This window comes from Beta vulgaris, chromosome 8 (assembly GCF_026745355.1).
Source record: "Beta vulgaris subsp. vulgaris cultivar EL10 chromosome 8, EL10.2, whole genome shotgun sequence".
Taxonomy (NCBI): Eukaryota; Viridiplantae; Streptophyta; class Magnoliopsida; order Caryophyllales; family Amaranthaceae; genus Beta; species Beta vulgaris.
The window spans coordinates 48,022,627-48,166,805 of NC_079209.1; the positions used below are offsets into that span (position 1 = coordinate 48,022,627).

Consider the following 144,179-nt stretch of genomic DNA (forward strand, 5'->3'; position numbering starts at 1 on the left):
TTAGCCATAAAAGTAATAAGTCGATTGGATGTAGTGAACCTAAAAAGATATTCTCTCCGTTCTGAAATGAATGACACACTTGTCTCTTTTATGTGAGAGTTTTTTGAGATAAGTGTTTCACTTATTTTAGATATACAAACTAGTTCTTAGGCCCGGGCTAAGCCCCGGGTAAGGAAAAATTTCAATTTGTTAATATTGTACTTTAAGATGATAACACTAAATGTTAGCTGGTCTAGTGGTTAAGACTTTAATTTGTGTTGTTGAGGTTGCGGGATCAAACCCTATACTATGCAATTTCTAACTTTTTTTATTGTTGTGAATGACATGGAGTATAACTCCCTTAGGGAGAGCGCCACATGGCACTGTTCCTGGTTTATGCACGCCTTTTAATATATTAGTATAGATATATTAAAAAACGTTCTTAAACAAGTTTACACGACACGTGACAATATCCCTTTAGTAGTTTCATTCCATGTCATCAACATACATTTAAAAACATTACACATAGATTTTCGATCACGTGACCTCTAGTTAATATAGTAAAGATCTAAGTAATGAACTATATATGCAACATTATATACTTCCTCCGTTTCTTTTTAAACGCAACAAATGGGTATTATTTGTGAGATATAGAATATTTATTTGTTGCATTTAAAACGAAGAGAACGTATTGTGTCGGACTCGTCCGACCATAATCTTGGTCGGACGACTTTCAGGTGGTTCCAATTTTTTTTCAGTTAGTCTTAATTTTCTTTCAGGTAGTCTTCATTTTTTTTCAGGTAGTCTTCATTTTGTTTTCAGTTAGTCTTCTTTGTTTTTCAGTTGGTTTTTGTGCTTCAGTTAGACTTACTTGGGTTTCAGTTGGTCTTTATTCTTTTTCAGATAGTCTTCATTTTTTTTCAGGTAGTCTTCATTTTGTTTCAGTTAGTCTTTTTTTTTTCAGTTAGTCTTCTTTGTTTTCAGTTGGTTTTTATGCTTCAGTTAGACTTACTTGGGTTTCAGTTGGTCTTTATTCTTTTTCAGGTAGTCTTCATTTTTTTTCAGGTAGTCTTCATTTTGTTTCAGTTAGTCCAACTGAAAGAAAACAAAGTCCAACTGAAAGAACACAAAGTCCAACTGAAAGAAAACAAAGTCCAACTGAAAGAAAACAAAGTCCAACTGAAAGAAAATAAAGTTCAACTGAAAAGAAACAAAACACTAACCTCTGCTTTCTCCACTATTTCACCTCTTCCCCACTTCCACTTTCCTCTCTCCTCCTCCTTCACGAGGTTAGCAATGTTGGTAGCGATGGCATCATCCACAATTTTTGGAAAGTGGAAGAAGAGAGATTGGTACTTTCTAGTCCAGATTCATCAGGAGTACTTTCGTTTGTTGATGATGCCGGATTCTTCGTAGTAGTATTTGTGATTTTTAGTCCACAATTCTGTTCTTTCTAGTCGAAATAAAGGATATTAATTAAAGAATCCCTGATGAATCTGAGGGATTGTGACCAAGTTGAAAAAAGGAAGGAAATTGCAGAACTAATTTCTACTTCTGCACGCAATTTAAAGATAAACCAGAATAAGTTTGAGATGATTTTCATTCTGAAAATTGAAATTGCTGCCATAACAATGGCAATTGGTGGTGTTATATCTAATCGAAGCTTTGCTTCTTTTCTCTCTCCTGGTAATTTTGCGAATTCTATGCTTTGAATTTGTTTCTTTTAATGAAATTTCAGTGTGAGAGAACCAAAGAGCGTGAAGGACGCATTGGGTTGGGCTCGTCTGACCATAACTTATGGTCAGACGGTCTGACCCAATACTTTCACTAAAACGAAATGGAGGAAGTATTACTCTTTTGCCATGAAAATATTAATAACTCGCAACATCATTTGAGTCTAATAACTAATTAATAAAAAAAAAATTGAAGTTAAACAATACCCAATCATCTAACAGAAACTATAGAATATTGTAGTATCAACCTTATTCAAAGTTTTTACCATTACAACACAAAACTTTTTTGTTTTTCGTTTTACATTTTGATGGAAAGGACACGAAGATGACTTTAAGTTTCAAAGAAGCTTCAATTGTCATTCAAAGTTTGACGATTTCTTGTTTCTACGACCATTGAAGTCAAATATAGCCAAACAAATGTTAGCCACTACTTTTTTTTTCCTCCCAGCCTCATTTGGTCTCAAATCCCATGACTCATGAGTTCAAGTTCTTACATTTATGATCACAAAAGACATTTTGTAAAATAGGAATAGGAAATTTAAATACGTAAATTATTATATTTGAAAATTCAATGATAAATTTCTTTCTTTTTAGTATACCCTACTCAAATTATGTCACACGCACTATTATATAGACCTTACCAATAATGGTAAAAGTTTATATCTCGCAATCATTAAGTTATGGATCAAACTCCATTAAAGACATATTAGTGGTCAAGACTCTTTATTCTTCTCCCTACTTCTTTAGGCCTTACTTATAAGGTCTCTTATAACTCCATTAGACTCCCTCTCCAACTTCAAATCACCTCCCTTGATCCGAAATTTTGTACCCTCTTCTACCATCTAAACTTTTCACCCTCTTCTACCATCCAAATTTTTAACTACCACTTGTACTCAAGTCGTTACTGATCTAGAATCACCATAATCTCCTCCGCGTAAACACAAAGCCAACACAACTTCCAGACTCGGAACAAGAAAGACACTTTTATAAATTTGGTAACTTTTATAGGTCAATTTGGACCATTTAGCCAAACTTCATTTCAAATAGCAGAGAGAAATGAAGACCAAGATAGAGCTTATGACCAACTTTTTTAACAAGGTATCGATGGTCTGACATATAATGTTGGAGATGCAGCAACAAACACAGATTTAAGCCAAGGTAAAGCAAAGAGGAGATGGGGATTCGTCTGACAGCAAAGATGCACAATGATTAACCACTGTTCAGGATCAGACAATAATTTATCAGACCACTTTACTACTTGGACTACTCAGACTGTCTTTTCGGATGATTGATTTGCCTTCACTATTGTTAACCTTTTCCATTAAAGAACTTGAAATCTCATAAACAAGAATAACTAGAATTGCCACTGGGAGACGGATACGTTAGAAAGCCACAGCAAAAATGAAGCATCGAGTCGAGTATTGACCACGACTAAATCATCATCCAACTATTTGCAGGGGGTTAAATTCTTACATGATGGGTCAATATTTGACTCGGATCGAAAATTTTCAATCCAAAATGATCAAAAGATATCAATATAAAGGTAACACTGACAATAGAGAAACAATGTGTACTATCTTCAGAGCAAAAACTATACAATGTATGTTTTGCCTCTCTTTCACTACTACCTACTGCATGGAGAACACTGGCTGATAACTGCTTACCATATATCCGAGACATTGTACACCAATTTGTGTTCTGTCCTTGCAGTATATGTTCACGACATCGAAAAAATGTTAGATTCTTCACTAGAAGCAACTCTTTGCAGATAGCTTTTACACGTTGCTACAACAGGTACAAGGAAATTTCAGCCATGTCTAGCAGATTATTGTTTCAACATCATTCCACAGCAACTTTTTTACTAGCATCAGTATCTGTAAGAAAAACCGACCAACATTAAGAGCCAATCAAAATTAAAAAATAAAAATTGACAAAAAATGAAAGACACCTACTAAAGGTAATGTTAGTGAATATGAAACCTCGAGTTCACATTTTTGGATAAACTGCAGCAAATTCAACAGCTAGAATTCAGAGAAAATAGGATTTTTTTTTTTCATTGAGAAAAAAAATGAGGGGAGAGCAAGAGGATAGGCTAAAACTGAACAACAAGAAAAGAACAGAAAAAGGTTTCCTTGTAAAAGGAGGGAATTAATAATTTAAATGGTTATGCCTCTGCAATTGACAGTGACTGCAACTGGATTGTGTTGAGGGAAACAGTTTGAACAAAATTTTCATTTTTATCTAATTACTCAACAATCAAAGAGAAAGGCAAAGCTTAAGAAGAGAAGAAAAATCCTATGATCATATAGCAATTCGACAAAAGCCAAAGTAGGGGACATAGCTCAGGCTAACCTGTCCTACAGAAATAACAGATCTGAGAAAGCTCCTCAAAATATAAAATAGAGTTCTCCTATTATAGACACAGATATGCCATTGGCTGATGCAGCGAATTCTTTAGTTTATTTCTCTTTCGGGATACACCTACTTGGTGACACACAATGTAAATAAAAACTTCTAAAGATACTACTAGTAGTATTAAAGTACCATTGAACTTGCTTGATTTTAAACATAAACAAGAAGTAATGGCACTTATATTTTTTTTTTTGATAATTTAATGGCACTTATATGTTCACATAACTATACCAAGTAAAATTATTCACATTCCACAAGAAAGAGACTTCACAAGGAGAAAAAAAGGAAGAGAGGAGGGGGGGGGGGGGTCAGTTCGCACTATGTGATCTCATCACTCATGGCCTGAGCACATCAAATAGTGTACAGGTCTTCTATTATGCACACTGCATACATGAAGCCGATATGCTGCTGGAGAAACAATTACCAATGAGAACTAAGCTTAAGATATATTACCATCGTTTCTAGAGTTAGACTCGTCACGTATTTTTCCAGATGCATGCTGTTCCATAAATTGTTGAACTCTTCTCCAATAATGGTCTCCACCAGTAAGCCATGTATCCATATGCATGCCAGTAGGAAATTCCACAAAAGAGCATTGTCTATTGTGTGCAGCTGCTTTTGCATACAGCATTTTCATGTGGATTGGAGGAACCATCTCATCTTGCAACCCAGAGATGAAAAGGATAGGCTGTTTGACCTGCAGGATTGAAGTAAAACTAAAGTTATTGTTTCACAACAGAATGCAGACAAATATGGGAAAAAAGAAGGAAAGGGAAAAAAACGAAGATAAAAATGAGACCTTACAAAAGTTAAGGTCCTCATTACATGTACAAATCAGTGTAAATAAGATAACAAAATTGGACCAAGAAAAGAAATAAAAGAAAACAGGACTAAAGCTTCGTTATCAAGTGAAGAAACACTTGTAAGAATCACACCCATGGAATGTCGAGAGGATATGAACAAATAAATATTGAAGAGAAGTTGAAGAAGATAAATTCTGGGGTTAAAATAAATTCTGTCCATCTTCTTAGAATAATCTACTTTGCGTGAGGTCAAAAATAATATCAACTGTAGGTGTTATTCTCAAAGAACTCGCAATTGACTGGGGTGCGATACTATTCTGAAATATAAGATATCACCTGGAACAATTATGAGAATATGACCTCCAGAGTTAGATTATTCCATAGTTTTTTCAAAGATGGGAATAATAAAAGAACTTGCCAGCAAAAAATAGGATTACTGAAAGATCTGACTTTCAGAGCAACAAAAATTCTCCTGCATTTAAACATAAGTCCTGTGTAAAGCACTTTATTGGATAAGAGCACAATTTAATGAAAACCATAATATACACAAGACCAATACTTGTACAGAGCCAGATAAATCCCTACAGCAGTTAAACCAAGCATATTATCTAATGATAACTCAGACAATATGCAAAGACTGGCAAAATAATCTTCATGAAAGTCAAGGGATATAAGTCAGACCAAGTCCTGAACAAAAAGCATTACCTGGCCAATAACATCAATGGTACTCCAAGGCGAACGAACTACAAAGTTCAATATCTTAGGACCATTCCCAGTTTTTCCGCCAATAAACCACTTCAAAAAGGGAAGTAAAACTCCAGCCATGTCCAAAATTGATGTGAATGTATTCTCCAAAATCAAGGCGGCAACCTGGAGTAAGCAAATTGGAGAAATTTGGAGTAAATAAATAATACAGCAGCGAGCCTTCTGGGTATAAGGCTGCATGATGAAGCAAAGTTTAGCATTGTTCTTTTCATCTTATTTCCTAATGTAAAAATAACTTATTTGAACTTATCAGCACCAATCTAAACTCGGTAGTGAATTGAACTTGGGTAGCCTTTATCTGATTTTGCACCCTCATGTGAACTTATTTTTCTGAAAACACACACACATAATCACACATCTATAGATTCTTGCAGTCACTCTCAAGTCTTACAAAACAAGAAGGTAGAAAAGAGGATACTTCAGATATAGAGCACAAAAGAAAGGCTAAACCTAGGACAGAAGGACCTAGGCAGAAAATGTAGCCAATACAGCAACATATGGTATGGGTTCCACCAACAGCTAGGTTTGAAGAGCTCCAGATGTATGTATGCAGCCTCACTCCTAAGTCCTAACCAGTCTATTTCAGTAGAAAGAACACTTTCAAGTTCCAAACATACTATGAAATCAATATCAATATCAATATATATTATTAAAACACGTGGACAAGAATGGTAGCCCGCCACTTCTCGCTCCTCTTTCTCTCAAATGCTTACATGGTGTCGTGTTGTAGGTGAAATGGCCTTTCTCACAATACTCTTTTGTCACTCATAAAATGAAGAAACATGCTTGTAATAAGTCTTGAACCCTTAATCTCTCACTTTGCAAGTCATCATCCAACCACCAAGCTATGACTTGTGTGCTTGTGACAAATGTCAACCCCAAACAATACAACCTCTTTGTCTATTAAAATTGTCCGGGCAGACCCAACAACCATTTATTACTCAAACATGTTGTAAACTGACACTTACAGGTCTGTAGACTGGCGTGTGATGTATAGCAAAGCTTAGAATGATATAAAGAACTAGAGAGAATAACAACTCGATTTCAATGTGCATAGCATTAATAGTTTGTTTGGATAGAGAAAATTTAAAGGACAGGGAGGGATATGATTTGCCTTGTCTAGATACATCATGGGGGAAGGGAAGGGTATTGCAAGGTATCATTTTCCCTCCCCTCCTTAAAAGCAAGATCTTCCCATGTTGGAATGAATTAGACGGAAAATGCAAGCTCCACTCTTCCTTCCCTTTTCTTCCCCCCCCTTCCCTTCCCCCTCCTTTCCATCAACCATTGCTATCCAAACAAAGTCTAAGTAAACTACTGTACAGCTGTAGGAACTTGTTGAAGTTAAGATAGGTTCCAAAGGCTCCGTTTATCTGAGTATCTGTATATTAATCATAATAATCTCTTAAGTATGATAAAAAAGTTAGGGAAGGCAGTTCAGAGACTGCAGCATAAAAGAGACCAAAAGGAGATATACCAGATAGATATAAAAAACAAACATAAACCGCAACAATTTAGTTGTTGATGACCAAATGCCCCAAACTATAAGTCTATAACAAACATCAACTCCAAAAGGTTTTCACTTGTTAATTTCTTTTGGAACCTCTACTTCATTGTCACTCTAACTGTTAAGGAGGTATTCAACAACAGCATAAGCCATCATAGAACAAAGAAAAGACCAGCCAAGAGTCTGGTAAACCAGAAAAGGGTTTTTGTCACCCTGAAACTAAAGCGCAACCCAAAAATAAAGTTAAAGCAACTCAAAGAGGCTCCTTGGAATCATAATAAAGATTGCTAATTTTATCTGAATAGTAGACCTCATTAAAAACTTTACTTCCAAAAAAACATGCAGATGAATGAAAATCTAGATTGCAGAGTAGGAAATTCAGTTTTCCATAAAAAAAATGTACAAGTGACCAGATTCTTGCCACTGGAACACCAAATTTTCTTATTTGATCACCGAAAAATACAACTTGCCAAGAAAGCGGAATAGCTTATTACCCTAAACTACCATATATTGAAGCAAAAAAGAGTAAGCATGACATACATGAACTACTTACTTGAACTATTCATTAAACCTCAAGTACATGTCAAATCCTTGACAATTTATTTGGGCCTATATCATGAAAATTTTCATGTAATAGACAAGTCTGACATTCAGACATGTACCCGTATCCGATATGGGTAAACGAGCCTGATTTACATAGTGAGACATAAACTTCCAACTTGCAAGGTAGCATAGGTATTAAATTAGGCATCCCACTTCGCTAACTCACTCTAATGCTATATCCATCTAGCTCTAACCAAAAAAGCCATCTACTTACATATCAGACTCTTATAGGATATCACTATAACCCTATCCAGGGGTCAGGCTAGCCAGTTATGCATATATTATCTACATAGCCATGTAAACTGTACCCTGGCCCATATAATATAAATCCCCTCACAACAGCTTTAGTCCTTCACATAACTATTAAAGTTCAAAACAATAGAGATGTGACAAATGCAACAGGGGATGCATTCCTGACCTCTCTCTGTTTGCCGCCACCCCTCCACTCCAAACTACCCCCTCCATCTCCCTCCCTCTTCACATGCTCATGTCTCTAACAGTCCAACTATATGGCTAGTGCCTACATGCGCACCCACAATCATCCAAAATAAGAAGAAAGTATTCCTCCAGAGAGACTAGTTTTTTTTGCAAATGAAAGTAAATCTGGAAGCTCTATTAGAAATTTAAATCGAAAAAGGGGATCTTTATAGCACCTTTTCCCTTTTTGCTAAAGGGTTTATGAGGTTAAAGTCAGATAGAATATTTATCAACTCTGTAAAAATCCTAATTAACAAGTCTATTACTGCTGCACTCTGTGGAAATACTTCAGTCATTTCTTTCCAAAGGAGTATGTTTATATTGAGGAGAGAAAGAGAGAAAAAAGGTTGGGGGAAAGAGAAAAAGTATATATGATTAGAGATATTGGGTATCTTTTATTAAGAAGAGAGGAAAGAAGTAGATGTGACGGGGAAAAGTGAGTAATTACAAATTAGGATAGAGAAAAAGTGAAAGTGAGTTGAAATGTGGTTCCAAACCCAATAAAGAAAATGTGTAAGAATTTTGAGACATTATGAAATGACAAAATGGGTAAAGTATAATGACACAAAAGAGAAAATAAGAAAACATCAATATGAGTGCTTCTCTGGAAGACTTGAACTAATGTGGCAGAAATAACTATCAAATCTTAAGATAATACGCATATTTATGTCCAAAAACGACCGGATAAAGTTCAATTTAATACACATTGAACTCCAAAGTCTCTTCTAAATTTTACTTGGAAAAAGTCAGAAGGGTCACCTCGAAACTCAAAGAAGAAGCAGAGTAGCAGACAGCACCCTCAATACATTGTCAACGCTCTCGCAACAGATTAATGATGAAAAGTTAACAAATACCTTCTCCGGATTATTCTTGGTGAGAACAGCTCCAACTGCACCACCCAATGACCTCCCAAAGACAACTATCTGGGATGTGTCGATATCAGTCCTCTCCATTAGATGATCCAACGCAGCCTAAGAGAGAGGGTAGAGAAAAAGGATGTTCATCAAGGAAGAAAATGTATATACATAGGACTCCAAGCAGGAAAACTATCAGGCACAAACGCAAACCTGAGCATCCTGGGTGATTCCATGTTGAGAAGGATAGCCATCACTCGCACCATATCTATGAATCGTGATACATTACATCACATTCTTCAATTAATGCATAAGTATATATAATAGCCTATTATTACATGTAAAAGGCCATTAGAGAAGCCATTAGCATTTATAGGAACATACCCTCTGTAAGAAAGCATGAAAACATTGCACTGCAACTTTTGTATCATAATCCGAACCATTTCAAGGCGATGAGCAATATCTATGGGAAAACAAGTTAAGGTCTTGACAACATAATCACAGAGATAAAAGCATAAAGTAAGGCCAATCTCTAAGTCTGTCCAATGACATTGATTGAATGTGGCAAAATAGAAGGATACTTCCAGCATTTTCTTGGAAAAAAAGAATAGTTGGACCTGAAAATCAGTAGCAGAAGTCAATTAATATTCTGTAATACGTAAAGATTCATACTAGCAAAATAACATCTATACAAATATATTAAAGGGTGTTCTTGACAATGTCTATGCGCCACGTGGCACCCTCATTCTGCCACTAAAATTTTGCCACTTGTCTATTAACCAACAATAAATCAGGTGATCATTATTTAAAAATATATGTATGCTGAAGCTTGGGCTCGAACCCGTGACATCAAGTAAGGATTTCCAAAGACTCACCATCTGATCTAACATCTTTTAGTGATTCACGTTTCCACAAAATTATAGATATGTGTTGTAGTTAGTAATGTGGCAATCAATTCCTACTTTCAACCATAAAGTTTATTTTTCTTATTTGATTTTTTTTACAATTATCCCCTTGATCCATCTCCCCTTTCGAAATTCACCATGAACGTCAGAGTCCTCTACTTCGTAATTAATGGGGTAGTGTTACAAATTATTCTTGATGCTTATCATATCTTATTGTTATTGTTCGAAAATACGAATCAGGAGATGAAGTTCAAAGGTCAGAGGGTAATGCCCATAAAGAAGAATCATAGCGCAAATTCCTTGATTGCAGATATAATTTGATTCAGGTGTGCTTTTATGTGCCAAGTGGAACCTTTTCTCTTGCACTAGAATTTTATCGCATGTGCAATTAACCAACAACAGACTAGTCATCATATTTTTTGGAAAAAATATAATGATGCCCATGGCCTATTAATATGAATTAAGATACATTTACCACTACATCAAGTGATATATGTTGTAATCATTTTAAAATTAGATTATTAATAGATGAAAAATATAAGCACCTGGGGTATAGTACGGGACTAAAAACTAGTTACTTCTTACAAAGTCGTTATAATAACTACCAACCAGATGAAAGATGAGCAAAGGCGAGAAGAAGAGTGTATTCCTACTCAAAGAACACGAGGATAAAGGAGGGATTAGTACATTAGAAATAGGGGGAAGGTACTGATAGGAATCGGTATAAATCTTGCACACTTTCTTCACAAGCATATACTTCTTTCTTATTCAAATGAAAAGTTGGTGTGGCCACACATTATAGCTAACAAGCGGATGTTAGAACTTAGAACACAGACTTGCATAATCTATTAATATATCATCAACCACTATACATCAGATAAAACCAATATCCTCCCTGTTCAGCTTGAAATAAATAAAAGGCCTTAGAGACAAGTTGCTTGGATCCCTATTCCAAGATCTTGCCTAAAAGTAGACTAATATAAATTCTGAAGATAAAAAGATGCCATGCAAGAAATTTCAGGTCATGCATACATGACAATCTAACAAGGAACATAGCACACCGTTTGGCCAACTGTTACACAGATTAGTAGGCAAAAATTATCCAGGTGCACAGCTTGTGGTACAGGCAAGTTGTGATGCAATAAAGAAAGGGAGTGCAAGGTTTCATAAGTTACCAAGAAAATGCTACTTCAGTAAAGAATGAAGATGAAAAACCATTTGGCATAGGGTGGACCCCGTATTAAGCTGAGTAGATATCTTGCCAACGAAGAGGATGGAATTAACTTTTACGAGCATCTAGCTTCCATAGAACTCAAGATTCAACAATCAAGGGATTATATCTATATCAATCCTGATAACTCAAGCTTAAAATCCTAATTTAAAGTACACTAACATCTTATTACATAACCAACTGAAAGTTATTAACGCATAAAGAGCTCTAGCTCCACACCAAATCTCACCCATCGCATTGTTTTTTCAGGTGATCTTCATCTAAACAATATCCCAAATATTCCCAATATCACTATTACCAAACACAGGCACAATAAACAGCAGATAAAATACCCAAAATCAAGCCCTCTATTTCATGTAATAGCACAAATGTATATAACAGCCTCAAAGAAATCAGCTTTACTAATCCAACAAACTTTATCAGCCTTTTAAGCACTTGTTAAACCTAGTCAATAAAGAAAATTCCCCACCAAATTGCAGAAACATTATCCAACAATTGCTCCATCATAAATCTCACAATCATCAAAACATCAAACCCATAAAATTCCACCAACAATTCATTTCACTCAAACAATTTCCAGATGGCATCAAACAGAAAGTGCCACCTAAACCAAATTAAACCCTAAAAACACCGAAAAATTGCGAATTCACTCAAATTACAGCAAGGAAGAGAGAGAGATAGAGAAAAAAAAAAAAAACCTCGGGAGTCGGGAAAGAGCTTGATGAACCAGGCATGGAGTTTAGTGCCATCGGAAGATCTGAGCCAAACATCTTCATAGAGGAGACGCAAACGAGCAGGAGTGATGGGGTAAGACTTGGTGAGACCAGGTAAAACAGGCACGTATACTAAGCGCTCTTGAAATGCAACTAACAATGCCATTCCTGCTACTACTATTCCTCCTACACCGTACAACAACGCGTTCACGTACGACACCATTGTTACTGCTTCTTCGCTTTCTCTCTCCTCTGCAATTTGCAAAAGACTGGGAAATGGGAAATTCTACAGACTGTTAAAGAATGGGGCTTTTTCTTTTGGTCTTACTCACGGTCTTCTTGCCGGAGCTGGTGGGAGCTGTAAAGACGTGGTTTGGCTTTCTGTGACCTTATTTTTTAAATGCCGAGTTTCAGGGACCCTTTTTCCCCTTCCTTTTGTTTTTTTTTTTTGTGCTAAATGAGAGCAAAGCTAAGGAAAAGAAACAAGACAAACCGAAAAACAAAGAAATTAAAAACTACAAACTAACACACCAAACTCAACCTAGGGAGGAATGAAGCGTGGGTAAGCCACACCAACAATATCCTCAAATAAAATGCGACCTAAATTAAGCAGGGGGACTTGAATCAACTCAATTTTATTGTTCTGAAGTACACCTTGATTGGCTAACCAATCTGCTACTCTATTTCCTTCGCGGTAGCAATGTCTAATTTCCACTTCCCAGGTTGGATCATCGATTAGCATCCGACATTTATGGATAATATGTGTGCATGCACCTCCATAGCTTTCCCGGTTTGTTAAAGCAGTTACAGCAGCTTGGTTGTCCATTTGAATCTGGAGCTTTGATATATTCATTCTTTTTGCAAGGTCAAGACCGAACTCAACAGCTTTTACCTCCGCCATAAAGGCTTTACATTCCCCAAAGTTGAGAGAGTATGCATATTGAAGGACCCCCAAGTTGTTGCGGATGACACCACCCCCACCTGCCGGTCCAGGAGCTCCATTCGCTGCCCCATCCGACTTTAAGGCCATCCAGCCCTCAGGTGGCGCCCTCCAACGGATAAGAGACTCAATCCTAGTATTAACTGTGTCAGAAGAAGCCAAAACACTATCGCCTAGAGTCCTCCATGCTTCCTCAAACCGAGACATGAGGAAAGCGTTAACGTCAACTGGAATGGATTGAGTGGCCCCAAAAGCAACACAGTTCCGCCATCTCCAAAGCCACCAAATAACAATCGCAAAAAATATAGGCCAAGTTTCCGGAGAAAGATCATTTCGAGCTTGAACCTTGATGTTTCGAATGAGCCATTGGCGAAGATTACCTGTGCCAAAAGAAGCAGCACGAGCTGGTCCACCAACTTGACGCCATACTTCTTTAGCTGCTTTACAATCACGAAGTACATGTAGCACCGTTTCGTCCTCATCCTCGCATAAAGCGCAACGTGGGTTATCAGTTAAATTGCGCTTGTGACGATTTGCATTAGTCATGAGTCTGTCGTGCATGGAGAGCCACAGAAAAACCCTAATGCGTTGCTGCACACGAAGTTTCCATATTAAATCCCAGCATCCATCACTTGGTTCTATCTCATCACGCCTGATTATACTTAAGGCAGATTTGATAGTAAACCGGCCCTTATTATTGCCACTCCAGTAGAGAAGGTCCCCTGTTGAGGGATCATTCTTCAATTCATAAGCATCAATTTCTTTTATTACATTTGACGGGAGAAGATTTGCAAAGGCATCCCATTTTCAACCAGCATTCGGATCCCAAAGCTCAGCCACGGTTGCGCCCTCTATGTCAGTTGGGATCTCTTGAAGGGCCAAGTCTCTCAAAGGGTGATGCGTGGCCCAACGGTGGTCCCAAAATAGAGTTGAGAGGCCATTATTAACTGCCACTCGTGCCCCAGAACTCAAGGTAGATACAATATCAGTGATTCCCCTTCATACATTTGACATGTTCGCCTTGCGTTCAAACATATCCAAGTCACAACGACCCTTACAATACTTGCTCCTTAATACGCGAGACCACAATGCATTAGGTTCGGTTAGAACCCTCCAACCCAGTTTTGTAAGAAAAGCTGCATTTGTTTGACGCGCCGATCTAATAGCTAGCCCACCTTGATCTCTTGGCTTTTGAAGACACTCCCAAGAAAGGAGATAAATTTTGCGTTTTTCCTCATCACCTCCCCAAACAAACCTACGCGCTTTCTTGTCAATTTCATCACAGATTGTCCTAGGTAGTTTAGCTGTTTGCATAGCATAAGAGGCTAGAGTGGTAAGAGTGGATTTCGCAAGGGTGATACGACCCGCAAGAGAAAGATACTTGGTCTTCCATCCGGCAAGTCGGCGATCCACTTAATTTCTCACACAAATAGCCAAAAGTATCTTTGATTATCCTGCTAGTTAAGGTGGGCATCCCAAGATAAAGTCCCAGATCTTCAGTAGCTTCAATACCAAGTGTCTCACTAATAGCCGTGGAAGATTCGATGTTAACATTTTTCGAAAAATAGACCCTTGATTTCCCGAAACTAATGTTAGAACCTGAGGCCACACAAAAACGCTGCAGGCACTCACTTATCACCGAGGCCTGATCCACCGTAGCCTCCCCAAATAGTATTATGTCATCCGCGAAGAATAAATTCGACAATTGGGGGCCATTACGACTTGCACAAATAGGTTTCCAACGTTGGGCAATAATAGCTTCCTCTATAACTTGATTTAATCGCTCCATACATAGCACAAATAGATAAGGTGAGAGCGGGTCAGCTTGCCTAACCCCTCTACTAGGTTGAAAAGATTCAGTTGGCTCACCATTCCACAACACTTTCATAGAAGAGGTAGTAAGGCATTCCATGATAACAGAAATTAAGAGTTGAGGAAATCTTATTTCAGCAAGTGTCTCTCGAATAAAATCCCATTTAAGCCTATTGTAAGCTTTTTCAAAGTCAATTTTTATGGCCATGAAACCTGTTTTTCCTGTCTTGTTACGCATGGTATGGATAACTTCTTGGACTATAACAATGTTATCAGTAATTTGTCGACCAGGGACAAAACTTGTTTGAGTGCAGGAAGTTAAGTGTGGCATCATAGGCTTGATGCGATTTACAATGCATTTAGTGATAATCTTGTAAATCACATTACATAAGCCTATAGGTCGGAATTGAGAGGCAAGTTCCGGGTTATCAACTTTCGGTATTAAGACCAAGAAGGTATCATTTAGATGGGGGGGCATACCTTTGCCTTCAGGGACATCAAAGACGAGTTGATAAACATTGTCTGCAACTAAGTTCCAGTGCTTTTGGAAAAAAAGAGCTTGGTATCCGTCTGGTCCGGGAGCTTTAAGGGTCGACATATTCTTGACTACCGTCTCAATTTCGCACTTGGTGAAAGAACGAGAGATGCTGCGCCAATCCTCCGAAGAGAATTCTGGAAAGATATCAACTGGCAGGTCTGCACTCGATGGAGCCAAGTCACCTGTGAAAAGTCCTTAAAATAGGCAACCACATTATTTTTAATTGCCTCCTTATCATGTAACCAAGTTCCATCTCTCGAATCTTTAATAGCAGAGATACGATTGCACCACCTTCTTGCAATTGTACTAAGGTGGAAGAAGGTCGTGTTTCTATCCCCATCTCGAATCCATTCCACTCGTGATTTTTGATACCATAGTAGTTCTTCTTGAGCCAGAACCTCATCGAGATTTTTCCTTAATTTTGCTTCAAGTTTGATAAGATCTCGGGATCGAGACACCGCAAGACAGCATTGCACCCCCGATATTCTAGCCATAAGCATTCTTTTTTGCTTAAAAATATTGTGAAACTGAGAACTATTCCAATCCTGAAGTTTCTCAGCCATAACCGCAAGGTGGGAAACAAGTGGTGCAGTTTTATCCCAATTGTGTTCCATAAACTCACTGAACTGTTCATGTGATAACCAAGCCGCCTGGAAACGAAAGGGGCAGTTGGTGTTCGAAATTGGAACAAAACCATTGGGAGAAATCAACAACGGACAATGATCAGATTGAATTGCTGGAAGGTTCTTAAGAGCGGCATTAGCAAATTTTAGACTCCATTCTCCATTACATAAGGCTCGGTCAAGTCGAGCGCTTGTTCTAGTCTCAAGAGAATTTCCACGGGCCCAAGTGTGACTAGGCCCCGAGAACTCAACTTCTAACAAACCCATCTCCTCCACCCATTCATTAAACCTGGCAGTCCTTCGTGAGGTTTCTGCGCAGCTTGAGCTCCTTTCCCATGTGAACCGCGTGTCGTTAAAGTCACCCGCAAGGAGCCACGGTTTATTATTATTGGTAGCAAAATCTCTAAGGTGTTGCCACAGTTCAGTTCGTTTTGTAGGATCGGGGCTCGCATATATAGCAGTAAAATACCAGGGTTCTCCCCCAACCCGTTTAATATCCATTGTTATAAATTGATCATGTTTTAGTATAGGCTCCATAGTAACTAGTTCGGGTTGCCAGAAAATCCAAATCCCCCCACTGAAACCCTGAGCATCAACACGCGTGTGCCCAGAGTAATGTAGTAAGTTTGCAATCTTTTCCGCATGGTTACCACCCATGTGTGTCTCCACCAAGGCAATAATGTTTGGTTTATGAACTTTAACAAGCTCTTTCAGAGCAATCAAAAAGGCTTTACTTCCCGCTCCCTGAACATTCCAGACCATACAGAAAATCGGGAGAGAATTTGAGGCTAGAGTAGGAATACGATCTTCCATTAAAAATGGTATAGAGGGAAGAGTGCTCAAATAAGCGTCTTTTAAGAACTGATAAAGTCTGCTGATTCTATTCGGAAGTAATAGGGTTACTATCAATTCCGGGGGTTCCGGTATCGGCTCCAACCATGTCTCTATCCTGACCTCCAGAATATGGGTCAGGGGGTCTGCTATGCCCAAGTAAGGCATCTCCATGGGCTGACCCACGCACAGTATCTTCTCCAGAGGTATTTTCAATATGATCACATTTGTAGGTGGGGGAAATATGGGTGGGATCTATGGGTGTGGAGGCATTGTTAAGTGATGTTGGGGTTGCATCATTGATTTGCTTCTGTGGTGCTGCTAAAGGAGTTTTAGGGGTAGCAACTTGGTTTTCTTTCCCCGGCTTCGGAAGAATGGGAATAAAAGATTGTGAATCTTTAGGAGGATTCAAATTGGTTAAATTTTGGAGTGCCGGATTTTTAGGAATTTGACTTCTGATTTTCTGTTTATTTTTATTTTGGGAAGATATCTTTTTGATTTTCTCTGCGTTTTCTATCATAAACATATTAGGGCCATTGTTGAGTTGGGCTAGGTTTTGAGATCCCGCAACCAAGTCCACAGTTTCATAGAGGGTTGGGCTACTGGGCTGTGCTTCAAAACTAATTTTAGGGACCACTTCTCTTGAGTTGATATCCTCCAAATGAATATCTTTTGATCCTAGGGCATCTTCGCTGACTTCCTCAATATTCTCCACGTTAAGCGCAGTGAATCTTGATCCATCCCCTAAATTTCGCTCAGGTTTCCAATTTGAATTTTGGGGGTTGGCGGGAAGATTACCTTTAGTTGCATCCTTGTTCATCCCAACTGTTTCTTTTGGGCGGGCAACCTGGGTTTTATTGGGTCTAGGGGCCCGTTTGCGCCCGGGTTTCTTCACCTGCATCCATGAACCAAAGGCACTTTTCAGCTCAGGTTTGTGAATCTTTGGTTTGTCTTGAAGGTGAATGTTATTGAGGATGGTATTTGTTTGGTCTACTACCATTGGTTCCATGACTTTGTTCAATGCGCACTGATCTTCACTGTGTCCAAGTTTGCCACAATTGTAGCATATCATCTTTATACCTTCATATTGGATACGCCAGATTTTCCCTTTCAGCCAAAATTTTGAAAGCAGGGGCTTGGATAGATCAATTTCCACACTAAGCCTTGTGAATTGACCACGTTCAGCATAAGCTGTGGATTTATCCACTCTAAGCACCTTTCCAATTCGCGATCCGATTTTTTTTAAGAATTCTTTGTCAAAATATTCCACAGACAGATTGGGTATGCGAACCTAAGTAGTTAACACATTGATGGATGCCACTTCAGGGATGAAATTGGGCGTCCATCGCCGGATTGTTAGATAGGTGTCGTCAATTAGCCAGGGTCCTTGAGTTGATACATAGTTCAAATCATCAATATTATTGAACCTAGCGATGAAGTACTTACAGCCTATATCAGTGAGAGAGAACTCTCCCTTCAGTTGCCATTTCCTTTTCAACCTTTTCATCAATCCCATATAGTCAAGACTGCCATCGAACATGCGAATTATGAGCGTGTTTTTCCAGGGTCTGCGAATTGCTAGTTTTTCGGCTTTGGTGAGTAGGATGACTGGACATCTCTCACTGTCAACTAGATCTTCCGGCCCAGTGTCATCGTCAGAGATGTCATCTTCCTCGTCGGCTTCAGGGTTCACAACCCTGTCCAGGTTGTTAGCAATCTGTGTATCTCTCATAAGATCTCTGAAAGACACCTTAGTCTAGTGGTTAAGATTGAGGTGTTGTGAACATGATTTTTGGATGTTTGACCAAACTAAAAAGTTAAAAGCCAAGCAAAGAGTCATTTGCCAAACACCCCCTTAGTCTAGTGGTTAAGATTGAGGTGTTGTGAACGATAGGTCACATGTTCGAATTCGAAATCTATTTTCGATCAATAATTAATCCCAAAATATCCTCATGAAAATAATTTAATTCCCAAAATGTCCTCATAATGACAAAATAAAATCTTTTACCTCATTAAACTCCTCTACACATTAAATCATGCAACATTAATGTTCTATTTTTATTTTTTGTTAAAAGGAAATAACATTGTAAGTGTTTTTCAATAAAAACGAATATTTTTATTCAAATAAAATAAGATTCTACTTTACCTTAATTCCCGTGTAAAAACAGAATCAAGATTTATATTATGTGACGGAGGGAGTATGTTTATATCTTGCAGAGTGCTTGTTGGTAGAACTGGCAATTTCTTATCGGATCTGATAACCCTACTCAAAGTTATCGAGAGAAACTCGAAATATCTGAATTCAATCTAATTTAACCTAATAATTATATTTTATGATAGTTTTAAGTTTTACACTAGTTGTTGGCTAATATCTAAGGGCTATTTGTAAAGGTGGATAAGGTTAACAAAAGTCTCCTTTTGCTCTTGACGAAATTCTTAGTTCTCCTATTACCTAAGATGCCTATGCTACTCCTAATATTTTTTAAACAAAACTTGAAATCAACCCTATTGTGGTCTCACTTGTAAGAGGCAAAAGAGGTAAGGAGACTGTATATATAAAATTTGAGGTGTTTAAATAGTAACCTAAATGATGGCCGACATCTACTTTTTCGGAATAAAAAAAATATGAAAAAAGTAGTTGTTAAAGATCTTCCATGCATTGTTGCAAAACCTCATGGGCATTTGGTGCATGAAATTCGCACCCCTTGATGTCAAACTGACGTCGTTACTCGGTAATTGCATTTGGTGCATACTCAAAACCTCGGGGGTATTTGGTGTATCGAAACAAGAGGAATATTTGGTGCATTTTGTTAAACCTTAGGGGTATCTAGTGAAACAATCGTTTATTAGTGTATAACTTACTCTTCTTTTACATACATTGTTTTGAAAACAATTATCCTTTTTTCCTCATATAGTCACCATTTTTCACTTATAGTTACACGAGCTAGTATTACGTCCCCGCTAAATATGGTGTGGATAGATGTAAGTTGACTTAGATTGACTTCAGATTAGCTAATTAGGTTGAAAAGTTCATCTCGTATCTCTCAAAAGGAGATTCTAGTTTATTAAATTGAATCTCTTTCATTTCCACCCTTTCGATTCTATGGCTTCATCCTAACGAAATTCCTTTTAGTAATGCTTCCCCTAATCCTGCACCATTCTCAAGCTATAGGAAAACACATTTAACCCACGGCTTAATACTTACAAGATTAATCATTATGTGAGTTTCACTTACAGGTGAACATGGATCGGGATGGGACGGGTTTGGCAAAAAAAAAGTAGCCCGTTTCTACCCAACGTCGCAGGCCGGGTCAAAAAATCAGCGCCAAAACCCGCTATTTCGGGCCGAGCCTATCGGGTTTTTCGGGACATTTTCATGCCGAGCCGAAATTTGGCCTAATCTAGGTTCCCCGTGGCCCAAAATTTTTGCCCAAAAAATCGGGTCAGGCCGAGCCCGACCGCAGTTCAAAAATTGTGCCCAAAACCTCCCTATTTTAGGGTCAGCTCGGGCTTAACTTGATCACCTCTAGTTTCACTCCCTCCTCTCCAACCAAACCAAAAAACTTCACTTTTTTCACCATATACCCTGACAATTTTTTTTCTACACCATATACCCTCACAAGTTTCCAAATTCATCATATACCCTCCATTTTTCAAAAAATAAATCAAACTACCCTTTTGGCTAAAAGTGTTAGACTTTCGTTAATCCTCCTAACCCTAATTAACTAACCTAAACCTAAACCAAATCCTAACCCTAACCCCCTAATATGATACACTAACCCTAACCACCCAACCACTACCCTTTCCCCCACTACCTCACCATCCTCCCCCACCCCTTCCCCTTTCCCCCTCCCCCGTAGCCTCGCAGCCAAAGCACCACCAACGAGATTACCTCTGATTGGCCGAAAATCCGACAACCAAAATAGCCCCCATCACTCCTCCCCCTTCCCCCACCCCTCTTGCACCCTCGCGCCCCCCTCTTTCGATTTTGGAACAACCCCCTCCCCCACCCCACCACCCGTAGTGTAATATCGCAAATTTTTATAACTATTTCGTGAAATTTATTTTGTTATAATAAGATTTTTTTATAAATATAAAATTCTGAAAAATAAATTATAATTATAGCAAATCAGATTTTTCTAGAAATTCGTTTTTTTATAATACCAGATTTTATCATTTATAAATAAATAAAATATAAAGAAATTCGAAAATTGTTAGAAGAAAATCAGATTTTATTTTATCATTTTTTTTCGTTCAAAAAGAAAGATAGAGAGAAAAGAAAATTCTGAAATTATAATTTGAGTGGGTTTTGGGGAAGTTATTTTTTTAAAAATACTTATCTTTTAGTGAAAACCCTAAATTTATATATATATATATATATATATATATATATATATACACCCCAAACACTCAAAAATCCCCACGTAATTCACTTTCTTCATCTCTTTAGAAAGTTCCAAATTCCAAATCTAGAATCCACCATTGTTGTTTTTGAAGGTTTCAACCAGAATTTTTTTTTAAAAACCTGACACCGCACCTCCAGCGACTTGGTCGGAATACGGCGCCGATCTTCTTCTTCTTCTCCTTTCCTTTTTCTTCTTCCTTGTTCTCTTTCTTCGTTGTGCTCTGTTTTCTTTTTTCCCTCTGTAGTCCCGTGCCTTTTTTTTTACTACAGGAACTTTAAGTTCCCAATTCCCCATCTTTACCTTTATTTATTTACAAAAAAAAATTTAAAAGAAAAACAGGTTCCTTTTTCCTAATTGTCTTTAATGCACTAAGTACATAATGTACAGTGACAATAGTCACGAGAAGTTACAAAAAGAAAAGGAAAACAATTTCAGTGATTTTCTTTATTAATTCTTTAACCTTGCAAGTGATCTTATTGTATTCCAAATTTGACTATTTGACTATTTGACTTTGATTAATAACTATTATTAAAGTTTTAAACTTTTACTTTTATTTTTGGGATATTATATCAAATGACTAACTTTAGGTGATATTATTTGTTATAGACACAAACTTCATAGGAGGCGAATTTTAGGTGATATTGCTATACTTGGGATGCGTTCGAGGTAACTCACAATGTCCATCAACTAGAAGCCCGTTATGAATTGTATGTGCTATGTGTAATACATGTGGTTATGTGATTCTATGTTTATGTTAGATGTAATTATGTGACATAAATAGTATTAGTACTGTTATGACTAAAATTATTATTATTTTATAGTACATATTATCCCTGCGTATAATTACATGTATCTACTGTATTTTGTTATTATTTGGATTTATAATGTATATATGTAACCATCTTTAAAATTATATAATTTGATAATGTAACTTAATGGGTATAACTAGTGTGTTAATGAGTTAGAACGTATTATAAGTTGATATTGTGACTTTTGAGGCTCTAATGATGGATGTATTGATTACTATGAATTATGGACGTTGATTACTATAATTCTATTAAGTGGTTAAGTTGTGAAAAATATTTATTAAATTGAAGATGTTCATGTTAATGTTAATGTGATATTTGATGTGTCATAACTTTTACAATCTATTAATCATGTAAAGTGGAAACATTCTTGAGAGAATCATCCTGTGGACTTGGATCCTCCATAGGTGATGAACAGTACTTGATTTTATCCTGTTACACTCTTTATTGTCTTCCTCCTAATACTATTGGTGCGCATTGCGGATACCCATTAGATTAGTGAGGGGTGTGCACACTAGGGACGTTCTGCAAAACGATATTGGCCATTACTCTTAATTTATTGGGTGACACCATATTGAAGTAGGTGGTTACTGGGATTAGTCCCGGCCTACTGACGTTCAATTCCCTCTAATAATTAAATTTGTTGTTGTATGACTATATAAACTTGAAATAATTGAAATGGTTAAGTATGTTATATATTGTTGTATTATGTTATACTTGTCTGTACTACATTATATTGTATGTTGTATGTTATAAAAATTATTTTCAAAATATAATATTATTATTTTTACGGGATGGAGTTGTAATTACTTAGCTTTGCTAATTTTTTGTGTTTTTGTTTTCTTTGTTCTCTTCCTATTTATATTGTGCAGGTTGGTGAAAGGACTACGTTGCAGAGAATGAGTGAATTTATAGTTTTTAAGTTACCTAGTTTAATAAACATTAAATACTGTTATTTGGGATTGTTTAGTTCTAAATTGGTTTAAATTAAACAACTTAGTTTGATTATTTTGATACTTTGGTTTGTAAGTTGAATTTTTATTTTCAATAATTAGCCTTGCATTTATTTTTTAACAATAGATGCGGCGGTAACACCCTAAAGGTTTGATCAGATATTTTAATGAAAAGTGAATGTTTTATAGAGTTTTAAACCAAAGTTTTGGGGTGTTACACGTGACCCCCACCCCCTTCAATTTCCGCGAAAAAGCAGCTCGACCCCCTTCGATTGCAATCCATAGAAGCACGGATAGGAAGAGAAGCTCGGGTGAGGGGAGGGGGGTTGTTCCGTGCATAAACTCGTAGACTCGGACCACAAGAGGAGGGGTTGATTTGCTGCTTGACAGTAACCTGATTCAAAAAATGACAATAACTATTTGCAGGGCAGGGGTTACGGGTCTTTAGGGGGGTTGGGGTTGCGGGTTAAAAGGGAAGGGGGAGGGGGTTGCGGGTCTGAGGCGGAGGGGGGTTGCAGGCTGGTGGGGCAATGGGTGGCTGGGGTATGGGGTGGAGGAGGGGTGGTTAGGGTTTGGGTATTAGATTAAGGGTTAGGGTTAGGGTTTGGCTTAGATTTAGGTTAGTTAATTAGGGTTAGGAAGGGATTAGGGGTTAATGACTAGCGGACATTAACGCCGTTAGTCATTCAGCATTAATGGATGTATTTTTTGAAAAGTGGAGGGTATATGGTGAATTTGAAAACTTGCGAGGGTGATGCAAAAAAAATTGATCAGGGGTATATGGTGAAAAAACCGAAAAACCTTTTTTTGCACCATGGAAATCCTCTCCCACTACAAGCAATCATTATCCATTTGAATGGAGCTTGGAAGCCTAATATAAAAGAAAGGATCACGAATGGGCTGCAACCATAAGATGGAGGATCAACTCTTAGTCAAGATGTCTGCTGCACTCAACCGCACATCGCATCTTCACTTGCTCAACCTTACAAACTGAAGCTTATGCTCTTCTATATGCCATCCAAAATGCAGCTGAATTTTCAAGTTATATCCTTTTAAAAAAATGTTACCTCGTCACAATTCAATCATTCATCATTATCAAGATTTGAGATTCCAACATTACTTGAAGGATTTTAAGTTACTCCCCCCGTCTTTTTTTATTTGCTACAAGCACTTTTTCACAAAGACCAAAGAGGGAGTGGGGACCATTGACATAAATGGAATTAACAAAAAAGCAAATAGGTAAATTGTGGGACCTATGTATTATATATGGAAACTTTACAAAATCAAGAAGGAGTGATGACAAATTTGTAAATAAAGTGTGGGACCTATGTACTATATATGGAAATATTTGCAAATGTAGCAAATAAATTGAAATACCCCTAAATGGCAAAATGTAGCAAATAAAAAAAGACGGAGGGAGTATTTGTTTAGGCTCTAGACTATGTTAGTCGTATTACGGGTGTGTTCGACAATAGTTTTTGAAATAATTTTTAGTGTTTGAACTAAGTCAAAAGTAGTGTTTGGTGAAGTAATGTTTTTAAAAATTATAAATATTAGCATTCGGGATAACGATAACTTTAGATTATCTTTTAAATACTTACTATAGTTTGTTTATGTTATTTTTTAAAACTAACAACTAGAATAATCATACACTAATTATCACAAAAGCAATTTTCTAAGTTAAACGTTAAGTCGTTAACAATTAAAATGTAACATTCAAAAGCTAGTACAACAATCAATAGCTATTACAATAGTTAATAGCTACTGCAACATTTACTTTGTCGTTGTAGTCTTGTAGAGAATAAATTTAGGGCTTTGCTAAACACCGCCCTAGTATTTCCTAGTAACGCCCTAATACGGTATTTTTATATCGTATTTATATATTTGTATTTCTTTCTCTCTCTCCTCCCCTTACTCACCCTAATTTTTTCAGATTTTTTCTACCATGTTTATAAATCTGCCATGTTTATAAAACAATTAAAAAAGAAAGTTTTAAAAAACAAGTTGGTAAATCTGCCATGCATCCTAATTTCTTTCTCTCTCTCATCCCACTTTCTTCCCATCTTCTTCCCCTCACCAATTAATAAAACAATTAAAAAACTTACAAAACAATTAAAAAAAACAATTTGATAATGTAAGAGGTACAGTACACAAAGTGCCTCTCCAATTCCAACAGATTTTACGCACATGACACTATCACTTCCTACAAAAACTCACCACCACCACCGGCGGAAAACCACTGCACCACCCCCTCTCTGTTTTTTTTTTCAATTTACAGTGATTTTTTTTTAAAAAAAAATTAAAGGGGCGTCCACCATGGACGCCCCACCACCGGTGGAGGCGCCCATGGCAGGCGCTCCACCACATGGTGAGGCGCCTGCCATGGCGCCTCGCCGGTGGGGGGCGTCCATGGTGGACGCCCCCTTAATTTTTTTTAAAAAAAATTCAAAAAAAAGAGGCGTCCACCATGGACGCCCCACCATCGGTGGAGGCGCCCATGGCAGGCGCCTCACCATGTGGTGGAGCGCCTGCCATGGGCGCCTCCACCGGTGGTGGGGCGTCCATGTGGACGCCTCCTTAAAAAAAAATTCAAAAAAAATTTAGAGGTCTGCGCCGGGATGTTCACGAAGGTTTTGCCGGAGGCCGGAAATGCGCCGCCGCCACTCGCTGTGCCGTGTCCGGTCCGGAATTCTATCGCCGGAGAACTTGATTGATATTTTTTTGATGATGGAGATGGAGTAAAAGAGGAGAGAGAGTGATAAGTGAGGGAGGGTCAAGAGAGTGAAGGAGAGTGAAAGTATTAAAATACAACTCATGTATCTGTATTTTAATACAGGGCGTTAATAGGAAAATTCAGGGCGGTGTTTAGCAAATGAGTAAATTTATCAAGCACATCACGTTAAAGCTACTAGAGACCTGAAAAACTAGTCCAACACACAGTTGTTAAATTAATAAATTGTTATGCATTCATTTCTCCTTCCCATCCAATACAAAAACCTCGGGCAGTAAATTCCGATAACGCCAATAACAGTGAACTTTCTTCCCTTGATTTTGCAACTCAAATCTAGTTGAACATCAACCGTGCGCAACCCTTTTCCCCCATTTCCACTTCAATTTTGTGCTATCCTCACACAAATTACCAAATTTCAATCACTCGCAGTTTCCATGGATTCCTTATTCGCAACCTACGCTTCCTCAGACGACGAAGAAGACGAACAAAAACCCCAACTTCCTGCATCACATCCACCTTCAAAACCTTCTCTATCTCTTTTCTCTTCTCTCCCCAAACCCCAATCTTCTCCTTCATCTTCTCTATTCTCTTCTCTCTCTCCTCCCAAACCCTCATTTCAAACCCAAAAACAAGAATCTTCAACCCCAACTTCTTCAAATTCTTCCGCTTTATTCTCTTTCCTCCCTCCTCCTAAATCCCAAACAACCCTTGATCTCCCTCTTCCTAAAAGGGTTGTTCAATTTCGTCCTCCTGTTCCTCAATTTTCTTCTCGTTTCGACAACGACGACGACGATAACGATGATAATGAAGATAAAGAGGAAGAGGAGAGAGAGAGAAAGAAGAGAAGTCAATTGGGTCAAGATACTTCTGTTAAATCCTTTCTTTCAAGTATGCCTACCCCTAAAAATTCAGGCTCACTTGGTGGGTTGTCGGGTTCTTCGGGTTCAGGGCGTCGGTCGATTGTCGAAACCGAGGGGGCGACGTTAGCTCCCTTGAGTGGGGATGTTAATGGGGTGGATGATGAAGTGGGTTTTGTATCTAATGTTGAGAATAATCAGGAGAATTTGGTGGGTGGTTCTAATTTGGGTAGTTATGAAGTGGGTGTTGCAGGGGATCAAGGGTGTTATGGTAGTTATGGAGGTTATGATGCTAATGGGAGTTCAAGTGTAAGTGATTATGGTAGTAGTTATCAGGGTTATGGGAATTATGATAGTAGCAATTGGTACCATGCTTCAGCTGGGGAGATAGGTTCGGCGACGACGATGGGAGGGGTTGAGAGTATTGCTAGTTTGGGTGGGAAGAAGAGAAAGAATCAAGTGCCAACAGAAATTGTTGAGGTGAATCAGGATGAGTTGATGAAGAATCGCCCGAAAGAGGATAAATCTAAGCTAACTGGAATAGCATTTGGACCTTCTTATCAGGTTTGTTTATATTGTCCATACCCTTGTGAGTTTGAGATCTTTTGCAATTTGACTGTTGTATACTTTTGTGTTGTTTGTTGTTGGCTTATTGTTTATGATTGTGGTACATTGTGCTAGTTACTACTTCTGTGCTAGTAAGGTTGGAAGTTGATCACTTTTGAGAGCCCTTCTCTTTGTATATCTGCAGAGTATGAAGTCCTTTTGTGTGTTTGTTGTATTCATGCTTTTACCCAACTTGTCAACATATTGACCATGTGTACCTGTTCTCTAAGATGTACAAGGATCCCGCAGCTACAAACTTTGTATGCCCTTGTTTATGAGTTCTTAGGAGATGCCTTATTACCATTTCACATTTGTTGATCCAACTTTGTGCTTAGTGTATAGGAAGCTGCTTCACCTTTTAATGAAGTCCTTTATGCAGTATGATGCAGGTTGGGACTAATATTAGCAGTTTTGCAGAGTGTTTTTATGGTTGTTGGAGGGTTTCTGGTTCTCATCCATGATTGATACCTATATTGGTTTCATTTGATTGGTCTTGATTAAAGAGGTATTAGAGGATTGTAAAGGAGTTCATGTGCTGGTGGATGCGACCTTGGGATGTTAGCTTGATGTTAGAGGTACTTCCTATCTGTTATAAGGAATATAGTCAACTTGCATTTGGATGCAGGCTTCTACTAGAACCGGAATAATCTTCTTTTGGTTTGAGATCATGTTAGTGGCCAGAATTGGGAGTTAATCCTGTTAATCATGGAGAAGAATGTTTGTTTGTCAAATTGATGCATAGAGAAACAGGAAACTTGACTATGGATTTGGTTGAGCAAAGTGAATTTGAGCGTTTAATGATATCTAGCCGGATGCCTGTTGCATATTAGGTCATCAATAGAAGCGTCAGCATCTTTTTCACGATCAAGAACTAATAGCATTTTTTGAATCTGAGCAATCTGAACTGAAGAGTTAAGATGAAAAGGCTAACTCTGACATTTTTCTCATCCTTCCGGTGTTTACTCATTAATCATCAGTGTTTCTTCAAGACTTAAGTCACTGTGCGGTCTGCTGAAAGGCTATGCAAATAACTTATTAAGGAACTTACGCTGGGGACTTAAGGACATTATCTCATGAACAATCCTAGTCCATAACTGAATATGCATCTAAGGGTGGTTCAGCAATGATGGTTTCTTCTAATAGACAATTCATATTAATTCTGTCTGATATTTGTGAGCATCTGAGTTTCTCTCATATCCATTTCAAGTGGAGTAAAAGATTGTTTTTGTTGGAGTTTTGGATTATAACGGGTTAAAATATATTGGCTCATTGAGCTCTGTCCATCATATTTCATTTTCAAGTGAAAGATAGTTTCTTGTGTTGAGGTCAATTGCGAGCAAATAACTTGAAGATAATATTATGTATTTGAGGTCAACTGAGAGTACATAAATCTGTTGCCTGACCAAGAGCCCCTCATAGCAACCATATCTCCAAATTGTCCTTACTTCATGAAGTTGATTGTATTGGTCAAGAGTAAATTGTTTTCACTATTTATCCCTTTCATTTTGGGAGTCAAGAGTTGCGAATGTGTCCTTATAAATTACTACCTCTGTTTCTTAAAGGTTGCACATTTATTTTGCACATAAATCAATGAGGAGAGAGAGAGTGAAACATGGCCCATGTGCTTAAATAATAAAGTCTTTCTTTGGTCAAGGATTTACCAAAAACAAAGATGTTACAACGATAGTGAAATTACCCAAACTGTTGCAACCTATCAGGATTGAAGTCTTTTATGGTTGAAGTTTAGTACTGCTACTTGACCAAGTTATGGGATCAATCATTTACTGTGTAATTCGGCGGATTTATTTATATTCAAATTATTTTTGGTAGTCTAGATATGAATGTGACACCTGTAACCTAATAGGGATCATCCTCTCACTGCATTGTTACTGCAGCACTGCAATCTAGTGTCTTTTCTACCATTCCTTTCTCCCTTCTTTCTCTCCTCACTCATCCATTATCCTTAGTCACCATCACCATCATTCTCTTCTTCTTTTCAGTTGGAGGCTAACTATCAAATTTCACAGTTGGTGTCACCATCCTCCCTCAGTCCCTCTCCTCCGTCAACGCTGTAGTAGCCATAGTGGTTGAGGTTAATTGCGGTTTTTTGGAGGTCAAATTTGACCATGGCCCTAATGGTCAAATTCAAACAGCAAAAGCTCAGTATTCGAGATTATGGTGGTTTTTGGCTTGAGGGGGCTTGAGGTCATGGTAGTTTTCATGTGAGGGTTAAGACATCAACTCCAAGTTGGTGGAGGGACAGATTGTAGGTACTAGGTGTGGTGACTTTTCATTCAGGAGGAGTGTTTGTGGTGGTAGGGTGTTCATTCCGGTTACCTTTGGTGGTAGAGGATCGTCACTGGTGTAGTAGGGTGGAGTATGTGGTGCTGCCATTGGAGGGATGGGTGTGGTGAAGGACTGGTTGCCCTGGTGGGTGGTGTGAAGACTGTGATCAGGGGAGAATGGGGAGAGAGATGTGAAAGACCCCGAAGTGGGAAATTGGCCTAGGGGAGGGTAGGGGATGGTGAAGACTGAAGAGGGACGAATGACGATATATGGAGAACCTATCATTCAGAAGGGGATATAAGAGTTTTTATATCGTTTCTTATTACCTCAGAATTCAGAAACCAAGCTGCCTTTCAGTGTATAGGTGCCAACCATGTGAATGGATACAATAGTGAAGAAAGTGGGGGAAGAGGTGGGAGGGGGAGCCTTACTCCGAAGCGGCCTATGTTTGTTTATGATTGCATTTCATTTTTCTTATTTGTTCTTGAAATCCATGTGGATCCATGCACATGGTTTGCAGTATGCATGTTTACTATTAGTAATATGACTTTGAGGGAGGAGGCCTTAAGGATCCTGGTAATTACATGCACTGATGCATCCCCATGATTGCTGCAGTATGTGTGGACTTCCCTTCCACTAGTTAGAGGATTGTCGCAGAAGATTCTCATGGTATGAGATCCCAATTTGCTGCCTTTAGTGAGACGGTACCTTCTTGATTTTTCAATTGTCACAACCTCACTAATTTTTTCTTGTACACAATGGCATCCAGAAATTTTTTTATGGGTATAACATTAGCTAGAGCCTATCCAATTTAACATCAAAATTACCTATAAATTCGTTACTATTACCATTACTTATTACTGCCAATCAAATTAGGCAGTGAAAGTTAATGGACTGTTTTCAGTAGAACTATAAAGTATCGTGTATTTTGTTGAAAGGTACATAGTAGTGTCCACTTTGCTGGTATAGCTTGCAGGTGGTGATTCTTCCATCCATACCATATGTTTACACCTTAACTGAGAGACATTGTACGAAAAGCATTTGGCTAAGGAATATTCTAAATGAGTTTGGTAAACATGGAATAAGAAAGAAGCAAAGTGATGTTTCGATATTGGTATGAGGAAAGTTTTTTTTTTGCCGAAGTTGTAATATATTTTAAAAGGCAAAATTGCGCTCAACACCTTGAATTATAGCTTGAGTGCACCCAACACCACCAACTATGATTAGTAGCCTAAACACCACCGACTATGACTAGTAGCCTAAACACCACCAACTACGGGATGGGTGCAATCTGTAGTCGGTACCACCAACTATGGGATGGGGTGCAGTCTGTACCATAAAAACCCATCGTCTTCGACAACATATTAGGCTTCCGGCCTCATTTACGGTACGGAATGCACCTCACCCCATAGTTGGTGGTGTTTAGGCTACTAGTCGTAGTTGGTAGTGTTGGGTGCACCCCAACTATAGTTCAGGGTGTCGAGGCCAATTTTGCCTATTTTAAATGCTTCTTGTGCACCATGTTATAATCTTAATTTCTAAAGAAGTTGCCAAATAAGTTGTAAAAACTGCAGAGTAAAGCGTAAAACTTTGCCTCTTATTGCTATTTACATCTAGACAATTTGTAGCACTAAATCAACATTGTAATTAGAAATTCATCTACTGTGCACATAAAGCAAACATAATATTAACACATGCTTAACTCTATTGTATCAGTGCTGTACATGCTAGATTTTTATCAATATCAGCACAATTCAATGTGTTAACTTCTTAAACCGATGACGTTTTTACTAAGAGAAACATTAGTGCCTACACAGTTACCTTGGTGTACATAGCCCTACGTACACCCAAGACTAAATGAAGTACTACGTACACCCAAAGCTAAAATGAGTGTGTATCTTTTCAAATGAGTATGTGTACAATTTTGCAAATGAGTATTTCAAATGAGCATGATAATTTTTTGCAGATTATTATTTTTATTTGCATGTGTATATGTGACGGAAATGGGAATATGTATTGTTGACATGTCCGTATAAGTGATTCTTCTTGTTACAGAAATGTGTATGATTTATGAATGTGTACAATCTCTTGGAATTAATCTCTTTTGTATGCTTTCATAATGAGGATTAGATATGGCTATGTCTATCTTATCGGTTGAGTCGAGCCCGAACTCTGGTATGCTCAGCTTGTGTTGGTTTAAGTTTATTCGAGCTCGAGCCGAGCTTGAAGCTTAACGAGCCGAACTTTGACCAAATTTAAACGAGGCGAGCTCGAACTATTCACGAACAGGCTTGACTCTTTATCACCCCTAGTTTTTACATGTTTTCTTTGTTTTTCCTTTTTTACTATTTGAGATTTATAGGTTTTCTTTTAGACAATGAAACTATTAACTTATAATAATTTTGTATATATATAAATATATTATTTTTCTAGATAAAAGTATAATTGAGACTGTTCACGAGCTTTCGGGCCGAGCTTTCAGCTCAGCCCGTTAAAAACTCGAGGTGAGTCCGAATCTGAATCGAGACACCACGAATCGAGCTTTGACCAAGCCAATCCCGAACTGTTCGTGAACAGCCAGACTCATTAACACCTCTAGTTATGTCAACTAAGCTGAGTAGACAATGGTGAAGTTATAGGGAAAGAATATTCTATACTCATTTTCCTAATTTTGTGGTCACTTGATAATTTCCATTCACCTTTGAACAATGCATCCACATTTCACTTGAGAATTTGCATACTCAATTGAATATTTGGCTATTCATTTGTCAAATTAACTTAAAAATTCATTTAAAAAGATGCATATTCATTTAAATAGATACATACTCATTTGATGGATGTATACTCATTTGATGGATGTATACTCATTTGACCATTTGGCTTTGAGTGTACATAGCTCTTGTACATCTGGGGGTGTTGGATAATTGGTGGAGGAATATATCTAATCTTCATATCGTGACAATATTCGGATATGGGTCGAAGCAGTTTGTGGAAGGGGTTAATGTGGTGGGAATTTCCCTGAGATAGGTGGCCTGGCCTATGCCCCACATGTACAATCTCAAAAAAACATCATAACTCCGTTCTGCTAGGTCCTTCCCAATTTGAGGTTTTCTGTGGTGGTTTTTCTTTAGTATTATCAATAATACTTTGGCTGATATACTTTCGTTAAGGTGTGGTTGATTACATGATCTGCTGTTGACAGCCTTTTTTCTCCCTTGATTTTTGTAGCCGGCTTCAACAAAGGGGAAACCTTCTAAGCTGCACAAACGAAAGCATCAAATTGGTTCTTTGTACTTCGATATGAGGCAGAAGGAAATGGAGTTTGCAGAAAGGCGTGCTAAAGGATTTCTTACTAAAGCCGAAACACAAGCAAAATATGGATGGTGAATTTATGGTCTTCTAGCAAGTTTATAAACATCCTTCTTAAACACGTTTGTTTACTTTGGAGACAGTTCTACTGCTCTTGTGTAATTGCAAATTGCAATTGTGTATACTGAACATGGAAATCTCTAAGTAAATTTTCGAGCTTTCTGGTGACCTGAGTTCTTTCCAAATATTTGGGAATGTCTTATTCTAGTTCTCATACTGTAAAATTCTTGCATTTACGTGTTTTCTCAGATATAGGTATGGAGTTGCATACCGTGTTTGTAAAGTCTTAATTGGTTGACGATAGTTGTTTTTTCCCACCTGTAGTTGTATGTCAATAACGATAATTCAATTAAGCCAAAGTATTTTTTTTTTTATTTTTATTGTGCATCTATAATGGATATTATCCATAAATGGATCATTCTTCTCAACAATGACAACTTGGACAGCAAGATTGGCATCTTTTTTAGGTCAAAATCAGCATTGTAAAGTTAACTTTACATTCTTTTGGAACTAATGACATTCCTTCTGCAATCTAGGAGGTTTGAGTAAGAATATTCTCAATGTGAAGCTGTCAATGGTGGTAGGAGATTTAACCACTTTATTACCTTATTTCATATTTTATCGTCCTAACTAGTGGGCGTCCAAAAATGTTTGTGACAATAAGTATCAAAAACTAGGAGTAGCCTGGGTTGCTCATCAGGTCTTGCATCACCAAACCGTGCAAGCACAATGTCAACATGTCATCAGCGTTCATGACAGAATCAAACGCCTGCCTGTAGGCCATCCGCTGGGCCCAACAGTAAGGCTATACATGCATTAGTATACAGTCGGATTCTGAACTGCTTATGAGGTACTTAAACTCCTCCGGAACACAATGGACGATTCAGACAATCCAACATATTGGGTCTACACTACACTGGTGTCGGGTAACTAAAGTCTTACAGGACCTGGTGAAGCAGGCACACGATTTGGCTACTTCATGCCAACCGGATTCCTCTCTAAGCTTTCTAAGTTTGTTCGTTTTGCTGATGTAAAAAAAAAAGTAGTAACTAATAAGTTCGATACACATTTGGTAGCCTAAACTTGCTAAACCTATTAGTAAGGGTATTTATGTTTTGGACCGTGAAGGATGGGTAAGGTCTCAATCCACTATATTTTTTTTGGAGTCTAGGTCCAGATATTAGTGAATCCGATCCATGATCCTTACTTCATAATACTAATACAACAAAAATTTCAACTTACGTCCTTTTTGTTGAGATAACTCGTTTTTCATCCTCCGTATTGCACAAGACATAATTTGATTATCTCATTTTCCACCTAAAATCTTCTTGACACATGATATAGAACTTGCTAGAATAACATTAGCAAAAACAAAAACTCTATTTTGGATGAAAAGAACTTTGCTAGAACGATATTTATTTTTAAATGGGAGGGAACTCTTAAATAGTATTTAGTGTACTTAAAAATTACACACAATCATCCACATATGCATGAAGTTTACCAGTTCAACACTACTGTGTGATTCAAAGATCATCATCACGAAACATAACTGTCAAAGATCTTGAATAAAGAAACATATGGAAACACTAAACGACTGAATCACTCGATTTTCATTTACTAGCATATTTAAACAGCCATGAGGCTGATACAAGCGCAAGAATATTTAAAAAGCCAAGGATGAGTTGCCTGGTCAGCGATGCGTTGGTTTCTTCTCCCAACTTCACCGGACCACTGAAGCCTGATGCTGGTTCGAATTGTGTATAAACGCTCCACTGCGTTGCACGCCTCCACCTGTATGTGAAGAAGAGATCCCCAAGAATCCACCCTCTTGCTGCTGAAAGAAGGCATTACCATTGGAGACATCAGAGGTGCCAGTAGCCATGCGTTGTGCTTGATGCGGTTCAAATACCATGTTATTGCCAATACAGCCTAATGCATTAGAGCCATGGATTGAACGATTTCTGATTGCAGAGGTTGGGTCAGATTTTTGCTGCTTCTTTGTGCTAAGGAAACGGCCACCTGATCCTCTAACCCTGTTCAGTGCATGAAGATGCCTCGACTCATGAAGATAAGGCTGCCACAGAAAGAAAACTCCAATGAAGGGCAATTATATGTTAAGTATCAAAATTTTTACACCAATCATTAATTCTTGAGCAAAGATATCCATTAGATTGGATCATGGTGTCTCACCTGATTTTCCAACTAGTTATCATCTTACCACCTCACCTATGTTTATTACTCCATTTATATATGATTGTAAATTTAGATTGATGAGGTATCAAAATCAAAAGACAGTGGGACGTAAGGTAAACACATTAGATGAGATCACAACTCACAAGGCATGTGGTCTCAATCCATAAAAGCCTACGTACTCGTACTAGGTCACATATATTGGACATGAGTGTTTCCAAAAGTTTGATTCAATTTTTTTTTACTGACGTGTAATTGTAGAAGACTTTTAATATCTTTAATTATGTAACTATAAAAGACCTTTCATGTCTTTGATTGTGTAATTGTAATTTGTAAAACATCTTTATTATCTTTCATTCTATAATTGTAAAAATTAGAAACTATTAGAAAATTTAAATCAAGACAAATCTCACGAGATCCAACTTAACTATGTTTTCATTATGTATAATTAGCACACGATGGTCAACATAAAGTGGATGAATAGTGTTGAAAGTCAAAATGGACAACTAAATGAATGTAGGAATTAATATTTTAGCCCAAATCGGTCTATCAATGATACAACATTAGAACTTCGGGCAAAAATGACTCGTGTGTACAAATGAAGTATATAATAAGAAAATTTGTCAGAAACCACCTTTTATCACCATTTTTATGCGAGAAGCCACCTTTTATAAATTTTTGGGCACAAGACCACCTTTCCTTAATTTTTTTTATTCAAGGAGCCACCTGTTGCTAGATTCTAGGCTTTGACTAATATTTTCCAGTATTGACCATCATGAAACCTATTTTTGCCCCCTATTTTCCTCCCTTTTCTCCCAAACATGTCCTTCGACACCAGTTTCAACCCCACTACCACCACCGTCCCCACACTCTTCCATCCCCACTCTTGAAATGATGATCTCGAATTTACAACGAGTATTGAGGAGAGATCAATAGGGTTTTTGAGAGAAGGAGATGGAGGAAAAAAAAATGGGGCAAATGGAGCAATTTGTCGGCGACTGAGGAGGAGGAAGGGTTGGAGGAGAAGGGGGCAAAAAGGGGGATGAAAAGGGTTATAGCTCGGACGAAGAAGAAAATAAGTTGGAGAGAGAGACAATGCGGTTGCGTTCATTGCATAAGTAGAATTGTGGCGGATGAGAGAGAGAGCGAGGCCGGTGGCGGTGGAGGGGCCGAAAATGCTGTTAGAGGACGGATGGAAAGGAGTTCCGGTGAGGGGGAAGCAATGCGGAAGAAAAGGGAGACAATGGAGGAAAAAAGGGGGCAAAACAAGTCTAATGAAGGTGAACATCTGAATAACAGATAGCTTCTCGAAAAAAAAGTTAAGAAAAGGTGGTTTCTTAAAAAAAAATTGGTTATAAATTGTGGTTTTTGATATATTTTTCTATATAATATTATTTCATTAACATAACTACGACATAAATGTGCAGTTTTTTTTTATCACTAATACAAGCAACAAAAAGAGTGGATGCTCTTTCATTGGGTCAGATGCAAGCCTACTAATTTTTTTTGAAGATGTCACACACACATAACAAAATAATTTTCGTTGGTGGTTGATCTACAACCTAGATGAAATCCTTTCCTGTAGTCACTCATTTTTTAAAATCTATAAATATTTATTCTATTGCATAAACATTGGAAACTTAACAATAGCAATATTAAACTTTATTCTTTTCAAGATGCATATCAAAGTTTTATTGACTTACTTTTTAATTAGTAAATTGGTTTTACAGAAAACATAATTTGTTAAATTGTTATATACTTCCATCATCCCTAATTGTTTGTATAGTTAAATAAGTCATTGTATCCAAAATACACATCTGACCTATGTTTCTCGAACTCGGGTACCCATGTCTACGTGTTCCTCGGCTATTTTGTGGAACTTTTTTCCAATTTTTTGGCCCAAAATGAAGTGTCCACCCATGTCTAAGTGTCGAGGATTGAACACGGGTACTTGAGGTGAAATGATGAGTTCGAGTAACATAACGTCTGGCACTTAAAATGTTTAAAATACATATTTGTACAAAAATTATCAAAACAACCTATATACATTTTCCAATGACTAACTAGACCTCACGTAATAATGTTGTTTCCTATGATTTATTAGGGGTATATATGGTAAAAGCCGCGAACTTTAACTTTTAAAAATGTATATTACATAAACAACCGTAAATGAAAGGTGCACGTATCCATGAGTCCCACATTACTCTTTACACGTTGAACTCTCATCTATCCCACATCACTCTTTACCCTTTGAACAATGCCCATAGTTATTTTCATCTATCGACTTCTCAAACATGGCTCATTACTCAATTTCCTCCAAATAAAGTTATACATCACTAAGTCCTATCACATCTACATTTTCAATAAAATAACAATAAGTTACCAAACAACTTATCATCTAAAAGTACATGCGTGATAATGAGAGAAATGTGGTACAAAGAGAGTATTATGTTAATCTTCCTTTTCCTTTTTGTAAACATGTAGGTTTAAAGATTGGAAAAATGGTTTTTTATACCTAGAAATCATGAGGTTTTTCAAATATTAGAGGACATGGATAACCACTTGTAATAAAAACTGAAATTAGATATTTGAGATCTTGACACTTGTTTGTTTACAATTTAAATTCTCATTTATATAATCTTTCAAATATTATTCTATTGTGATATTTAATCTAGCATATTCCAAATTATAAACTAGTAAAAAAAATGTCGCGCCGAAGACAATACATGATGGTAATACCTTGCGAATTTTGACGAGCTTGTTCTGAGCCTCCATCTTCGCTCTTGATTGTCGCCTTCTAAGAATCCCGTGGTATTGTTTGGCATTGACATAAATGGGCTCATCTTCAGATATATCGAGAGGTAACGGGACTCTTGCAGTTGTAATACCCATCATATGGGGCTGAATCTGATTGATTACGAGTAAGAGAGAAGAGATAATCATAAAGTGAAGATAAATCTTGTTTCTGTTGTCGAAAAAACACAGAAATATAATCTCATTTTTAGAGAGGATGTGCAATATCAACATTGAGAAAGCAAAAAATCTAAATAAAGTTTCTAAATTGCTCTTCGATTTATTATCACATTAATTTATTTTTGCTTACTATTCATTCTATCTCCTTTAGTACCATTGAGAAAACTTGAAAAATTAAAGATTATGTACGTGTATTTCATAAAATACAATATATTAATTGCAAAATTTGGTTGGTTTGTTTTGTCCTTTCTCGTGGGAGAATACTTTGACCGACAATCCATATTCCATAGAGAAAAATACTCTTGACTATTCGACAAGGAGAGATACTGTGACCATAGTCCATATTCAATCAAGAAAGATACTCGACTAAAAATCCATATCCCATAAGAGACTATGAAACTTAATGAGATTTAAGGAGACTTACATGTGTTGTTCCGTATGCTGTTAATAACCCATTATAGTAGGGATCGCCACAAGGATATGGCATGCATGTCTACAAAAAAGAGGTAAGTGTTACTGGCCTATTCTAATAAGCCAAAATAGCGTAAAACGAACACGAAAAGGGATATATCAAATAATACTTACCATTGCACGACCATAATCAATTTGACCTCCACTATAGGCCATATCGAGATGATCCATCATATAAATTGGCTTCACTTGATCCATGTTTTTGCCACAATTGACCTCTTGACCTATTAGCATGTAATGAATTTACAAAAGCGTTCAACAAAAGTGTTTAACAAAGATAGTGTGTGAGGAGTTAGAAAGCGTTTAAGAGAAATAAAATATATGTACATATCTCAAGAACGAAAGATAATAGAAAATGATGATAAATGCATTTGAGTGTTGAAGATCTCCTCGTGAACTAATAGAAAGAAACCAATAACATTATCACCCATCAATTAACGAAGATTAATGACCACTTACACGCCTCATGAACTAACATCTCTTCTCAAAAAATTCTGATTCGGAAACTTAAAGTATTTACAATATCTCCCCGAGTTTGTGTACCGATGTTTGTTTTGAAAACTTCACACCAAGATCTCCATATAAAGTATAAGAATCCTAGCCCCTCTTTGAGGAACAAAGATACGAATGTACAAAGATAAGATGGTAGGAAACTAGATTATTTATCTTCTTAATACACTTATATCCTGATTTGAAAATAAATTATCTCTAATAATCATGACTAAATTGCAGAAAAAAATTTGTAACAAAAGAACCAGCAAATAGAACTGTATTTTATGCTTTTCCTACGAGCTTCACCATTACCTGACCCCAACAAAAGGAAGGAACATACGTTCACTCCGCAAATAATATAGCTTTAGACAAACGTCATTAAGGCTTTGTTTTGTTGAACGAAAAACACAATTGTTTATTTCGTAAGTTATTGTCCATCCTTGGGGATCTATCTTCCATCCTTAAAGATGATTAGTTTCCATCTTTCACAAAGGAAAATGGGTACATTTTCCAAGATACTGATTTCCTCCTAAGTCCCAACCCAACTCTCTCCAAATGAGATGCTAAGGTCACAAAATAGCAATCCATCCTCTACTAATTACTATATATGCAACCAACAAAAGTCACCAATCACCATCAATTTACCACCATGCAATAAAACAAGAAGCGAAAGGAAAGGATTAAAACAAGGATACCAGACTCTGATGATATGCATTGATCCTGAGAATTGGTCCCGACATTACCAGTCACATCATGGTTAGACCGAGTTGACTGGCTTGAAGAAGAGTCTTGGTCTTGCAAATGGAAACCCAAAGATCTTGCATTAAGATGAAGTTGTGGTGGAGAATCCACTTTCAAGCTCAAGCTCTTTGTAAAAGATTCAAAAATGCGCTGGTCATTTGAATTCCAATGTGGAGGACAATTGGTATATATGTGGGCCATTTAGATAAACTGACTCGCCAAAACGAAAACTAAGTGAGTATAGACTTTTGTACAGTTCCGCAGCTGGTATGTTATCCCCGTAAAAATGCAAGCTCTTTTAAATCCTTTAATGCAAAAGTCCAAAACCAGCTATCTACCACATTATCTGCACATTATATTAGAATCATAAATCCAGTTTGTAGCATAAGATTTTGTGTTTAAGAATCCAAATCAAAGGGGAGGTAGATGTATCGGCTAATGACAAGAAATCCCCAATTCTGAATTATACATGCATTCTGGTGAGTGGTGACATGCAAAATGAAGGCCAAAGTAGAACTCATAGCATGTTCACAAAATCAAGATGCAACAATCTTCTAGAAATTGTACAAGCAACAATGTACAAAATATCACCCACTAACCCATATAGATTGCATAAAGAACGAGCGCATTTGACAACTACTACGGACAACGGTCCTTTATTAAAAAAACATGAAAAAATTTGTTGTGAAAGAATGTGAAAACCAACGCCAAAAGATGAATACATAATATCAAAGATGTTAATGCGACAATGAATATAGTACTGGAAAAGCAAGGACTATGTGATCCACATGCAGCATTTCATACGCCAAGCAAAGATGATGTAATTTTTGGGTGAGCAATTGAGCATCTTGTGAATATCTTAAGGTCAGAATCTAAAAGTAGAAATAGTAGCACAAATAGTCCCGGAAGGAATAAAACTAACTACAATATGTTAAAAGAAGAAAAAAACTAACACTAACATTAGCAAAGAAACCTGTAATAGCCATAATATATAGTAGTAGTAGACAAGAAGTAATACTAACACATAATAGCTTAACAATCATACAAAATCTTCACACAACTTTTAGATATCTTCTTTATTTGTAATCAAGTATGCTCGCAATCATCATTATCATATACTAAGCACCATGACTAACTTAGATATCACACCATAACTAAGTTTGTAGTTAACTCAAACAGCACACAAATTGGAATTATTTTCAGCCTTTCAGGGAAATGCACAGGAAATTAACTGCTGCAATGAGGTTCTTCACTCAGATTGGATCAAAACCATTAAAAGAAGTTACATCACGTTCCTCTCAGAATTTGACATGCTAAACCAAAAAACTTTAAAACATTCAACACCCAAAATTTGTTTGTCCAAAGGAAACTGCATAAAACACATGATCATAATATTATAAACATTACATATGTCAATGAAGCAGAAATTTGAACTTATGGCTCATTTAGTATAAAGCCATAAAATGAGGTACTCCATATAGTACTGTTGCACTAACTTTATGTAAATTTTAAGAAAAAAACTATATTTGGCAAAAACCTAGCTAAACATAAGAAAGGAAAGGTGTGAGTCCTATAGGCATACAAAAATGCTCCCACTAGACTCCTGAGACAAAAATCTAACAAGTCAAAATTTAGCCAAATAGCCATACTCATAATTTAACATGTAATGTGTTGTAACAAACGCAATAAATCAAAAAAGAATTAAATAACAATCTACCCAATACAAGAATTAATGTGGTTCACTAACAATGTGTTAGCTATGTCCACGAGAATTGTTTTTATTAGGTTCAGGAGAATTAAATAACAATCTACCCAATACAAGAATTGTTTTTATTAGGTTCAGAAGAGAGTACAAATTTCAGAATAGAAAAGCGAAAGTTATTATAGAGTTTATATAGTATCCTACTAATTAACCTAAACAGATGGACCTAAACCCGAAACAAAACTCAATATACTAAACAACATATACCTTGGTTAATCTTGCACCACATAATTAATTCAAGGCATAGCTCTACATAATGTTTAGTCACAATTCAATACTCATGGTCATCCGCATCTAAGCAAATGTTTTCTTTCTTAAACTTCCATTACCACTCCAAGATAATGAATGTGAAAGTCACATATAAAAAAAGTGCACATAGGAAATTCACAATGGACAATCCAAGCTAAATCACACAAAAATACATTACCATAACTTCAAACGAACAGCTTCATACGAAATGAACCATTAAGCATAAAATTCAAAACATTCATCAGTTTTACCTCACATACAAAGAAATCAGCAGAGAAGGCAAGCCATTTTCGACCGAACGCCGAACAGTAAGATGCAAGTTCAGATTAGCAAGCAAAGTAATGAGAGAATGCTAGAAATTATATGAATGTGAAATTTACATGCAACAAGCACACAATATATATACAACCCAAAAAACATGATATAGCTCAAGATATGGAATTCTTCCCTACCTAAATTAGTAAATTGGTAAGAAGATACTACTTCATATAGCAAAAAGAAAGTGCAGCTTAAAAAACAGTACAAACATAAGCCCAATCACAATAGACCATAAAAAGACTTGAAAAAGAAGCACAATTGACAAGTACCATCACTTAACTTTTCTCTCAACCAACCCCTGGAAATAAAGTATAAACTCAACTCCCCATGACTTTGGAAGAATATTGTCATCAAACTAAAAAATAATTTACCAAAAATAGGAAGAACAATAATAATAAAGAATAACAATTAGAATAAAAGAGGAAAAAACATATTGGATGCATCACAAAAAAATCAACAAAAACCAACCCACAAAAAGAAATCACACCTAATGTAGAAATTTCTAGGAAAAGAAAACCCACCAATAACAGAGCAACACATAGAAGCAGAAAAAAACAAGACTTTTTTTTACCAATATAGAAAACTTTCCTTTTCTTCTTCAATAATAACATTAACATCATCATATGATCCCAAAAAACTCCACATGCAGTAAAAACTCACCAAAATCAAAAAAGAAAAAAAACCCACAACAGAAAAAATTAAACCAATAGAAGTAAAAAAAGAAAAAAAGCAAAAGCACTTCATCCAATTATAGAAAAAGAAGAAAAAGAAAGTAGTAAAAATAAAATGAAGAGAGAGAAAAAAAAAATAGAAAACCTTTGGGATCTGATGAGGAGAGAAGGAAGCAAAGAATAGAGGTGCTGGGTTGAAGTTGGACATGTTTCCCTTCTTGAAACCCCCAATCCCATCTCTCACTTTCTCTCTCTTACTGCAAAAATTTAATTTCTTTTTTTGGGGGTAATGATTTTTTTATATTTCTCTCTCTTTTTTTTTTTTGAGGGGATTATATTTCTCTCTCTTTATTCTATTGGATTTTGCTTAGGGAAAGAGGGAAGAGTCATAAATGGTACTTCCCCAATTACCAACTGATCAAAGTACTACTTTAAAATACCAAAAAAGACACAGGAAGAGAGAGAAAGAGAGAAAAAGAGGGGGTTTTCATCTTCATCACGGTTTATAGTATATAAGTAAAAGAGAGAGTGTGCATTTGTTTTGGTTGGTTTTTAGTATTTTAGTAGTAGTACAGTATCGTCATCTTGCACCTTTGGTGTTTGTCGTTTTCCAATGTCTTTAACGTCTTTTCTTTTTCCGTATGAAAGTTGGAAGGAAGGTCCCGCTATGAGTTACTGTTGAGTGTTGAGGGTAGGGTTCTCATTCTTATCCTTAATAGCGACTTTCGAACCTATTTTTAAATTTTGGTGGCTATATTACTCTAGAAGGTACCTAAGTACCTACCTTATTTAGGGGTGCGCAAACATCTGAAGTTTGAATTGATCAGACTAAAAGTTCAGGCCCCGTCATCGATTTATCAAAAAAAATTCTCGATTTCGGATTTTCGATCCGGTCCAAATTAGAAACCTTGAATTTTGTTAGTTTGTTTTAAAAAAAATCTATTTTTGTTAGTCATTACCTCTTTTCCAAATTTCAAATGCAATGTCAAGTCATTTTTTTTAAATTCTCTACCTTCTCCTTCCTTTAGAGGTCCAAACAAATTTAAGAAGATTAAAATTGAAAAACAAGTGTGCAAATGATTTTTATATGACTAAATTTTATTTATTTCACAAAAAAGGTCCAAACCTGGATCGAACTTGATTTTCCGGTCCAGACTTGGACTGGACCTAAAAAATCCGATCCAATCCTCAATCCAAGAAAATCGAGCATTTTGGTCCAGTCGGTTTAGGTTTGCGCACTCCTAACCTCGTTTATTAATAATCTACATAAGTATTTTGATATTACTCATATGTTTTCTTTGAAAATTGTTTGTGAATTATATATGAAGATGAAAGTCACCTCGTTTATATATTAGATTCGTTTCTACATATAATTTTCAAATATTATTTTTTCATAATTCATATTGGTTTATAAGTAAATATATTGATGACCGTCTATATTGAGAGTGATGAAAGTCAAACCTTGAATATTAAAAAAAATTGAGGTCGTAGTAATTGAAAATTTGGCCTAATCCGATACGAAAGAAGTGATTACATATAAAACGGGTATCCGATATTTTCAATTTGGTTACAACCTTACAAAAGACACGGAATAAACAAGAGATGAAATTGTTTGATATTATTTTAACTTCTCAAAAAGTTAACACGAATAGTGAATTAGTCAAAATTAGAAAAACTTTTTTTTTTCTAGATTATACAAATTTAAACTTCTTTAGCATTTACATATTTCATTTTTGTCCATATTTTATTTTCCAATTTAATCATGTAACATGTCTTCGATGTTGTCTCAAGATGTTGTTTAAAAATATCAAAATTTTAAACTTTTATTAGTCGATTGTTAAAAACAGTAATGGTTTAAGTTGTATGTGACATAATGTGTCAAATCAAAATGTTAACGTAAAACAAACACGAAAGAAGTATATGTAACACCCTGGTCCTTTATGCAGTCTAGTCTACTATCACTCATGAGCATTTAGAGCTAACTGTCCTCAATAGACAATACAAGTTTTTTCGGCACATTTTGTCCATACAATCAGCATTCGGTCGCAAGGTTTCTCTTATACTATTTTGAAACACCTGAATCCAGGTGGGATTGAGTCTATTATCACCAATGTACATCCAGGGCCAACAACTCCCAGACAAGCACACAATAAAGTGTCACCCTTCTCATAAAAAAGTTGCTTCAATCTTACATTATAATATGCTTACTCAGTTTCTTTATAAATGCAACACTTTGACTTCACACATATTACTTCGACCGTATTATTTTACTAGGATACAAAAATGACCGTATATAATGTTGTTGAGATTATTCCAATGAATAGTTTCATAATAGCAACTTTTCATAACTTTTACAATACATAATTAGAGATACTAATAGTCAAATTTGTACATTAACTATTGTAAAATCTAAATTGTTGCACTTATTCAAAAATAAAAATTAATATTATATATATATCTGCCTTACATATTTAATAAAGTGTCACCCTCATCATAGAAAAGTTGTTTCAATCTTACATTATAATATGTCATATGTCTCCCTTGCATATTAAATTGTAATTACGAAACAATCCAAAGTTAAATGAAAAGGTGAAATAGTCAAATAGGTGTAGACTCTGTATTATGACTAAGATTGGACCAAAACTACTGGTATATGGCTATATGCTTAGGCATACTTCTTCTACATCGCTAAACATAGTTCCCATGTTGATTAACTACTTTCAACCATTATATTTATTTAAAGTCATATCTCTATTATATAAGTCAAGGGGGCTATAGTGTCCTCCAATGAGATGTCTTTTTTGTCTTTCGCTAAATATATACTTAATTGAATATTTAGATTTTGAATTTAAAGATAAGTCAAAATTCCAATAATAAACTAAATAAGCATTAACAAAGTAACTTGACATAATGAGAAAAATAGTTACTCAATAAAAAAAAGTGAAACTATTGGGTCAGACCGTCTGACCCAATGTGTTTAGTCGGACGGGCTGAACCCAAAATATTCACAGAAAAGAAGGTATTCACTCACATATTCTCTCTCTTCTAACTTCACCACTCTTTTTTTCACTCAAAACTTTATATATAAACACTCTTAATTATCCCTCTATACTTCTTTCACAACAATCATCAATGGCGACATTGAAGGAAGCTCAAGCGGTGAAGTATCTCAACACTACTCCTGGACACCGCAACCGCCGCTTTGTGGTATTACTTTGTTTCACTATAAGTTTCATTTTCTTGTTTCAATGTTTTCCTTTTTGTTTGACAGGAATATTTGATATGTTGGAATTAATTATGTGCAGTTTAAATCATTTGCACAAAGAATTGAAGAGCTCGAAATCGATGTCTTTCGAAATCTAGATACTATCAAGGCTGAGCCCTCTTCTGGCTCCTCTTTTTTCTTGGATTGTTTGACACAATTGAGAAATAGTTTCTCATATATACCTCTGGTAAGAAGTTGGAGAGAAGATGACAATTCTAATACAAGGAGAGGAGATGAAGACTAACTGAAAAAAATGAAAACTAACTGAAAAAAAATTAAGACTAACTGAAAAAAAAATGAAGACTAATTGAAAAAAAAATGAGACTAACTGAAAAAAAATGAAAACTAACTGAAAAAAAATTAAGATTAACTAAAAAAAAAAATAAGACTAACTGAAAAAAAATGAAGACTCAATGAAAAAAAATAAAGACTAACTGAAAAAAAATAAGACTAACTGAAAAAAAAAATTAAGACTAACTGAAAGAATAATAAAACTAAGAATCCAAGTTACTTTCATTTAGACCAAACTTATTTTCATTTAGACCTAACTTACTTTCATTTAGACCTAAGTTACTTTCAGTTAGACCTAAGTTACTTTCATTTAGACCTAAGTTACTTTCAGTTAGACCTAAGTTACTTTCAGTTAGACCTAAGTTACTTTCAGTTAGACCTAAGTTACTTTCATTTAGACCTAAGTTACTTTCATTTAGAGGTAACTTACTTTCATTTACACCTAAGTTACTTTCAGTAAGACCTAAGTTACTTTAATTTCATTTAGACCTAAGTTACTTTCATTTAGAGATACCTTACTTTCATTTAGACTAACTGAAAAAAATGAAGACTACCTGAAAAAAAATGAAGACTACCTGAAAAAAAATGAAGACTACCTGAAACTCAAGTGAAGTGGTCCGGCGAGAATATTGTACGAACTCATAAAAAAAAATAACAAATTTAATTTGACTACAAAACTTTACATCTAAATTTTTATCTCAATTTCTAAACACTTTATAAATTACAGTAGATTGTATAACAATAATTATAAATCGCACTTCTATAATTATATTTTGGAGAAATTTATTAAGAATAAATCCAAACAATCGATGCACGCATCGCGTGCATAGACTTGACTTTCTCATATTTGGAACTAAACTGCTAGCAAATTTGACACTTTAAATCAATTTTATCAGGATCGGGATCCTATTTTGGATCGTAGGGGTTGATAGGATTGAATCGGTGGGATCAAATCATAAGATCTTACAATTTGGTAAAATAGAGATAATTATGCTAAAATATCGTGAGAACATCATGTTAAAAATTTACATATTAATAATGACTTATTTCATGAACAAAAGGTGATAGTTTTTCAATACTATAAGATTGAAGTAACATGCAACCAAAATCTAATAGAAGAAATGTAATGTGAGATTACTTTATGATTCTTTTATGATAGGATCGGATCTTAGAGTCGTCGAATCGTTGAATCGTATTAACATCACACCATGTGATTATTTATGGTTGGGTAGAATAGAAAGATCCAAAAAATTAAGATTTTACGTAGAATCGGGGTGGTGAGGTCCTTCTGAATCGTAGGATTGTAAGATCCGAATCAAAATTTAAACAACAATGCTCTAAAAAGTTGAGGAGAATGAACTTAAAAATGGTAAGGAGGTGAATTGTTACATATCTAAATAGACAAAGAAAGGCGAATTAAAATATAAAAGGATAAGCATTGGAGGATAATTATATACTCCCTCCATTTTTTTTTAATTTACTCACTTTATTTTGGGGAGAACTAAGAGGAAGTACAAAAATATAAAATAGAAAATGAAAAGTGAGAGAAACTCAAAAGCGAGATAGAAAAACTAAAAAGTGAATAAAAATATTAAAAAGTAGATGACATGGGTGAAAAAAGAGGCAAAATAATAGATGAGACATGTTATCAAGAATAGAAAAAATAATAGTGTGTAATTAAAAAGAAATAAACTGAAAAGAAAAATATGTATCTTTAAAACAAAACGAAGGGATCAGAATATGACATAAGACATTTTACCTTAGTAAAACCGTACCCAAATCCATTAATTTTAATTACATTTTATAAGGGCTTGTTCTCCCTATCTCATTTTCAGTTCAATTCAGTTCAATTGTAATCAGCTCAGTTCAATTCAGTTGCAGTCACTTCAGTTCAATTTAGTTCAGTTCAATTGCCATCAGTTTCGGTTCAATTCAGTTGCAATCAGTTCGGTTCCGTTCGATTCAATTAAGTTCAGCTCTAATGATTATTTCTATTAGTAATAATTTAATTCATTTCAGTTTAGTTTAATTCAGTTGCAATCAGTTCAGTTCAGTTCAATTTAATTCAGTTCAGTTATTTTATGTTATAGAGAACATGCCTAAGTTTGGGTTTATCTTAGACAACGACGCGAGTATGAGGATTATCAAATAAAAACTCATGGGGTTATTTGGCATAAATTCATATATAACCAAATATAGTTGACTTTGTAAATTTTAGCTTTTAAAAAAACACATGTAAATAACAATAAAAAGAAATGTATTGTCGAAAAAAATAATTAAAGGAAAATCTTTTACGAATTATTACCCTCTCAAAAAAAAAAAAAATTAACCTCAAAATTTAAAAGGTAAATTTCAAGCAAAAATTAAAAGCATTATTTAACTAGAATATATGAACTTTAATCGCGTTTCCGTAATAATATAAACTTTCTATTATCTATATATATATATAAAGCTAAGTACATAATGCTTATTTGTCAAGCTAATATCAATTCCGCCAAATGTCGTCTCCACAATTAACCTCACATTTTCAATGCCACGTGTAGTCTCTATCTCCAAATTTGCTTATCATATGAGTTTTGGAAATTAAAAGTAATTGGATCAGTTATAGTAAATTGATTATAAAAGGTAATTCGGTTCCTTAAATCAAGCAAAGATTGATTTGGTTGAAAAAAAACATTATATTTAACTTTCCTTTTCATTTGCCAAATCAATGGATTGTATAAAATTTCGTGATTAAGGACAAGATTGTTCAACACCAAAAAAAAAGAAGGCAAGATTGTGTTCCTCTAAAAAAATGCAAGAGATTTTTAAAACTTTATGCAATTTTATATATGCGATATTATTATGCAAAAATTTGCTTTGGCACCATCACACATAAAAATAAGCGTATTCTAACTATAGATACAGTAGGATAGAAAACTAAAGAGGAGAGCGAAAAAGAACATGCAACACTCAACAATCAGTGGCAGAACTCCGGCGCGCGGAAGTATGGTGGCTTCAAGATCGACAACAAAATCAGAGGAAAAGATAGTTCTGCAAACGAAAATGAGTTAGACTTAAGAGAGTCCCAATTGAGAAATTTGGTTTAGAAATTTAGAAAAGGATTTTTTTGGTGAATAATCTAGAAGATCTCGGATGGTGGATTGATTGAAATCAGGTTCGTAACATTTGGTGAACTTAATTGAAGAAATAGGAAATGGATTTCTAAAGATTATATGGAGAAGAGAAAACGGGACTATATTTTATAGAATAGAGAGAGAAAAAGAGAAATTGTTTTACTATATATTTGTAGTACTAATACTGAGTACTATAATAATAAGCATTTTTTAGGATAGTATAATACAAAGCTAGGATAATTAAAGAAATTTTATGTTATTGACGTACACCAATAACTGCAAAGATAAAATACTTAATTGATATATTGCGAATGATGCTCATCTTCGCAAATAAAGTGTGGTAAATTAAATGAGAAATGGTAGACCCCTAACTTAATTAGTTAGGGACTTTTATTTTTTGAGGATAAGTTATTGACTTAGGGCGTGTTCGGCACAAGCTTTTTAAGTAGCTTTTACTCATCATTCACACTATATGAATCAGCCATATATCCAATCAATCAACCATCTTAAGCATTGTGAATTTTCGCCACAAATAAGACAAGTTAGTGTATCATATGAATTCCCTTAGAAGCAATCACCTGATTTCATTTATTTGATTGTTTTGTTTGATATATTTACAAATAATTCTCAAATATATAGTTTCAAGAAACTATAGTTATGTTAAATTATTTTCTTTATTGTGTCTTGGATTATGAATGTTTTAGAGTTGTAAATTGTGCCTTGGCGTGTTGTTTGTAAGGGTATTGGGATAAAGATTATAGAGAAGTAAATTAATAATTGTATTACACCCAATCTTTTATTTTTACGCATTCTTGGAGTCTTCCTACAACACGAAATTAATTAGTACCTAGCGATGACTTATACTCCAGCCTTTGCTATATCATCTTCTTGGTACTTTAATTTGACTTTTTTTAAAATGATGGAAAACGTAATCGCTCTTTACTTTGATTAAATTATATGTAGTACATAGGCTTAATTATAATATTTCGGTAAATATTTATGAACTTTACAATATATTTTTGGGGAAACTATCATAAAATCTTAAATTTATCAGGGTAAAAAACCTATAGTAAAATTTTCCGATCAAATTTATTATCAGCATATATTATGCCACCCACACATGAGAACTATGGTATTAGTGGGACTATACTTTTTTTTCGTTTGTAAAGAAATTGATATAGACATTTGAATTGACTATAAGGAATAATGGCATAAAACTTATGTGCATTTGAAGGATCTATGAGACAAGTTTTACCGCTAAAAAATTAGTTAAAGCTAAATAATGACCTTTAGTAGGTCCATTTTTTTAGGGCCCGTTCTAAGAAAATAAGAATAATCCTATTACTAATTATAGATAATTCACAAGTCATAATCTTACTGCACAAGGGTCGTAAGCCAGTTTTTAACTGTTCTCATTACAAGATTCTAAATTTTTTTATCACAAGGCCATAATAAATATTTCAACCTAAAATTCCGAGATACACCTCATTCACGAGTATCTTAGAATGTAAATATAGAGGTTTGAAATTGATCTATAATACAATTCTAAAAATCGAAAATAATATGGAAAAGAACAGGTCATATGGTGATTAAGAAATAGAAGGCAAATCAAGACAAAAACATGCCATATTTAAATTAATTTTTTCACTTAGAAATTTAGAGATAACCTCATTCATTAATGGTGATGAAAATCATGCTATATTAAACTTTGAGATTGTTCTTTAATACAATTTGGATAATCATATCATACAAAAAATAAAAATCTGTAATAAAATAGTTCAATAAGTGAAAGGCGTTGAGCGGGGACTGCAAAAAGCAAGGAGTGAAAGTTGTTGCATGATTGAGTGCCACAAGTGGTGCGCATAGTGTGTTTTATATGAACCTCTAAATAAAACAATGGGCAAAACAAAAGCTTCTTCATTCAACTATTTTTATTTTAAAAAATATTTTTTTCTAAGCAAGTAATTATATTAATTAGAGCAAACAATTACAACCTAAAACCAACTAAGAGGAAGCGAACAAAAAAAAAAAAGTTGGTTGGTCACAAGTTTTTCATCACATTAGCTACATCAACCACTGAACATACGGGTCATAAGTCGCTTTTAAAATTTATTTTTAATACACGATATGATTATGAAAACTTAAATAATCAATCAGCTACTATTCAAATCATGATTTTAGGAGAAACATCCTAAAATTTTAAATTTATAAACAAAGTATTCCCCCGCATTTTAATGTGTTTTTTGTTTCCTTTATGTATTTATAATTGTATATATCAAGATTACAAGATTTTTAAAATTTAAAAATGTTGTAACAAAGGATTTATATATATATTAAATATAATTTTACATTTTGTATTCTTTTAATCTTAAATAGATGATTTCTAATGATTACGGATTCAATATATTTCGAATAAACACAATTACATAATATACAAAACAATTGTTGCACATTATACACGGCTCCAAATCATTTCTACGTAAAACCTCCCGTGCATTTTTGCACGGGTGGAAAGCTAGTTATTTAATATTTCAAACTTCACACCAAAATTCTTAAAGTAGGCCAATCTAACTTGCAACCTATAAAAACAGATAGTTTTTTTTTTTTTTTTTTTTTAAGAAGTTACAACTTTCTTCTTTCTCCCTCCTCCCCCACCCCAGCCAGTGCCAACCAGCAACGTTCCTCCTCGTCTTACCTCGTGTAGGGGGAGGAGTGGAGAAGCGGCCAAAATTAAGCAATGCCCAATACTCATTTTTGTGGAAAAATATGAGAAAGTCATACATAATCTCTCTGTTAATGCATCCATGGAAGTTTTAATTTTTCTTCAATTGCAGCATTTACATATTTCACAGTTTTAGTACCACTAATTTTTTCACTTTCAGCTTTAAATTAGATCCTCCTGTAGTCCTGTAGCAACCTCAATTCTCCCATTAATTTTTTCACTTTGCTGGTTTTTATTGGCACGAGAAAAAAAAGAAAAAAATTAGGTTTTTTTTTTCAAAATTTAAATAAATCAACGAAATAAAGACATGTGCCATGATCAGTGTCACGTCAACTAAATCACCTCCTACAACAAGTTAACAACCAATAATGACTTACTAAAGAATTTTTAAAAAAAGTCTAATATATTAAATAATAGTCGAAAGTTTGTATCACTATGTGCGAAACGATCAACGTTTATATTATTCTAATGAAATAATCCAAATAAACAAAGAAATTAAATGATGTGGCCTGGTTGGCAAACATGTTGGTGTTATATGAAACAGGAGCATACAAGAAGACTTGTTCTAGTCTTCCAAATACATGTTGGCATGTTGCCATCACGGCAAGTCACAAATGGACAAATCTAACACATCAGCAGGCCAAGCTACAAACAACCTTCACTTAAATTATTAATTAAAATAATTATATAAACATTTATGCATTTGGTGAAGCAAGCACTCCTGCCTAAAATCTTCCTCACCACATCAACTTAATGATATCATCTAAGAATTCCCTCATTTCCATCCAAAATAGGGAATGAAGCAAATAATTCTACGCTTCTTTCTTCAACAAAAACGTCAATAAATCCAGGTTTCTAAAATGTACATCTTGTAAAATTGTAACCCAAAACCTATGGATAACTGGGGAACAAAAGAAGCCCCTTTTTGTCAAATGGAATACTGTACATAATAATGAATTGAATGTAAAAAATTCCAGCCACCACATAACACGAAGAGCGCAAGCACAGCCAAGGCGCGTCCATAATCTGGGATGCTGATTCCCATGTCAGAAGGCTGTATAATTACAAGAGCAAACTACAAGTCCTATATGTTCTGAATCGCCAACCAGTACTGAAATCGTGAAAGCAAACACGGTAAAATGCCAGCGCTGCAGGGAAAAATAAAGAAAAAATGAAAATCAGATCATGCATATAGTAGCAGCTACAATATCAAGACTTCAAGAAACCTTAAAGAAAGTTGAGCAGATAGTAGAAAATATAACGATTATGGTATCAGCTAGGACTTCTTTCACTGTACTGTTAAACATTTCAAGAATGTCCGACTGCAATAACTACAGGCAACTTCGTGGTATTTCCAGCATAGCTCCCTAAATAAGGGGCATCATATTCATTCAATTCGGAAAAAAGGCTCCAATTCTTAGAATTATTTTATTATATTTTCAAAATTTTTATAAAAGAAGAACATCAGACAGTCTGAACTCTGAGACGTCCTTTCAGATGATATGTCAAGACTTTGAGACAATTAAGATAAGAGTGTACAACGAACCCAAGCTCGATCGTCATAGACTTAAGACGTACACCAGTTCCATGTAAACTAGGTGAATATACTACAAAACTAACTGTTCCAACTCTCAACAAGACAAACTTGAAGCCAAGACCTCCACCACTAATGTTAACTAGAACAAAACGCAACACTGTAAAACCAAAAATGAGGCTAAAGAATCAAACTAATTAGAATAAGAGAATCTAACTCAACACTACAAAATATTGCATCATTGGCAATTGAATCAGGATAAATAAAAGCCTAACATTGCATGAAGAAACGTGGTGGTAAAAGCCTAACATTGCATGAAGAAACGTGGTGGATGGAAGACCACCCTAACTCAGATCCAAAAGCGAAGCGAATAATGTTGGCTGATGAAGAGTAGTCAGTCATAAAAGCAGACAGGGAGGTGGAAATGAAGGGTCAATGACAACAGAGAGGAGTAAGCCAGGCGTTAGAGAAAAGTTGATGGAGATGGTTGATGATGCCAACGATGTAGGCTGATTTTCCAGTGACAAGAGGTTAAGTAGTGCAGGAAAATAGTGGGCAGGGCAATAAAGAAAAAAGGAAAGATTGATAAGAGGGGACTGAAAACTCTGGCAAGCAAAACTTCCATTCAGGGGCATAGAAGAGATCAAATGGTGAGGACAATTAAAAGATTGTTGCTAATTTGACTGAAAAAGCTAAGATATGAGATACAGATTTGGCGGGTTATAAGATATATAGGGTTCTTACGACAGCTGGCATTGAGAAATTTTCTTAGGAGATTCTTACTAGAGATAGAAGCAGAGCTCCACCCTCTAGAAAGGGGGACTCCCTGGAAAAAAAGGCTCCATGAAAGAAAGATAGTTCCAATAGGTACATGTTAACCTTTATTGTTCTTCAAATGAGTTCTCACTTACATAGCAAAACCCTAGCCCCCTCAATTCTCTCTACCCAACAGCGAAACCCTAGCTCCCTCCACAAAACTCCGCCGCAGCAGGCTCGCTGGTGGCTGCAGGTCGCCGGCGAGCCTACTGCTTGCTCACTTCCGTTTCGAAGGTTACTAGTGTCGTCGGTATATAGTCCGGTGTCGGTTTTCACTCGCGGGTTTGAGGTTCGTTTCGTTCGCCCATAAGAGCCGTCGCCGCCGCAAGTAGGGCCAAGTCGCCGCCGTTTTTGGGTCTTCCACCTTCCCCCTCCCTAATCGCGTCAGTCAGGTACCCCCTTCCCCTTATCTCGTCCCTCGCCGTCCGTCCCCTCTCCCTGCCCCGCCCCTTCGTCAGTTATCCCCTTCCCCTCCCCTATTTTAGTTAGTCGGCCTTCCCTTCCCCTTTTCCCCCCTATGTTCGAGTGGTTCAGTCATGTCCTAACCCCATCCCCTGTTCGAGTGCTCGGTCGTTTCCCCCTTCCCCTGTTGTTGTTTGGTTTTGATAGGGCCTCCCCTTCCCTTACCCCTAGTAGTTGGGCTTCCCTTTCCCCTTCCCCCTAGCTATGCTAATTATAAATTTTGAAGTTTTCTTCGTATGTATGGTTTGTGGTTTAGCTGGTGTTAGTTGGTTCGTCCGAGTTGATCAGGACTTAGTTTGTTGTTGGTTCTGGCTTCTAACAAATGTTAGTATGTTGAAAAAGGGATGGTGGTTTCAGGTTGTAGTAGTTATATCTGTAGTTTTTTGGAACTGTTTGTTGAAGGAACGGGCATATCCCATGGTTGAGAATTGTGCGTATGGTCGAAGCAATGTTCGTTATTCGTGGTTGGACTTTATGTTTTTCGGTTTTCTAAACCGGTGGTGTGTTCGAGAGCTCACCATGTTTAGCTCTCATTTTCGCTTGGCAAGGATCTTCATGGTCTTTGCCTTGAAAAATCAAAATCTGCAGGCGGCACCCCAGTTTCATCCGGTGGATTTCAGCACGCCCCGTTTCTCTTACTTTAAGGAGAAACATAACGTACTCTCGCGAGAGAGTCTTGAGTCATCTAGGAATGTGACTCTTTCACAAATCATGAGCCAAGAATCCCACGCGTTAGGAGTTTGTTGGGATTGCTCATGCGGCAAGATGCAAATCTTGCCTTTGGTTCATTGTCCAGATCATGATCGACATTTGTTTCTCCTACCACATCCATCAGTCATCAGAGTTTTGATTCCACCAGCACATCCATCGACCAACGACGCACTACTTCATTGGCGACTCATTATCAGCTTTGCTTATTTATGTTTTTTAGGAAATGTAAGAGCTCATAAAGCTCCTTTAGGTTTTCTTTCGTTCTTTGTGTGGCTGTATTAGTAATAGGTTGTACTTTGTTATTTAATCAATGCAAGTTTTCTCGATGGCAAAAAAAAAAAAAAATGAGTTCTCAGTGAAGTTCAGGCTTGAAAGAAAGACATAGGGCTGCATGAAATTCTCAATTGATTATAAAGCTTAAAAAATTGCCAGAAAATAAAGGGAATGAAAGATATAAGTTAACGAAGAATGTCATTGTTCTTTATGTTCATTCATCCTTAACTCTTACAAATCCCCCGTTTTCCTTAAAACATTAGATATGGTTTGCATTACTTAAGGAAGGTGAGGGAAGGAGATAATGTAACTAAAATGAAGAGGGGGAATTAAAATGAGATGAAACAGAAGAAAAGGTGAGGAAGACTTCAGGAGGGAAAGTCAAGAAGCAAGATTTACAAGAACTAACGAGGCATGCACCTCCCATGTGACTCATTACCAGATAATTTGAATTTGACTTGGGCAAGAGGTATGATCGTACAACCAACACTATCAGAATTTTTAGTCCCCACGAAAATACCCTTTTAACAGCTTGACAATAATTTCCTTTTAAAATGCATACACCTCCCATTTGACTCATAGAAATTTGACTTTGACTTGGAAAGAGGTATGATCTTACAACTAACACTATCAAAAATTTTAGTACCCACAAAAAGACCCGTTCAAGAGCTTGACAATGTTTCCTTTTAAAATGCATGTATCCCAGAGAAACAGAACAAATTGATATATTCCCTCTGAGCTCAAAGAAAATACTTGTATTCCTCTGTGGATAGTCCACAAATAACATCTAGTTTCGTTAAAAGGAAATTTTACCCATTCAATACATGTAATGTGAACCCCTCCAATAACACACACTCCCTCTCTCCCTCTCATGTGAACCCCTCCAATAACTCTCTCTCTCTCTCTCTCTCTCTCTCTCTCTCTCTTCATATCTCATGAGAAGTCTGCACCAGCTCTCTCTCTCTCTCTCTCAATCAACTTTTTCATTCATAAATTTACAACATCATCAGAAAGCCCACATTCCCTACAAGAAGTTATGTGCCTAAAGGCCAAAGTGAACATGCAGTTTATCTTGAGGACAGAGGGAGTCCAAGCTAAAACAGAGAGCAAAATGGAACTATGGCACTATGACAGCTCCAACTACGTGTTTAGTCCAATCAGAAGGGATAAATACCATATTTATGCAAAATCTGATGTCTCTCATCTTTCTGCCGTTGGATCTTCCAAGAAAACCTTAATTCCTGAAATTCTAAAAATGTCAACCAAAGCTTTACAGCTCATGCTTATGCTTGAAAGTCAAAATGAAAGATGAACCAATGATTTACATGAAGAGAATCAGAAATGAATTGTTCTAGTACCTTGTTGGCTATAGCTTTAAGTTAATCCTCTCAGACCACTCAAAAATGTCAGAACATACACGATTTCCACCCAAATCCTCTCCTGTAGCACCTGCTGCTACCCGAATGATGTCCTCAATTAATGCAAAATTCCCCATTATATCAACGTGTGCACCACTTTGGGTCCCTCTACCTTCCAGAAAATTAGCAGGAGGAGCATGATCATACTCCCTGATATATGTCTGCATTCCAGAGGGGTTGAACCGGGTTTTACCTTTCCAACCTTTAGCACACATGTAACCAGCACTCAAAACAGGAACAGTTTCATCTCCATCAACTGTGTAAACCCCACCCTTGAGACAAGAGCATTCATCTGCACTATCAGCCAATGTATCAATCTGAAAAGGAATGTAGCAATCTGCAGCGGTGCTCAGCTTGTATATATAGGCTCTCTCAGTGGGAATTCCAACTCCATATAAAGAAAAGATCTCCATATCTGGGGCATTTGGCAATCTGCATGCATTGTTTAATGGGAAGCATGAATCACATCACATTTACATTGATTTACATACTTATAATCTTTTTTTAATACTTATCTTTGTAAATTGTTTTATTGTCAATACTTCTCAAAGATGATGTATAATATAATTTTCTCATATGTTCATAATATTTTTTCAACAAAAGAAGCATATTATATTTATATTTAAGTAACTTTAACCCCTACATGAGCTACCAATCTAGTTGTACATAAATGAGAATACCAAGCAGTATTGAACAAGCAGCAGTAATTTGATTGCTTTGCTTCAACCTGTTTCTACTTTGAGTTCAAAAACTGTCCATCATGGTTTCAAATAAACATTATTAGAAGTTCTTGATCATTTATATTACATAAACGTGGTCAACATGCTTATCAACAACATTGATTCTTGTGACGCACCTAGTTTCCAGCGGATTTGACCAATATTTGTAATGGTTGTATTTTGGATCATCCAGATCATCAGCTATGCCGTATGAGTAATGAGCATCACCACGTTTCATCATTTTCGGAGCCACATAATGAAGTAGATCTAATATTGATCCAGCTGTGTAAACTTTATAATCTGCAACCGCTTTGATGCCAGGAATGCCCATCTCATGGTACTCCGTCCACACATCATGGCAGGTTGCATTAGCCAAGTTATGGCCTTTCGTTGCACCCTGTAGAATTAGAACAGCACAGAGTGAGAGCCACTCACAAAGACTATGATATGTCAACTTATTTGTGCATTTTCTGGCAGTCTAGGGAGGGGTACATTGGAGAATGACTTCAAGATGGGAGGAGAGAGAGGGAGACAGATTAGCAGCAACCAGATTAAAGCTTAATCAAGTTTAGTTTTTCTCCAAGTTGGGCATATTACCAATGTACAAAGTTCAATGTGCGTTCATAAAACATCAATATAAAACACAAAGCTGGAAAAGGGAAATCATTCGCCAAGTATGTAGAAACAAAAATCACAGATTTGGATTCATATTCTATGTTATTCAGACTCGGATAAAGTGTCTACTTGCATACGGGTGTCCGGTTGTCGAACTTGTCCATTTCGTTGAAAACTGTCAAGCTTTTGTTTGAAATGAAGTGTCCAAGTGTCATGTCGTGTCAGACATGAAGGTGTCGAAGTCATAGAGGTCACATCACAATCTCCCTCCCCACAATTAAAAAAGATTTAAAATAAAATGAGCCAAAAAAGTTTCCCTTTTAATGCCTAGCATTTCCTTCCAGAGTACAATACTTTACGAGGAAGAAGGTGATTTGGGTACTTTGAAGTTTAAGATTATATGTTTTTGCCAAATTCCACATAAAATCTTCATGATTCACTTACAAATGAAAGTTACAAAATTCAACCCAATCTTCACCATTTAGAGTTTACCTGCCTTTAACCTGATTGAGCTGTGCACTAACCTGATAACCTCATTAGAAGAATTTTGAGAATAATATGGATCAGTAGGATGCCATCATAACCAGACATGAATATGTATGCACTGACATGACTTTATGAAAAGCATAAGACTCCCATCGAAAGTTTATTTCCTCGATGGCAGAAATCTAATGAATATTTTATATGTGCTCTGGGGAAAAGTATTACTGGAAAGATAGGTAAACAAATTTACCCTGAAGTCCATTCTCTCAATCTTCGAAGAAGGAGCCTCGGCTACACCCTTTCCAAAGGATAATATTCTTCCATAATGTGCACCTTTTCCAGACAGATCCAAGCACCCATTCCCATGCTTTTCAGCAGTATCAGTGTCGTTACTTTTCAGCTTCTTCACAGAACAGTTATAACCATCTTCTGGTGACCAATCAAGATTACCCCAGATGGCGTCGCCACCTTTCGGTATCATTGACATGGTTGTATCCCACGTACGAGTCATCTTCATTACATGCTTCAATGTTTGGAAACCAAACACATCCTTATCCAAAACAGCAGGCGCAACAGACCTGTACCAGGATCAGTCATTAATAATTACTGCCATAGTGTCCATAATCATCAATCTATCAGGCACATGCTAAAAAATAAGAATATTTGAAGCTATTCTCTAATAAAGAAAAGAATATGTAATGGAAGCACCCATTGCAGTTCCAAAGACTTCATCCACTATATTTTAGAAAACTCAAAGTTGATGATATCTCATCGATTTAGGGTCAAGAGGCTTAATACTTGAGATTTCTATCTCATCAATCAATTGATTGAAAATCCAAAAATTAAAGCGAACTTTAGCTTGTCTTCTTTGGGCTGAGGTTTGAGGATTCTCATTTTCATATGATTGTCTCCCCCTTAAAATTTGTCCTCTTTTTTATGCGTGTTGCTTGAAGTAATTTCCATAATATTTATGTTAATGATTAATTCAACATACTTATGCAGTTATGCTAGTGGACAAAGTGATATGCCACCCCTGAGATAGCTGCAAGTTTGCAACCAGGTCTTATGCAATCAAGTCAACTCATTATCACAAAACGCACTATAGTATGCACTAGTATGCTCATATTTTGGACCTTGAGAGTTGGGACTAACTCATAGCTAGCCACACCCTAAAACCGAGGCAGAAATTCATGAAGAATTTTATCAAAAAATGTGGATGCATACCACACTTTTCACCTCGTGTCACCATATTGTTTGATCACAATAATAGAATTACAAGGGACTCTTAAATCACCTATTATATGGAAAAATTGACATTTACAGTCTCCAGAATTGACCCCTTCTTTTTTTAGTAGTCTTAACTATTGATTAACTTAAAGGAAAAATTGACAGGAACAGTCCTAACTATGGACCTTCCGCCATTTTCAGTCCCAACTATGGATTAATTATGAGCAGTCTCAAATATGCATCATTTTTAAAAAATTGATCCTTGCGGGTCAATTACCGGCTACAACAGATAAAACAAATTTTCTTTTATTTTTCCCCCACCTCTCATATTCTCTCTCCTCTAGTAAAAAACTTCACCATGGGAAATCGCAAGCTTTTTTGGATCATGTTTTGGCACTCATTCACAGTTGCACCATCACCGTTGATGTATTTACCCCTTTTGTATCATCCCCATTTCCTTCCACTAAGCCTTTGCCACCTTCTTGAATTAAATCAACGATTCTCAATTTAGAGAACCCTTTGCAAGGTGATTGAATATTAATTGGAAAATCAATTAGACTAAGGTGACACATTAAACCCAATATCTAAACCACCAAAAATCATCTCATAAACTTTACATCAGAACAGTATTCAAGATGAATTATACCTTTGCAAATAGCTTAGGAATGACCTTTTGAGTGTTATAAGACCAAGAAAGAGATGATAATAAGTTGAATAAACAAAGCAGCGTCAAGCTGAAATTCGTAGCAGCAGCCACGAAATAAAGGAGGAAAAGAAGAACGAGATTCGTAGCTACACCAAAATTCGTGGCTGTTAGGGAAGGAAGAACAAACGATAGCAGCAACAACAGGTGTAGCTATGGCATATCACAACGCAGCTGGCGATACACTGCCGACGGACGAAAGAGAGCGGCGAAGGGTTGGTGAGGTTGCAAAGAAAAGAGGAGGAAACAAGGATTTTGGGGAAACTGAAACAAGAGGGGAGAGGAGTGAGGATTGGGTTGAGAGTGGTGGTGAGGGGTGAGAAGGAAGAGATAAAAAGAAACATGAGAGGAGGGTTTCAAGCTTTAGATTAGAGGACACGGTGAAGAGGAGGATCGGAGGAGGGTGGCAGGGGAGGGGAATTGTAGGGGGAGAGAAGAGGGAGGAGAGAGAGGATGAAGAATCAAAAACCATTTTTTTAAAAAATTATCCTGTTGAACAAGTAATCAGTCAACAAGGCCATTTTCATAAAACACACCTCAAAGTTGGGACTGCTCTAAAATAATCATAGTTGAGACTGCTCTAAAATAATCATAGTTGGGACTGAAAATGTTAGAACACCCATAGTTGAGACTGTTCCTGTCAATTTTTCCTAACTCAAAATAGTCGTAATCTTTGGGGGCATTTTCACAAAATAGTCTTGCGTGACTTATTACTTGTTAAAAATACTCCCTCCACCCCTCAAAGGATTTACCCATTTGCTTACTTCAAGCTCAAACTTCACAATCTTTGACTATAATTTCTCACCGTTACACAAGAAATAATAGTCATTTGATCTTGTTAGATTTCTTTTAAATGTATACTATCAAAATATCAATTTTTTTAAAAAACTTCAATACGTGATTAAATATATTAACGTTAAAAGTGTTTCTCAAATGACTGAATAAAAAAACTGAAGGAGTAATACTTTTGGGGACAGAGGGAGTAGGTTAAAAAAAAATTGGCAATGCTAAAAGGAAAGAGAAATTGCACAGAATAGCAATATCCTTGAAGTCAAACTTTTTTTTTTTATATTTTATGTTTTATGTCATAAAAGACTACATTGAGCAGAGACATTCCTGAAGTTAGGCTATTCTCAGTTAATTGGTACTCCTTCCATTTTCTTTTATTCTTGCTATATAGAATCTTTTTAAGAGACAAAAAAATCAAACTAGGAAGAACAAAAGAGAGCATAGGGAGTAGTTGAGACACTTTAAAAGAGCGAATATATTGGAAATTGTTAGTGTTAAGTTTGGTGCCTTGAACTTGTCAAGATCCGTTTTCGCAGGCCTGCCTGCTCAAGTCATTCGTCGCGAATTACGACCGGGAGAACACCGCCCGATCGGACCCGCGACATCAGAAGTTTGAGGAAATTGACCGCCCGATCGGGCAGATGTCATTTGCTCGATCGGGCGGCTGGGCTTTTACGCGGTTTTGACCAATTCCGAATTTGTTTATCTTTTAGGGTTTTGTATGTGGTTCCTTATGTTATAAAAGGCTTCCTTGGTGTTCATTATTTCACACAACTTCTAAAACAGTTTTAGCCTCTAGAATTTAGGACTTCTCCATTATAGTGAAGAAGCTCGAATATAGGGCGGTTGTGGTCTCTTTCTCATATCTAGGGCGGTTGTGGTCTCAAGGTTGGGTTAGTGGTGGTTGGGTCAAGCCAAGAGAGGGAGGTGGTGGGTTCGTTGTGTTAGGCTGCTGCTGCTGGTGGGGTGGTTGTGGTGATGTGGTCTGCTAGTTTATGGTGGTCGACTGGTGGTTAGATTGGTCAATGGTGGTTATGATGGTGGTTATGGTGCATTTAGGGAAGTGGGGTCGAGGAATTAGTTTAGAGGGTTATCGGGTGAACCTAAACTGAAAATTAGGGAAAAGAAAACAAAAGAACATCAAACAAACACCATATAGGAAAAACACGAGCTTTGATCGCCTTTTCCTTTCTTGAAACCCCCTAACTAAACACCCTCTAACTGCTCTCATACATTCTCTTGAAAAAAAAAGAAGCGAAGAGGAGCACACACAATGGGGTGCATGATATTATAAATATTTTAAGAACATCTTAATTCATTTTCACAAAATTTCAAGTTAAATAGTGTCGAGAAAAAAGAAAAGGGCAAATCATAGAGTAAAATGGTAATATAAACATTTTAATAGTAATTATAACGTATCAAGGCATTATTAAATTGAAAAAACACTGAAGCATATATATTATAACATTAATCTACAGAATTTACCGAAATACCAAGACCCACGAGAACACCCCTAACCTAACACCATCGGTTTCCTATGATTAATAATATGTATCTATAATCATGACGCTATAAACAAATGTTATTTGTAAATTTTGAAAACAACATACTATTCTAAGTAATATGTAAATAAATTTTTAAATATTAGTGTATTGATGGTCCCCTAGGATTAAAATAAAACATATTAGCAAAATTAGAGCATAGTGTTACAACTAATGCAATAAAACAGAACAAAGCATACAAATTAAGAACAAAGGAACTGTTATATACTCCCTCCGTTTCCTAAAGATCTTCCCTCTTTCCGTTTAAGGGTGTTTCCAAAAGATCTTCCCTCTTTTGCTTTATTCCTTATTTGGCAAAACAAATTTCCCTATTTACCCTCTCATGTCACTATCATATGGTCCACCATTACATTATTAATTCAATTTTACTCCCTTTCTCTCTCCTACTTTAACCCCTTTTTATTTGTTTATTTATCTTAACCCCTTTCTCTCTCCTACTTTACTCACACCATGCCCCCACACAACTTGATTTTCCTTGGTATCTGTAAGAACAGTAAGTGGGAAGATATTTAGGAAGCGGAGGGAGTACTCTCTATTCTCTAAAGACCTTATTTACTATAACAAAATAAGCCAGGAAAAAAAAAAGAGAAAGAGAGAGAGTGGGTCATTTTTGTTTATTTAAGTAGGAGAGAATATATGGTTGTGAGAAAGTGTAGAATAAAGCGGATCCAAAAAGTGGGATGAAGTTGTGTGAAAGATTAAAAAGCTTTTAATCCTTAGAGAACACAGTAAGCTTGATAACTCATCATGCAATGAACGGATTTGAGATATGTTGGCACAAAAAATTGATCCCATATCCCATAACCTCTTCATAAGAGGTTTCATGGATATAGAATGAAGACCAAAATAAGAAAATTATATCTAAGATAGAAGAAAAGGGGGAGGGGGTTAAGGTAAAAAACACAATCTAAAAAAAAAGTGGTAATCCACCAATATGTGTGCATTTCTTATCATCAAACAGTTGCACCGTCAAAATCATGTGAACTACCAGTAAATGGAAATTGGAAGACTAAGAAAATATAGTGAAGGTCCCTGTATGCTTTGATAAAATGCAAGGAGAGAGAAATTGTTTTATCTACTATTTCTTTTCTTTTTATAGTAATAATAGTTGCTCCATTTGCATATATTCACCACCACCAATTGAGCAATGTATATGGATATGGAAAAAATGATACATAATCCAAAAAAAAATTTGAGGCATAAGATCATGGTATAAATTATCAATCGTATACTTTGATTTTAATGGTGGAAAGATAGGGGACAGGAGCGAAAAGAGAATAATTAATGTGTCACATAAAGTGAAATTTTATTATTGTGCGCTTATGAGGTAAATTGATTCCTTTGTGACCTCTAGAGGCCCATAAAAGTATTAAACAAGAAGATAACTACAGTTGAAACGTGAGTGTGCACAATCTCAGTTTTTTTTTTTTTTTTTTTTTTCCGTTTTAGAGAAAAATTATTTTGAAGTGATTTTTTATTTGGAGTCTTGAGTCAATGTCCTAGAAACGTGGATAAGTTTCTTTTTTCGATGGCCAATGTGGAGCAATTAAGAACTTAAAAATGATGTAATTCGCTAATCTGTATAGTAATGTCATTCAAATGAAATGATTTCAAGTTAAGAATTTTTTTACGGAAGTTATTAAAATTCCGATTATCTTAGAGAACAGTTTGTACTATTAAATTTTAGCAAGGGTGAAATAGTTATTCAAAATTTCGCAACCAAATTCACCCCTTCACTTTATAGGGTAACGAGTTGTTATGCTGGTTGTGTCTATTGAACTAGTAATGTGATTATTAAATTGGGTCTAAGGTAGTGACAGAGATTAACATTCTAATATGAAGAGTATTAATTTGTGTTGATGTAAGATTTTAAAGTACTAATATGAGTGCACAAATTATGTGACATTTTTTTAAATGCCTTATATTTGTGAGGCCTTTCAGTAAATATGTTAATTACCTAAAGGTTTCCATAGCAATATGCAATTCCATTTGTGAACTACTGCTGTTACTGTTGCAATGATTCATCAACCACCACAACAACATGCAAAAAGAAGGAAGAGGAGAGGAAAAGAGACCTGGCAACAGCAATGTCCTTGGCTTCAGCCGAGAATAGTCCAGAAACAGCTTTGGGAACACCTAGAAATGGTCCACCAATATTCATTACAGCTTTGATATGTTTAGCACACCAATCAGATCCACCCCCACCACCCATAGGGGCAGGTGCCTCAACCCATTTCATGAAGTGTAAAAAGTACAGAGCACCCATGGAATGTGGAATGACAACAACCTTGTTCCCTCCATTAGTAGCAACCAAGAGTTCTATATTACTTTTCATCCTGCTAAGAGTCTGGTCCCTTACCTGATGATTTTATGGAAGGCAGACACGCAAGACTAAGAATATTATAAAGCTTTTGTAACTATGGAGTAAAGAAGATGCAAAATCTTTTTCATGCATGAAAGACTACTAGGAAGATGCATAATCAACTTGATGCAATAACTTATATATGACTGCCTGTATATGTCAGTCTAATACTCTAATCAATAAAAGCTCAATATCAAACCTAGCTAAGCCTGAGTTCTGCAAAATATTCGAGTACATTTTTATATATCAATTAAAACTCCAGCAAATCTAGAACAAAATTTATCTTGAAATAATTGTTGATGCTTCCATGAGTTCCAATCTACATTAACGTACAACTTTAACTAGCCCGGCTTAAAATGCAAAAATTTCATTTCACAAAATCCCTTATTTGCTTCTGTTCAAGTTACTTCCTAAAACCATCGATCTTAGAAGTGGAACACATAAATTAGGACGTAAGATATATTAGTTCTTCAAGTGGGTTTAGTATCTTTAAGATTACACAGATTCCCGACCCAAAAGCTTAATATTTGTTAACTCTACATACCATAACTGTAAAACATTCTTAAACCAAAGTAAAAAAAAAAAAAAATCCAAGCCTAGATCTTCAAATAGAATGCAATCATCCAATCATATACTCCCTCCGTCCCATAATATAGTGCTCACTTCTCATTTTTCACAAGAATTAAGGAAAATGGAAAGAGTTTTAGGATTTCACAAAAATATATATTTAAGTAAATGTTCATTGGGTATTTTTGTCTTGGAACTAGTTTTTTTCTTCTTTTTCTTTTAAAATAAAATAAAAGAGCAATAAATATACCTTGGAATGGTGTAAAACAATAAATAGGGGCACATATTTTAAAAGAAAGTAGGGTATTTTGGAAAATTTTATGTAGAAATGAAGGATAATTTAGTCCAAACAAATTGATAAAAAAGAAATAGGCACAACATTTAGGGACACCCAAAGAGGAATGCAAGCACAATATTATGGGACGGAGGGAGTACTATGTTGCCCGAACTCTTCATTTCACCTCAAGTCCTCAAGTATCAGTGTCGGATCCTCGACACTTGGAAATGGGTGAGACACTTGGACACTTCGTTTTGGGCCAAAAAATTGAAACAGCTCTAGAAAGTAGCCAAGTCGGACATTTGAACATGTATTCGTGTCGGACATGGGTACCCTGAGTCCGAGCAACATAGATCATATGCATAAGACAAACATAAAGGCTGGCCTGAAAAAAATACCTCAGTATTCTGGAATGCGATCCTCCAATCATATGCAGCCATATACATTGTTTTCTCCTCATACCCAATTCGAGCCAAATTAGCAATCAGAACAGCCCATACAAAATAGCCAGGTGCAAAATAATCGGCTGCCACAAGACCAGAGACAGGTCTGACCCTCACACCAGGCGGATCGAGTCCAGTTTCATTATCCAAAGACATGTGCTCAACCCAGCAAAGGGGTCTGCCAAAAAAATTACAAGTAGCATTAAGGACATTATGGAGCTACTGAATTATTGAGGGAAACAAATCTACTTAGATGGAACTTATTAACAGTGATAAATGATTTTCAGCAGATAATGATCAGAGCGACATGTTCTTTTTCTTTTGGGGGTGGAGGAGGTACGTGCATAGGAGACTACAAAAGGAAATATGAGTAGACAAATTTCGAACCTAAGTGCTGGGTACCTGCCACAATGAGTTTACCAGAAAAGCATAGAGATCAACAACCGAATGAGTTTACACTCCATAGAACAGTTCGTGTGCAATAATGTCAAAAGCCACTCCATAGATGAACCATGGAAGTGGCTGCGGAGACAACGACTACACACATCATGCAATAAAGTTTCCCTTCATCCATATCAGCCTTCGCCAATATATATAAGTCAATTAAAGCTACTTTCACCAACAACTCAGTTTATTCTAAGACCCACCATAACCCTCCCATACTCTATACATACTCTAGGAGGCATAGGAAGAAACAGGCAAACAAAAGCAGGGGTACTAGTGTAATTCCAAACAATGAGCCAGGAGGATCTAGTACTATTGAGTATTGAGCCAGGTGGAATTGGTATTTTGACAGCAGCAGAGTACCAGGGATTATTCTTCGATAGTGCTGATTGGAGCGTCTGTTTAGAGACAGAAAGAATGACTAGGAAAGAGACCATTAACAGCGAATCTTGGAGAGGAGAGGTAATGCTGCAAATCATTGAGGAAAGTGTGAGATAGAGTGTGTATTGGGAGAGAATCTAGACCTCTCGAAAGTCTAGACTTGTATTTGACGTTCCCTAACCATTGAATGCAATCTATCTTTAAGCTTTCCTTATTTCTATTTCTTCTTGTGTAGTAGTTGCCTATGCTCAGGGATGTCAGTTCCTAGAAAATTGGTATCTGAGCAGTGGTCCCGGTGCAAGTGTAACAATGGTGGTTTCATCCAACACAATGAAAATCGAACAGTTCGAGCAAGGTATTGAGTCCCCACGCACAACCATCTTTGATGAGGTGACCTCGGTAGTTAACCAATCCATGTACGGAATTACAATAGACCTTAGCTTCTCAAATCGCCACCAGCTTGGAGAAGGCCATGCTCAAACTGGGAGAAGAGGTGGGCAAGGTGTCCGAAGGGCTAGAAGTAAGGGTGGCTACAAGCCGTGAAAATCGAGAGCACTCCGACGGCGCGTGAGGGACCACATTTGTCAGAGATAGCGGAGAATAAAGGATCTCAGTAGGAAGATCTGGAGTTTGGAAGCGATGATAGGTCTCGAGAAGCGTCAACCAACCTCTAGGACCTAGAGGGGGTGCCTTCGGAATTTTCAAGCGAGATGGAAGTCATGATGAGGGTGGATTTGAGGGGCGGTGGAGGGAATTGGAAAACAAAAAAAACTAGGTCTACCTCTCTTTTATAAAACCAACTGAGATGGCTGGATCCAGCAATTTTTAAAAATTTTACAAACTTAATGATGAGGAACAGGTTGAAGCGGTGGTGGTCTCACTAGAAGGAGACACCTTGCTATGGTTCCAATGGGAGGACAAGAGGAGGCCGATACGAAGGTGGGAGTTGAAGGCTCTATTGCTGCGCCAGTTTAGAGAGGATTCCCTTGGATCCTTGCATGAGAATTAGATGGGGCACATCAAGGGGTAGTGCAGCGAGGTTTATCGAGCCGCCAATTCATAAATGCAATTAATGAAGATATCAAAGGTGAAATGAGAGTTTTGGGAACCCGGTTTGTGGACAATGCCATAGACTTATGTTTGAGTGTGGAAGAGAAATTAAAAACCAGTAACACTACAAACAATTATAACCCAGCCCTTAAATATCCTCAAACAGCCTATCCATCCTCATCCAACCAAACTCATCGTCCTTCCCCACAAAACTCCTACTCAAACCGAACCCACCCAATCATTTTCTTGACATATGGGGAGATAAGGAGGATTAGTGAGAAGGAGCTCCAATACAAGAGAGAAAGGGGACTCTGTTTAGATGTGATGATAGGTAGGCCATAAATGCAAGAAGAAAGAACTAAGCCTTCTTCTCACTCATGAAAGGAGAAGAGGAGGAAGAAGATCGCGAACCTCTTAACCCTTTAACCACCCAACCTAAGATTTCATTAAATTCAATTATGGGACTCACTCGTCTACATTCCCTAAAATGGAAGGCACCATAGGTGGCATCAAGGTGGTGGTCGTGGTGGACATGAACAACTGACAACTTCATCTCTTAGGAAGTTGTACTAGGCATAGACAAATGTGCATGGAGAAGGAGAGTGCAAGGATGTTGATTAAAAGCTCCAAGGGGTGGAGGTAGTGGAAGACTACCCGCCCTTACGCCCTTACCCATGAATAACAGTGACTTCATATCGGGTATACAATGGCTTGAGAAGCTGAGCACAACAACAAACTGAAAGAATCGAACTTTGAGCTTACAAAAGAAGGTGAAACAAGGGGGATGCTCCACTCGCAAGAAATTGCATCTCACTCAAAGCCATGATCAGAACTAACTATGAGGAAAGAAGATGGAGGCTTCCTGGTGGAATTGAACCAAATGGAGCAGACCATGGCAGAAGAGAGCTACCTGAGACGTCATCCCCCATCCCCATGCTTGCTTCACTAATCACTGAACATAGGTAGGTGTTCAACTTACCCCAGGTCTACCTCCTAGTTAAGGACATGAGCATATGATTAACCTTAAGCATGGCACAAATCCACTCACCGTTAAGTCTTACAGGTATCCCCAATCCCAAAAAGATGAAATTGAAAAATTAATCGATAACATGTTGTTAGCTAGCGTTATTAAGTGTCCCATAGTGCTGCTCTTAATGAAAAAAAAATATGATTCTTGGAGTTTTTGTGTGGACTGGAGCTTTGAATAAGCCAATGTCTCACACAAGTACCACATCCCTATCATAGATGAATTGTTTGATGAGTTACATGGAACAATCTGGTTATCACTAGATTAGGTTAGAAGAGTTGACATTACAAAAACTTCATCTAGGACTCATAAAGCTTGAATCAACCAATAAGGCTGGAGATGCTCAGTCTACGGGGGTTCCTTACAATATAAAAATTCAACAACCTTCTCAATACCCACACTCCCAAGCGGGCCACCTTACACTCTAAAATTGTTCAAGATACAAAATTACAAAGTTGGCAGAAGGTTTTCTTCAAGACAATGGAGCAGACTCGAATATAAAGGGAGGCTTGTGATACTTAGCTCCCCCACCTTGGTCACGACACTCCTCAATGAGTATCATCACACTCCCACACGGGGACACTCAGGAATTTTCAGAACATATCAAAGGTTGGCAGTGTTGAAAGGGAATGAAGAGAGACATCCCGAAGTATGTGCATAATTTCCTAAACACCAAAAGACCTCCACTTTAAGCCCAAGAGGACTGCTGCAACCTCTTCCCAACCCCAATCAAATAGCAATGGACTTTGTTGAAGGACTTCCTAGATCTATGGGCCTGGACACAATCATGTGTGGTGGTTGACATGCTGACTAAGTATGCTCATTTCATAGGGCTTAAGCATCCTTTCACTGCTCAACTAACTAGTAGCTTCAGTTTTCATCAAGGAAGTCGTTAGATTACATAGGTTCCCTGCCACTATAGTATCTAATAGAGATATAGAGTGTTCATGAGCGCGTTTTGGAATGAAACTTTCAAGCTACATAGGAATCACTTGCACAAAAGCTTAACCTACCACCTACAATCATATGGGCAAATTGAGGTGGTCAACAAGTCCATGGAAACTTACCTCATTTGCCTCGTAAATGGGAAGCCAAAAACTTGGGCAAAATGGTTAGCATGGACTGAGTATTGGTATAATACCTCCATGCATGCATCCATTTTCTTAGCTGTCGATGGTAGAAACTCTCCACCCTTGTTTAGGTTTGAACAAAGTAGCATAGTGGCATCATTGGAAGATCAGCTTTTAGTTAGGGATGTGTAATAAACTGAATACTTGGACAATAGAATTAAGGAAGAAGATGATGATATTTGATTGATGAAAATGCAAATTACAGAAAATAAAAGGATAATTGCCAAGTTTCGAGTGACTTGGTCACACTCCCAAACTAACATATTAACTATAGTATTAACTTGGTCACACTCACTTCATGATTTCCTCTCCCTAATCTCCTCTATTTATAGTCTACTTGCTTTATTCCCCAAGCTAACATATTAACTACAATATATTACTAAAATACCCTTGCTCCTCAAGCTAGTCCATTACAATACCGGCCCACCAAACATCCACCTTGTCCTCAAGGTGGTTTGCACTCAGCTACATCTTCTCGGCATCGGCAATGATGGGCATTGTCCAACTCTTCTTTACTCTCAAAACTTGTGTCTTGCGCTTCATGTTGCTACTACTCGTTGATTATGCCTTGTAGTGCCACTTGTGATGAATTTTGGGGTAATGAGACAAAAGAGCCGCTACGAAGCGTCTTGGATGGTTTGTATATGAAATGGGCAAGAACAATAATGTGTTGATTATGAAATTTGGGATTAAAAAGTGATGGGTTGGAAAGGTAGGATAGATTTGGTTGGAAAAGTTGGAGGGGTCTTTTAAAATAGTGACTGGATTTAGTCATGGGTTAGTTGAGGTGATTGAGTTTAGTAGTGGAGTGAATGGGTTGGGTCGTGAGATGGGTGGGGTGGTAGGTTTTAGAAGATTGGGGAATCAAATAAGGCTTAGAGTTATAAAAGTCAAACTTGGGCCTTTACTTATCACAACAAGGGAGGAAAACACATAGAAACATGGTGCCCATTTCAGTTGAGCCTATTTTGGTTTTAAGTCCAAGATGTTGAGATAAAAGTGAGTAGGCCCAAATTCTTGCTTTGTGAGTCCATGTAAATGACTGACCTCATTTATTAAGTCAGCATTGGAGGTGAGATACAATTTGAATATTCTTCTGTCATATGTTTTCACCCAGGCACGTGTAGGTGTATTTGCTATACCAACCTTTTGTGTAATTCCAAAACTGCCCTTAATTATATATATATATCTTTTTTGGCGACAAGGAAAACAAAGCCAACTAATTTACTAACTTACCTAATCAAGCTGTTGTAGCTAGCACATGGGCTGGGCCAATTTCTTGCCGACTTACCTTACGAATTTCGCAAAAACTGAACTTACTACATAAAGCTTTGATATCATGAACTAGAGTGGATATTTCAAAAGGCTGTTGATGATTGGCAATTGCTCGGACAAAATCTGTGCAGTCTGAGTGGATTTTGAACACATCTGACCCATTTGTTAAAAGCTTCATATAGTCCTTGGTGCAACGCGTATGCTTCTGTTTGCAGTGGTGTCAGAGCTATAATCTTTGCATTACCTTTCAAAGTTTGATGTTATTTATTGAGGCTGACCAACCGATTCCTGCTCTTAGATATTGCTTTTTATGTCTCTTCCAGGCTCCGTCTACTAGAACGATGCAGTTCTCTCGTTGGTTGTAACCCACTGTAACTACTAAACTACTACCTCTGACTGGTTATTGTCTTCTTTATGGGTCATGTTTAAATGCTTCTCTCTGATCTTTGCACCTTCATTCAGCTCCTTTAGAAGGGCATCCTTGTGCACTAGGATGGAAACCGGGTTTTGATTCAGGTTTTTGAACACCACGTTGTTTCTACGTAACCAGATAGCCCACAGAGTGGCTATGAAGTCTTTTGATCTCTCAGACTTTATACCATCTTCTTTCCAGAATAACCTTAGAAAGTTTTTAATCCATTCTTCAATAGGTGTTGGGGGAACCGAGCATGCTTTAATACCCAAGGTAGAGCACGCCCAAACATGTGCTGAGATGGCGCAATCCCGGAAAAGGTGGCTTTCAGTTTCCTTATGCCTCTGGCAGAGATAACAATTTTCCTGGACCGGGATATTTCTTCTTAATAGGTTGGAGCTAGAAGCAAGAGCTCTGTTCAGCAGTATCCAAATAAAAAATTTCCGTTTGGGGCAGATATCAAATGATATTTTTTGTAGTTGGCTTGCATTTGCAAGCCAACGGGTGACTCACCAAATCTTCTCCAACACACTTCTCTTTCACTCTCTCTTTCCGGAAACCTTCTTGACAGTTCCATGGAAGAGCCACCTTCGTCTTCCACCGCCATTCCTTCCTCTTTCGACGAAACCAGGACCACCACCAGATCCGCTATTTCTAGAACCACCTCGATCAAATTCTCCTTTCTCCGGTTCAAATTTGAGGTTGTAAGATCTACTCACTCCTCCACCAACATATCCGACTCGACCACCGCCGATAAAACCTCCTGAAAAGTCACCTTGTCTCTCACCCACCTCCGGCGGTAAAGAGTCTATCACACCCTTAGACCCGTCCCCATTGCAAGAACCTGTAATCAAGCTGGACATCAACAAACATGGGCCACCACCGGACCCACTACCGTTTGCACCCCACTATCTCAAACGTTTCTTCATGTAAACTGTTTCCCAGCCATTCCCTCTCAATTTCTTACCTTCAAAAACATGGAGACCACCACCCTTCGGAATTTTGGGACCACTTACAAAATCACACGCGAGCCACCATCTCCACAATGATTTGGAATGACAATCACCCCTTCATCTTTTTTCCACCATCTCCTGACCACTAACAAAGGTTGGGTAATTACCACCACCATTTTTCTCCAGATCTTGGTTTTCTTCTGGTGGTACTGGTGCCAAGCACCCACTATCCTTATTGCTGAATTTTGTCGGAGTTTGTTGTGTTTGCCGGGAAACCACCTGCGAAAAACCAATGTGGCGCATAACCTGGTCCTTCAGCTCTTGCCAATCATAGAATCGTAGTCATCGGTATCTGATTCAAACCATCCCAATGCGTCTTTGTGAAGACCTATGATGGTAGCTTTTAACTTAGCATCGTCACTTAACTGGAAGAAATGGAAGAAATCCTCCAATTTTCCAAATCCTCAAAATCCTCAATCCAGTTATCATAATTTCTAACATCAAACTCCAGAAGTTGTAACTCTTGCCGGATTCTCTGCTCCACCTCGGGTCCAAAATACCTTGAACTCTTTTGCTTGTGATGTGAGCAAACTCCTCTTGGATCCATATGTGCATTTGTTGTGCAACAATTATTTCGGCAAACTCCATTGCGTCTTTTTTTTTTAATCTCGAAAATCAGAAGCTCAATACCCAGAATAGTACCGCTTTGATACCATTTTGTAATAGACTAAATACTTGGAATGTAGAATTAAGGAAGAAGATGATAATATTTGATTGATGGAAATGCAAATTACAGAAAATAAAAGGATAATTGCCAAGTTTTCAAGTGACTTGGTTACACTCCCAAACTAACCTCTAAAAATAAACTTCTCCAATATTTTCTTCATGATTTCTTCCTTCCCTAACCTCCTCTATTTATAGTCTACTTACTTCATTCCCCAAGCTAACATATTAACTAGAGTATATTACTTAAATACCCTTGCTCCCCTAGGCTAGTCTATTACAGGACGCCACATTGGATGAGCTTAAATTTCACATTCTAGCAGCACATAATTTCATGAAGTAACAAGAGAACCTCAAACGAAGGGTAGTCAATTTTGAAGTTGAACCGTCTCTGGCTAAAAGACCGACCATGGGAAAAGCTTTTTCCAAGGTTCTATGGGCCCTTCCCTATCACCAAAAGGGTAGCAGCCCCTTCCCTGTTTTCCACATATCCTAACTCAAGAAGGCTATTGGCACCCGCCCTACAACCCCCACAATCCCTCCGGACATGCTGATCTAATGGTAGTGGAATCCCTGATCCAATGCTAGTGGCATTCCTGATCCAATGGCAAGGCTTACCTCCAAGTGAAGCTACATGGGAAGATGCTTAGGTTCCTGATTTCCATCTTGAGGATAAGGTGGTAGTTTAGGAAGGGGGGTAATACTAAGACCCACCATAACCCTCCCATACTCTATACCTACTCTAGGAGGCAGAGGAAGAAACTGGCAAACAAGGCATGGGTACTACTGTAATTCCAAACAAGGAGCCAAGTGGATCTAGTAGAGACAGAGTCGCACAGATTGTTCTCATATAATATAGTACTGATTGGAGCGTCTGTTTCGAGATAGAAAGAATGACTAGGAAAGAGACCAATAACAGCAAATCTTGTAATAAATAAAGACGAGGTAATGATTTGCACAATCATTCAAATAAGGGTGAGCTAGTGCGTATTGGGAGAGAACCTACACCTCTCGAAAGTCTAGAATTGTATTTGAGGTTCCCTTGCAATTTACTAAACTTATAAAGCTAACTCATTAAGAGCTTGCATGAGAGATCAAAAATCAGATTAGAGTAAAAGTGAGATCATATTTCCTCAAGTAAAGATCCGTAACGAATCAACAAGTTACAATAACTACCCAATTAGAAACCGACTTACAACTTTAGATTGAAGAAATTATCAACACAAGTTTCCTATCCAGTTGTATATTGATCTAGAACCTCAATTTTATGTAAAGAGGAGCATCATCATATGCATTAACCAAAATTATCTCTAGGAAATCCCATTGCATATACAAATAAGAAATACAAACCTAAATCTGGCTAAAAAAGTAAAGGCACTGTGGGGTACGATTTTAGAGGAAGATGAAGACTAAAAGAAAGGAAGTTGAAAACCCCAGCTAAACCTAATATTCTGGGATTGACTTTTGATAAACATAATGAAGGAACTCTAATAGGTCAAGCGATGATTCCAAACGCTGTTGAAGCGCGAGAAAAGGTCTGGTTTAGATGACAGGTCATAGACTAACATATTTCAAAATATCAAAAAGCAATCAGGAACTCTAATAGGTCAAGAAACTAGTATGCATAAGAAAATGCAACATGGAACTTACATCATGGAATATCTAGAAGACCGGCAATCCTAAGCACTAGTGTCATCTTCAAACTTTTAAAGCCCAAGCTAGTGTGACTTCTATATTGCATAAAGTTACTTGCTGCTCATGAAGAAAAAGTATCTAGATGTTATTTTCAGAGAGAATCGAGGGACCAAATTATCAAAGAGAATTCATGTATGTAGAACGATGCCAAATAAATCGACAATCAACACATCAAATTGCATCCATAATACTCAGCATAGATGATGAACTTAACTATAGCAAGGACAACAGAAGACAGAAAAGAGATGGACAAGATACCCCGCATCGTGTGCCTTAAATTCCATTTCAGCACAGCAGATTGACCCCCAACTTCCCCATAATGCTAATATAGTGGACAAAGAAGTTTTATGGCTACTTCCAATAAAACCAAATCAATTAGGTCTGGAGGTACCCTTAACCTCTAGAGGGGCGTACACAAAACACCCCTCAGAAACCAGAAGGCATACAACAGAATTTCCAGGCCATTTACAAACTACCATCCAGTAAAGGCTATGGTCTTTGAATATTCACTCTCAGAATAATGTCATAAGGTACACATAGGTCAAGGACACTGAATATAATCCACAAAAGCTTCCAATCCACAACACTTGAATATAAAGCCACTTGTTTAGGACTAATGAGTTACCGCCACCAATTTCAACCAGACATGTACCAGGGGTTGCTACATATTTAAAGAGGTGGCCCACTGTTTTGAAGTGTTACCAGAAACACCCTACAGGAAATTACCAACTAAATTGTAAACTGAACCTTTCCAAATATATGTATGACAAACTTTCAAATGAAACTTAGTTTTGGAGGCATTTTGGCGTTAATGTGTCTTGGCTTTCCTGTAGTGAATCAAACATATGATATCTTTTTAAAGAAAACATTATGTGATTTCTCCAGATAAGTTATAATGAAAGTAGTGAGGTACATCTAATCTAACAATCCATGTGATACATATGATGTGAGGAACGGCAGATAAAATGTTACAATATATCTTCCTATATACTGGAGGCAGCAGCTTGGTCTTGGAAAAGTAATTTGATTATTACCATCCAACTTAGGCACTGATATTAAACCCTTCCTCCAGACATCATAAACATTCAATGGAAATACCTTACTGTTCAGGGCATAAATTGGTGCAGAACTTCCAAATAATGCATTAGATTGTCAGTGAAACTTTCACCTGAACTTATCATGAGTTTGGAGGGCTGTTTGTTGAGAGGCAGAAGTGAAAGTAAAAGTAAAAGAACTCAAATCGTTATTCCTTCAACAACGTCCTTATCAGGAAATTCAACATATACAGGCTACCAAAGATTAAGATCAATTACTCAGAAACAAGTACACAGCCACCAAGATTCATAAACATCATTGAGCGTAAAGATCATGGCAACACCCTCAGCCCAAACAGTTCCTCATCCGACCTGCAGCAAGATGGATCAGAAGAAAAGAAAATTTAACCCATCTATTGTCATCCAATTTGAGACCCTAAGAGCTGCTTTGATTAGGAAAGGCATGAACTGTAAACTGCACTAGAATAACTTTTCCAATCCCGTCCTTAATATAATTCAACAAACTAATCAACCACCTGCTAACTGCTTCAATGATACCTCCGTTCACAACTATGTGATATAGCACAAATTCAAGCTCTTCAGGAATATTAGAAATATAGATAGAATATCGACAAAGAGCTTCCAATACTTTAATACTTCAAGGCTGACAAATATATTAACTGTTGGGTCAGTGGCTTAGTAATCATCAAAGGAACATTAGAACTTAATTCGAGCAGTGTTCTAAGCTAATTGATACTCGACAACTCCCAGAGGCCAGAACTTGTCATGGAAAAATTTTGAATTTTGGATGAGGTTGCGATCTCAATAACAGTCGTGGAATCACTGGCTGTTGCCACCATATTTCACGGTCATGGCAAGCTCAAAAGCATTCACAATGCAATTGCGATGCGTGATCCGGGTGAGATTTAATACCATTGTCTCCCACAGACAAACCAGGTAAAGCTTACATCATAGCTCTAACTAGAAAGGGAAAACAATATTGTATGTAAATGCCGGCATTCAGACAAGATACGTGGTATAGCAAAATCATTGTCCAGGAAACTAAACGGCAAGTTTTGTCTTTTATCCAATTTGTTAAGCAACATATATTAAACTCATCAAAGCAGGTGGACTTTCATTAACTAGCTCTACACATAGCAAAATCATCATACAGGAAACTAAAAGGCAATTTTCGTCTTTTGCCCAATTTGTTAAGCAACATATAATTAAACTCATCAAAGCTGGTGGATTTTCAGTAACTAGCTCTATAGCATGACCTAGAAACAACTTCCACAACAAGGAAAGTAAAAAGGGAAACCAACAACGGATAAATATAACAGACAGCAAAACATCGAAAAAACAAGCAAATGACAAAAGCTAAGCAATAGCTACTTTATCTACCTCATACATTGTCTCACATCGCATTGCGTGCATATAATACTAGTTATCTCACATTACAACTCTACATGCAGGCCCAAAATAACAAAAGCTTCTTGTACTAGAGGCATTGTACTCAATCTACATGAATAAATCCTCACAAACTCCAAAAACTTTTTTTTGCAAACATCCAACTACTTAAACTTCACTTCAAAAACCTAAAAAGGATCCCAACCTTTTCATCATGAACAAACTTTCCACTCCACAAACAAATAACTTCCAAAATCTCAAAAAACTCACAACAATTCATTAAACAAAAAACCCCATAAAAAGTACTTCCTCTGTTTTGTAATACTTGCAACATGGAAATGTATACAAAGCCCAATGAAAGGAGAGAGATACAAAGAGGTAAAAAAACAAACCTCCATGTACTAGGAGAGAGAAAGAGATAATATATTGCCAAAAAAGTCAACATTGCAAGTAAGAGCAACAACAATGGTTAGCTACATCCATTGTTGCTCAGGTGCATCTCATAGCTTTCTTTAGCTAAATCTATCTTTAAGCGAACATCCATCCATGGTTTAGCTAAAATGTTTGTTACTATGGTGGGTCTTTTACATAAAAAAAAATCAGCTTGCTCTGCACTTTTATTCCGGATGGGACCCGCGTATATTTGCTTAGCTAATTTGCTCCATATAGAGCAAATTGTCTTGCCTTAGCAAAATTACCAATGTTGCTTTAGTGGTTTAGCCAATATACTACAAAATTACTAGCAAGTCCAAAACTTGCACCAATAAAGTTACTCTAACATATAAAATGGGAAACTCTACAAGTATTAAAAAACCGAGGAAGTAAACTTCAAAAACACCACAACAATCCCAAGCCAAAAATGTACTTCCTCCGTATTCTTTTACAGTTTGTTTGGTAGAAAGGATTTGGAAGGAAAAGAAAGGAAGTGGAAGGAAATTTATTACTTTCCAATGTTTGGTTTATTAAAAAAAATTAAGTGAAAGGAAATGGGAGGAATTGGAAGGAAATAATCTTTAATAAAATTTCACTCTCCTTTCCTCCCAAAAGCGGGGGAATTCGGAAGGAAATAAAAAATTTATACCAAACATGAAAATTTAAGGTTTTTTTCCTTTCTCTTCCATTCTTTTCTTTTCTCTTCCCTTCCTTTCTCTTCCCTTTCTTTCCTTTACTAAAAATGAACCAAACACACTGTTAGATGCTAAATTGCATAGTAATGACTATTTACCAGCTAACCTTGTTTGATTTATTATTCCTTATGTATAAGAAATAACATAGTCCAATAGGATCTTATTTGATTCATCTAACTAATTAGTTTTATAATATCAAATTTTGATTTTTTTTTTCTCCATGCGTAACTAACGGACATTGCTACACCTATCCACCGAACAGACAACCCACTACTAATAAAGTACTAAAAGAAGATTATTATGTTGAATTGGATTCCATCACCACAATCCTCAACAAGTCTTTTACGAAATTAAACATAATGCTGATGAAATCAATGCATTGAAAAGCGTGAAAACAAAAAGTGTAGCAACTAAAAGAATAAGAGTATATAAATATATACCTTTTATACAATTCACCAAAAGTACCACCCCAAAGTCTTTTACGAAACAAGCCCTCCGCACATTGATGACCTTCCCACAGCTCAAGTCCTCCGGTAACAATCCCAGGAACAAAAACAACCGGATGTTTAACCTTCAATCCTTCTTTATGTAATTTCACACCAGGTGGGTCCGGCAAAGGCCCAGTTATAGCTTCTGTAACATACTGAGGAAATGAAGCTGGCATCGCATTGAATAGAAACAATAAAAACCACCATGTACAACATATAAACCCAACAAACCAACAACAACTATCAATGCATGACCATTTTTTCTTCAACTTTGTTATTTTCACCTCTTTCTCTCTCCTCTTTTTATTCTCCTCTTCTTCTTCTTCTTTCTGAGTGATTCTAGAATCTTCTTCTGGAGGCGGTGTTGGTGGTGGTAGTGGTGGTGCCTTCCTCCGCCGTAGAAACGGCATCGTTTCTTCCGCCCCCTAAAAAGGGGTGTTGAATTTATTTTTATTGATTTAGGGAGAAATGATTGTTTGGGAAATTTGAATATTTGAAATGGGTAACGGTTAACTTTGGAGTTTAGAGGTCGGTGTTGATATGATGGTGGTTTTTTCGCCGGTGGCAATGGAGGAGAGAGAAAGAGAGAGAGAGAGATTGAATGTTAGTTTGTTTTTGGTTGGTTTTTTGTTTTTCGTTTTTACGTTTTTTGGACACAAAAAAAAAAAAGAAAAGGAGACAATAATACGTGGAAATAACTAAGAAGGGTGTTCCGTGTTCTGGAAACAGCTTACAAGTTCAGAAGGTTGGGCTATGATGATGGGCCTGGTGAGTGGTGGCTGCAGCGGGCTTCGTTTTCTTAAGAAAATATACTTTTGGAATGTTCACGTTAATCACGTACTTTATATTATATCGGACAAAATTGACGGGAAGAATTTCAAGTTCTCACTATAGTATTAACTATCTCTTTCACACACACAAAAAAAAAAACCCTAGCTCAATGCAAAAATTCCCCAATTCAGTTGTACTTGATTTTAGCCAAATTTCTTAGCCTTCAATGCTTATTAAACACTCAAGATCTGCTATTAAGATTAATTGTAAAGTTTGGCTTGTCCAAATTCTTCGCTAATCTGCTTTCTCTCTTCTGTCATTATTGCGAGTTAAGCCACCCTATAAGTAGGTCTGCTAAGTTAATCTCTCAAGATTTGCAGGCCTATGCGTGTAGATCTGGAGTTAAGCTACTGCTAGAGTGTTCTAAAATCTTTCATCCTCTGTTAATCTGGATGAGGTGGATCCAATTTATTAGTATCAAGTACAAATTTCATCTTAAAGCTAGGGTTTTTGGTGTCTGGAAAGTGATGGGTCATTTAAATCTTCTAGTGAGAGAGTGTGATCTTAAATTTTTTTGGTTTACTGTAATCATTTCGCTATGGGTAACCTATTTCTCTTTTACTTGGCGTGCTGTTCTTGGAGCTTTATCCATAATTTCAGAATTTGCATTTAATGCGATTAGAGGTTTCTCTGATGGTATGAATTTGTGGTTTTTTGCGAAAGGTTTGTGTGTGTGGTATTTCTACTATAAATTGACTTCATTTCAGGTAAATTGGTATAACTCTTTTCTCTGCTTTCTTTCAAATGCAATTTCTTGTCTTTCTAAATTGTCTCATCCAATAATTATCTTGTGTTGTTACTTGGTGTTGGTTTTCATTATGACGTTAGAGTCATCTTTTAAAGATGTTCTTATTAAAAATTCTGGTGTTGAGATCTCTGGTGTTGGTGATAGTGTAATCCCTAAAGTTTTAGAGTCTGGTGAGAAATCTGGGAAAAATGTGTTGCAAGATGTTTGCTTTGACCCTCCTGGTCCTCCCTCTTTTCCTGAGGCGATCATTTTAGATGATCTTCCTCAAGTCCAGCGTGATATTGATGATTTATCACAATCTTGTCTTGTTGGTAAAATGTTAGGTGAGCCTGTGGACTTGAGAACTATTATCTCGAGGACTAGGGCTGATTGGAGTTTCTGTAAGGGTGATGTGGAGTATCTTGATATGGGGAATCATTGGGTCCTAATTAGGTTTGCTAATCCTGGTGATTTGTTCTTAGTCTGGTCTGAAAGGCCGTGGCATGTAATGGGTGAATTGTTTGTGATTTACCCTTGGAAGGCTCACTTTGATCCTTTTTTGGAGGAAGTAAAGTGGGTAGACTTGTGGGTTAGAATCCCTTGGTTCCCAACTGAGTTATTGAACTTTGAATCTATTGCTAATTTGCTAGCTGCAAATTATGTTGGCTCCTTGATTAAACTTGATTCTAGGTCTATGTTGAGGCATAAGATAAGATTTGCTCGTGCATGTATTAGGGTTGATATCACTGCTCCTTTAGTTTAATATGCAGAAATTAAACGTGCTGGTGGGGTTGAAAGTGGGTATTTAATATGGTATGAGGATTTTTCTGTTGGTTGTAGCTTTTGTGGTAGTGATGAACATGTGATTGATTTCTGTGCTGTGCTATCTCCTCCTAAATCTGAAAGAAAGGTTATGTTGTTGCAAAACCCCAAGAAGAAATGGTTAGTCGAATTCTTGAGTAATGCTAATAGGCAAGCAATGCCTCCTACCACTGCTGAGCCAGCTAATGTGGTGGAGGCTAGGCCTAGGCATGTTTCAAGGCCAAGGTTGGGCCCTTCTGGTAATTCTTTTTCTGCTGGTCCTAAGAAGTTTCCTGCTAAGGTTTTTGCTGGTGCTGTTAAGAAGAATGTTGCTAAAGGTATCATAATTAATGAACCTCCTGCTATTGTTCCTAAGAAAGCTATGATTTCTCCTACTGTTATGAAAGATAAAGGTAAGAATGTGGTTATTGATGAGGTAGTTGATGTTATGTCCTCTGATGATGAATCAACCAACTTTGCTGTGCTCCCTCCCTCTTCTTTAGCAGATGGTGTGAGTGCTCTCCCTCCCTTGGATGTGCACTCTTCTGTGCCCCAGGGAGAGACTGTTCTATTGCCCCTCCCTCCTGCTCCAGATTTTGAGGGTTTACTCTCTCCAGTCCCTCTGAGAGTAGTCTACCCTTCAGAATTATTTGCTAATGCTATTCTTCCTGCTGACCCTTTTCATGAGAATGATGGTAAGGAATTTTTTACTGCTGATATGCATGATCAGTCTGATGTGGATGATGATGATACGTATCTTATGGATGAAATGGTTGATGCTGATATCGATGATGAGTATATTTCTCAGCCTGAGAACTCTTTTCATTCCATTTACTCTGATCATTCAATAGTTAAGCATATAGAGCATCTGGGTTTGAAGGGGCTAGTCAGTCTGAGCATCTCTCATCTTCAAGTTCTGCAAAGAGAAGAAAAGGTATGGTAGAAGCAGATTCAGCAAGTTCTGATCTGAAGAGGAACAAGCAGTAGGTCAGGTTCTTTTATCCACCTGTTAAATATGTTTATAAGTAGTTGGAATATTCGAGGGGCTAGGAGGCCTCTAGCTTTGGAGGAGGTCAAATCCTTTTGCAAGATTAACAATGCAACTATTATGATGCTTTGTGAAACCAAACTTTCTACACCTCCTTCGGATGGTTGTGTTAGGAGGTGTGGTTTCACTCATTTTGATTACCTTCCTTCTTTTGGTTTAGCAGGTGGAATGTGGATTTTTTGGAAAGTTCCTAATTGTAATCCTTTTGAACTTTCATCTATTAAAAAGTATGATCGCTTTTGGTCTTGTAATATAAAGTTATTAGATTTGAACTTTTCATTTACTTTGATATTTATTTATGCACCGCCAAATTATCATCTAAAATATGCTTTTTGGGAAGAGTTAATTGAGTTTATTCAACATCTTTCTGGACCCTATCTTATAATGGGGGATTTCAATGAGTTGAGTTCTCATTTAGATAAACAAGGGGGTGCAGCTTTTAGCTTCTCAAGACTTGCATGTATGAATCATTTCTTTGCTAGTATTGACTGTTATGAACTTCCTTGTAGTGGTCATAAATTTACTTGGCGAAAGTCTAGAGATAGTTTTTCTAATATTTATGAACAAATAGATAAAGGAGTAGTTAGTTTAGATTGGCTAAGTATGTTTCCTAATGCTCAAGTTAAGCATCATGCCTTTACCTCGTCAGACCATTGCCCTATTTCGATCGAACTACAAAGCAGAAGTAATCTTAAGTTTCCTCCTTTTCGATTTGATAAACTATGGACTACTCGTAAAGATTTTGATGTTATTATTAAGAAATATTGGTGTCATAAATTTCAAGGTTCTAATATGTTTTGTGTTGTCCAAAAATGTAAGCTATTAAAATCTCTTGCTAAGAAATGGGTCTCTACAAGATTTGGAAATATAAATAGACAATTAATTTCAGTTGAACAAAAGCTTGGGCAATACAAAAATGTATAGAAGAGCAAGGTATAAATTCAACATTGAGTAATCGACAATTTTTGCTTTTAGCTAAACATAATAAACTTCTTGCTTTTCAAGATATGTACTGGAAAATTCGTGCCAAATCAAATCAACTAAAATTACGAGATGCCAATACCAAGTACTATCATACCTGTGCTTCAATTAGGAGAAATCGTAATATTATTTCGGCTATTAAGGATGTTTCAAATACAACTATATCTCACCCTAAGGATATTGAAGAGTGTTTCACTTATGCTTTTAAATCTAGATTTGAATCAAATGCAAGTTGTAGGCTTGATCCAGAGCTTGATTTAGAGTTGTTATCTCCAATCATATCAGAGGAGGATAATGAGCAATTATGTGCGACTATTACTATGAATGAAGTTAAAGAGGCGGTTTTTTATCTTGCTCCTGATAAGTCGCCTGGCCCTGATGGGTTCACCCCATTTTTCTATCAAAAGTATTGGACACTAGTAGGTAACTCTGTCTTCCGTGCGGTTTCGTCTTTTTTCCATTCAAGTCGACTTCTTAAAGAGGTAAACCATACGTTTATCACGCTAATACCTAAGGTTGATAACCCAGAAAATCCTAATCAATTTAGGCCTATTAGTCTTTGTTCCACTATGTATAAAATTATTTCTAAAATTATGGCAAATAGAATGAAAATTGTACTAGGAAAAATAATCCATCCGCTGCAGGGCGCTTTTGTCCCAGACAGATTAATTCAGGATAATATTCTGCTAGCTCATGAAGTGTTTCACTCGTTTACAAGGAAAAAAGGCAGGGAAGGCTGGGTGGCTATTAAATTAGATATGGAAAAAGCATACGATAGGTTGGAATGGAGTTATGTGCTGGCCTGTTTGCGGAAATTGGGGTTCTGTGAAAAATGGGTGAGTTGGGTAGAACAATGTATATCGACTGTTTCTTTTTCCGTGCTTGTTAATGGCATTTTGGGAGATGTGTTTTACCCATCCAGGGGTATTCGACAAGGTGATCCTTTGTCTCCGTATCTATTCATTTTATGTGCGGAAATGCTGGCTAGACTTCTATTTCAAGCCAGTATAGAACCACCTAAATTAATTGGGGTCACTCTGGGTCATTCTAGGTGTAATATTCCGTTTCTTACATTTGCAGATGATACTATGATATTTGCAAAAGCCAAAATAGAGAGTTGTAGTGCCATTAAATCCATCCTTGACAAGTATTGTCTCATGTCAGGACAATTAGTTAATTTTCATAAATCAGCTTTTCAGTGTACGTCTAACACCCCGGAGGAATTAATTTCGGTCTTTAGTGGAGTGTTACAAATGTCAAATTCTGATTCCTTAGGGAACTATTTAGGATGTCCTCTAGTCAGTGGTAAGGTTACCAATTCTTCCTTTTCTTTGATTCAGGAAAGGGTTTCTACCCAGTTAACCAAGTGGCGCGCAAACTCTCTTTCGCAGGCAGGTAGAACTGTATTGATTCAATCTAACCTGGCGGCAAAAGCAAGCTTTCAGATGCAGAGCTTCTCGTTACCTCCACATATAATTTCTTCTTTGGATAGGTCATATAGGAATTTCTTATGGAATAAGAGTCCTGATTCTAAAGCTCCTAACTTGATAGGATGGGACAAGGTTTGTCTTCCTAAGAAAATGGGTGGGTTAGGGTTAAGAAAAGCTAAAATTAATAACCAAGCACTTCAACTAAAACTTCTTTGGAAGTTGATTAGAATGCCTACTAATTTGTGGGTAAGGTTGGTTACCCAAAAGTATTTAAAGCAAGAAACTCTATTTTCTTATCATCCTAAGACTAATGTCTCGTGGCAATGGCGTAATCTTATGGCTCTTAGGGCCCCTTTTAGGAGGGGTCTACGATGGATAGTTGGTAATGGTAAGGCTATTTCTTTCTGGGATGATAATTGGGTTTATGATTCGCCTATTAGTGAGAATTGTTTGACACGACTAAATTTTGAACATATCAAAGTAAGTTTCTTTATTTCTGAAACTGGAGGTTGGAACTATGATCTTTTATCGCAATTTGTTCCTATGAATGCTGTTAAAGATATAAGTGGTATCTTCCTCCCTTCTAATAAAGTTGAAGATAAGGTCATCTGGGGATTAACAGCTAATGGGGAATATTCTGTTCAGTCTGGAGCGCGTCTTTTGCAAGGTTTTAAAGCTGGTAGTCATAGCCGAGTGAATTATGATTGGATTTGGTCAGCAGATATTCCCCCTAAGATTAAGTTTTTTCTTTGGAAAATTTGTCAGAATGGTCTCCCCACAAAAAAAAGATTAGAGCTTAGTCGTGTTATCTACCTTTAGAATGTGTGTTTTGTAATTATCATGCGGAGGATGCATATCATCTGTTTTTTTCATGCCCGTATTGCCAAGATGTTTTTGCTCACACTTCGGAGTTCCCTACTCATTCAGATCTGCCTAGGATGGGGAGTTCCTCTTGCTTTATAGACTATGTTTGTAATTTAAAACGAGTGGTTTCTATGAAGGCTATTAGTTTTATTACTATTGTCTGGTGGTTTATTTGGTATGCTAGAAATAATATTATTTTCCGTCAACATTCGATTTCAGCTAGAGCTTTATCACATATGATTTGTTCATTTATTCAGAATTGGGAACAGGCTAATAACGGGTTGAATCTAGATTGCAAATCTATTTCTTTAGCTAATATGGCAGCTGTTGGGAAAGCTAACAGGAAAAATGTTAGTTGGGTTTTACCTCCAACTAATTTTGTTAAAATTAATTTTGATGGTTCTAAGGCTCTAGATGGTAGTACTGCGTATGGTTTTGTAATCAGGGATTCTGTTGGCAACCTTCTGCTTAGTGGAGCTAGTCAAATTGCTCAGTATCACTCTGTGATTGTGGCTGAAGCCTGGGGTCTAAGAGAAGGGATTCGGGGTGCTTTATTTTTAGGATTCAAGAATGTTATAATTGAAGGAGATAATATGTCTGTTATTCAGGCTATTACGCGTATTTGGAAAATCCCCTGGACAATCGAAACTTTCATCAGTGATGCTGAGAAAGATCTTAGTAAGTTTGAGTCATATGAAATTCATCATGTGTTTGAGAAGCAAATATGGCAGCTGACTGGATGGCGCAATCAAGGTCATTCTTCGGCTAATCTTTGTTATTGGTTCGAGTCACAAAATGCTACGTTTTCCACTATCATCCGTAAGGATGCTTTAGGGTGGCCTGTCTTGTGGACTCCTCCCTAGTTTTCTTTCTGGCTAAAAAAAAAAACACAAAAAAAAAAACTATCTCTCTAAAAGAATTTCAACTATTATTAATCTTAAAATTATTTTAATTATTACTCCATCAATCTTAGAGTAGTTTTAGGTAACTTACAGGTCCGACTAAGGTCCTGTGCAGGGTGAGCAACTGCACAGGACCCCAAAAAATATAGGGGCCCAACTCTTGGCTTAAATAATTTTAAATTGGGCCTAAAATTACCTTCAGTTAATCTGTCTATTCACCTTCATTAACCTCAAATAACGCTCAATTCAATTTTCCAAAACTCTATTAATGAATCATTAAATTCTCCCAAACTCATCCTCTGCCTCTTTAATTTCTACTCCAATTTTTAGCAACTTTCAGTTCGGCAATTTTCAAAACTTTAACAGTCGAATTCCATTGTGAATCCTTCTGTTCTCCATATCTTTCTATTCTACAAAAAAATTCAGATCTTTCTCCATTACTTTATAAAGTTAGGTTTAGTGGGTTTTAGATTATCTTTGAATTTGGGGAAAATTTGAAATGCATGAAAAGGAAGCTTGTTATTAGTAGAGGCTTTCTATCTCTTTTCCTTTTGAGTTAATGAAATCGAATTTTAATTATCCAAAAAAAAAGTGGGTTATTGAGTGGCGAAGAAAATTTGTAGTTTGAAGAAGAAACCATTCATCAGGTATGATTCATATGAATATAAGATGTAAAAGTTTTTTTCCCCTAATTTTTTAATGTAGTTACTTATAAATATTATATTTTCTTATTATTCTATGTGAAATCATGTTCCCAAGTTGTTCAATTTCAGTGGCCTGGTTGTTTTTTTTTCTTTTTGCAATTTTATTTACACATTATAGTAATATGAGTTAATTTATAGTAACTCCTCTTTTTTAAAATTGTTTGTATTTTTTGCAATATTAGGGCCTAACTTTTAAGTTCTAGAAGAGGGCCTCCGATAACTCTAAGACGGCCTTGCAACTTATAACCTAAGATTATTCTAGGAAGGTGAAATAAAATGTATACTTGTTTCAACTAAGAAACTAGTCAAAAGAGTGATGTATGGTTGATGAGAGTCAAATCTCGAGCTGGAGTATGATTTCGAGTCTCGTCACTTAAAGCTCTGAAAAATAAGACAAATTGGCCCGGGGATGTTCCCGAGAAAGCTCTTCCGACGCTCAAATCAGTGCTAGGTTAGAGAGAGAAAGTGAGCAATTCTAGAGAGAAATGCTCTGATTTTGTTTGGTGAGAATTGAATACACGTTCATTGATTGGGTCTGCTGCTTTTATAATGTTGGGGATTTTCCAGACAGGAAACTCTATTGAGGGAACACCCATGCTTTTAGGAAGGTTATCTCCCTTTTATGGTAAAGTTATTTTCTACCTAAAGAACTGGTAGGCCCCTTGAAAGCATGTTGAACCGATCCTTTAGATGGGCTTTGCTTACCACGCCATTGGACCATATTGTGGCTCCAAACAATACTTTATATGAAATTCAATTAGTAACTATGTGTTATGTGGCTTAGCTCCATTATTTATTTGAATAGACTTAACTAGATCAACAAATCTATATAAGAAGGTACCCACTAAAGTTTTGACTTATACTACTAAATTATATTTAACATTATTATTGAAAGATTGTCATAGTTTGATTTTTCCTTAGATAAGAGCACATGAAAGAGAAGAAAAACCAAAACTACAATATTGCAGATTGAATGTGCAAGCTCACACTATTGATGAAAGTACTAGCTCTATTATATGATTTACATGTCACTAGAGGGAAAAATTGGAAGAGTGGCGCTTTAAGGGCTGCGGTAATCCAGAAAACGCAGCCCTTTTGATACGGAGGATTGCGGTTTTTAGGCCATACGCAACCCTTTATGTGAAGAGATGCGGTTTTCCAATTAACTGCAGCCCTTTTGAAACGAAGGGCTGCGGTTTTTTGACGCCCACAACCCTTCACTAACATGAAGGTCTGCATATAGCCCAACAACCATATCCCTTCACTTTAAAAGGGCTTCGGTGAAGGGCTGAACGCAGCCTTTCCTTGACAAAAAAAATGTGCGCAAAACTTTTACTAAAAACTACACACGGATTTCCCTCGCTCACACACTCACTCACTTACTCCCTCTCACTCCTCACTCTTCACTCTCTCCTCTCCTCTTCACCACCGGTGCCCTAACTCAACCACCGACGACGCACACCGTACTCTCTCTCACTCACTCTCCTCACTTACTCTCTCTCACTCACTCTCCTCACTTACTCTCTCTCACTCCTCACTCACTTACGCCACCTTCACTCTCTCCTCTTCTCTTTTGTAGTTGCGAGTTTATATAGTTGTGGGTTTTATTTTTTTGCATGCGCACCAGCACCACGACGCATCGCCCCCTCCACTCTCTCCTCTCCTACTCTTCTGGTAATTCCCCTCTTTTTCAATTTTTTCGCTTTCCAAATCATTAATAGTTGTGGGTTTCATCTTTTGTATTTGCGGGTTGGCAAGGGATGGGGGAGGATGGGTGGGGGAGGGTGGGCAAGGGTTTGGCAGGGGTGGGGGATGGTGGGTGGGGGAGGGTGGACAGGGGGTGTATGCGGGTGTGGGGGATGGCTTGGGAGGGTGGACAGGGGGGTGTGCGGGTGTGGGGGTGGCTGGGGAGGGTGGCAGGGGGCCGGGTGTGGGAGGGTTTGGGGGATGGCTGGGGAGGGTGGGAAGGGGGTGTGGGAGGATGGGTCGGGGGTGTGTGATGGTGTGGGGGATGGATGGGGAGGGTGGGCAGGGGGTGGTCTTAGTTAAATTTGTTGATATTATGTGATTAAATGTGCAATGTGGGTTTTTTTAGTTGTAGGAAAAGAGAAAGTAAGGATAAAATAAAGTTTCAACTATCTCTTCTCTTTTCATTTCTCGTCACTGGTGTTAAGAGGTATAATGTTTAATCTCTTTGCATGTTTTATTTTTTGTTTGATTGGTTTATGTGTTTCAATTTGATTAAAATTATGATATTTATTGATGTATGTATGTTTCTTGATATGCGATTTTATGAAAACAATGTAGTTTAATTTAGCTATGAATCATCATCATATGCCTAGATACCAGTTCAAGACTTACTCATTAGGAGTAAGTCTTGAATATTCCCCGGTTTGGGACTGTTCTTGGACGTTTGATCTCACTTAGGTTGTGAATGTGTGTCCTCTTTTCAATTCTGAGGAAAGTCTTGGCTTATCGTTTCTCTACATTGTTCTGTGGGTACATATGTAGATAAGCAATTATGTACATTGTGGACTTGGAGAACATGTCACTATCTTAGTGAGATTAGAATTAAAAAGTTGGCATATATTCACTACTGAGATTAGACGTCCAAGGATGGATTAGGTTAGAATGATAAGGACCTTCGGCTGCTTGCATACATTTGAACATGTCACTATCTTAGCTTGCATGTGTCTCTTTGTAATTTGAATATCTGGCTTTCTTGCATGTGTTGTAACTAAATAAGGATTGATACATTATAATTATTGGTTGTGTTTAATTATTAGAGATCTTCTTGAATGATCAGATGGATCGTACTTGGATGTATGGTAGTCGTGAATCGATTGAGTTTGTGAATGGGGTCTTGGTCTTGGAATTTTGTAAATCTGCATTACAATATCAAGCATCCTCCGGAGCAGTCGATTTTTATTGTCCTTATGTCGATTGTGGAAATGTGAACAAATTTAGTAGTATACATCTGCTTAGGGATCATGTCTTTTGCCGTAGATTTAGGGCTCAATATCACGTATGGGTTTGGCATGGTGAGGAGGGGAAATATATAGGAAGCTCTAGAATAACGAGCGATGTTTGTGAAGAAAAGAAGGATGTTGATGATGTCGAGGATGAGAATTGGATTGATGATCAATATGGGAATGAAGATGCAAACGAGGTTAAAGATCATTCGTGTAAACGACCTCGTGTTTTTGAGTCTATGTCTGAGGCTACTGAAAAGCCTTTGTATCTAGGTTGTACAAAGTACACCAAACTTTCCGTTGTGATTACACTCGTCAACATTAAGTCGAAAGCTGGTTGGACGGACTCTAGTTTCACATCGTTGTTGGAAGTTTTAGCTGATATGCTCCTAATGGAAATAAACTGCCAAAGTCATACTATTATGCTAAGAAGTTCATGTGTCCTTTCGGTTTAGAGTACGAGCGGATACCTGCTTGTCCTAAAAATTGCATGCTTTATTGTAATGAGTATGAGCATTTACATGAGTGTCGACGTTGTAGATTGCCGAGGTACAAGCGTGAAGGAGCTGGGGTAGTGAAGGACCACCAGCTAAGGTGTTGTGGTATCTACCCATAATACCTAGATTTAAAAGAATGTTCTCAATTAAAGGAGATGCGAAGAATTTGAGGTGGCATGCAAATCGTAGGAAGAAAGACGGTCTGCTGAAACATCTGGTTGATTCGCCTGAGTGGAAAAATATTAACAGTGGCATAAGGCATTTGGTAAATAGGATAGGAATCTGAGGCTTGGATTATGTACGGATGGCATGAACCCTTTTGGCAATCTTAGTTCTTAGCATAGTACATGGCCAGTAGTTTTAGTGGTTTATAACTTGCCTCCTTGGTTGTGCATGAAACATAAGTACATCATGTTGTCGCTTCTTATATCAGGGCCGAAACAACCTGGAAATGACATAGATGTATACCTCCAACCGCTTGTGTACTATGAACGATTATCCAGCCGATGAGAACTTATCTGGCCATCTGGTATAAGACAATAGAAAAACAACCGTGCCCAATTTGTATAAATGACATGAAGTCTACACACCTTAAGGGATGCAAACATGTCTATATGCGCACACGAAGGCTCCTCAAACGCGACCATCCCTATCGATTTAAGAAGAACGCATTCGATGAGACAATTGAAGTGGAAGTTGCTCGTAGACCATTGTTGTATTTCATGTTTTGATGATGCCAAATACTTAGGTTAATTTTACTATATAGTATTTATTTATTTAAGCGAAAAATTATAAAAACCAAAAATAATGTAATGTCCCCATTTGAATTTATATCTTGTTGAGAAAGATTATTTATTCAATCTAAGTCAAGATATTTATCTTATACTCTTTGAATCTTTATCATATGGTATGATTAATATTCTATTAACTTAACAATCTTTGGATAAAAGATTCTTTAAGTTAGTAGATATATTGTGGCTGTGATTATGCAAGGAAATAGATGGAAATAGCGTGGAGAATATCGTGGAGATGCTCCCTTGTTTCTCTCCAACATACTCTCATGGAGTGGCAAAAATTGAGGAGTCGATCCCTTGAAGCTCTCCAACCACCTCGCCACTAACGGCTAGTGTAAGGAGTCTATTTCCGTTGCAAAGAACGTGGAAGAAGTGCAGCGAAAGCATAGGCCATGATCTCCATTATTCCACTTGCGCAAGTTGAGGAGAATTTGGAGCACACCATGTCCCAATGAAGAAAGTACTTCGACAGCTATTTAAGGAAGAAATTATTTGAAGAAAAACTTAAGAACTTTCATGCGACATCAAGTGAATTATTACTTAGAAAGTTTTTCTTGTAATTGCTTCTTCTTTTAATATACACATTTGTAATATTCTTAGAGTGTGGGTTGAGAGAACAAAATCTTGTAATCAAGAGAGAGAAAAGATAAAGAGAAAGAGAAGACTTCTAGTGAAGTCGAATGAGGAAAGTCACGTGTTCAGGGGGAACAAGGTGACTGAGAACTGATTCATAGAGGAACTAAGTGAGGATTGATTTATAATAAGTTGTAAGAACTATTATAAATAAAAGAGCAAGGTTTCTTCCTAAAGAATTGAGGAAGAGAACCTTGTTAAAAGAATCTTTATGTGTTCTTCCTTATTACTACTTCTCTTTATTAGCTTTCATTTTAGTTTATCTGCAAAAAGTTCAATAAATCTCTCTAACTACAATTCACCCCCCCTCTTGTAGTTTACCTAGTGTTTATACTAGACTAACAATTGGTATCGAAGCTCGGTTCCTCCAAAAATCAATTAACACTGAGGAGCTAGTTTCTGGCAAGCATGAACACTACGGGAGAAAGATTGGAAGAAGGTTACTCAACCCAACTGATAAGTGCATGATTTCATATATTTATTTTCCCTTATTTTAATATTACAAGTATATTTATATTATTATTTTGATGCATTTTATATACTTTTGATACTTATTAGATATAATATGCTATGTCAGTTTTATTATTAATTTTACTGAATTATATACTTTTGTGTAATGAGGTAAATTCGTCCAAAGAATAAGTAAGAAAGAAAGCCCAATTCTCCTTATGAAAATCAGCCCAAAGAAAGAAAGACAAAAATTAGAGAAGAAGAAAAAGAAAAAGAAAACAAGAAAAATAGAAGCAAAGAAGAAAGGAGAAAAAAATAAAGAAGAAAGATTTCAAAAAAAGAATGAAAAGAACGTGGAGGAAAAGGACGAAGAAAAAGAACACAAACAACCTTCATCCTCTTCGACGCACCATTTTCAAACCGCTTTCTTCCACCACCATTTCTCCACCAATCAGAAAGCTTGCAACTTGCACATCAATTCTCCAATCAGATAAAACCAAGCGTAATTAGTGCCGCAAAACCAAGAAGGTCGGTTTTTAGGGCTGAAAATTAACAGCCCAATTCCTGGCTCCAATTAGTTCGAATTCACCAATTGGGCGACGAATTGGGTATAAATACCCAATTGAGGGTTCGAAAATGGGGATGCAAGAAATTTCCACAGAAAAGTGAGTGAAAAATCAAAGAAATAATGTGAGATTTCGAAGCTAACTTGGGATGCGTGAGTTCGTCGAAGAGGATAGCCTTGGGTTGGAGTCCTAGCACACAACCGGGGAGGGTGAAGTTCAAGCTCGAACGTAGGTGCGAAACCCGAAATTCGAAGGCGAATTTCCGGGTAAATTCATAAGTTCTTCTCTCTTTCTCTTGTACTTTCAATTTAGTTTCGATATTTCCCGATGATACTTTTGAATTTCATAATATGTTTGAATATTGTATTATTTGCGTTATGTTTGGATTGACATGTTGAATTACGAGTTGAATTCAAGATTGTTTATTTTTAGATACTCAAGTTATATTTGATTGTAATGTTCATATTTCAATTTTATGCTTAATTTGCTATCTTATTGGGTATAAAGTTGAGATTATTTCTAGTTATGTAATTTAGCCTAGTCTAAATTGTATGGCAACAAGTGGTAACTAGTTTAATTTAGGCCTGCAAAGATGGTTGTAAGTTCAAACTAGAATATAACTTGGACTAGTTCTTTAAACATAAAGATATGTTATGTTTAGATTAACTAGGGATTAATGATGTACATGTACTTCTAGTTCTATAATGCTTCTACTTTAAATCGTCGGAAGTTGCGAAATACTTGTGGTGATTAGGTTAGTTTAGAATCGATATTCTGTCTAGTTCAATGTTGATTAAAAGTATGGAAGTATAGGGGAGTTTGGCTACTTGAATTCCTACAATTAATCTATCTAATCAATGTTGGATTTATGAAATTTGAAGTATAATCAAGGTTAAGAATTTATAAATCTCTGAAAGTGTTATGAGCTTAAAGTGGAATTACTTGTCATCACTTGTAAATAGTAGGTTAGACTTATCTTAAATTGTTTTTTAATTCATAAAAACGTCTTGTAAACCCCCCCCCCCCCCAAAAAAAACAATGTGAATATGTATATATTAGTAAATAACATGTATATAATAGTTAAGTACTCTTAATTAGTTGAACTTGGATTTTAGGAATATATAAACCTATCCGTGAGATCGACCCTTATTTGTCGCTGCACTAAACTTAGATAATACTAATGTGGATAGAATAAGCTTTTAATTTGTACGCATGACGACACATACCACCAACGTCCGCCTATGTTCAATGGCAAGCACTATGCATAGTGGAAGAATCGTATGGAAATCTTTATCAAGGCTGAAAACTACCAAGTTTGGAGAATAATTGAAATCGGTGACTTTGAAGTCACCGAGAAGGATGAAAAAGGCGAGTTAGTTCCTAAGCCTCTCTCAAAGTATGACAAAGAGGACTTTGATAAAATGGAGAAGAACAATTTAGCCAAGAAGATTCTCCACTATGGCCTTGGTCCCCATGAACACAATAGAATCATGGGATGCAAATCGGCCAAGAAAATGTGGGAACTTCTAAAGATAGACATGCTCATGCACAGGTATGAGTTGTTCCAAATGAAACCTAAAGAGTCAGTTCAAGAAATGCTCACTAGATTCTCCAATATTATCAATGAGCTTGACTCTCTAGGAAAGACTATTACTCCAGAGGAACAGGTTCGAAAAGTCCTAAGGAGTCTCTCTCCCACAGGATGACAAATGGATGGCGAAAGTCACAGCTTTGCAAGAGACCAAGGACTTCACCATATTTAATATCGAGCAGCTTGCAGGTTCGTTATTGACTCATGAGTTGCACCTATGAACTCATAAGGTTGATCTTAGTAGACCTAAAGCATTGGCACTCAAATCTGAAGAACAAGATAACTCAGAAACGGATGATGAGGAAGCAGCATTGATCGTGAAAAAATTCAAGAAGTTATTTAATAGGAGCTATAAAGGAAAGAACACGAGAAAACCGACAAAGCTAAGCTACCATGAATGTGGAAGTCCTGACCACTTTATTAAAGAATATCCGCTTTAGGAAACTGACAAGGGTAAAGGAAAATACAAGGAGAAAGGGGAGGAACCGCAAAAGCTTTCTCAAAAACAGAAATGAGAAAGGCCATGGTTGCAGCCTGGGGGAAATCCGACTCTAACAAGGAGCAGGAACAACCTGAAGAAGAAACAGCTCATCTATGTCTCATGGCAAAGACAAATGATGAAGAGGAGTTGCCAAGCAACAAGGTATGTATTAATGTTGTTAAAGAAGAGCTATCAGAACTTACAAAGAATCAACTTATAAAATTACTTTTGGAAACTTTGGATGACTGCAACTTTACATTACTATAAACTAAAAAAAAAAAGTTCGTAATTACTAAATTCAAAATGTTAGACAATCCAAATGCAACCTTGAAATCAATAATAAAAAAAAAATTACAATTGTTCACGTCGGGTTCTCAAATTTTGGAATCGATTTACCATCGCATCAACTTCTACATCACAAAACAAATCTTTCTTAAGGAAAGTAACTAAACAATCATTTAGCAATCCATCTCCCATGCAATTTTGTAATTTACTTTTGATCATAGTCATAGTAGAGAATGCTCTTTTGACACTTGCAGTCGCCACAAGAAGAATTAACACCAACTTCAAAAGCAAATAAACTTTTGAATGAGTTTCATATTATTTTTGTTTCAACAAGCTTTATAGAAAGCTCATTGATAGTATTCACATTCCAAAACCTCTCATCATTTCGAACATCTTCAATGAAGTTATCCAATGAATGTTCAAAAAAGAATACTTCAACACTTGAAAATTCATTTGGATAAAACTCAGCAAGCCTAAGCAATTTTTCTTTGTCATATGATGCAAACTGATTATAAGGATTAAAACAAAACATGCAAATAAGTAATTCCTTACTTTTCTCACTAAATCGATTTTTAATTTCTTGCAATTATTGATCAATAACACTTAGAAAAACCTCAACTCGAAAATGATAAAGATTTGTCACTTGTGAAGTATTACCACGAAACATTCTTCTCCCCGGTGAAACATACATTCCCTCCATGTTCAGAATCTCAATGTCATGTTTTGCCAAAAAGGAAGATACTTTAGTCATATGAGCATCCCATCCACTATCTCTTAGTTTTTGCAAATTACTCTTAGTCGCATCAACCAAAGACATAGCATTCACAATATCTTGATCACTCTTTTGTAAAGCTGAATTCAACTCATGTGTGATCCCAAAAATAGATGTCATCAAGTATGCCACAAAAACAAAATCAAAAGTCATCAACAAATTAATTATTACACATGCTTTGTTTTTGTCAGCCTTTTCAATGGAAGATTCAGCAATAGCATCAAGTGACTCAAGGATTGGACGATACAAATCAAGGACATTCACAATTGTTTTAAAATGAGATCCCCAACGAGTGTCAAGATTTCTCTTGATTCAAACCAGTTCCAGATTCTAGTTCACCCGAGGATAAAGCTTCTACAACACGTGTTCTTTGATTTTGTCGAAGAAATTCTTTTCGTTTAGGTGAACCACCAACAAAATTCAACAACAATGGAAGCACATCAAGAAAAAGCCAACTACAATCGGAGTTTTTCTTGGCAACGACAACTAGTGTCAACTGAACTTGGTGAGTGAAACAATGAACATACTATGCTTGTGGACACTCATCAGTTATTAGAGTTTTTAGACCAGCTATTGCACCTCGCATGTTACTAGCACCATCATATCCTTGTCCCCGAACTCTAGAAAGACTAAGAGAATGCTCCATAAGCAATGATTCAATTGCCTCTTTAAGAGTCAAAGAAGTGGTGTTAGGCACATGTATCAAACCAAGAAAACGTTCATTCAATCCATCCTTTCTATCAATATATCGCAAACAAAGAGCCATTTGTTCTTTATCAGATATATCTGCGGACTCATCAGCAAGGATATCAAAAAAATCATTACCAATTTCATCAAGTATGGCTTTCGTTGTTTCTTTTGCCCAAGCATGTATGATGTCTTTTTGGATGCCAGGAGCAGTCATTTGACAATTTCCCGGAGCGTTTTCCAATACAACCTTTTCAACATCAAGTCTATCTTTTGCATGAAATTTAAGGAATTCAAGGAAATTGCGCTGATTTAAAGAATCAGAATTTTCAAGATAGCCACGGAAAGACAACCCTTGAAGTAATAGGTACTTCACACATGTAACAAAAGCTTCTAATCGCTTTCGATAATTGCTTGCCATTTCTTGCGATTGATTACTGAAAGCAGATGGAAGACTATCCTTTTGATCTTTAAAGTCAACAAGACTCATCATGGCTTTATGGTGAACACTCCAAGTTTTCAACCCCTCGCTAACAAAAGCATCATAACCTTCGTTGTCTTTCTTGAACAAATAGCAAGCAAAACAAAAGCATCATCTTTTTCCACACTATACTCAATCCAAGTGTCATACTTCTCAAACCAAGAGGGATTGAAGCGGCGTCTACTTTTCCCAAAATCTCTAAAAGGAAAGTCATGATTTACCGGTTGACAAAATCCTCTATCAATATAGACTCTCCTAATATAATATCTATCATCTTTATGGAAATCACTCATATTTCTCCTTTTTTCCGAATCTTTAGGACGACTCTTAATTTTCATTTCGGTTAACCTTTTCAATGGAGTTGGGATTTGAGACCTAGTGTGTGAAGTAGCTCCAATTTCTAAGTCTTCATTTTGAGATGGAGGGTTAGTACTTAATGGAGAAGAATTTTGTTGACTTGGTTGAGTGGGAGGAATAAGCGAATTTTGTTGACTTGGTTGAGATGGAGGGTTAGTACTTAATGGATAAAATAGTTTCTTTATAGTCACATATATATACAAAGCAAGTTTAGAGAATACAATAAATAATATACTAGTATTAAACTAGAATAACATAAAAACAATTAACTTAAATAATCGTATAACTTATAAAGGCAAGGGAGTATATTATGGTTGTTAATCTTATACTAGTATTAAACTGTCTATATGGTTGTTAACAAGTTACTATATAGTAACTAGGAAGTGCTTGTTGACTATTTTACTTATGGTTGTTACTTATTTTTTTTTTTTTTACCAACTGGTTGTTACTTGTTAACACTTAACTTATTGATGTTACTTTTTAATAAGTTATGGTTAGCTTTTATAGGGGATAATGATTTAGGGATATAATTTATTATTATTAGTATTGTGCAACATATGAACCCTCGTAATAATCACTTAGGCCTCATATGAACCGTCGTTGTAAACATATGAATGTATGATTATCATTTGTTATAGTAATATAACATATTAAGAGTCCTTAAACTAATTTATAATCAATACTCCCTCCGTTTTCTAAAGATATTCCTTGTTACTGTTACTACAAATACCAATGAGAATCAATTTGTGTGGGGTGTGAGGTGGGTAAAGTAGGAGACACTAGTGGAAAAAACCTTATATGTCACTTTGTAACAGATGCGGTTTTTATAAAACCGCATACGAAAATCAACCAAAAAATGAGAAAGAAAGTTGGCAGTAAAATCTGATGCGGTCCTGTTGTGAACCGCATCAGATTAAAAAATCTGCTGCGGTTTTTGAAAAAATTTGATGCGGTTTATTGGACCGCATTAGAAAAATTAGTCAACATAAGCGCCCAAAAAACGTGGCCCAGTTTTAATTTTGTGTGACCCATATTTCTTGAGCCCATTTCATGCTATCAAAAAGAAACACGCGACCCACCCTTGACCCTCCCATTTCAGTCTTCTTTCATCCTCTTCCTTCTCTCCTCTCTTATGAACCCTAATCCCAGCCTCCTTTCTCTCTCAAACTCCCAATCTCACTTCCTCTTTCATCCTCTCCTCTCACTTCGTTTCTTCGTCGTCGTCTCTTCTCTCTCGTTCTCTTGTCCTCTGTCGTTCTCAAATGCCACCGCCAACGCCACCAACGACACCCAGATCTAGACGCCGACCACCACCCACGAACGAAGATACGCAAGTGAAGACGCCCAGATCTAGTCTTCTTTCATTTTTCGCGAACGAAGACTCCCAAATCTATTCTTCTTTCATTTTTCGCGAACGATGATGCGCAAGTGAAGCGAGATGCATCTCCTCTATTTTCGTCGTTTTTGGCAAGTGTTTTAGTAACATTTAGGGTTTTTTTTGTCGAATTTTAGCATTTTAATGATAGTTTTCTTTTTATGAGTTCAATTTTCTGTAGTTTATAATTTTAGTTAGATCTAGTTCTTTTTTTAAAAAAAATTTCGTTCACTTGATTTACGTTTTTTCATGTTTTTCGTTAGATATGATTTTTTAGTTGGTTTAAATACATTTTTTCGTTTTAATTTTTTAGTTAGATCTTATTTTTTTTCTTTTTTTTGTAATTTTCGGTTTTTACATTGTTGAACTGTAAATTTTGGTATATATTTTGTAATTTTGGTATGATAATTTTGTACAATTTTGGATTGTTTCTATGTATGATATATATATATATATATATATATATATATTATATATATATATTATATATATATATATATATATATATATATATATATATATATATATTGTTTCTATAGTTGACACTGCTTTATAAAATTGGATGTGGCATAGTGCAGACCTGCAGCTTGCAGGTCTGCATTTTTTTTAGACATCAATTCACTAATTTTGATGCGGTTCTAATGTAAAACCGCATCAGATTATGGTTTTTGATGCCGTTTTGGACCGCATCAGAATTTGTTATAGAGTTGCTGCGACCCCGCCTGATGCGGACCAAAAGCGCATCTAAAAGGCTAGTTTTGACCACATCAGGTGGGGTTTTTTCCACTAGTGAGAGAGAAAGAAGTTAAGATAAATAAACAAATAAAAAGGGGTAAAGTATGAGAGAGAAAGGGAGTAAAATTGAATTAATAATGTAATGATGGACCATATGATACGGACATGAGAGGGTAAAAAGGGAAGAAAGAATTCCAAATAAGGAATAAAGTAAAAGAGGGAAGATCTTTTGGAAACGCACTTAAACGGAAAGAGGGAAGATCTTTAGGAAACGGAGGGAGTACAATATTAGATTGGTTTTGCAATTATTTTGATACCAATCTTATTTTAAAATGATTCAACATATTGATAAATAGTTTGTTTATACTTTATCATGTATAATATTTTCACAACATAATACTCCCTCTGTTTTTTTTATCTTTCTCACTTGGAATCTTGACACTATTTATACTTAGAGAGAATCTTCTCAATTTTTTTCAATTTATAAGAAAAAATATAGTCATGTGGGGTCTTGTTTGATTCGTCTCAATTAGTACATTATTAATATTCAATCGTTATAATTTTTACTATATATAATGAAAGATATTTGAGTTCAAAGATGTGCATTGGAAGACGCGCACTGGAAAAGTAGGAATGATAAAAAAATAACAGAGGGAGTACATATATACCATTTATTTTTGTTATTGTTATTGCTATTATTAGCATCGTTGCTACTATTACAATTAGTATGTTGTTGTTATTGTCATTGTTAGTATTCCTCTTCGTATTTGTATTACTATTTATTGTTAGCCTTTTTCTTGTTACTACTACTGCTATTATTTGTATTTTTACTATTATCATTGTCGCTTTATGTTTATTAGTATTATTATTCTCATTATCATCATAGCTATTTACAAACTTATATATCAATCACAATGCTTATAATAATAAATCATTTATATAAAGTTTGGAATTGATCTTCTACTTGTTATTATTGTCGTTGGTTATGATATAATATTAAAACATATAAAAAGTCGCTCTAATCCTTTACCCATTAGAGTGGTTTTACGCAGTTGATTAGTCGAAATAAGAGTTGACTAAGAGAATACACTAAACATCACGATAATAAATATAGCGTTTTTATTGGTTTTTCGTTATCACCCATATATTTATCGCACACACACATATGTATATATATGTCGATCTTAATACTTTTATTAATATGATTCATTTACAAAAAATCCATAACAAAATCAAGAAGGTCCGACCAGGAATACCGAAAGTTGAATTGGCGTTCAATAGCGAATGTACCCGATATTTCACAATGATCGAACTAAGGGCATTACTAATTCAACCCGAGTACACTTGACTCAACTCAAGCGTACATGGAACCGAAATACGACAAACGCAAACCCGGTAGAAAATGTATACCGACGATCATATCCGAGAATGGATCGACTTGTAAATGGGACGTTCAAACCTGTCCGACACTCGGGTTTCACATGATTCAAATGTGTTCGACCCAGTTGAACATAACTTGACCAATTACAACCTGGGACACTGACTGTCAGATCCTGACCTGTCCGGGTCTGACTTGGTTCGCCGTGGGCATACCTAGAACCTGTTTGAGAACCTGTTTTGACACTATTAATTATATAAGCCACGACTTGTAGATTCGTATTGTCGAATTCGTTTGGATAAGGTGTAAAAACTGGTAAATCAATTTTTTTGGAATTTTAAGGTTTTAATTTTGGCATTATTCATATATATATATATACTTTGATGAAAATATGTGACTAATTCCATATTATTCGCTAAAACTAATTACACTATTATAAGTTTTTACATTTTCAAAAACTTCTATATAATAATATAAACATTCTTTAAAAAAATATATAAACATTATTTAAAACAAAAATAGTGTTGCGTATCATGGTGCTAGTATATGCACGAAACCAGCACAAACATGAGCACATTTTCATTTACAACAAAATTCGAATACAAAACTATATCGATGCGAAAAAGCTTTAAATAACGGTGTTTCAAGATCTTTAAACAACTCTAGTTCTTTTTAAGTAGTTTGCAAAGATAATCAAAAAGAAAATAATTCAAAGGTTATGATGTAGCTAACATCAAACACAATAAGAAGTATACGAAAGTCTGTAGCCAATAATTTATGAATAGATCTTTCAAAGAAATATAAAGATAAAAGACTGACAACTACTATACAAAGGGTTCATTTTGTTCAATTGTAATAAACGGAATGAAACAAAATCGAATAAGATGGAGGAAAGGTAATAATAATGAATAAGTAATAACAATTACTAGCTATTGTTAGGTGTGTGATCAATGAGAGAACCGGATATCCACTCCAAGGCACGGAAACTACGCTTTCCTATTAGTTTAATTTCGCCCCTCTAGGATCACCGGGTTAACACGAAATAACTAATGAGATACAATGGAGAGAACAATCCACTTAGATGATCTTCTAAGTGAATCAAACAAGAACTTGTGTTTTGTGTTTGTGAAGAACACTCAAGAGAAGATTGCAAGTTTTCTCTTAAGCTAAGCAAGAAGTATTTGAGAGAGTATAGAATAGAAAATTCTGATTTTCTTCCAACCCCTTACTCATAGGAATCCCAAGGTTTATATAGGAAGAATAAACCTTTCATTGACTAGAGTAGTTAATCCCATAACCCCCATGTTAATCACCCATCAAAGGCCTTTAATCAGCTGATTTAAGGACCTTAAAGGTCATTAAAATGAGGCCATAACATCACAACGGACATAAAACCGTCAAGGCTCTTTTCGCATTCCAAGGCAGAAGACACGTCGCGACTCGCGAAAGCTCGCGAGTCGCGAGGCGCTGGTCGCGACCCGCGACGCACTGTCGCGACTCGCGACGGGCCACTTGGTCGCGACTCGCGGCCAGTCTTCTGTCTCCCTTGGTTTATCAATGCGTTTTGCCACTTGATGCACTCTAGCCTTTTGCATACTAGACCTCCTCCTCTTCTAGTACATACCCTTATGAGTTTCAAACCCATTACCCTATAAATGTTCCAACAATCCTCCTCCCATTTATAGGGTAATGTTGAAAAGTTTTTCAACTTGCTATAAATCGCAAACACACATGTTCATGCATCATGGAAATATCTAACGATTGAATTTCCATTTAGTAAAAGTAATCTTTACAATAATTTAGATCATAATGATAGACAAAGCTTTGAATCATATAACCATTACAAATTATTGAAGTTACTAATACACACAAACATAAACTAGGTTCTTAAAACCTCCGACACCTATGAAGCCTTGGTGTCCATATCCATTCATAAGCATTCCAAGTCAAGCCTAAGACTTGATGAAGCGGCCAAACTTCTAGCTTACATAGGTAAATCTTTCCGGACATGCTCCTACAATTGAGCACCTTATCAAAGATTTATTAAGAATAAAATTCAACCTCTTTATCATTGTAGCAACAAGCACTAACCTCGGGATGTATTAAACAAGTGCTCCCAACCTCTTAGAGAAGTACTATCCTCCTTGAATTTGAGATCTAACGTTGTATTAGACATCAAATAGAGTTTTCCTTCACCATAGGTTGATCAATAGGCTTAAGACCCATCCCTTTGTTCATTTTGTTCACTAGTTCCCTTGACAACGGTTTTGTAAACGTATCCGCCAAGTTCAAACTAGACCGAACAAAATTAATAGTTATACAACTATTCCTTATCATTTCCCGCACATAGCTATGTCTAACTCCAATGTGCCTTGACTTGCCATTGTAGACTTCACTATATGCTTTAGCTATGGTTGATGCACTATCACAATGGATAGCAAGAGGTGACATTGGTTTCACCCATAAGTCCACCTCACTCAACACATTCCTTAGCCATTCCGCTTCTTGGCAACAAGAAGCCAAAGCAATGAATTCCGATGCCATAGTGGAATCCGTTATACATGTTTGCTTCTTGGAAGCCCATGAAATGGCACCTCCTCCAAGAAGAAACACCCAACCACTAGTGGATGAATAATCTTCCTTATTCGAAATCCAACTAGCATCCGAGTAACCTTCTAAGATAGAAGGTTCTCTATTGTATGTTATGACATAATCCAAGGTCTTATTCAAGTACCTTAACACTCTTCTCAATGCTTGCCAATGCAACATACTAGGATTACTAGTATACCTACTGAGCTTGCCAATAGCAAAGGCTATATCCGGCCGAGTGCTAGTCATAGCATACATCAAGCTTCCAATTAAGCTTGCATACTCCAATTGTGAAATTGGAGTACCACTACTCGGAACCAAGTGAACTAGGATCCATAGGAGTAGCAAAATGAGTCGAATTTGACTCATTATACCTCTTGACCACTTTCTCAATATAATGAGATTGTGATAAAGAAAACGACCCTTTCCCTCTTATTATTCTAATACCTAGAATAACATCCGCTTCACCCAAATCTTTCATGGAGAAGCTAGAGGAAAGGAAGACTTTGGTCTTTTCCACTTGTTCCAAATCAGTCCCAAAAATAAGCATATCATCAACATATAAGCAAATTATAACTCCTTTACCGTTATTATCAAATTTGCTATATACACACTTATCGGACTGATTTATTTTGAACCCACTAGACAACACAACTTCATCAAATTTTTATGCCATTGCTTAGGTGCTTGTTTAAGACCATACAAAGATCTAACTAATTTGCAAACTTTAGTTTCTTGACCTTTAACCACAAACCCTTCAGGTTGATTCATGTACACTTCCTCCTCCAATTCACCATTAAGAAAAGCAGTTTTTACATCCATTTGGTGAATTACTAGACCATGAATCGCAGCTAATGCTATCAATGTCTAATAGTAGCTATTCTAGCTACTGGAGCATAAGTATCAAAGTAATCGATACCATATCTTTGCCTAAAACCTTGGACCACTAACCGGGCCTTATGTTTTAGTATGGTTCCATCGATTTTCTTTTTCCTTACAAAAATCCATTTACAACCTAGGGGTTTGCAACCGGGAGGTAAATTAGCTAAAAACCAAGTGTGATTACCCATTATAGAATCCATTTCATCATTCACTGCCTCTTTCCAGAAAGCAGAATCATGAGACTTCATAGCCTCATCAAAGGACCTAGGATCCTCCTCCATATTGTAACAATATGAAATTTGAGTCGAAATTGACTCCCTTGACCCTTCAACTAAATATAGTTGAAAATCCGGTCCAAAAGATTTCTCTTTTCTAATTCGTTTACTTTTCCTAATTTCCGGTGTTGTAGTATCATGATCATTTGAAATGTCATCTACAACATTGGAACTAGTACTAGGTATCATGTCCTTTGGTCTTGGAATCGATGAGAATCTAGTCTCATCAAATATTGCATCCCTTGACTCTATCACGGAGTGAATAGAGACAAAGTCATTGGGCTCAATGACATAAAACCTATAGGCTTTGCTATGTACCGCATAGCCTATAAAAATGCAATCAATTCCTTTTTCACCTAAAGTTTTCCTTTTAGGTTCCGTCAATTTGACAATTGCCCTACAACCCCATACCTTAAGGTAATTGAGATTAGGCTTTTTATTACACCAAAGTTCATAAGGGGTAGTCTTATTCCTTTTATTAGGAACTCGATTTAAAATGTAACATGCAGTTAAAATTGCATCACCCCAAAAACCGTCATTAAGACCCGAATTAGAAAGCATGGTATTAACCATTTCTTTTAGGACCCTATTTTTCCTTTCCGCTATACCATTACTTTGAGGTGAGTATGGGGCGGTTGTTTCATGAATTACACCAATGGAACTAAAATAACTTGGATTATAATATTCACCACCCCTATCCGTTCGAAGTCTTTTAATCTTTTGATTAAGTTGGAGTTCCACTTCGATTTTAAAGGTCTTAAACTTTTCTAGTGCTTCATCTTTAGTAAATAAAAATATATGTAACAAAACCTTGAAAAATCATCAATAAAAGTTACAATATATTTTTTATTTCCTAAAGAAGGTGAACTATGAAAGTCACACAAGTCACTATGCACCAATTCAAGCAATACCGTTTGTCTAGTCACACTAGGATAAGGATTTTTTAATTTTATTTAGCACGCAAGTGTGACACTTCTCTAACTTTAAATCGAAAGGAGGTATCAACCCCATTTTAGACATGTCATATAATCTACGATAATTCACATGACATAAACGATTGTGCCATAGAGAAGAAACATCAAGCATGTAAATAGAACTAGTACCAATTTTATTATCAATACTAAATTTAAACATTCCATTACAAAAGAAACCTTGTCCAACAAAAATACCACCCTTGGAAAGTACAAATTTATCCGACTCAAAAACAACTTTAAAACCATACTTATTCAAGAGACCTCCTGACACAAGATTCTTCCTAACTTCCGGTACATACACAACATCCCGGAGAGTTAAAGTCTTTCCCGAGGTTAACAACAATTCTACTTGGCCTATGCCTCTAGCCTTTACCGTAGAATCATTCCCCATATACAAGATTGGACCATCATCCAAATCTTTCAAAGACTTGAAGAAATCCTTGTTATTGCACACATGTCTAGAGGCTCCCGAATCTATCCACCAAGAATCATCAACCTGCACACACATAATTTCAGAAATCATAGCAACAAAATGCATTTCTTCAATTACATTAACATGTGCATTGTTACCTTGGTTTTGAACAACACTAGGTTGTGTGTTCTTTGTCTTCTTCTTGTTGTTAGAAGGACAATCCCTCTTAAGATGAGGACCATTGCATATCCAACAAGAGAGGGTCTTCCTCTTCTTGTTTGCAACATTGGTTTTGTTATTGTTGTTGTTGTTTGTTGGATTTCTTGGTCTTACTAGACCCACCAACCTCTACCAAATTAACGGTAGATTTAGGAATACTAGGAGTAGTATCCTTAACCCCATCTTGAGCCCGGATCCCCTCTTCAATACGAAGATGAGTTCCTAATTGCTCCATGGACATGTCTTCCTTTTTATGTTTTAAAAGATGTTTTGTATCTTTCCAAGAATTTGGTAATTTGTCAATGATTGAGGCAACCGCAATTGCCTCATCCATCACCATACCATGTGATCTTATTTGGTTCAAAATATGATGAACCTCATGGAATTGCTCCATAATAGGCCGATCATTAGTCATTTTAAAAGAATTAAAATTACTAACAAGGAATTTCTTACTTGAAGCATCTTCCGAAATGTACTTGGCCTCAAGAGCATCCCAAAGTTCCTTTGCACTCTCCACATTTTGGTAGAGATCAAACAACGGGTCGGTGAGAGAGTTGAGAATATGACCACGACAAATGTAGTCATCATTCTCCCACTTGATCCTCTTCCTAGTAGTCTCAAGAGGCTCTTCCTCTCCATCTTCCGGGAGTGGTGGCATAGGAGTTGATAACACATACACCACATTCAAGGCGGTCAACAAGAAGTGCATCTTCTTTTGCCACCTCCGATAGCCCACCCCCTCAAACTTATCCAACTTTTGGAAGTTCATAGTCATGTCCTTGAGTGATTGAGCCATATCCGAAAAGAAAGAAAATTAAACTAATAGATTGTTAGGTGTGTGATCAATGAGAGAAACCGGATATCCACTCCAAGGCACGGAAACTACGCTTTCCTATTAGTTTAATTTCGCCCCTCTAGGATCACCGGGTTAACACGAAATAACTAATGAGATACAATGGAGAGAACAATCCACTTAGATGATCTTCTAAGTGAATCAAACAAGAACTTGTGTTTTGTGTTTGTGAAGAACACTCAAGAGAAGATTGCAAGTTTTCTCTTAAGCTAAGCAAGAAGTATTGAGAGAGTATAGAATAGAAAATTCTGATTTTCTTCTAACCCTTCACTCATAGGAATCCCAAGGTTTATATAGGAAGAATAAACCTTTCATTGACTAGAGTAGTTAATCCATAACCCCCATTTAATCACCCATCAAAGGCCTTTAATCAGCTGATTTAAGGACCTTAAAGGTCATTAAAATGAGGCCATAACATCACAACGGACATAAAACCGTCAAGGCATCTTTTCGCATTCCAAGGCAGAAGACACGTCGCGACTCGCGAGGCGCTGGTCGCGACCCGCGACACCTGTCGCGACTCGCGACGGGCCACTGGTCGCGACTCGCGACGGTTGTCGCGACTCGCGGCCAGTCTTCTGTCTCCCTTGGTTTATCAATGCGTTTTGCCACTTGATGCACTCTAGCCTTTTGCATACTAGACCTCCTCCTCTTCTAGTACATACCCCTATGAGTTCCAAACCCATTACCCTATAAATGTTCCAACAGCTATTATGTGATATTCTGGGTTATTTGTGATTGTTATATTTTCGGTGTAGATTTTTCATTTAGCCCTTGGTTGTGACATTTGTTTTCCTATTTAGGGATTGTTTAGTTTAACAAAAGAAGAAAGCCTGCAAAGATCCATTATTCATTAAAGACTGTAATACCCATTATAAGTCTTTCTGCAGATCTTCCCTAACAAACATTGGAAGTACAACATGGGTTTGTTGAGGGTCCTGCATCTTCAGTCCATACTTAGCAAGCTTAAGAGCCACAATGTTAGCTGTTCTATTGACATGAAGGAGTTGGACATCATCATATTGAGGGAGCAGCAAAGCTACCTCTTGAAGTAGCATGCCAAGTGTGTGTAGTTTGTAGTCTTCAACTTCCTGAATCATTTGTAAAACAATTTTGGCATCCATCTCAGCCTGCAGCTTCTTGATACCAAATTCCTAGGCCAGCTCCAAACCTTTTTTCACTACCATTAGCTATGCGTGTGCTGGATCTTTAGCATGAAATTTAAAGGAATATCCAATGTACTAGCTACTATCATCACGGTAGATAAGACACCCGTCACTTGCCATATCACTACTCTTCTATCAAACATCGTGTTCACTTTATGATGACCTGCGAATGGCAGCAACCATTGATGATCCCCCTTTTTTGTTTCAACCTCCTCTTTGCCTTTATTCTGAAATATAGCAACATTGGCAAGCAAATTGGAGGTTAAGCAGTTAAAAACCCTGGTTATATGTCTCATTTTTTTTTCCAACCATATATATTCATTTCGCATTCGCCAAATGTGCCAAACAGTTATTGTAATAGCCCGCACTTCCGAGCTGCTAGCTAATTACCCTTAACAATCATAAACTTCAATTTATCATTGATTAACCTTGATTACACAATCAACTGCAGCAAAATATAATTCAAAAATACACTTCCAGTTCTTTTATCGCCACGATACATCAGCCCACAATAGTATATACAACTTCAAAGTCTAAACCAATTAAATCTCTCAATAGGTAAAATCATACATTATAAGAATATTTTTCAACAACGTTGATTTCCATCTCGGGTTGAGCTAGACACCTCTCCTACCATAACTAACGACCATCAATCCATTCTGGAGTGCTTGCCTGTACAATTTCTAACAATGAACTCTGCCCCCACCAGGACAGGTTCCAAGAACAAAATCAGATAAACTGAGTACACACTGTCCAACCAAAAAATCTTTTAAGTGACTTAAACGTATTTACATATTTAAGTTTATCTTACGAAACGATTGAAATCAAGATCTTACGAGACAATTGAAATCAAGATACAACGAAGTCATAACTAAAGAATTATATAACAAATATTTGAGCACAATTTATAATGTTACTTCTATAGAACTAATACGATCTTCCAAAGCCAACTCTAACATACTTTACGTCAATAAATATCTCCCACTTCTGTGGTTCATACACAAAAACATTTAATCCATATGTATATCGTAGTTAACTCCTTCATAAATTCCTAACAAGTTTCTTGGTAAATCATTTCCATAATCGGCACATGAATTCCATAACTTGGGTGAGTAAAACATCATTTCAGAAATTTAAGTTTGAAATAACTTTCCACGAAACCACTCGAATATTCAAATACATATTCTATTTTCTTTCAGAAATCATTACACTGGGGAAGAGAATACGAATAGAGTTGCCTTCTAGGCAAATTCTCTAAGCTTTTTACAAGGGACGTCTCCCTCTTCCATTGTGTACTGCTTGTAAGACTTTTAGGTCATGACCCCACATAATGGGGCAATACCCGCTCCAGAGTAATACCCGCTCTAACACATAATGAGCAATACTCGCTCTACGAATGTTGTTCGTCACTGCTTTAGGAGCTTCTTCCCCTCATAAAAACATAATCAGAATACATAATTTCATATTTTCAAAAATTCAGATTCATAAATCTCAGTTTCTCATAACAGAATCACTTTCGGGTATTAATTATACCCAAATTAAATTGCTTGCATAATATAATCGATTTTCTAGTAACTTGGTATAAATCAGCTTTCTATAAAAATATTCTTTGGCTAAATCCCTTTCAAATACGGACTTTAAAGAAATTATGCTTCAATTCCATAAAGGATTCTCCAAAACAAAACATTGCTTACCAAAAGATCATAACTCCAAATTAGAGTTTCTATTTTATATAAACTTTATATCTAAGACACAAATGCTCTTTACGAAGAATAACCTTTCCATTTAATCCTATTTAGCAATCCATCAAACTCACAACCATCTCCAACATATATTTCCTATCTTACAAAACCCATTTTCAAGGATTCGGAATTCTCCAAAGACTACCTCTGAATAATGTGATATATCTTTTAGTCTGAAGTTATCTTCCTCCCCAAAACACATTCATAAAGCTTACTTATAACTTTACAGATGTATACTAAATCTAATATCCCAAATGCTTTATTGCTGGCTCCAATAGTATTATAAATTCCCAACGTATAACCAAAGTTTCTTCAAGAGAATATCTAAAGGTGCTTCTAAATAATATAATTTAATTATAATCTGGACTTCTTCCCCTCGCAAACTCATAACCCGATATTTAGTTTATGAACTTAGAAACTCTTATTCTCCGAAGCCGAAGGATAAAATCCTCAAAATTTATATCGGAAAACTCCTTCCTTTTGAAGACTCATCTTATAGTCATAATGAATCGCATCACAAGCATCCATCTATAATTTACATACACAATATAGATTCATAATTTGTCTAGTAGATATATCGATTATACTTGATATCTCACTCTAGATTCAAATCCATTTATAGCGTACTTGAACTCATACGCCTAATTTAGTGAAAACATAGTCTAGTTCATGAGCTTGTTAAGCACTTTGAAAATATGGCAACTTACTTACTCCCTAGAATGTATAAACTAAACTTGAGAGGGCTATATATATATACTAATAAACATGTGTGAACACTCCCACTTATATACAACCATAGTTTGTAACATGGTTCATCAAACAAATTTATATTATTGAATCTCAAAACAACATAACTTATAGCTAATAGAACTTAACCTGCGATTTAGTTCTACCTTTGTCTTAAAACTCATAAACATGTATTTCACAAACCATATAGTACACAAATCACATTTTTAATACAACATAAGTTTAACTTATGAAAACATATCAAGATCAACTTATATAGTTTATATGATCAATCGAAATATCAATAATATAATTGGAAAGTGGAAGGACATGTGTTTACCTTTACTTAAACTTCAAATATTACTCAAGCCCCGAAATTGATTCTAAAAATCCATTATTTTCGCTCAAAAGAGTTTGAATTCCACAATGATTCACCTCAACAGCAATAGCAACAATTAGCAACCTTTCTCACTACATTTCAGATAAGAAAACTAACTTCTTATACTTTCTAAATTCTTTCATGAACTAACCACAAACCTTTATATACAAACTATTTCACTAATCAACTCACATTTTCTATCTCACATGATAACTCTCATTCCCCATTCTAATTTATAGAGAATATAATCAAACAACATAATTTATATAAATCAGTTTTTATAAACTTAACTTAAGACATAGATCATTGTCCATCATACATGTCCTCAACATCACTAAAAAGATGCAACTGAACTTCTTACTAAATCAATAACTTAACCTATATAAATCTGAATTCTTACTTTAACATAACCCATAACCCAACTTATAGCTCATAAAATTATCTCAACAACTTCTTAGAAATCTGATTTAAGCAGCTTATAATCCAAACTAATATAGCAAGGAAGGAGTACCATACCATGCAACTCAGGAATTTATCAAGAGATAAAGAAAACAGGGCAACCGTAGCAGCACCAACACTGTTGCAATAGCAGACGCACAACACAGAACAACAGGGACAACAGGTCGTCGGCGAAGAGCACCAGAAATCAGTAGGAGCACTCACAGAACAGAAGGAAAAGAAAGAAGGGTAGCAGCCCAGTCAGCGGCAGCGCCCATAAACACCACCGGCAGACTTCCGGTGAGATCCAACAGCAGCGCCGAAAGCTCGGCGGCACCAACAATTTGAGAAAGAGAAAATGGGACTAAAGAAATACCAACAACAGTAGCACCGGTGGTGGCAGCATCGCTGGATCGTGAAGTTTCGAAGAGAGAGAGAAAGAAAAACGGAGGTGACTCCGACGAGGAGGATCGAGATTGAGAGAAAATGGAGGAACGGTGAAGAATGGGTTTTGAATGAAGGAGTTGGGGTTTCTTTCTTCTTTTTTTTTTTTTTTTTGTCAAAGAAGTCGTAAAAGCTTGACAAGTAAACACATTGGTGTCCATTCCTTGTTAAGCCACGTACGAAAGATAAGAATGAAATGGGTTTTTTTTCTTTTTTTCTTTTTAAGCTTAAAAATCATTTACTAAATACCTCAATTTAATACAATCCACACCATCATAATTGTATTTAAAATAATAATTCTTAGTAATCTCTGTTTGATATAAAGATTAGTTAAACTAATAAACACAATTACTTAATTTAAAACATGCTTAAAAATACGGGTTGTTACAGTTATGCCAAATACCACACCTAGGGGTATTAATGAGCCAGGGTGGCTCGCAAACTATTCGAGTTTGGCTCGGTCAAAGTTCGGTCAAAGCTCGGCTCGAGTGGGCTCGATTCGAGTTCGAGATCGGCTCGAGACCTTAACGAGCCGAGCCTGAGCTACCTTAAGTTCGGCTCGAAAGCTCGCAAACGAGCTCGATAAATTTTTTTCAAGATAATCCACCCCCAATGCAGAGATAGCACAAATACTAATTGGTCCCAAATTTAGGAAAAAGTAAACAATATTATGGGGAATAGTAATTAATAAAGATCTTCGTTTAACACCAATTAATATTAGACAGAAGATAAATAAAAGTAGTGATATCAAAAAAAAAAAAAATTGTGGTAGCTCAACTATTTTATATTAGCATTAATGGAGTGGCCTTAATTGAGGTCATCATTCATAATACTACTTTTTTCATCTAGTCAATAGTGACAGATTGTTTAAAAATATATAATAAGGTAGTTCTATAAATAAGTTTGATAATCAATAGTTCTGTACATGTGTATAACATCACGTAAGTCCTAACATATCTTGCCAAGAAAAGTAATAGTAGAAGGCTCGAAGCACTACTACTACTGAATATTAGACGATTAATGAGTATAACCTGACACTTCTTCTTCAATAATCTGATTTTAGTACCAATACTCTTGAGTCTTGAGCCTTCAAACATTCTGCAAAAAACTCAGCAACATTACCCAAAGAGTAGAGCTGCGGCAGGGCAATGCAAAACGGTTACGGCAGCATCAGGAACGTCGGCGGCGCGACAGTGCACCGGCGAAGATGAAGGTGGTCATCTCTGTGTGGCGACTCGTCGGCGCAGACGAGTTAAAGACAAGAAAGTACAGAGTGGTATGAGAGATTGTGAGAGTAGAGGGTGGGAAGAAAACTTAGGCGTCCCACATCGCTAGAATAACATGAGGGTGGGAGTTAAAATCTCTATAAAAGAAAGCTTTGACCTCTTTAAACTTTATTGCTGGGTTACTTATTGTTTGGCCTTGCAAATTAATAAGTTTGGATATTAGGCCTTCGAACTCTTTAAAGTTTGGGCCTCAACTTTCTTGGACTTATTTAAGTTGAAGTTAGATCTCGAGCTTTTCGAGCCTGACGAGCTCGAGCCGAGCTATAATTTTGGTACTCGAGCTCGAGCCGGGCCTAATATTTGAAGCTCGACGAGCTTCGAGCTTGAGCCGAGCCTAATCAAAAATGTTTCGAGCCGAGCTGAGCCTAGTTAAGTTCGGTCTCGGTTCGCCTCGTTAACACTCCTACTCCACACCCTTACTCCTTGTCCATCTACAGGTTTGAAGATGATGCATCATTGGGTTCGGGATTGGAGAGCTTGTGTAGTTTAATTATCGTACTTTGGATTTATATAGTTTATAGTTGGTTTAGTTTTGAGTTAACTTTGACATTATTGGCTGACTTTTGGAGTTGACTTTTTAGTTGAGTAAATTTTAATTCTAATTATTATGTTTTCTGCTGCAAAATTATGAATAAGACGATACGTTATCACACAGGGGGTAATGTTTTGATGATTCTCTAAGTTTTATATTAAAAAGTATTTTGGAAAAGAGAATTATCAGGGTGTTACAATGCAGCCCCATAATCCTCCCCAACTAGGCGCCTGAGGACTCATAATATTCGGCCTTATGATCTCCCCCAACACGCGGTCGCAGGGTTGCTCTCATACCATTTGTAACACCTCGACTCTTCCGAAGTCGAGTATATCATCACAAATGCACATCTAGGGCCAACAATTGTCCTCAATAACCAACACAAGTTCTTCCGGCGTATTTTGTCCTCATTCATGCGCACCCCGAGAAATTTCCCAAGAGGTCATCCATCCTTGTACTGCTCCTAGTCAAGCACGGTTAATTGTGGAGTAACTAAGGAATTAAGCTCCCTAAAAGAAAGATGCATCTTGTTGGAATGAGTAACCTGCTAAATCTTGTTAAAGCAATCATGAGGGTATTACACAACAGCTCTTGCAGGCGGCGTACCCTAAATCTCACTTGGAAACACATCCATAAACTCATTCACGATTGGAAAATCCTCGATCTTCAATCCAACCTCTTTGCTCACATCTTGCACACTACAAAAAAAAAAAAACAACTCACATCCCTTCTTCAACAACTTCAATTGCATTGCAAAAATGACCCCAAAGCTCTTAGACTTCCCAAAACGTCGATACGAAATCAACTTCCCCAGAGGGATTCTCAATACTACTTTATGAGTTTCACAGTCTATTTTGGCTTTGTAGAAACCTAACCAATTCGTCCCAAGAATAACATATAGGTTTCCCAAATTGAATACGATTAGTTTAGAAGGAAATATACAGTCTCCTATCTTCAAAGGCAAATCTTTAAACAAATTGGTACACCTTATAATCTTTATAATAGGTATAGTAATGGGCAAATCAATCACCTCAAAATCTACCAACCCCAGACTCCTAATGACAGACGACAAAACAAACGAATAAGTCACCCCAGAATCAAAAAACGGTTTAATTAACGAGAACGGAGTTAATAAAAAAAGTACCAAAAACTATGTCAGCAGATCGTTCAGCTTTGTTGTAAGTACTCATCACGAACAATTTACACATAGATTTATTATGGTTGTTATCATTGTTGTTAGAATCGCGATCCAGATCATAAGATCATACGATCCTATGATCCGGTTTTAGCAAAACGATCTAGATCGTAAGCAGAATCGCAAGGCTGGTAGAATCGAAGCAGGATCGGAGTAGGATCGGACGATCTTGTTTTTCACTTAGATTGTTGCAGGATCGGTCAGGGTAGGTTAGGATCGGTCAGAATGGGAAGATTTTACTTCTTTACTTATTAAATGATCCCTAAAGCAACTAACTTTTCTTTTAACCCCAATAAATGATAACCCAACTTCATACATGCAAATATTTATCTTCTCTAATCTTTTATGACTCTTGAGAAGCCATATTAACTTTGAAATATCAATATTATGTGAGAAAATCTAGGTATTTAGCATCCATATTTTTTGAAAGATGTGTATTTATTCATCTAGAAGCATTATTGTTACTCGTTTTTTTGCAATTTGGTAGGACTCTTACAATTCTACGATTCGATTCTACCGATTCGATCCTGCCCTCCTTACCGATCCAAAGTGGGATCCCGATCCTAACAACATTGGATAAAATCATTCCTTCTTTTCACTTCCAAGAGTGAATAATATTGTAACCATTTTCAACTAAATTTCTAAACCAATCCAACCATTAAATCAATAAACAATTTTATCACATAAAAGCACATTTCAAAAGATCTAACTACATAACATACCTTGATCTTGCACAAAGGTTATACTAGTATCTTCACTTATTCTTATGCTTGAGCTTTCTTCTAACCAACCAATAAGTAACTTATCACATGAACTTAATTATAAATTAAACATGAATGATTTGAGTAAAAAAAAATGTAAATCTTTTTCTTAACCCAAAAAAAAAATTGGAACTTGAATAAGAAATATAAAACTAGAATAGATAAAAAGAGAAAGAAGAACCTTGAATTTAAATAGTATGAATTCTTAAAAGTTTTTGTGTGGAAAATATGGCTTAAGATATGGGATATTTATAGAAGTAGAATAGGTAGTACTTAATTTTCAAAATTAAATAGTTTGTAACTTTCACCATAATAAATTAGGAGATTAAACCAAGATATGAAACCTCTATCATAAATTTGGAAGTTTTAGGAAAACAAACCCCTTTTCCCCCACTTAGTCTACAATCCCGTCAAAAATAATGGCCCTAAAACATTTATTTTTTTGAAAATATTTTACTAGGATTTAGAACCAAAAGTTTAACAAATTCAATTTGGCGTCATCTGCCGCCAAAATAATTTAAAAACGAGTGAAGTTACTAAAATACCATTTGCTTAAAATATTTATATTAAAAAATAAACATTTTAGTTACTTGAATAAATACTCAAAAATATGGGGTATTAAATTTACGTTGAGAAAGAAACAAACCTTCTTGTCCATGAGCAAGTTATATACCGAGAAAATACTTCAAAACACCAAGATCCTTCATGCGAAAATAACTACTCAAATAGTCTTTAAAACGAACAATAACATCCAATGTTATTAGGATCGGGATCCCACTTTGGATCGCTAAGGGGGGCGGGATCAAATCGGTAGAATCAAATCGTAGAATCGTAAGATTCTATCAAATTGCAAAAAAAAAGAGTAACAATAATGCTTCCAAATGAATAAATACACATCTTTTAAAAAATATGGATGCTAAATACCTAGATTTTCTCACATAATATTGATATTTCAAAGTTAATATGGTTTCGCAAGAGTCATGAAAGATTAGAGAAGATAAATATTTGCATGTATGCAGTTGGATTATCGTTTATTGAGCTTAAAGGAAAAGTTAGTGCTTTGGGGATCATTTAATAAGTAAAGAAGTAAAATCTTCCCATTCTGACCGATCCTAACCGATTCTGCAACAATCTAAGTGAATAACATGATCGTTCGATCCTACGATCCTGCGTAAAATTCCAATCCCCATCCCCGCCTACCACCCATTGCGGGGGAAAGTTCCAGACCCTTCCCCGCCCCACCAGGTACATATTTCTACCCATCCTCGCCCCACCACCCACATGAATACCCGCACCCGCTTCATACTCACGTCCATTACAGGGAGATTCAACACTAAAAAAAACACACAAAATTACCCGCCAACAATATTCGCATTTCCACTTCCCATCTCCCGTTAGACACACCCTCGCGGCAAAGATTCTGTTACGATTAAACAGGTAAAAGTAAAACCAAGTACAGTAAACGAAGTAGTAAAAATGCCAAGCAAAAGGAAAAAAAAAACATAAAAAGATTAAAAAAAAAAAGGCGCAAAAGAAAAAATAAAGAAAAGAGAAGAATAAAAAGAGTGGGAGCCAAAAATAAAGAAGATGCGGACTCCATAAATTAAAAACTAAACGTGGTCTGCACTTTCCTCTTCTTCTTCCTTCTTCCTTCACCTCTTTCTCTTAATTCCATAGATTTCACCTTAATCATCATCTTCTTCTCTTAAAATTCTTTCTGATTAAACTTACTATTTTCTCATTTTCCTAAATTACTTTCCTCAAAGTTTTACTTGATCATCATCATCATCATCGTGAGTCGTTAAAAGCGAATTCACTTTAAGAAACACAAAATTCAGTAAATCGGAAACTCAGAAAGGTATAATGTTGACGTGCATAGCTCGTCCAAAGCAACAACACGGGCATAACTCAGTGAGTCATCATCATCATCAACATGACGATCCTGACTCGGCTCACACTCCCAACAACAAACAAGCTATTAAAACTCTCACTTCTCAGGTATGTTCTGTAAATGCAATTACCCATTTTTTCTAAACTTGTTATGGAATTAGAAATCCTTGTAATTATATCAAGGAAAAGGTTAAATTCTGATTCCGACAGAATCTACAACCTCCGGTAACCTACGTGTCAGTGTCGATTGTCTCTGTTCCATATTAATTATCATATTTGGACATTGAAAATAAATAAGAAACATTATCAATTATACATTTATACTCCCTCCATTTCTTTCTAAATACAATAAATAGGTATTATTTGTGAGATATACAAAATTTATTTATTACATTTAAAACAAAACGAAAAATAAATATTTTTCCGCTCTAAAATAAATGAAAAACTCGTTATCAATTATCATATGACGTTTTCCTTTTTAAATGTATGAAACGGTTATTTTATTTGGTATTCACTATAGGTTCATCTTTTCCTAAATTTTCATGTCAACTTCCTATATTTCATTTCAAACAGAACGGAAAAAGTAAATTTTTGACAACTAAAAATGAGACGAAGTAAGTAGGTAATGTGTTAAGTTGGTGGTGCTAGGTGCACACGAAATTTATAGTTGGTGTTATGGAGTATATTTTATATAATAATGATTGGTATTGTAAATGTAGATAAAGGGGATAGCATTAAAGGCATCAGGGGCGTACAAATGCAACCCATGTTCACACCCGAATTCGGGCGGGACAGTCGGGTCAGTTTCGGATCAATCAAAAAAGTACCCGGAGTCAGAAACTGGGTCCGGGTCAGAAAAGTTGAAACCAGCAGCATGGACGTACAAGAGGACATTGAGCGCAAATTCATCGTCGTCGGCTGCGACGCCGAGGTGGGGGAAAGAGATGGAGGCGCGGCTTAAGGGGTTGTCGGTTGGTGGCGAGGTTACGCCGGTGATGTCGGCGTCGGCGAGTGGACGCCGAGTCGACCCGGTTGTGTTGGTGGAGGAGAGTGAGCCCAAGGAGTGGGTTGCTCAGGTGGAGCCTGGAGTTTTGATCACTTTTGTTTCTTTGCCACGTGGCGGCAATGATCTCAAGCGTATTCGGTTCAAGTGAGTTTTCATCCTTTTTTTTTTTTTTTTTTTTTTTTTTAACTTTTTACTGCTTTGATTTTGTTTGTTATTCCTACGATATTAAAATTTTATTAGTAGAAGATAAACTAGTCAATGAACTCATTAAATTTTATCGGAAAAATTGAAGTTTGATTTCGCTATTTTGAACAAGAGAAACTCTTGATGGGTAAAAAACTAGTAGATTAAATAGTAATGGCTCGAGATAAAGTTACTAAATTGTTGTCGTATACTTGTGTTACTAAAATTCTAATTAACTACTCCATCCGTTTCATTTTAATTTACTCATTTCAATTTGGGGAGAACCAAAGAGTAAGTACAAAAGTATGAGACTGAAAAGTGAGAAAGAGAAACAAAAGTGTTGGTTGAAATATTAAAATGTGAATGACATGGGTAGAAAAGAAGAAAGTAATTGTGATATATTACCAAAAATAAAAAAAGCAAAAGTGTGTAGATTAATAAGAAACTGACTGAAATGGAAAGTGTGTAGATTAAAAAGAAACTAAGAGTAGATTTTCCACATAAAATATTTTTGAAATTGAGTGTCTTTTAAGTATTTACAATAATATTCATTCAAAACTAACGAGTAGTCGTATTAAGTATTGACCAATTAACTTTGTATTTTGGGTAATTACTCTTTGATAACCCTTCTATAAAAGATTAACTAATTTGAATATTATTTATCAGACCTCTCTTATCATATTAGGAAAAAAATATGTTAGTTGGTTTGCTCTTATTTTCATGTATATTTATGTAAGTGTCGCAGTCTAATCAAGGTTTCCCCAAACATAACAAGTGTTGCTAGTATTTTAGTGGGTTTTATGTGTGTTTGTTTTCTATTATGCAAATTTTACCTGATGTAAAAAATAAAAACGTTATTACAATAAATAATCCCTACAAGGCTATATAGTTTCAGGTAGAGTATCAATCATGTGAAACATCTTGCAAAGTTGATAAAATGCAATTTTTTTTAAAACATGTCAATGTAATTGATAGCACTATATATTAGAAGTTTAAGAGTCCAAATCTTAGCTAATGTGCTTAATTTAGAAGTTTGCCTTTGATTTTTCTTTCAGAGAGGGTGGGTTTGATTGTCATGTTGTTGCTCTAGCTCAAATTATTTTATTATTTTAGCTACAATCATTAGCAAACGATTTGGACAAACAATTAATTAATATATAACCATTCTTGGCATTGTCAAACTTTATTTCCATTCTCTAATTATTTACATATGACTTTCAACACTTTGTTTCGATTTCGAAATCTTTTTGAGTTTAAAGAAAGGTATAAAAGTCACATAAGGATGGACCTCTCAATTTTTTAATTAGCTTGAGGATAATACATTCATACTAGTCCTAATTATTGGAGCAATTCTTAATTTTCGATAAGATTCTAAACTTGCACTACTCATATATGATGTCAGAATAAACTCATTTCTTCATATCTTCTTTTGATATAAAAAAGAAGTTAATTTTTATGATTAATTAACTTGTGTAGGGAGGAGTAATCTTACACCATGAAATTAAATTGTTTAATCTTTCAAATAATTACTCAGTCTCATAAGATTGTGCTTGTTTTTTTTACACGGTCTCCAAGATATAATTTTGATCTTTAATATTTTCAATTTTCTATTAATAAAAAATATAAAAATTTGATGATATGAAATTACATATTGAGACGAATTTAACAAGATCCTACATGAATATGTTTTTTTTATATACAAATGAGAGTATTTGGTCAAAGATTTTAAAGTTTGACCAAAAAATGAGGTAGGTATTATATTATGAGACGGAGGGAGTACTATTTACTGGCATCAATTAAAGTTTTGTTCAGATAACTTAACTAGGTAATTAATGGCCCTTAAATCTTCATAATTAATGGGGTTTGATTCTACCTAGAATTTGGTTGGTAAAACAAACCATGTTTGGATGCTTTAATTTGTGACACAATATACTCCCATATTTCGCGGGCTACGTTATATGACATGGACTTGTGTCAGATTCCCTTTAGAAAAAAGCGTAGCACTGCTCTTTACATTTCATAATGGATACTAATTTTATCATAATCTGCATTTAGCATACAACCCATAGAAATGAAGAATTCTTTGCTAGTGAACAAAGGTGGTTGTTTTTCCATGAAAACATCGATGCATATCGTCCTTAGGTGAGATATGTGTTTTTTTGTGGATTCTGTATCTTTTACCTAATTCATTGTGATAATCTTGTGCCTTTCTTAATAGAGTAATACTCTGTTTTTGCACATATAGTATTGAAAATAGAAAGTCTGTGACATTATCGCAAAAAAATATTCAATGATCATCCTAACTTGTCGTAATTGAATTGCAACATTTTTGTTATTACTGGCAAACTATATGGTTTGTATTGAAGGATGAAGTATAAAAGAGAACAAACATAGGCATATATCAATTCTTCGAGTGAGCAATGATTTTGCAATTATTGTTGTTTTAAAATAAACCAACTATTGTAACAAATCGAATATATATTGATATAGGGAATAAGATGAATAACCTATTATTGTTTGTTGATGAAAAAGAGCAAGTTTCTCAATAAAGGAGGAAAAATTACAAATAAAATTCATAATCGAATTTAGATGATATGCTATTCCAAGATTTAGAGAAAGAAAGTCAAAATTGATGGACATTTCTAGTGTGGTATAATTGATAAGGTAATTTTTTTTTTCTATTTTCTTAGTATTTAGGATTAGTTAAACCCAGTGTTTCTTCGATGCCTTCATTTACCTCAAAAAGGGGTGTCGTGTTGTTTCATGTCGTGTCCGACACGACACTTAGATACTTCACTTTAAACTAAAAACTTGACCTTTTTTTACAAAATAGTCGAGTCGGACACTTAGACACCCTTATCTGAGTAAACATTCAATCCGTGTTTGAATAACATAGGTTAAACTATTTATTCTGTCTTTTGTGGTACTTTGCCAAGAGATAAGGAGAGTTTTAAGAGTATGAAAATGAACCTTAAATTTCCTAATTATTTGATAAACTTATGACCAAATTTGGGCTTAAAATCCGTCTTTGATTGATGTACGAGAATGTAGAAAAGCAAAGAGAAAGTGAAAATGCTTTACTAGAAGGAATTCAACAAACAAAATTTACAGTTCATTATCATGAGAGTTACAGTATCCTAATCCTATGGTATACCTTTTTGTAACAAAACTTGTTTGATTACAAGAGAGGTTAAAATTCAAAATCACTTTTTTGACTTTGTACCTGTCCCAAACAAGGCCTAAGGAGACAATTCTGTCTTGTGTAAATGATTAAGGACGACTTACAGTAAAATCTACTCTTTTGCCCTAGAAAATAAACTAAAAAATAAAAATAAAAATAAAAAAGCCACAAAAAAGTCCAAAAAAGAGGAATTCATTGCAGGACTGGTTGGTTAGTGGGCCTGTTCTGATTGTGTTTTGCATGCCCTTTCATTATGCATTATGTCTAAATGTCGGATGTGGGGTCACCCTCTTGTATCTTTAGCTTCTTTCACGCCAACGTCAAGTTAGCTTTGTCAGTTTGTGCCAAATTTTTCCTGTACTTTACCATGCATAATACCATAAACAAGGTAATGACAATATGACATCAACACCTCTAAAATCTATTTTCTTGTAATTCATGGGTGCGCATGGCTACATTGGACGTATATGTATCCAATTGAAATTTCTTATGTTCTGTCATGAATAGGATTGAAGTACATATATGATATTACTGGCTAGACTTGCCTTCAACTGTAACTATCCCACACATGAACATGTTCAAGATTTGGGTCCCATTATCATTATTAGTTTTGCAACGTTGTGAAACGGTCCATATTGATAGAGTATAAAACTATTTATGGGACTTGAACCATTAGCTTAAACTTTTTAAATGACCAACTCAACCAAAAGTTTTAGTTGATGGTTGGAATCGTAGGAATAATTTTATACTCTATCATATATCAACATGTTTTTTTTTTGTCTATATTCATATTAGAGTATACGTAACTGATAAGTATATTAGAGGTTAAGATAACGGCGTAGTAACATAGCTTTTTAACTAACAACTTTGTGGTCCATAGATTAAATATAAAGGGGCACATTTGAGGAAAATCCTTTATTTCACTCCTCGAGTGGGCCCATTCACCTAATAATCAAAGTAAGTAGAATTAAAGAGGTTTGTAATACTAGCAAAATTAATTGTTTGTATCTTTACTAGCTGATTCAATGAGTCGTAGTGATATGTACTCATATCATCCCATAATCAAACTAGGAATGACTTTAGTACCAATTTTTGAGAGTAAAAGAAGTTAGTGTGGGACCATCTTCTTAGAAGTAGTACATAGCTTCAGTTTTTTTCAAAGAAAGCTTAGTAGTTGTATTTCATGTATACTTTAACCTGGGATGATATCATGATAGTCGAAGGTAGTAGTATGTCATAACCTAAGTTTGTTATAATCAATATTGAGAACGTTTTGGGATGGAAATTAAGACTTAGACTTTCTGAATGACAATTATCGATGGCTGAGCAATATAATGTGAAAAGTTGTCCTATATTAAAGACTTGATTAGATATGTTTGGCATCTGATGATAAAATATGATTGTGTCACTATTAAAAGCTTATATGGTTTCCCATGCCAAAATTTCATTTCCTGTGCCTTTATCCCTTGAAATGGGGACGGTGTGGCTTTTTCAAAAAGTTGTTAGGTGATCATTTTAGTGGACTAAACATTACCATTTGAAAAAGCTGTTGAATTAGAATAATTAACAAAAGATTATAGCCATGATTGCTACTATGTACTGGCACTAAGCATGTAAAAAGTGGGGTAAGAATGCAGGTAAGGTCAAAGGATGCATAATTTACTTGCCCACTCACTTATAACTGTATCACTGATTCACTGTAGTAGAGAATCAAAAAGACACTCTACATTTCATTCAACATTGTGGTGCAACAGGGTTGGGTGTAAAGATTCTTGCGACAAGGCCTAATAAATTCAGTTCAGATTAGTTCAGGTGACGAGAACACACCATAAAAGTGTAGTAATATTAGAAGGGCCAATGTTCTTCCATTGTCTTTGTATATGCTGTGACATACTTTAGGGTCTAATGCTATGAATTCTGTTTCTTTGTATGCTTTGATCAGCCGAGATATGTTCAACAAATGGCAAGCACAGAAGTGGTGGACTGATAACTACGAGAAGATCATGGAACTGTACAATGTGCAACGGCTTAGCCGTAATGCATTTCCACTTCCAACTCCTCCTAGATCAGAAGACGAGGTTAGCTCTATGCCATGCCACCTCCTATTGCTTAGAGATCTTATTATTTGCTTTTAAACAAAACACAAGCTGTTGCAAGTTTCAAGCTGCTTACAAAGGCATCGGTGCAAATATTGGAAAACAGAATAGAAAGTACAGTGGCCTTTGATGGATGCACTCAGGACTCTAAAATTCTAGAATAGTATTAAAGGACAATCACCATAATGTATTAATATTGACTCATGATTACCAAGACATAGTATACACCAAGAAAAATGATCAATTGTTCACTTTTATATATCTCGAGTAAGTGGCTGAGATGCAAAGTTTACAACTATTAAAACTATCATAAATTCACCTGCTCATCAACTTAGGCTTATTAGGCTATGCTCCTCATCTTACTTCACATATTTTAGGAATAATATTAGATAAGCCAAGTTCAGGAGATAAGCTAAATTTAGGGCGGGCGAGCTACCCAAGTTCAGTTCAGAACTATATTGAATTTTAATAGTTCAAATGGTTCAAAATTAGCTCAGTTCAGGCCAATACTTCAGATAAAGTTTTGGATTGACAAGTTCAAAAGTATAAATTAGGTGAAGAGAATGTAATCCACTTTTAGTAAATGAGTTGAGATCTAGATTACAAATTTATGATTTTGTTTAGAAAATTTATGACTAGCAATTAGCATGGATACTTGAAGTTGAGGTAGAAAGAAGTTGAGAAGAGCTACAAAATATGGGCAGTTCTATTTCCCATAGTACGTAGGATGGATCTTATGTTTGCTTGTCATCATTATGATTCCAACTTTTAACTTCAACAGATCTCAAAAATGGAGTCCATTGGGGACAGTCCTGTTACACCACCATTGAGCAAAGAAAGTCTACCACGCAATCTTTACCGTGGAATGGGTGTGGCTATGGGATACTCATCATCAGATTCTTTCGAGCAACACTCAAAGCAATCACGTCAATACAATAATGAATCAAGTGGTCTTGCCTCAACACCTAAACACTCCAACATTAGCGGAGTCACTGCTAAGACAGAGACCTCGTCAATGGATGAGTCGCTGCAATCTACGTCTTCCAGGGAAGCAGATAGATCTGGAGAACTTTCAATCAGCAATGCCAGTGACATGGAGACTGAATGGGTAGAAGAGGATGAGCCAGGAGTTTACATAACTCTCAGAGCTTTGCCTAATGGGAGAAGGGAGCTCAGACGCGTTAGATTCAGGTAATTTTTAACTTCCTGCATACTTCAGAAATTTGGTAAATTTGATTCTTAGTCAATTTAGTTCTCCTAGGCAGAAAATATGCAAACACCAAGTTCCGTGTTTAAGTTGTTCTACATGCTTAAAGTTTTTTTCTTTGCGGTTAGCATAACTTTAATTTTGTGAAATTGGCTAAAAATAAAGAATTCAACTTGATGAAGATGAGTATCGTCCTCCAAGCACAGCAGAGCACGAGTCTTTTTTGTCTCTTCCTAAATACACTGATTGCTGCTATAGTTTGCAATTACTAAATGTCTAATGTGTTCCCTATCGTTGAGATGGTGTTATAAATCAGGGTGACCTTATGTTATAAGGTAGTTGAGAGCCATGGATTGAGTTCTCATTTGTATATTGGATAGATAAGTTTTTATATTTTGTGATTTTAGTTGACAATGAGAGAAAATGATACTACACATTGAACATGGCAGCCCCACCTTATAAATGTAATGTCCAATATAGGTATCAAGGAAAGTGGAGATATTGATAGAAGAAGAATTTAAGGTCACATGGACCACTAAAATTGTCTGCTAGCTATCTGCCTCAAGTTTAGATCAGAAATTTCAAGATGATTTTCATATTGCAATCAATCTATGGATGGCTGAAGTTGAAAAGTTATGACAGAGAAAGACTATGGACATCTGCAAAATGGTCCCCCTTAATGTCTCTATTAGTATTATCTATAAGTGAAATTAAAGCGACCTGTTAGAACTGAGTACAAACATCAAAATGGATACTAGATTATAATCCCTACATTATTTGACTAAAAGACATTGTTAGATTCATATTTACTTAAGAAAAGATATCTGGTTACTTGGATAGTGATCTGATTAGGTAGGTCAGACTTCAGACGGTCTAATAGAAGACCAGCTAAGTAACATATTAAATCAAAGCACAATAGACTTAGAACTCAGTTAACTAAATGGACCTCCTTATTTCGCGTTGGGTGAGAGGAGTTGTAGAAGGCATTAGTGATTTTTCGGTGTGTGTGGATCTAGAATACTGATAAGCATTTATCTCGCTCTTAGATTATTGAAACAAATCTTATCCTTTCATATACTTCATCAGTTGTTTTACTACAGAGGCCGGAATGTTTGTTTTTTGAAGGTTTTGTGTTGAAATTTGCCTGATCTAGCATTTTCTGTATACTTGTTTCCATAGTAAAGAGAGTTTACTGAACTGAACTTTCAACGAAATGCAGTCGAGAAAAATTTGGGGAGATGCATGCACGAGTTTGGTGGGAAGAAAATAGAGCAAGGATACATGAGCAATACTTGTAATCAGAAAGAACAAGTGAAGAAGTGTGATCAGATCTGTACGTATTGATGGACCAAGGAGCAAGTTTGAGTCTAGAGTACATTCTTTATATGTTACTACCTCAGTATAAATACCTAAAGGATCGGATGTCTTGCTGCCTTGGAACACATGCATGTTTGTTGCATGTATATAACATCAGAAGGCATTGTATTTGCAGTTTTCTTTTTCTTTTTTGTTCTTTATATTTTAATCCATTTTTGCTTTGGTAACTTATGGTGTATGTTACTGGTATAACAGAATACTGGTAAGTAAGAGTTTTAGAGGGTTTAGACCTTGAATGTTGACAATCACGTGAGAACAAACATCTATGTCAATGGCAAGGTTTTTCCAAGGTAACGAAATGACGTGATCTTCAATTTGGTGTATCAGAATTTAGAGTGAGAGAGTATACATAAAGTTTGTTCACTTCTCCCATGGGCACCCACCATATTTTAACTTGGCAGGGGTAAATTTTCTGGGAAATATTGGCGGTTATTCTAATAGTTCGTTGCTAATATGTTTTCTCCTATGATATATCTTATTCGATTTGTATTAGATCTAACCAAATATAATTTATCAGCACAAACTCCAAATTATATTAATCATAATAATAACTAGGTTTGAGCCCATGCGATGTACGGTTGTATGTTAATATTTTTTAGGGCTTTTCTATATGGTAACAATGCACTTTTGGTTTTCTACATAGTACGCATTATTAATACTCTAATCCTAATGGTGCTATTGTAATTAGGGGTTAACAAGGTCAGTAAACATTTGCCATTAAAATGTTCGACTTAGTTACTTTATGTCATTAATTGACTAGTTTATTTCTTTCCCTCCATTTTCTTATATTTCAGTTGTTTGTGTTGGCGCGATTTGTCAAACGATAAAGGCATCCTCTTTTCTCCATCTTCGTCACTCTTCTCTCCATATTCCTCCATCTTCAAAAATCCTCTCTCGTGTTTGGCAAAATGAAGGCATCCCATAACAGCTCCGTCAGCCTTAGGAGTGATAGTCCAATATGGTTTAAGTCCATTAACTGCAATTGCGTGCCTTAGAGAATTGTGGAAATCAATGTTTCAGATTCGATCAACAACCCTAGGAGGCAATACTACAAGTGTAAGCAATGAAATTTCGTCATGTGGATGCGCGAAAATCACATCTTAACAGCGAATGGAGATGATGCAGTCATTGGTTCAGAATCTCAGGCTGTTGTGGTTAGCTTGCAACTAAAAGTTAAAGAATTAGGTGATTTTGTGTATTTGATTTCTAAAATAATAGTTGTTGTGTATTCGTTCCTGATTTTCATTGCTTTGGAATAAATTGGTTTTTTTAAGCCTATGTAATGTACTAGGGTGGATGGGTATATGTGGGTGATGTACTTGGAGTTGTACTTGGGTGGATGGATATATGTGGGTGATGTACTCGGAGTTAGTTGTTTAAGCTAGGTACAATGGTTATATATGGATTAATCGAATGAATTTTGCTAATAACAGTTGTTAATTTCAATGATATTACTTTGTTTGTGACTAATTTAATTGAGCATTGTACCTGGGATACACCACAATTTTCAATCACTGATGCACTTGGAATTTAGATGATCAAATTCATGTGAAGGAAGAAACATGACATTACGAACTTTGAATTCATTGCTTCACAAAATAACATTTGTATTCCATGGCATAACAAACCAGAACTTACAGGACATCTCAGTTTTGATTCAAGTTCTAACCAAAACAGGACCAACAACCATATTGTAACCAAAACAAGAAACAGTTGCACAAAAAACAACATTAAAAGGTAGTTCTTAGTCAAAATACACAAGTTAAAGTAGAATGACACTTCATATTGGTGTTGTTGTGGATTGAGATTGGCTGAGCACTTGTGTTTGAGATTGACTGGGCTGCTGTGATTGTGAGTTTGAAGTGACATTCTTCTTCTTGGATTGATCTCTAGTCCTTGGGTTCCTAATGATAATATTGTCTTCGGCCATTAATTCCTTCCCAGTCAAGCCTCCTTTACAAGTTCTGCAATTATGGCTAAAAAACCCACAATTCTTACACTTCACAATCTTAGATCTCTTGCCTGGTCTGTCTTCTCCTTCTCCTCTCCTCTTATTATGCTTGGTCTACCAATACCTCTCTTCAAAGATGAGGGAGTATCTATGGAAAGTCATAATCAGGCTACTGATTGACATCTGGGATGGGCTATATGTTATAGTTGTATGCTTGCTTGTAAGTACTAATAGAGTACTAAGGGCTCAAATACTGATGAGGATCTGCATGTATCTGCACCATAGCCCTGATGGCATGCCTACATGGAACTCCACTCGACTGCCAATATCCACAAGCACATTTTCTTCTGTTAATGCTCAATGAAAACGGAGATCTCCTCTCATGTACTTCAAATTCACCTGGACCAGAAATATGGATAACACATGTCTTTGAATCTTGACCTATGTCCCTAATAAGTTTCACTAACTTAGGGCATATGTCTACATCATTCCATTTTGTTGCCTTATGGCTATTCTCACCATATATGCCCTCCTTATAGATGAAAAAAAACAAAGAAAATACATAACTTAAAAACCATGTAATGTAAGCAAAAAAAATTGAAGGAACCAATGTTATCAGTCTCACCTTCTAATAAAGTAAGCACAAGTCTGCATCTATCCACTCCCAAAGTGGAGTTAAAACTTTCCACAAAGTTGGATGTGTTTGCTTCACAGCAAACAGTAGGATCAAACTTTTTCTTAGTCCATCTACTTTTATTTCCCAAGTAGGCAAGCCAAGTCATCATTTCCTCACCTCTCATCCTTTTGCAATCTCTCCATGGCCTTCCTAAATGTGAAAGGGTTAGTGGCATTAGTTGCTCTCCAGAATAAAATGTACATAAGAGGTCCAGGGAACTTGTTCTTTTTGAAGTTCCTACTCAAGTGTCTGCGACAAAATCTTCTATCAGCAGTGGGCCATATATCTTGCAAAGCCAATTCAAATCCCTGTAAAAGATCAAAAGAAAACACTTTTTTTTAGATAGCAACACACATCATCAATCCAATTAAGAGATAACCATGAAACTGCATAAACAAGCTTACTTTTTGTCTGTCACTTATAATAGTCCAATTCTTTCTTGTTGAGTCTTTAAATAATTGGTGTAGATGCCAAAAAAAGAAGATCCAATTTTCCTTGTCTTTTGTGCTCATAAATGCGTAAGCTATGGGGAAATATTCATTATTGTCATCCAAGGCAACAACTGACAATAGAATACTCTTGTAATTGCCCTTTAAATGTGTGCCATCAACTCCGATCAGTGATCTACATCCTTCCAAATACCCTTTCCATTGGGGCGTGAATGAAATAGAAATGCTACTAAAGAAGAATTGTCTCTCTGGTCCATTCCAAGCTCTCCTATCACAGTGAGCCTTTGATTCCGAGTTAGTGTCCATTATAACCCTTGTGTAGCCAAGTAAATATCCATAAGACTCATCATGTTCCCCCATATAGCTCCTTTATCACAACATTTTATAGAATACATCGTCGATTGTTTCATGTACAACCCATATCTGTTAAAGAGCAATTGATTAAGTGCTTTACCTGAAATATCTGGTTGGGCCCTAATATCTTCAATTAACTTAGAAGTAGCCCACTTCACAGTTAATAATGTTCTAATCCCTTGCAAGTGTGGTGGTTAGGCGAAATCTTCTTTATAGCCCATGTTTTTCCATCTACAAGTCTACATCAGTGGATTCTCCAAGCACAACACTCTGATGAGCCCACATCAATATACCTATTTCTATCAGCAGAGATTATGGTGATGGCAAATTGTTTTAAATGCAATAGTCCCTCACCGTGTCTTTCAAGTGATCTTTATCAATAAAGATCATCCATGGCCTAAAAATTATCTTCCTCCACTCCTTTTCTTCATAAATTTCTCCATTCTCATATAGCCTAGAGAAGTAGTCATCATCATCATCAATAAAACTATGCCACATTCCAGATTCTCAGTTGTCCTGAATCTCAGGCATGTGTTGGTTATCTTCAGCCTCAGCAGCAAAAATATCACTCTCTAGAATTACAGATATGTCACTGTCACTGCTTTGTACTCTCACTCTCATTGTAATCATCATCATCCGAATCACTCCAAAGCTCATTATTGTTTGTTCCATGACCAGATGAACCCCCTTTTTGTAACCTAGAACTTGTTCTATTTGCAGTTTCACCCTCAACAATAGAAGTAGATTGCATCCTTTCTAATTCCTTATGTTTTCTAACTCCCACCCACAAACCTTTTATTATTGTTGTAATCTTAGGCATTTTCTTAAGAAAAACATGAGTCTCACCTACAGTCTGTTTTGGTCCTTTGTTGGGCTCGGATGGATGGTGATCAGTTGGTTGTGTTTGATTTGAAAGAGAATACACCAAGTTTGCATCTGTTAAAGTGAATAGGTGAAGTAGTAGCTTCAGGATTTTGTTTTTGTTGTTGAGACGTGAATCTAGCGCTTTTTCTCAAAGTCAAAGATGGAGGAACCACATTTCTCAAAGGTGAAGTAACTGGTGTAGTTAACTCTCCAATTTCAGCCTCAAATTACTCTTTAGTTATTACAACTGGAGTGGGGTCCTTCTTATGTTGTTTGGCTTTTTTTAATCCTTTGCTCATATCTTTTCAAATTCTATTCTCCCCTTTCTTTATGCTCACTTGTATTTAGATGTCTCAGGTTCCTCAATAACAATGCCAGCCCAGAAAAGCTCTATGGCATGGTTTACAGGATGGTTTGTATCATCAGGTTCATCATGATTATGGGAAGAGGAACATAAAAAAGCATGATTGCTCAACATTCCTTCTAACATGTAATTTTTCAAGCACTTTGGGAGGTTCAATCATAGGCTGGGACACAGTGGATGCAACATTTTTTGTTTGAGTTTCCCTTATTTTAGTGGCAAGTTACGCAATGCAGATGGTTTGGGGGCAGCATCAACCCATATGTTAATCACACTCTTACTAGAAAACCTTTCGAACATAGTCATTAAGTAACTATCTTTCAAAAGCACCTAATTTCTCATCTTAAAAAGATACCTAAAATCTCAGGTTCCTCAATAACAATGCCAGTCCAGAAAAGCTCTATGACATGGTTTACAGGATGGTTCGTATTATTAGGTTCATCATGATTATGGGAAGGGGAACCTTAAAAGGCCTGATTGCTCAACATTCCTTCTAACAGGTAATTTTCCACGCACTTTGGGAGGTTTAATTAGAGGCTGGGACATAGTGGATGCAAAATTTTTTGTTTGAGTTTCCCTTAGTTTTAATGGCAAGTTACACAATGCAGATGGTTTGGAGGCATCATCAACCCATATGTTAAGCACACTCTTACTAAAAAACTTTCGAGCATAGTCATTAAGTCACTATCTTTCAAAAGCACCCAATTTTTCGTCTTATAAAGATACCTAAAGTTGGGATTTTTGGATTTTTTAACCCCCATTTCTATGACTTTGTCCTCCTATTCAATCAACACATCCAACAACAAACACTTATCAACATCATCAACAATTATGTGAACATCTACTCCCTTACACCCAAATCTTAGAGTTACACTATCATCCCCCATCTGCACAAAAATATTTACATAATTGTAAAATTAAAGAAGAGAATTCAAAAAAGTAATAATGTACACATTTATGTTACATATACATAATGTATGCATGAAATTAAAGAAGAAGATTTTGATCAAGAAAGAAGATGATCATACCTTGTGTTTCAATTCGCAAATCGTCAGAACTATGTCAGTTATGTAATGCAATTCCAAATCTTCACTGAAAATCGCATGAGAATTTCAAATTTTGAATCTTTGAAAGAGAGAAGAACCAAAGGAAACAGAGAGAGGGAGATGAAGAGTTGCAGTTCTGAGCCTAGAGTAAAGGAAGTTTTTGAATTTTTCTTTAGTTAAAGCTGGTCAAGTATAATAAATTAGGCGCCCTAATTTAGGTTAAATTAACTAAACCTAACATTTTAATTGACAAAAGTTTACTGACCTTGTTAAACCCTAATTACAGTAGCACCGTTAGGATTAGAGTACTAATAATGTGTAGTATGTTAAAAGATAGGGTTTCGTTCTCAATAAAATACAAAGAGATTATTATATTATATAAATTGACCATAACTTAAATTATATAATTTAGAATATAAAGAGAAAAAAAAATTATAACTCTTTCTTAGATGGCATCTTAGGTTTGACACGACCAATGCAAAAACGGAAAATTGGGGATGTTTATTAGTAGGATTGCGAGCTAACTAGGCCGGCAAAAATCCAAAATTCAACCCAATCCAATCCAATCCAATCCAATATAAAATGTCGGACTATATTGGAATAGAAAATTTTCCAAAAAATTTCAGACTGGATTCGAACTAAACATTTCGAGTCCAAAAAGTACGATTCAATCTAAAATGAGGGTAATTTTACTTGTCAAGGGGAAGGAACAAACATAATAGCTTCGTATTAGGATCCTAGTTTAAGGGGAAGGATCTAATTTGATAGATTGATTTTTGGACCTAGTTTAATTTACGCCCCATAACATAACAAGATCTAATTTTTAAGCGAAAGGATCCAACGTAGTAGTTTTTGTGTTACAACAAAGACCCGGCGAACCCCTCCAAAAAACAGTCAAGCTTTATTTAAATTATATTAAATCCAACTCATCAATGTAATTAATGGATATATTTCAAATGAATTAATATCAAATCGAGCTCATCAATGTAATCGATATATTTTTTTAAAAAAGAAGGTAAATTAATAATTCTATATCATTCATAGTAAAATGTAGAATGTTATTGAAAAATGTTGAACTGTTAGAAAGAGAGAGTATGTGAGTTAGTAACGGCCAACAACTGCTTTTAATAATCACCCACAAAAATAACATTAATTATTATTGGTAAATATCGAGACGATAGTAGACTGGGTTAGTTAGGGTTAGGCGCAAATCAGGCAGGATAATTGGGTCTAGTCACCAGGTAGGGCCCTAACATATTGTGACTGAATGGATTATTGTTGGGTCTAGATGGATCTGGGTTGATTTTTGATTCGGATGCATGTCGAGTCTGGGTTATATATTTCAGAGCTAGTCCAATTGGGTTCAGTGGTTTACTCAAAGCAGTACAGATTGAATCAAATTCTGATTTTTCTAGGTCTAATTAGATATGAGTAAAATTAAAGTTGTAATCAGGTTGTATACCTTACAGGTCGGGTCGATCGAGTGCAAGTTCACCCGTGGATCGAGTCTATTTTCTTATACCTTCTACGGGTGTTCTATGGGAAGGGTGTAAGATTAAATAAGATATTTCCAAAGTTATCTTAACATCTCTTTTTTCTTTGATTATAGACCAGAATCATCCTAATTCCTACTCATATATTTAGAAAGCCATATCTTGAGCACACGGGAGTTTCTCAGGAAAGGTATCCGATGAAAAATTGGTACTGTCAATAACACTTTTCTTCTGGATAATTGATCTGAACATTTCAAACATAGATTTAAAAGTTGGTGACGTTATTTTACCTTCACAATAATGAAATATTCTGCTCCTCCAGCAACTAGTTTCCCTAATATATAGTGTAGAAATAATTGGTATCCCACTTTCTAATTATCTGCTTCTAGACACTTCTTGTTGTGGACTGACTAACTCTAGCTATTCTTAATCAAATCTGCTACCTATGACTTGCTCATGGATTTCGATTTACAACTCTCCTACTCTGGTCGTATTAGTGGATTTAGAAGATGGATATTTTCCCTAAGATCCAAATTTTCTTATGACAACTTCTTCTAAATGTTCACCCCCTCGAATCCTTTCTTGCAAAACGCAAAATCACAAATGATTTTATATGTCCTTTATGCTAGTTAGCAGAGGAGATTATTAATTAACCATTTTTCTTCTCCTACCACTAGGGGAAAAAAAAGGAAGGGCTGCGGAGGAAGGGCTGCGCTTTTGTACAAAAGCGCAGCCCTACACAACAGAAGGGCTGCGCTTTTTTATAAAAGCGCAGCCCTTCACTCAGTAGGGTTGCGCTTTTAGAAAAAGCGCAGCCCTTCATACTTCAAAAAGCGCAGCCCTACTAAGTGAAGGGTTGCGCTTTTATAAAAGGCGCAGCCCTTCTGACTAAGTAGGGCTGCGCTTTTGAATAAAATCGCAGCCCTTCTTAAAAAAATTTAAAAAATTCAAGTTCGCGGGCTTCAAATATTAAGGGATTCGTCAAATATATCCCTCATTCTTCTCTCTCCTCTCTCACCCCTCATTATTCCTTTTCCTCCTTCTCTCATATCCCTCCTCCCTCTCCTCCTTCTCTCTAATCCTCTCAAAAACTCCCAGAAATGTTGCGACAAAAACGCTGAAATGATTTGCACGAATCATGCCGACGGAGTCCGATTGCCTATTGTGATACCTTTTCGGAAGCGAAACGAGCCAACGAGTCAAACTCACTGCTATGCTGTGAGGTTTAGGATTTTTAAGCCATCCGAGTTCGTTTAAGCCTCCAAATAGGCATTTTAAGTTTTTCCGAAATTTTTTTTCCCTTAAATTATGTATTAGGGTTTTGTTTTATGTATTTAAACATTATTAGGTTAATGTTTGGAGGTATTTCTTGTATTTTCAGATCTATAATGTTCTTGTATACTTCTCTTTGTTTTGATTAATGTTCTTGTATACTTCTCTTTGTTGATTAATGTTCTTGTATACTTCTCTTTGTTTTGATTAATGTTCTTGTATACTTCTATTTTTTTGATTAATGTTCTTGTATACTTCTCTTTGTTTATTTTGATTAATGTTCTTGTATACTTCTCTTTGTATATAATTTCTTGTATTTTCATCTTTGTTTTGATTAATGTTCTTGTATACTTCTTGTATACTTCTCTTTGTATATTACTTTTTTGTTCCTTTTTTTCATTTCGTTTCATTCTTTTTTTGTTTTGGTTTAGTATTTTCGTTTCGTTTCTCTTCTCTTCTGTTTAATTTCAGAAAATGTGAGATTATGAGTAAAAAAATGTCAAAAAAATTTTTTTTTTTTTGGTAGGAAGGGTTGCGCTAGTTAGGAAAAAGCACAGCTCTTCTAGCTCAGAAGGGCTGCGCTTTTTCCTAACTAGCGCAGCCCTTCTAGCTTAAGGCTGAACTTTTCTAGCGCAGCCCTACTTAAAAAGTGAAGGGCTGCTACTGAAAGGGCTGCTGTCAAAAAGCGCAGCCCTACAGGCTTTTTTCAGCGCAGCCCTTCTTCATTTTTCCACTAGTGTACCCCAAGATTAAGCATTTTTAGGTTACTTGTCATCTAAGATCTCAGATTAATAATGTCTTGCATACTAATATGTGGCACCTCTAACTAATCTACAATCCAAACTTAGGCCTTTCAAACTTTAATTATAGTCTTTGGAGTATTGGGAAAGAATGAAATTTAATAATATTTGAGATAATCCTCTTAATTTTGATAGATTTTTTTTTGCTGAGCCTTTCATTTAAATATGTAATGGACCGCTCGAATTATGATGGATTTCTCCTTCACTACTACTTCAATTACTTCTTGCAGGTCCCCTAATATTATCTTTGTTCGATGTTACCCGCATCCTTCTGGTGCTACAAGTTAAACTTTGACGGATCAGTAATTACTGACTCTATCATTGTTAGATTCATTATCAAAAATTCCCAAGGCAACTCATGGTCGCACAAACCTATTGTTTTGGTCAAACTTCTGCTTTAATTGTTGGGACTTTATGACTAAAAAATGGACTCCTCTTACCTAACCATCACAACATTCACAATCTTTATATTGAAGGTGACAATCAAGTCAAAGGCAGTACTCTTGCCCATGGTCACTTAAAACCATCATTGCTAATATTTAGCTTCTCCCTCGATGATTTAACATTTATTCAATCAGTCATATCTTTTGTAGAACTAACATGGCAATAAATCATCTCTTAGTAAAATACCATCACATTTTTTGAACTTCTATTCGTCGCCCTAAAACTACATAAAATCGCCCCCAAAAAATTGAAATTACGTTTCTAACCTTTTTTTTCTTTTTAATTCCCTAAACCACCACCACCCCCACCACCCCACCACCAGCCACCTCACTCCACCATGATCCACCTCCTGCCACCACCACCCCATTGCCACAACCACCCATAGCAAAGCCATCGGAATTTTATTAGGCCATGGGCGAACGTCCAAGCCAAACGTTAGGGCCATGGGTGGAACGTCCAATCTGGACGTTCGCCCATGGCCTAAAAAAATTTCGACGGCTTTTGCTGCAGTTCATAAGCTTCCATGCTAGCTTCAAACATTTAATTTCTGAAGTTCATAAGCTCTTTTGCTTTCGTTCTTTTCGCAGATAAGTCCATAAGTTTAAGTATTTTGTCCCTTTTCAAGTATGAAATTGTCATTATATTTTGATCAAATATACAGTGAAGATCCATTGTTTTTAAGGGAGATTAAAGAAGTTATTTTAACCCAGAAATACCCATTTGGTTATGAAGTTATTTTAACCCAGAAATTCCCATTTATTTCAACAAAAAGATGATTTTTCTTTCCTTTATTTGTTTGGGTTTTTCATCTTTGTTTTAACCCAAAAATTCCCTTTTCTGGAAATAAAGAACGTAAAGTATTTGTTTTTTTTTTGTTGAAATTATTTATGTTAAAGAAAGAAAGGAAAAATTGATTCTAATAATCCAACATTTGGGCCGTTCGCTCAAAATAATCCAACCTTTTGATTATTATTTCATAATCCAACCTTTGATCCCAATCCGCTCATAATGCACCGTGACCTGTTGAAACAGGTTGATGACCAAGAGAATGGGTTAATTGCACACGTGTCTTCCTCTAATTCGTTGTGATTTAATTAAATACTAGTTATTAGGCCTGGGCTATGCCCCGGGTAAGAAAAAATTTCATTTATTAATATAATACTTTATTATAATAACAATAAATACAACTTAGCCTAGTGGTTAAGACTTTACTATATGTACTTGAGGTCTCGGGATCAAACCTTATACTACACAATTTCTAAAAAAATTTATTGTACATAGATTACATGAACTAAAACTCCCTAGGGGTAGTACTATAGTGGTCAACACTGCTCTTCAAATGGTATCATGCATACATAATTAATTTTAATGAACATGCAAATTTATTTTTAAGGATGCAAGGGATATGTTTAATAATATTAACTAATTACAACACATATTTGTAATTTTGTGAAAATATGGATCACTAAGAGATGTTAGATGAGATGGTGATTCTTTGAAAACCCTTACATAAGGTTAGGGGTTCGAGCCCAGCCTTAAGCATATTTATTTTTTTAAATGATGACCACTTGACTGTTGGTTAACAGACGCGTGGCAAAATTCTGGTGGCAAGAGGAGGGCGCCATGTGGCGCATCGACGTTGTTACGCACGCCTTTTAATATATTTGTATAGATCTTTTACTACCCCTCCCTCCCCTTCTCCACCCACTGCCACCAACCCCCATCCCCACCCCTTCCCTCCCTCCCTCCCCCCCCCCCCTTCCCCACCCACTGCCACCCCCTCCCTCCCTTGCCCACCCACTGTCACCAAACCCCCATCCTCACACCCTTCCCTCCTCCCTTCCCTTGCCCACCCACTGCCACCCCTCCCCTCCCCTTGCCCACTGTAATCCCCCGCATTTTTATGAATTTTATAAATATATTTTATATGTATTTATAAATGATTTTATTATTTTATGAACCAAATTATTTAATATTTGATTTACTTGGAAATTCGAAAGAGCTTTTAAATAATTAAAGATTTCATTTATTGGAACTTTAATTTATTTTAAGTAGTACTTAATTATATTTATTAATATTTTATGTACTTATATTTTTTATGGGTTGAGGAGCCCAAACTTGTGAACCATTAAGCCTTTTCTTGGAGCCCAAGTACTATTTTTATTCCTACTAGGATTCCTAATCCTAGGGTTTCCTTATTTTGATGATCATTAAGGAAAAGAGGAACCTATAAATACCTTTCCTTATACTCATTAAACCCTATTTGCCTCTTTTTCCCACAAGACTTATTTTCTTTCCTAAACTTATCCTTTCTTTTTCTTTGTGTTGGTCGACACATTGGTCGACTTCCCCTTGTTTTCTTTGGCTCGAGTTTCTTCTCTTGCTCCATTTATTTTGGTTCATGTCGTTGTTCTTGATCGAGTGCATCGTTTTTCTCTTTTAATTCACTCGATTTTTGGTTCGATTTGTTCGAGCTCTTTCTCGTGTTGGTGCTGCTGTCTAGTCGAGTGAATCACTCGACTTTTGCCTCGTTTGTTCGTGTGTGCTGCTGCTCGTTTCTCTCGTGGCTCGACTCGAAGTCCACGCACTCTCTCGCACAGCACCCGACCCCCCGCACCCGCACGCTCGCTCGCCCCGCACAGCACGCACAACGAGTGTTCGTGCTCTTGTGCTTGTGTGTCGTGTGCTTGTTGTTCGTTCTTCGATCGTTGTTTCGTTTCGATATTGTTTCTTCCGGTTAATTCTTAAAACTTCTCCTCTAAATATTATTTAAATATTATATTATATATTTTACTGATTTTAATTATTTAATGTTTTTAGTTAATATTAATAATTAAAATTAAAATTAGTTGTATTATATTCTATATCGAATTTGAGAAATTTATAACGTTAAGATTATTATTATTATATTTCCAGAATATATATTTTATGTTTAAAGTGAGTTTTAAGCATGATAATAATAGTTTTTCATATTTTTAAAGCCTATACTAGTAGTACTATGTTTTAGGGTTTGGAAAATATGATTTTCGTTGTCAAAAGGTTTTTGGAAATTGTTTTAGCATATTTATAAGTTTGGAAAAATGGCCCGTAATAATCCAACCTTTTACCGGTCCGCTCAAAATGGTCCCAACTTTTAATTATTATATAATAAACCGTATTTGGGGGGTATTAGCTTATGATGGACCATACCCATGGGCAACCTGAGAAACAGGTTAACCTGAAGCACGTGAAACTCACGTGGGTTTTAATTCCCTCCCAAACTCAGTTTAATGTTTTTTCTCTCTCTCCTTCCTCTCTAACCTCCATTAATGCCTGGCATTCCTTCCTCTCTTACACTCTTCATCTTCTTCTTTCTTTCTTTTTTAATTTCAGAAATTAGCTACTAGCTCAGCCTCCATTATAGACGATTAACTACGATTGGGACAGTAGTGCAGAAAATTCGATTTTTTGAAGACAAAAAGACGATTGCAGGTATTTCCTCATTTTACTTTTGAAATTCGATTTTTTTATTTACAGTAAAATTTATGGAAATTAGCTTCTTATTGTTGAATTATTGAATTTCTGGGTAGGTTAAAGGGATATGGATTGGGTTTGTTTGAGGTTTTGGCATGGTGGGTTGTTTAAGTCAACTAAAAATGGGACCGCGTATGTGGGAGGGGAAGGTAAAACATACCCAGTTGACCCTGATGAATTATGTTGGTTTTTCTTAGAGGAGATGGCAAAGGGTGTGGTGGTTATAGAAAAATCGAAATGATTTATTACTTGACACCTGGTTGTTCACTGGATGATGGTTTGAAAAGGGTGTATGATGATGCTGAGGTGAGGACTATGACTAAAATGGTTGAAAAATCAAGGTCCATTGATCTGTTTGTCTTGCATGGAGTAGATGAACCTGATGTTGTTAATGATGTGTTGTTACCCCTGCCACAACCAACCCAGGACAGACCCCAAAAGCTCATCCCAAGAAGGGCACCACTAAAACCTGATAACCAAACCAAAGATACCCCACAAGAAGAGGCCAACCTGAAAAAAGTGGCCCCCAAAAAAACACAGTAAGCCAACTTTTCTCCAACTAGGAGTAGTCCAAGATTCTTATCTAAAAAGAATACACAGTCAGCTGATGTGCATATTGATTCCACCCACCAACCTATTCTTAATGCACATGATAACCCTAGCACTGTGCATATTGAGACAAACAAGCAGCCAACTCCACAAAAACTCCATACACCCTCAAAGGAAGCCAATCACAATATCTCCCATCCTCATACATCTGAACCTGCTGAAACTGTTGTTAACACACAAACCTCAACTGCCAATCACCATATACCTGATGAGTACTGGAATGATCCCAGGCCAGATAGCCCCCTTGGTTGGCAAGAACTGATTGGTGATGAGGTAAGCTCTAGTAGTGACAGTGATCCATTGTATGAGCCTGAAGGAAGGCAGATTGAAGGTGAGGATGAACAGTTGGATGAGCTTGAGGGTGAATTAGAGGGTGAGCTTGAGGGTGAGTTAGAACATCCTGAAGAGCTTGATGATGATGAAGTATACACTAGTGATGAAGAATATCTAACTGCAAAGAATAGGGTGAAAGTTTGCAAAAATAATTTGTTAGAGATTGTGGAGGAACTAAGAAAGCAGGCAGATGAAGGTTTTATTGCTACTAACAGCAATAAGGGGTCTAGGTCTGATGATGGACAAGCAAATGAGGGTGGTTATATGAGTGAGTATGAGAACTCTGAGGATGAAATACACACACCAGAGGGAAGTGATGGAGAAGTGGAATTAATTCAAAGAAGAAGCAGAAGGTCAGTGGCTGTTGATACTGCAAGTGTGGACTTTAGGACCTTTCAGTGGAAGGTGGGGCAAAGGTTTCCAAATTGAGAGTCTTTCAAGCAAGCTGTTGCAAGTTTTGCAATTATGCAAGGTAGAAACTTGAGGTTTAATATTAGTAACAAGAAAAGAGGGCAAAGATTAGGTGCTTGTTGCATTGCTGGATGCCCTTTCAAACTGTATTCTTCTTGGGACAGTAGAAGGGCATGTTTTGTTGTGAAGACTATACAGAATGAGCATACATGTTGCAGGAACATGAAGAAAAATATACAGCTGAAAAGCACTTGGGCAGCACAACAGTTGCTTGAGGTCTTCAAATCTAGACCTCACTGGCCAGACATCTGAGATAAAAGAGACCATTAGGAGGGCTTACAGGGTTGTTGTGTCTAGGGATTTTACTTACAAAACTAAGAGGGAAGCCCATAAACTGTTGCATGGGTCAATGGTAGATCATTATAACAAGCTAGGGAGGTACATTCAAGCATTGAGAGTAGCAAGTCCAGAGTCACATATTGTTCTTTTGACTGACAGTAGTAATGAGGACAAACCACCAGTTTTCCAGAGATTGTTTATGGGTTTTGATGGACTGAAGAAAGGATGGATAGAAGGATGCAAGAGGGTTATATGCATTGATGCATGTTTTTTGAAAACCTTTTTGGGGGGACAACTCATGGCAGCTGTGGGTAGGGATGGTAATGATCAAATTTACCCCATAGCTTGGGCAGTTGTAGAGGGAGAGAACACAAGTTCATGGGAATGGTTCATTACAGAGTTACAAGTCCATTTACAGTTGGAAGATGGTGATGGATTAGCCATACTAAGTGATGAAAATCAGGTCAGTTTACATTTACATATCCATTCACAATTGCTTTTATTTCACCCTACTTTTTTTATACTTGTCTGAATTAATCCCTTGTCTAAATGTATAGGCTATACTCAGTACAGTTGCAAGGTTATTGCCAAAAGCAGAGCACAGGCATTGTGCCAGGCACATCTTTGCTTTGTGGCATAGGACCTTCAAAGGTGATGAAATGAAGGAGCTTTTTCGGAGAGCTGTCAAATCATATAACATCTCAGACACGAATGAAGCACTGGCAAATATGGAGAAGGTCAATCCTTTGGCTGTTGTGGGGTTCAAAAGCTACAATCCAAAGGTATTTTGTAGGGCACACTTGAAAGATACTATGAAAGTAGATGTGATAGTGAATAACCTTGCAGAAACTTTCAATGGGTCTATAATAAATGCTAGGGTGAAACATTTGATATATATGCTAGAGGATATTAGGGTTGCCTTAATGTAGAGACTAGTTATGAAAAAAGGTGAAATGGAGAAGTCCAGTGCAAAAATTTGTCCTAGGATTCAAGTTAAACTT

At 36.3% G+C, this 144,179-nt stretch overlaps 7 protein-coding genes across 14 annotated transcripts; 2 read left to right on the forward strand and 5 right to left on the reverse strand.

Annotated features, from left to right (window-relative positions):
• Positions 1-3,094: 3,094 nt before the first annotated feature.
• On the reverse strand, positions 3,095-12,450 carry LOC104883602 (alpha/beta hydrolase domain-containing protein WAV2). 2 transcript variants are annotated; one of them, XM_048634438.2, is made up of 9 exons: positions 11,968-12,450; positions 9,715-9,750; positions 9,518-9,596; positions 9,347-9,401; positions 9,134-9,250; positions 5,633-5,797; positions 4,578-4,821; positions 3,665-3,715; positions 3,095-3,586 (listed from the first exon to the last, which is right to left on the reverse strand). In XM_048634438.2, exons 1-8 carry the CDS (start codon positions 12,203-12,205, stop codon positions 3,699-3,701), a joined length of 951 nt encoding a protein of 316 aa, XP_048490395.1. In that variant the 5' UTR covers positions 12,206-12,450; the 3' UTR covers positions 3,095-3,586; positions 3,665-3,698. The 2 variants fall into 2 exon arrangements, with proteins under 2 accessions (XP_048490395.1, XP_010666445.1); XM_010668143.4 differs by lacking the exon at positions 3,665-3,715 and having other exon boundaries at positions 11,968-12,447.
• A 2,890-nt stretch (positions 12,451-15,340) lies between these two features.
• Positions 15,341-16,708, reverse strand: LOC104883619 (uncharacterized). The gene has a single exon (XM_010668164.1). It carries the CDS (start codon positions 16,706-16,708, stop codon positions 15,341-15,343), a length of 1,368 nt encoding a protein of 455 aa, XP_010666466.1.
• Positions 16,709-25,826: 9,118 nt separating this feature from the next.
• Positions 25,827-33,114, forward strand: LOC104883603 (uncharacterized). 4 transcript variants are annotated; one of them, XM_019247415.3, is made up of 3 exons: positions 25,827-27,043; positions 29,987-30,075; positions 32,600-32,741. In XM_019247415.3, exons 1-2 carry the CDS (start codon positions 26,057-26,059, stop codon positions 30,044-30,046), a joined length of 1,047 nt encoding a protein of 348 aa, XP_019102960.1. In that variant the 5' UTR covers positions 25,827-26,056; the 3' UTR covers positions 30,047-30,075; positions 32,600-32,741. The 4 variants fall into 4 exon arrangements, 3 of the variants coding, with proteins under 3 accessions (XP_019102960.1, XP_019102959.1, XP_010666448.1); XR_008967211.1 differs by lacking the exon at positions 29,987-30,075 and adding an exon at positions 27,465-27,660 and having other exon boundaries at positions 25,828-27,043; positions 32,600-32,739; XM_019247414.3 differs by having other exon boundaries at positions 25,828-27,043; positions 29,987-30,040; positions 32,600-33,114.
• A 1,040-nt stretch (positions 33,115-34,154) lies between these two features.
• On the reverse strand, positions 34,155-43,141 carry LOC104883604 (nuclear transcription factor Y subunit A-7). Its single transcript, XM_010668149.3, has 6 exons — positions 42,753-43,141; positions 39,562-39,953; positions 38,489-38,598; positions 38,328-38,396; positions 37,670-37,837; positions 34,155-34,814 (listed from the first exon to the last, which is right to left on the reverse strand). The coding sequence occupies exons 2-6, from the start codon at positions 39,806-39,808 to the stop codon at positions 34,461-34,463; spliced, it is 948 nt and encodes a 315-aa protein (XP_010666451.1). The 5' UTR covers positions 39,809-39,953; positions 42,753-43,141; the 3' UTR covers positions 34,155-34,460.
• Positions 43,142-52,647: 9,506 nt separating this feature from the next.
• On the reverse strand, positions 52,648-80,762 carry LOC104883605 (phospholipid:diacylglycerol acyltransferase 1). Of its 4 annotated transcripts, XR_002038848.2 has the most exons (9): positions 80,061-80,198; positions 76,008-76,109; positions 66,918-67,140; positions 65,389-65,672; positions 59,283-59,610; positions 58,072-58,331; positions 57,156-57,647; positions 56,972-57,038; positions 52,648-53,149 (listed from the first exon to the last, which is right to left on the reverse strand). XR_002038848.2 is itself a non-coding variant. In XM_010668151.4 (7 exons), exons 1-6 carry the CDS (start codon positions 80,516-80,518, stop codon positions 57,164-57,166), a joined length of 2,037 nt encoding a protein of 678 aa, XP_010666453.1. In that variant the 5' UTR covers positions 80,519-80,762; the 3' UTR covers positions 52,648-53,149; positions 57,156-57,163. The 4 variants fall into 4 exon arrangements, 1 of the variants encoding a protein (XP_010666453.1); XR_788587.4 differs by lacking the exon at positions 76,008-76,109 and having other exon boundaries at positions 80,061-80,762; XR_788588.4 differs by lacking the exon at positions 76,008-76,109 and having other exon boundaries at positions 56,972-57,046; positions 80,061-80,762.
• Positions 80,763-97,963: 17,201 nt separating this feature from the next.
• LOC104883620 (uncharacterized) lies at positions 97,964-98,617 on the reverse strand. The gene has a single exon (XM_010668165.1). The coding sequence runs from the start codon at positions 98,615-98,617 to the stop codon at positions 97,964-97,966; it is 654 nt and encodes a 217-aa protein (XP_010666467.1).
• Positions 98,618-118,731: 20,114 nt separating this feature from the next.
• Positions 118,732-128,562, forward strand: LOC104883606 (protein Brevis radix-like 4). The gene is made up of 5 exons (XM_010668152.4): positions 118,732-119,321; positions 119,933-120,363; positions 125,526-125,661; positions 126,461-126,870; positions 128,106-128,562. Exons 1-5 carry the CDS (start codon positions 119,187-119,189, stop codon positions 128,182-128,184), a joined length of 1,191 nt encoding a protein of 396 aa, XP_010666454.1. The 5' UTR covers positions 118,732-119,186; the 3' UTR covers positions 128,185-128,562.
• Positions 128,563-144,179: the final 15,617 nt, after the last annotated feature.

Excerpts from the sequence above, each read along its gene's own strand:
- LOC104883606 (XM_010668152.4), top strand. The coding sequence starts at position 119,187 with ATGTTGACGTGCATAGCTCGTCCAAAGCAACAACACGGGCATAACTCA. Across the intron at positions 120,364-125,525 it reads CTCAAGCGTATTCGGTTCAA|CCGAGATATGTTCAACAAAT; the intron begins GTGAGTTTTCAT and ends TGCTTTGATCAG. Across the intron at positions 126,871-128,105 it reads CTCAGACGCGTTAGATTCAG|TCGAGAAAAATTTGGGGAGA; the intron begins GTAATTTTTAAC and ends AACGAAATGCAG.
- LOC104883604 (XM_010668149.3), bottom strand. The coding sequence starts at position 39,808 with ATGGCCCACATATATACCAATTGTCCTCCACATTGGAATTCAAATGAC. Across the intron at positions 38,397-38,488 it reads TTGATTATGGTCGTGCAATG|ACATGCATGCCATATCCTTG; the intron begins GTAAGTATTATT and ends TCTTTTTTGTAG. Across the intron at positions 34,815-37,669 it reads AGCTCGTCAAAATTCGCAAG|CCTTATCTTCATGAGTCGAG; the intron begins GTATTACCATCA and ends TTTCTGTGGCAG.
- LOC104883605 (XM_010668151.4), bottom strand. The coding sequence starts at position 80,518 with ATGCCGTTTCTACGGCGGAGGAAGGCACCACCACTACCACCACCAACA. Across the intron at positions 67,141-80,060 it reads TTTGGTGAATTGTATAAAAG|ACCCCTTTGCTGGGTTGAGC; the intron begins GTATATATTTAT and ends TTTTTTTGGCAG. Across the intron at positions 59,611-65,388 it reads AAGGACATTGCTGTTGCCAG|GTCTGTTGCGCCTGCTGTTT; the intron begins GTCTCTTTTCCT and ends ATCCTGGTACAG.
- LOC104883620 (XM_010668165.1), bottom strand. The coding sequence starts at position 98,617 with ATGATGAGTCTTGTTGACTTTAAAGATCAAAAGGATAGTCTTCCATCT.
- LOC104883603 (XM_019247414.3), top strand. The coding sequence starts at position 26,057 with ATGGATTCCTTATTCGCAACCTACGCTTCCTCAGACGACGAAGAAGAC. Across the intron at positions 27,044-29,986 it reads CATTTGGACCTTCTTATCAG|TATGTGTGGACTTCCCTTCC; the intron begins GTTTGTTTATAT and ends TGATTGCTGCAG. Across the intron at positions 30,041-32,599 it reads TGTCGCAGAAGATTCTCATG|CCGGCTTCAACAAAGGGGAA; the intron begins GTATGAGATCCC and ends TGATTTTTGTAG.
- LOC104883602 (XM_010668143.4), bottom strand. The coding sequence starts at position 12,205 with ATGGTGTCGTACGTGAACGCGTTGTTGTACGGTGTAGGAGGAATAGTA. Across the intron at positions 9,751-11,967 it reads GCTCTTTCCCGACTCCCGAG|GTCCAACTATTCTTTTTTTC; the intron begins GTTTTTTTTTTT and ends ACTGATTTTCAG. Across the intron at positions 9,251-9,346 it reads GAATCACCCAGGATGCTCAG|GCTGCGTTGGATCATCTAAT; the intron begins GTTTGCGTTTGT and ends CCTCTCTCTTAG.
- LOC104883619 (XM_010668164.1), bottom strand. The coding sequence starts at position 16,708 with ATGGAAGATCGTATTCCTACTCTAGCCTCAAATTCTCTCCCGATTTTC.